General features: G+C 41.7%; 2 protein-coding genes across 2 annotated transcripts in view; one reads left to right on the forward strand and one right to left on the reverse strand.

Annotated features, from left to right (window-relative positions):
• Positions 1-4275, forward strand: part of LOC124711438 (synaptotagmin-7-like) — a 325288-nt gene extending 321013 nt beyond the window's left edge. Inside the window, exon 7 of the mRNA XM_047241515.1 lies at positions 1-4275. This exon is cut by the window's left edge and continues 3101 nt beyond it. The gene's annotated coding sequence lies outside the window, so the exon portion shown is untranslated.
• Positions 4276-10663: 6388 nt separating this feature from the next.
• LOC124711689 (protein takeout-like) lies at positions 10664-72615 on the reverse strand. The gene is made up of 6 exons (XM_047241888.1): positions 72462-72615; positions 62379-62471; positions 39453-39606; positions 29051-29187; positions 17557-17706; positions 10664-10946 (listed from the first exon to the last, which is right to left on the reverse strand). The coding sequence occupies exons 1-6, from the start codon at positions 72550-72552 to the stop codon at positions 10792-10794; spliced, it is 780 nt and encodes a 259-aa protein (XP_047097844.1). The 5' UTR covers positions 72553-72615; the 3' UTR covers positions 10664-10791.
• Between the last annotated feature and the right edge of the window lie 71564 nt (positions 72616-144179).

Raw genomic sequence — 144179 nt, forward strand, 5'->3', positions numbered from 1 at the left:
TCTACAGAAAACACAATCTTAGCAATAACTCTCTTACAGTTTTTCCTTATTCCCATGTGAGACTTTTCAGGTCAAAAACAAGAATATAGCTTTGAACAATGTAGGAGGTGGTTTAGGGCCATAACTTTAGAAATATTCACAGACGCTGGGAGTAGTGTATGCCCACAGTAACCATGCAGTATATGTTGCATTATCAATGAGGCCTGGCAATATAAACAGACTAAAATTGATATTAATGATATTATCATAAAGAACAAAACGAAATTATTCTCACCTACAGCACCAAGGTAAATACTTTCAATCATCCAGTAAGAAGAGAGAATGGCATAAAAAAGAAGTAGATAATATTAGTATATAACAGGCTTTACAATTAGTACATTATGATGGCCCATATTAATATCATACAATAAATAATCATGGCTATTTCTGTAATACACAAGGCTGGAAGACTGCCACAAAAGTTATAATAATCTGTTTCACAAGTTTCAGCGGATTTTATCAGTGATTCATTGAATTTAACTTCCAATAGATACACAAACAATGCCAAACGACACAAGAAAGTTACATCAAAGTGTAACATATCTCAGAAATTAATGCCCCACAAGAACTTTTCCCCCAAAACTGCATTTCTCATCATAGATTATTTTCTTTCTAAAATCCTGATTTCAGTTTGCATATTGCAGAGTAATTGCATTTGTGATCTAATTCAGATTGTGTCAGTCTGAACACAGCAATATTATTAATGCTTCTTGTAAGTAAATTTTTAATTTCATTATGAGACAGCTAAACTCAGTTTCATTCTCTCTCTACATTATACCTTACATATTTATGCAGCTTTTTCTCTTAAATGTCCTCACTGTATGTTTCTAAGACACTATATTTTATATGTTAGCAGTGTGAGAACATATATCATTTAATTTTTATGTTATTTTCTTTAAATTCTGATTCAGTATGACAAACTCACTGAACTGACCTGAAAAAAACTTTTAAAAATGACAATAATCCTTCCTGTTCCTCTGGCTTCAGAATTTGGAAAATTCATTTGTTAAATTTATGAGCTCCACACGTCGCATTTAGTGGAACATATAAATAACTTATTTTATTTCGGTATGTGTCTGCTATAGAGTAAGCTCAAAATTTCAACACTAGAAAAGATTTGCAGAATAGGTCTTATTTCATGTACAGCCATATAATTATCATTGTTGATCATTTGATATTATATAATTTGCTTAGAATTACAGCACATGAATCCAAACACAAAAATACCTTCATTGTTATAGAAACCAATATACATAATCATTGTTCTGAGGTTTGTAATGAAGACAAGTTTTCCATGTTCTGACTGCTAAAACTTCAGAGGTATACACTACATCTGAGTTTTTACTATACAGCTTCATATTAACAATAACAAGTAAACTTTTAGTCGTTATTAGAAAGAGAACATAGTTCTGAATTACACAAGAATGTCAAAGAATACATGAGCCATTCGACTACAAGACACAGGAAGAGTCTGTGAATAACCTAGTAACTAAATGATGATTTTTGGTTTATGGAAGCAACTGATATGGATTGAGCAGTTTGTAGATTGAAATGAAAATCTATGAAATTGTAGTGCCTATTGTTGAATGTTACAGATTAAATGTTGTGCCATAGTACCATGAAGAGAAGACTATGTACTCGTAAAATAGAATAGTCAGCATAAAAGTTAATTGGGTCATTCTGTAAGAGTGTGTGATTTAGATAATGGGTGTTAGTAGTGATTTGTTAGTATGTAAAAAGTGTAAATGTGGAATAACTAGCTTTTGAAACTGCTAAAATGTGTAAATGTTATTCAAACCATACCCAAATACTAAATGTGGGCATAATTGATGTAATTACTGTGCTATCAGTAACAGCTTAAATTCTAATTTTCCACATAGCTATTGATTATTAGTGGAGTTGTCCAAAACTGTGGAAATAAATAGAACAAACAGGAAACTTACAGGACATGTATGTGTATACAGTAGCTAGTAGCCACAGAGAGAATGGTTCTTATCTCATGATTGTGAAGATCGACATTTTTAAATATTTGTAGTTATTTCCTCTTGTGAGACAATTCTGTAACGAGAAAAATATTTCTGTTCACTTATGTAAAGATTGCCCTTCTTCATACAGCTAAAACACACTAATTTGTTTTGAAACCTAAACAGGCATATTTCAAGAAGATGTCTACTGTATTTCTCTGGTGACTTAACAGGAATTTGCATTTGTGCTAGAATGCCATCCTTTAATGATATTCATGATTTTTCTGTGCTGCTTTTATATATGTGAATATTCTACTCTCTAACATTTTATCTTAATCTGATGCACTGTTGCTATTTGTATTGATCTGACGTTTCCTATGAGCTGTTAATAGTTTTTCCTTAACTGTTGATTTCACTGTAAATAAAGAGAACAAACTGGGGATACACAAATAATCTACAGTAGGCATGTGTTCAGTCATCTCAAATAACTTATGTAACTAACTTGGTTCATTTTTTTGTAAGTAATCCACATTCAATATGTGCATACTTTAACTAAACACAAAACTTACCATAAGGAAAGTAGCATATGTTGAATAACTTAATTTTATACATACCAATTACAGTTAATGATTTTTTACTATCTTTTACATATTTGCTCAAACTGTGTAAAGCTAGTAAGCTGTTCATCTAATTTTTGTAGAAGTGTACTTCCCAGAGCAGAATATTTCAAATATCTTTAACTTAGTGTCCATGAAATGCAAAAATAAGAATCTCAACTACTTACACAATAAATAAACTTCTGAATAGAAAAAAAATAATTTGGATAATGCAACAATAAAGACCAAAACACAGAGAAAATTAAACATTGAGAATAAGTGATAAAATATAGAAAGCTTCAAAAGCATTTTTCATAACATAAATTCGCACTTATGGGCAAAATGAAAGTGCATCATTTAGTGAAAGTCAACAGGCTCCCACTAAAGTAATTTCAGTCCAGTAATGAATATTTCGTAATTCTTGTTTGCAAACATCTGCCAGATCAACATCAATAATGACATTTTATCTATTTCTAAATGAAATCTCAAGCTTCTAAAAGTTTGTCTTCATGCTTTGCATGGACATTAAAGTATGAAAAGATAAAATATATGCACTAAACGAAAAATTTTTTTAAATAGAACATAGCTCAGGTTTTCTTACAGAATGACCCACAATGTTACATGTCTCACATTTTCCCCAAAACTGTACCCATTAAAATGATTTAGGTTGTAAAGTACTAACAAAGACCTTGTAAGTATACTTCTATTTATAAAACATACTGTATGTGGTTGATTCATTGACGCTGATTTAAAAAATTCTAAACGTAAATAATATGACTATATACGCACAGATCTCCTCCCTGTGAATAGATTGAAGAGCATCTATAGAACTCATAGTAGTAGTTCTAAAAATGTGTCACGTTGATGAGGCAACCACAGTTCAGTGAATAATCCCATACAGAACTGCAGTGAAAATTGATGTTGTAGGTACCAATGAAATTGAAACCAAACTGTCCTCTGTATAATGAGATAATTCATGTTCATGTACTGTACATACAACCAAGTTTGTGTAGTTTTCATATGTGATGTTGTTCTGTATAGAGGGTAAGAGGTTATGCCCACAGTGTACAAAATCACCTGGATGTATATTTATACTTATGAGCATACAATATAAAATATATTTTAAATGTGTAACAGTAATTTTAGTAACTCTTGTGAGTGTAGTAAGACAAAAAGAAGTTACCTGTTTTCATAGTGTGGAGAAAGTATTTTTTGGAAGCTGGCATTATAATTGTGAAATGTATATTCATAAATGTTTAATATGCCTCATAAGTTTAGATTTTTTTATGCTTTATGTAGACAGCTCAGGCATATCAGTTTCTCATTGCCTTGGTAAGCTGATTGGAAAATAAACCAGTTTTAGTGTCTGCCTTGTTCTCTTTCTTTGATTAAATAGTACTGATTTAGTTTCTTAGCAGAATGATGTGAAATAAAAGCAATCCTTATTGACAAGATGACAATATGTTATATATCTGTTGTCACACAAAATATATTTATTGCATATTCGACAGGGAATATTTCTCACCAGAGAGAAAATATGGTTTAGGTCAGTGCTTTCACACTGCCTCAGTGGTTGTGGTTTTGTATCATAATCATTATTCCAAAGCTCTGAAAAATATGAAATTCTTTGGATATCTCTTGATCACATAAAAATATTACATGGGAAGGAAAGCTAATGAAACTTATGCTTAAGTTTTGGTAGACATAACGAACATTATCTCTTTAGGTGTATTTAACATCTCATACATACTGAGAATGTACCCAGTTGCATGTCAATATCCAATGTGATTTTGACTGTTCATGTATGTGATTTTGCAAACTATAAGTCAACAGATAAAAGTTATGTTGTTCTGTAACTTACTTCCATCCTCACCTGGCACAATCGCTAACGTTCTTCTGTACACATTTTCCTGTAACTCCAATGTTTAGAATCAATATATTGTAGTCAATATAAGTACTGTATTTCTAAGAATTCATTACTAATCGAATACTTTCTACATTGCCGTTTACTCATCATAATGAGTGAAAATATGAGGCGAAATTTTAAACAGTTTGTATACAATCACATACAGTTAGTAAGAGAAAATAATATTTTTCACAAGAGTGTCACCGCTAGTATGGAATGTTGGATACAATTCCAATATGTAAACCAATTTTGACATCTTGATTGGCTTACATAATGATCTTTCACCAAGATATCGTTCAGACATTTCGCCATTACACAATGTATAAAATATGAAAAATCCTTAGTACTGAAAAATGTGTTGTTTTAGTAAAGGAAATGGAGTCCTATATTCGGAAAAAAACTGGTTTCCACACGTACACTGAATCTTTCATGTTGTTTCCAGTGCTTCTTTTAAAGGCGTTGCACATTTCTGTGAAGACTTTTTCTTCATTTCTCTCTGTGTTTTAATTTTGCGTTTCTCATTTTCTCTTTTCGTTCTGATGTTACAGATCTCACTATTCTATCCACGTCATACTTTCCCAAAAGTCTCCTTGAAAATTTTCGTAATATGTGGTGTTGGTCATTGACATTGCTTGAATATAAATCTCTTAGAAAACGCATTTAAGCTCAAAACCTTTTCTGTCGCTCGTGGCTCATTTCAATTTAACATTGGTATTGGTGTTGCTCTCTAAACGTTTAGTAAACATTCCTTTTTAATTTATTGAAGTGGTGGTTGTTTTGATATCTTCTTTATTCAGTGGACTAATGTCTCAGTTTCTCTTTTATTTTCGTATGTGGAATCAATGAGGGAGAACAACAGAAATAATAAATTTGCACAGACTACTTTTTAACAAAAATAGGGAACAGCTTCCGAGAGCAAAGATCTGTAGTAACCAACTCATCATAATGAAGAAAACGAAACATAATGCTCTATTATGTACGAAATAAACCGTCAGTATTTAGATCAATGCAACAAAAGCGTAAGAGTGAAAATTTCTAGATGATTACAAAAACACAAAGCGGACAGTTTTATCAGCAACGATGAACGATATTTCAGAGCAGGATACAATGTACGTCAGATTACGTGTTACTATAATTGCAGGATAATGGTGTACAGAACATTACATATCGTACAATCCTTAGACCACGTTGTTGGTGGAACTTGATGAAGATGAATTACTCTAAATAAGAGTGGCAACAGAAAACATATGTACAGACGGAATACGCAGTCAATGTAAACTACGTAACCAGTGGAGAGGCTTAGAAATGAATGGCTTTCCAGTGGAAAGATGGAGAAAATGTGTAGAAGAAAAACTTAATGTCAAATCATCTCAATTACAACAATGTTAATTAACAGGTTATTAGAAATTTAAGGCACATGTTTCGAAATAAGGAACTAAATTTACTAATGTGTTCTACAACAAAAGTATAGTTTTTAGTCAGTATGAAAGTGTTCTATACTCTTAGGAGGGAGGTGGTTTGCGATTACCTCCATCTGACGTATCATAAAGTGTGAAGTATGTATCTCATATTTTCACAAATTAAGGGACGGAAAAGTACTTGTATAATGAAACTCGGTTCCAGAAAATGTCATATTGCTCTCGAGTAGCACAAATGGCGCCGAGTGTACCATACCCATCTCAAGAACATTTCATTACCAATAGTGGCACATCACCTCATTCCATGAGACCTTGTGAAGAGAATTGAAATTAATCCGATGCATTTTTTTCGCTCAGTATCTTGTGATCAAGAAATAACTAAAACCAATACAGTAAATAACACAGCATAACTATACTGAATTCGATAGGGAATATATAAAAGTACAAAAAAGATAATCTTCCTAGTTATTCACATGAATATTAGTCGGTATCTTCATGAATCAGGTAGAATAACTAGTACTAGAAGCTGTGTCAGCATAACATCCGTTATTGAAACAGATACAGTGAAGACATAATACGCATAGTAGGTGAAACAACCAGGCTACAATAACTAAGGAGAACGTTACATGAAATACATAAGCACATCAATGTTTACATACCAATAGAACAAGAAACAAACTGAACTTTGTGGGTATAACCAGTAGAGCAGACCATCACAATCATGTTCTTGAGATATACAGAAACCCACAACAAAAGACGCAGTAATAGATGCAAGTTTAAACCACCGACAGAAGTACAAACGGCAGTCCAATCCCGATTAAACATATTCAGTAGGATCCCCTAAACGTAAAATGTGAAACAAACTAACCAAAAAACGCTAGCAGAAACATGCAGGCTCTCTGACAAAATAGGTATAGATGGTAACATAAATAAATTAAGTGACGCAGTTACAGGTTCGCGGATTACCAAACGACATTCAACAAAAAAAGTCGTCTATGAAATAGGTGATATAGTAAAAAATAAGTATTTAATACAAAATGAACTGATCATAACAAAAACACATCCCAAAATTGTAACAAAACAAGACAAATAGCAACAATACGGTGCTTATTACCTCAACTGCTGTGAATGTGAGAAAATTTACATAAGGATGAGTGGCAGTACCTTTGACACAGGGTACAAGGAACACATCAGGGCATGGATATACATTACGAGTCATTCTACATTTGCAGACGACTTTAGATAGAAACGTCACAAGCCAAGAAGAAGCACAATAGAAAAAACTGTGATCTCACTAAAGATCGGTAAAAGCAAACATCTCACATATCACGAAAGGTACGATATACACAAAATGTTAACACAACAAATGGCTGGCTAATGAACGAAAAAACGTTGGGAATCCAAGAATATACAAAATAATTGAACACATAACCTGACTGAGCATCGTTACTCCCTCTCTGCTATCTGTCTCTTTCTCTGTCTCTCTCTCACTCTCTCTTTCCCCCCTCCCTCCCTCGCTCTCTCTCTCTCTCTCTCTCTCTCTCTCTCTCTCTCTCTCTCTCTCTCTGCTATTTCCTTATATATTACGTCTAACCTCACTCTCGAACATTTCATCATATCTAAACTGTAACTTTCATTTCTTTTGCGTTCAGTGTTCACGGTTTTGTAGTCGTCTCTTTCCCCCTTCCATTTGTACGTCCGTCATCAGCTTCGACACTACCTCTTGACCCCATTCAAATACACCGGCGTAGTACAGGTGTAGCAACATACAGATGAAGAAAATGTTTTTTCAGGAAAGCAGACTCGAACAAATATTGATGATTCTACACACACAAAATTCAAAAACATACGTTTAATTCGAAGAACGTAAGTAAACGTTAGCGATGCTCTACTCATCTGCGTTCTGCGCCATAAAACTGGCAGTGCTGCAAGTCAGAAGGAAACTAGATCGATTACAGTGCCGAACTACGGAATACTTGATATCTTGATGTAAAGAGAAATTAGACGAAAGTGCAGTAAGTGAAAACAGCACTTATTTTCCTTCCGACAAGCATTGAGTGGTAAGTAGATTTATTTTGACGTATTCATTGATTACAGTTTCACGAGTCTATAATGACGGGAAAAAATAACAACTCCAGAAAGTTATTAAAGCAGAGTAATGAAATTTCGGTAGTACATACGTCTAGGTGAAATATGTAAGCGATTAATACTGCAAGATTACAGGTTAATGAAACCGCGAAATGCAAACGTACATGCATAGTGTTGTACATGTGCTGGAGGTCAGTTGGTGGGATGGAGGTGGTACATGCCTGTTGCATTATGTCGATCAATAAAGGGACAGTTAATGTTGTCTGTGGATGACGCTTGATTTGTCGATCGATGACGTCCCATATGTGTTGGACTCGAGACAGAGATGGTGATCGAGTAGCCCAAGGCAACATGTTGCCACTACGTAAACCATGTTGTGTTAAAACAGCACTACCTGGCGAGCGTTATAATGTTAGACAGCGCCCCCTGGTTCTATTCATGAATGGCAGCACTACAGGTCGAATCCTCAGCTTGACGTACAAATCCGCAGTCAGGTTACGTGGGATGGTTGCGATAGTGCTTCTACAGTCATGCAAACGTAATCGCACCCCGGACCATGACTACACGTGTAGGTCCAGTGAGCCCAGCCCGCAGACAGTTTTGTTGTAGGCATTCAGCTGGCCTTCTTCTAACCAACACACGGCCATCGTTGACAGCGAATCTGCAACAGCTTTCATCAGAAAACACAACAGACCTCCAACCTGACCCCCAATGAGCTTTCACTTGGCACCACTGAAGTCGCGAATGACAGTGGTTTGCTGTCAGTGGAATGCACGCTACGGCCATCCAGATCGAAGCTGCCCTTGAAGTCACCGTTCTGTAGCATTTCACTGTGTCACAGTGGTGCCGTATTATGCAGTACGGTGTGCCAGGTGTGTCGAACACGATGGTCTCCCCTCTCTGTAGCCCCAAGTGGCCATCCAGAGGCCGGTCTTCTTGAGACCGTACATTCTCGTGACCACTGCTGCCATTAATCATGTACACTGGCTACATTGCTGCCAAGTCTTTTAGAAATAACTTATGAAATAACATACACTTTACTTACGTTTATTTCATTTGTCTCGTTTTCATTTCACTGACCCTTTACTTTGAGTGCTATTCTGATATGCTGCAGTACATATTTCTTGTAGATTACCGAGTGCTGACAAAAATGAATTGTACTCACCTAAAACTTTACTAACTCATTCTTAACTATTCCTTTCAGTCGTCGCACCGATCTGTGAGCCCCTGAATGATACCCATACAAATGGAATGTTGATTTTCAGCAATCCATTTCCTCACCATTCTGTATGACTTTTTTTCGAAAATTGTATGATCATTTGGCAATTGTCACAATTGTTTCCTGCCAATCCCCATACTAACTTTCTCTCCAAGATAGGAATGTATTTCAAAATACGCTGTATCTGAAAATGTACTACAGCAAGGGGTTAGAAACGCCGCGCTTTGTAGCTTACTTTCCACGAGACAGAGTAGCCACTGATGAAATCAGTCTCCTGCGACCACTCCCCTGTTAAGCATGCAGTACAGTCCTTAAACCGCAGATAACTTGCAAAACACCGATGATTTGCCCCACACGTGATACGACCCAGTCTCCGGGCACATCTGGGGACTAGATCCGATGGATAGGGCCTACAAACTGCAGGTGTGTGTGTGTGTGTGTGTGTGTGTGTGTGTGTGTGTGTGCGTGTGTGTGTGTGTGGGTGGGTGTGTGAAGAGAGAGAGAATGAGAGAGAGAAGACGAACAGACTTCGCACAGCTTGGCGCAAGTTGCTGGAGATTGAAGCCGCTACCTCGCCACACGCGAACGGTTTCTTTGATGGTCCAGACCAGCGCACCAGTTCCGCGGACATCTTCCACGGATTCTACCTATCGATTTGTTCCCGTCGATTTTAAGTAACCTAGTACTGCGGACATCTTCCACGGATTCTACCTATCGATTTGTTCCCGTCGATTTTAACTAACCAAGCTGTGAGAAGTCTGTTCGTCTTCTCTCTCTCTCTCTCTCTCTCTCTCTCTCTCTTCACACACCCCCACACCCCCACACACACACACACCCCCACACCCACACCCCCACACACACCCCCACACACACCCCCACACCCACACACACCCACACACACCCACACACACCCACACCCACACACACCCACACCCACACACACCCACACACCCACACACCCACACACACCCACACACACCCACACACACCCACACACACCCACACACACCCACACACACCCACACACACCCACACACACCCACACACACCCACACACACCCACACACACCCACACACACCCACACACACCCACACACACCCACACACACCCACACACACCCACACACACCCACACACACCCACACACACCCACACACACCCACACACACCCACACACACCCACACACAGAGACACACCGCAGCCGAGTGAACTTCACACAGGAAGGGCATGAGATTGCAGTCCTCTAGTACTCACATCAGAATAGCAAAATACTTGATACAAATGTCCATCTATGAGAGCTTTCTGTCGTATGCTATAAAATCTGTTGATAATTACTTTTCAACCGTATTCACAATATGTGCAAGGTGATAAGTGACTGCCAAGTATTTATTTGTTTTCGGTAGGCTCAGAAAACATTAATAAAAACAGTTAATTAGAGTGAAGACTTTATTAAAATCAGTGTGCAAGAGCACACAGTGCGAATTGCTTTGGTGGTGGTGAGTGCAATGAGACACCCCGCACTGCTCGAGCAGTAACTGGGTGGCGCGCTGCTGATCGCGCTCACGCAGGGGGGAAGATGTAGTTGTAGGGCACCTTGCTGAACAGTCGCCTCGCCACGTCCATATCCGTGGCTGCCAGTGCCATTTCAATCGCCGGCTTCAGTTCCTCCACCACCAGGTCCACGTTCTCGTTCAAAAACTTGTTCATGTTCTCTCCTGCAATAGAACAGATAACAGCTATCAATATTACCTTCTAATTACTTGTGTACATTGTCTTAACAGTTTCAGAGACAACAACGTGTTCCGCCTGGATTGTTACTAAGTCATTTTTTTATGTCACAGTTTACACGTGTGTGCCCTTTCGAAGCGAAATGATGTTGAGGTCTTCAGTACAAAGATAGGTTTGATGTACGTCTCCATACTACTCCATCCTTTCCAAGCCTCTTCATCTATGCGTATATCCTGTAGCCTGCTTCTACTTGAACCTGCTTACTGTACTCAAGGCTTGACCTCCTCACCCACACTTCCCTCCACTACGAAACTGTTTATTCCTTTACATGAATATTAGTCGGTATCTTCATTAATCAGGTAGAATAACTAGTACTAGAAGATGTATCAGCATAACATCCGTTATTGAAACAGATACGCTGAAGACATAATACGCATAGTAGGTGAAACAACCAGGATACAATAACTAAGGAGAAACATTCATGAAATATATAAGCACATTAATTTTTACAATACAAGTAGAACATGAAACAAACTGAACTTCCTGGGTATAACCAGTAGAGCGGACCATCACGATCATGTCTTTGAGATACACAGATTCCCACAACAAAAGACGCAGTAATAGATGCAAGCTTAAACCACCGACAGAAGTACAAACGGCAGTCCAATCCAGATTAAACATATTCAGTAGGACCCCCTAACCGTAAAATATGAAACAAACTAACCAAAAAACGCTAGCAGAAACAAAATGGCTCTGAGCACTATGGGACTTAACTGCTGAGGTCATCAGTCCCCTAGAACTTACAACTACTTAAACCCAACTAACCTAAGGACATCACACACATCCATGCCCGAGGCAGGATTCGAACCTGCGACCGCAGCGGTCGCACGGTTCCAGACTGTAGCGCCCAGAACCGCAGGACCACTCCGGCCGGCGCTAGCAGAAACATGCAGGCTCTCTGACAAAATAGGTATAGATGGTAACATAAATAAATTAAGTAACACAATTACAGGTTCACGGATTACCAAACGACATTGAACAAAAAACTCGCGTTGAAATAGCTAATATAGTAAAATATAAGCATTTCATACAAAATGAACTGATCATAATAAAAACATATCCCAAAATTTTAACCAAAACAAGACAAATAGCAACAATATGGTGTTTATTACCTCAGCTGCTGGGAATGTGAGAAAATGTAGATAAGAATGCGTCCCGTCAACCAATCCTTTCTTTTTATCAGGTTGTACCAGAAAATTCTTTCTTTCCCTATTTGCTGCGAAACTTCCTCATTGGTTACCCGACCTGTGCATCTACGTTTCAGCATTTTTTTTTTACATATCATGTTACAAAACCTTCTATTCTCTTTTTGTATAAACTGTTTACCATCCACACTTCACTGCGATATAAGGCCACGCTATACAACTAGCGACAGAAAATACTGCTTCAGATTTACATTTACATTTTATACTATCAGATTTGTCTTCTCCAGAAGTATGCTTCTCTCTATTGCCAGTCTTCATTTTATTTTCTCTCTACTTTGACCACTTACAGTTTTTTACTGCCCAATTTGCAGAGCTAATCTACTTCTTTCAGTGTTTTAATCACTAGTCTCATTCCCTGAGCATCACCTGATTTAATTCGACTACATTCCATTATTCTGGTTTCACTTTTCTTGGTGATATTCTTGTAATTTCTGACTACACAGTTACTTACTACCATCAGCTGTTCTATAACTGCTTTGCCGTCTGTAACGGAATTGCACTGTCATCGATATATCTGAAAGGTTTTATTTGTTGTCCCTGAAATTTTATTTCGTTTGTAAGATCATCCTTGGTCCCATTCACCGTCTGTCCAATGTATAGAACCAATAACATCGTGAATAGGCCACAGCTCTTTCTCACTCCCCTCTCTTTCGTGTCCTTCTACTCTTACAACAGCAGTTTGCTTTCTGAATTTTATCCCTGCTGGTTTCCGAATTTCTGGCTTTTCATCACAGTAAACATTGTCTAAAACGTTTCTCTAAATCAGCAACTGCCATGAAATCAGATTTCTCACTCTTCAGTCTGTCTTCTAAAGTAAGTCGCAGAATATGAATTGCTCGTGTGTGGCTACATTCTTTCGGAATCTAAACTGATCTTCCTCCTGCTCTGTTTCTACTACCTTTTCGTCTAAATTAATAACAATGGAAATGCCGTGTGGCTAGGGCCTCCCGTCGGGTAGACCTCCCGCCTGGTGCAAATCTTTCGAGTTGACGCGACTTCGGCGACTTGCGTGTCGATGGGGATGAAATGATGATGAAAGACGCACAACACCCAGTCTTCACGAGGCAAAGAAAATCTCTGGCCCCGCCGGGAATCGAACCCGGGACCCTGAGCGCGGGAAGCGAGAACACCGCAAGACCACGAGCTGCGGACTAATAATAATTATTATTATAGATATAATACTTTCAGTTTTTCTTGTTTGTAGCGACGTTTTAGAACCTCCCTTTATACAAATGACAAGAACTTCATTTATTCTTATGCAGACGAAATGAAATTTGTCCTATTAACCACAAAACTATGTACTGCTACACTGCTTGTTGAGGTATGAAGAGGTAAACTTGAAAAAAAGAACCATTGTTCAAGAAATATTAGAATGTATTGTGTCTCCTGGACTAAAATAATTTTTAACGAATTGTATGTTATTAGCGTTATCATTTGATAAAGGGACACACGCCGAAATCACAAATGTGAGATAAATAAATCTAACAACAGTTGAGATGTAAATTGTTGTTATGATGAGAAACTCAGTGTGTGCCGTATTCTCCATCAGGATTTGACAAAATTAATATATATGGAGTTTCGTACTACTAATCCTACTGAACGTTAGATAAACTTCGAAAGAATATAAAAAGGATTACAATAGCCTTGATTCCAAGGTCGTGCTACTAGAACGACTCTTTCTTTCTTCTGTAACAAAATGTAGCTTAAGACTACCAGATTAAGATTGCCAGACGTGGATCTAAACACGTTTAACATTGTGAGCAGTGACAACCGAATGGGACATACCAATAGTTTCACTTTGTGACTTAGGTCTTATGCTTTCCAGGACCTCTCATATACCTTTGAAACTTTGTAGACGCTTTCTACTATCGTTTTAGGTTGTCTTTCCTGGTATAAAAGATATTTTGCATAATAGCTTAGTAACAACCTAGTATTATTTGCAGAAGGCACAGACCATCATTGTGGATGCCCACCGATAATGAGTGAGCTCCATGTGCTTATATTCGGGATGTCCCGACGGCTGTTCAGAATTTGCTAGTGTGTTATCCACGTTCTCCGTCACTGCAGTTTGGAGGTGCGTATAATAAGTACTTGGGCTTTACCCTCAAATCCCACGCCAGATATGTCAGAAACGCAGTTACATAGATAATGGAAAGTAATATTTCCCTGATTATACACTTTGCATAGGAGTGACTACTAAGTGAGCCCTCATATGGACAGAACAGAAATTTTGTTGGCAGTATACAAAGAGATGACTAAAGTCGTGGTATACCAGTAGGCACATATACAGATTGCGGTAGTATCGTGTGTACAAGGGATAAAACGGCAGTTCTTTGAGAGGGCTGACATATGTAGTCAGATGATTCACGTGAAAAGGTTTCCAACGTGACTACTGACCGCATGATGGGAATTAATAGATTTTGAACGCTGAGTGGTAGTTGGAGCTAGACGCTTGGAAAATTCCATTTCGGAGATCATTAGGAAAGTTAGTATATTACGAAATCCACAGTGTCAAGAGTGCGCCGAGAATACCACATTTCTTGCATTACCTCTCACTATGGACAACGGAGTGGCCGACGGCCTTCACAAAACGGCGGAGAGCAGTGGCGTTTGTGTAGAGGTGTCAGTGGTAAAAGCCAAGCAAAACGCAGGAATCAATGTAGTACGTGCGAATGCCTCTGCTAACAGTATGACATCGCCTGCACCGCCTCTCCTGGACTCGTTTACCATATCGGTTGCACCCTAGACGACTGTTAAACCAGGGCCTGGTCAGGTAAGTCCGGATTTTAGTTGGTAAGAACTCATGCTAAGGTTAGAGTATAGCGCAGACCCCGCGAAGTCATGGACCCAAGTTGTTGACAAGGCACTGTATAAGCTGATGGAGGTCCCATAATGGAATGGGCTGTGTTTACGTGGAATGGACCCGGTCCTCTGGTCAAACTGAACAGATAATTTACTAAAAATAGTTATGTTCAGCTACTTGTTGACAATGTGCAGCCTTTCATGAACTTCATGTTTCCAGACAAAGATGCAATTTTTGCTGATTACAATGTGCCATGTCACCAGCCCACAGTAGTTCTCGATGGGTTTTAAGAATATTCTATACAATTCGAGCGAATGGTTGGCCAGCCAAATCGCCCAACAAGAATCCTATCGCTCATTAACAGGATGTAACCGAGAGGTCAGATCCTGCACAAAATCCTGTACCAGAAGCACTTTCGCAGTAATGAACGGTTATATAAAGGCAGCATGCCTCAATAATCCAGACTACTTGTTGAATAGAGACCACGTCAAATTGCTGCATTACGCCGGGTAAAAGGAGGTCCAACTCGATATTAAGAACTATCCAATGACGTTTGTCCCTTCAAGTGAGAATAGTACATCGAACGGTTTTCGCGTAACCGTTAGTGCTTTGTCATTACATCACTCACACACACAGGTCACAATGAAAACTTCTGTGGGTTCTGAATATAAATTTCGTAGGCATCTCAACACTTTGGTTCACAATGGGCAATGAATTCGCCTTAAGTTTTGTGAATATAGCTGCAAGGTCTTTTGCCTGCTTTTGACAATTTTTACAGGTTACATGTAGCAAATCTTTTTTGTTACAGGGAAAGAAGGGATAGTCATCGCTACTTTAGGGTGGATGGACTGCTTATAAATGACATTGCATAGCGTCCAGTAAGGAAGTGCTAGTATATACTACCCCGGATGTCCATCGTCAACGACTAATGTTTTGAAAATGCACAGCGTTATTCCTCCTCCTTTCATGATGTGGGAAGTCATCGCGTATGACGTTAGGTCAAGGGCAGTAGTGACAGAGGGAACACTGTTCCTATAGCGCACATCACGGGTATGATCGTGTGTTACCTTCCATGTGACAGTATCATTGTGACATTTTTCAACAGGATACGTGCCACGTATCTCTATGTACTGTAGCCAGTTTGTATGTCAACTCTGCCCCAGTGCACCATGATATCATGGACAAATTGCAGAGGCTCAGGAGAGGATATAATGCCTTTACGATGCCCTCCCAAAACGAACCAGATCATACAAGCAGGCCAGAAAGGGGCGCAACTTTATACTGACAAGTGTGCTCACACTGGCAGAATTTCACTCGATCACTGAGTTAACGTCAGATATCCTCTATACGTGCACAACCCCGTTTCATTTCCTCCTCCTCTTCTGCGTGCTTCACTTTTATTGTCACTGTATCTATATAATTTCATCTACACTGAAAACTGCTCGAAACGGGGACACATTCAGCGCATAGATTGCCAACATACTCCAACACTACCGAACGTATCTAACACTTGTTTCATCAGTATCTCATGATACAGCCATACAAATTACTCTTACAGTATTAACTATGTTACATTGTGTCTCGAGTTCTTCAAGAGATTTTAAATAAATGATAGCTATAAGGGGACCTATGCGGTATGTACCTATGAAAAGTAAATTTTCTTCGTTTTACGTTTTTCGATTTGCATCTGTAATAATTATTGACCATTGCTGTTACTGAAAATAAATGTATGAAAACAGGCAAATAAACGTAACATTAAAGACTGTCTTCGAGCATTATACTGAAGACGTTTGACAACTGATGTTGCTGTAACATACAATACGCAATGCAGAGATATACGTACACACACTTTACATTGTGAAGGATGATGTTTCATCCTTGGCGCCCATGTAACCAGTGATCGCAGTAGGCACTAGTACCGGTAGTACTTCATTATGTCTGTGTAATTCTGTTACTCTTCACCAACAGTTAATTTCGAAGCGAAGGCAATGGTGGATACTGTCGGGGATTGGATTTTTACAGGCATTTAATGCGACAAGTGCACCGATGATATTTAACACTACTAAATAATTATTATAGTGATATTAAGCGTGGTGATAATACAGGTAGTTTTGCTAGCCAGGAACTTTGAAACGGCACGCAGTACAGACAGTTTTGTTTGGCTACGTATCTACTGATGTTACCCGTACACAGTGCAGTCAACGCATGGAATGAGTTACAGTAATGAGGGTTCCAGTAGAGGGAACTGGTCATTCTCCATTTCACGTCGTTAATGCATTATAATCAACCCTTGCTTTTCGATAAGTCAATGGTAATTTAGCTCATCGCTTCCCGCTTTATTAAAGTACATTACATCTAACTGATTACTAATTATCGATTAAATATGCTATTACGTTCGGTCGTTGTTCGTAATTTGTGCTGATATGATCCCACACGTAACTCTTTCAATAAACCGATTTTGTTTTCGTTTTATTGACCGATTAATACAGTTGCAGAAAGTAATTTTACAAGTAAATATTGGCAACTTACCCAATACTTTGTCCCCGTTGAACAGGTTGTCAAGATGTAAGTAGACCTTTGGAAGATCCATCTTGACTGTGAAGTTCGTGATATTCCAGTACACTTCTCCATCTCGCTCCAAAGGCTCTCCCCACATCTCCAAATCAGCTTGTAAACCGACTGCAAGAAAATAATGCAGTTGTAAGAAGATACATTTGACGTAGGACTTGAAATGCCCAATTACTTGAGCTGAATTGTTGTTCGAAGTGATTGCCTTAAGTAACTGAACGATTGTTTTAGCTAGGTTTCATCCTTTTTCTGCATATTTACATCATCAGTCAGTATTAGTATCAAGATAAATTTCTACATGCGCCAGGTACAAAATTTTTTGACATTGACAAAATATTGTAGTTCATTCACTCTCACCGTGACTTGGAAAGAATATGTGGGTGGGGTGGTGAGTGGCTTTCTCCTAGCACATGCATTATATGGTAGAATGGAAGAAAACGTAGGTACTATGAGTTTTTGTGAGCAATATTTGATAGTAAATTCACTTGGGTGGAACGTACTAAAACAGCTAACGAAACATTTATTTGCAGTGCAGAAGTTGATAGAAGCAGGTGATTTGAAACTAAACAAAGCTGACTCTGTTTGCTCATTTTAATTTCATAACGATAGTCTATTTTGGGTACCTCCTCCATCTAAGGTAACGATTTCCCAAGCCCCCTTATTTGTGATGTGAATTCAACAATGAAGTAAAAAAGAACCGGCTGTACCGCCTACTGCATATCAGTGTCTACAGTCCTAAAGGAAAAATTCGTTAATAATTCTTCCCATTTTCAAATCTAGACCTCAGTTAACAGACACAATACTAATAATAAAGAAGTTCTATTTCAGGATAGAAAATAAATTTATTCAGTACAGGAATTGTCCATCATTCAGGAGCACACTTTTTTAGTATAATGCTAGCGACCATAATAAATTACGATTTATGGTCAGCTCCTTACATTTTAACAACGAAAGTCTTATATGGACTAATTTTGTTTAAAATACCATAAAGTGAGTTCCGTGCTATATCTGGATTCTGAAGATTTTAATTTCAGCAGTATCCACTGAGAATTCTCTTCGTTTGACAACGTGTGACTGCAATAGCCGTAAGGTTATTTAATTTGCTCATACATTGTTTCCTGCTTGTGGCGACTATTTTATTCGACTGCGGACGAAAATTAATTAGAGTTTATTTGTCTCAAATCCTTCAGGGCCTCTTCACCAACATGTTGTGGAATGAAAATTAAATCATAGGATACATATTATTGTATTTTTTGATATCCCTCATATCCACGAAGGTCTCCTTACTTATATATGTATAAGCAGTGTGATTTACGTTATCCATGGCAGAGGAGATCAAAATCGGTCCCTCTGTTTATAGAAACGTTGAACGAGGTATCGAAACTACATGACTGAAAAGGAATTACACTAATTGTAAACAGTATATCACACGATTTAATAATGTTAGACACATCCTATCATCTATTTCAATAACACCCTTATGGGTGCAGAGCTTTGTAATTCTGAAACTAAAAGCACTATTAAAACCGGTGTTTCGACCATCTTTAGAAAGTTTGTCTTCAGGACAACTAATTTTTGCACTTATAATCTGTTTGGAAAACTTCATTATCTACATCTACATCTACATGATTACTCTGCAATTCACATTTAAGTGCTTGGCAGAGTGTTCATCGAACCACAATCATACTATCTCTCTACCATTCCACTGCCGAACAGCGCGCGGGAAAAACGAACACCTAAACCTTTCTGTTCGAACTCTAATTTTTCTTATTTTATTTTGATGATCATTCCTACCTATGTAGGTTGGGCTCAACAACATATTTTCGCATTCGGAAGAGAAATCTGGTGATTGAAATTTCGTAGATAGATCTCGCCGCGACGAAAAATTCTTTGCTTTAAAGACTTCCATCCCAACTCGCATATCATATCTGCCACACTCTCCCCCCCCCTCTCTCTCTCTCTGCACCCTTTCGATGTTCTCCGTCAATCCCACCTGGTAAGGATCCCACACCGCGCAGCAATATTCTAACAGAGGACGAACGAGTGTAGCGTAAGCTATCTCTTTAGTGGACTTGTTGCATCTTCTAAGTGTCCTGCCAATGAAACGCAACCTTTGGCTCGCCTTCCCCACAATATTATCCACGTGGTCTTTCCAACTGAAGTTGTTCGTAATTTTAACACCCAGGTACTTAGTTGAATTGACAGCCTTGAGAATTGTACTATTTATCGAGTAATCGAATTCCAATGGATTTCTTTTGGAACTCATGTGGATCACCTCACACTTTTCGTTATTTAGCGTCAACTGCCACCTGCCACACCATACAGCAATCTTTTCTAAATCGCTTTGCAACTGACACTGGTCTTCGGATGACCTTACTAGACGGTAAATTACAGCATCACCTGCGAACAACCTAAGAGGACTGCTCAGATTGTCACCCAGGTCATTTATATAGATCAAGAACAGCAGGGGTCCCAGAACGCTTCCCTGGGGAACACCTGATATCACTTGAGTTTAACTCGATGATTTGCCCTCTATTACCACGAACTGCGACCTTCCTGACAGGAAATCATTGTGTATGCCCTCCAAACAAAATACCCCATACTCATGCTACACCGGCCATTCCTCGCACATATGGGTGCCGGATTAGCGGAAGTGCCGGATTATTGAAGGTGTCTAAAATTTAGCATAAACAAATACAGATTGTACTTTATCAAATCAAAGATACATTCAATTTTACAGAAAACTTTTAGTCCTTGAGTGTGTATATGCATATTAGTTTCACTCGACATTCACTATGGAACATGTCCCAAAATTTTAGTTGTCACCATGATGATATATGCGGTGGTATTGTGCTTTATCACACAACGGCTTTACAAGCATTTCATTGGTCCTGTCATGTTTTTGACTGTTGCATAATGTACTCCAGGAAGACGACTCCAGCACTAGCAGTCTGAGATATCCTGATGTTCTCTCCTCCTATGTCATCTTATTCATCAGTTTCATCGTAACTTTCCTTTGACCTTATGAATGACTCTTTTCTTCTGAAGTTGCCGGCAACAATGATATTCTGTGACGAACCTCAGTTCAGTTTATATCTAATATCGAGTTTCTGCTTGAGGTCTAGAATAACGTGTTTCCCTTTAGAAGCCATGATAATGATCCGCAAGGAAAGCCACAATTTCAAAGTTTACAGGAACGTTAAACATTGTAATTAACTAACAACATAGTTGCAGACGAAATTTCACTTTTGTAGGCGTTATTTCAGGTTGAACGAATAGAAGCTGGAAGTGTGCCGGATTACTGAAGGGTCGGACCACTGAAGACCTTATTAGCGATAGTTTAATGTTGTGCAATGGTTAAGATATGAAAATCGCAGTTAGGCGATCATACTTGATCTTGACCCATAATTTCTGAGGATTCCGTAAGTCACTTATTCAAAAGCAAGTTGTGCCCTTCGTCTACCTTACCACATATGCTTACAATCTAGAATCGTAACCCATATTAAGAAATCCATTTCCCATGCCTTCTACTCGTACTTAGGCGCCTTGAAACCTTGACTAAAATGCCCTGACTCCGTATTCCAGTCAGTAATAAGCCATCTATGTATCTGCTGTACCATTGCACCATCATCCACATTCTGTTCACCCCCAAGCATTATCCATTTATCCCTCTGAAACTTCAGCCAACTCTCACTCAGCAACCACTAAATCCATACTCATACACATGCTTTCTACCAACCTTAACTAAGAGAACTTACGCTGGCTTCACCCCATTCACCCCAGCACATCTGGTCACATTTCCTATCTCCTTCATTCCATGAATCGTGATACCGGTCTCTTGGGGCCTTATTCAAGCAGATATCACACCATCATACACCGTGATGATTTTCACACACTGTCACATCACGGAAGCTTCAGAGAAAACAACTCTATTATTTATAATCGTCTTATAAAGTCACCTGTAGAATTCCAAATACGTCTCAATCTGTTAGAACTTACAATATCTAATATTAACAGTCCACACCAAATGTTTTAATTGCTGCCTTCTCACGAAAAGGTATGTACACTTAAGGACGAACAGGGGCGTCATTCACTGCCGTAAGTGGATGCCATGATGCACTGAAATAACGACACAGAAAAACAGAATACCCGAAAATATAACCTGAACCCGAAGCGAGAACACTGAAAGAAAATCAGGTAACTCATTCAAATTCGTACTTGTTAAAGGAATTATGAGATCCAGGAATCTCTAAGAGAGAGATTTGGGGAAGAGCGTAACTGTGGCGGCTAAGAAGCGAGGATCGGCATTAGCTGTAAACTACTTGCAAATTTTACACTTGAAACCGGGTGTTTTCCCAATGATCCTTTTACAGATTTATGGAAACCACAGCTTCTTTGACAACTGCCCCCTACCTTCTAGGCGATCGACCCGATATCTTTTTCGTTCTCAAATCCACTTACACGTCATCTTCATCTGGTTTCGTCCATTCGTTCTAAATGGCCCTATGAGAATAATATCAACTTTCAGTTGCCTTCCACTTTCACCATTTCTTTTTTCGGTTCTCTTCATTTCTGACGTAGTATAATCTTGAGACTCTTGCTTTTTCCACAAACTTCTAACCAATATGTACATACACTTAATAACTTAATTATATTAATCTGATCTAACGAACTGAATATGACAAATAGTGTTAAAATAGTTTGAATATCTGAAGTGGTAATATGAGTAAATATTATTGACTACGAACTAATAAAGTTAATACTTGCACTATTTGTATTACTACACCTGCTGTTAATAGTAAACGAAGAAAGGAAGGAAGATCAGGGTTTAACGTCCTGTCGACATTCAGATAATTAAAGACAGAGCAATCGCTCTGATTGTTTCGAAGATGGGGAAAGAAATAAGTAGTGCTCTGGCAAGGAACCAGCCCAGCATTCGAATGGACTGATGTAAGGAGATCACGAAAAACACAAATGAGGATGGCCAGACGCGGTTTTGAACCCTCGTCCTTCCAAATGGGAGTCCAGTGTACTATAGGTGTGTAAGATAGATGTCTTCTGATATAGCGAATCCTGAGCAAAGGAAATCTAAGGAGGCTGCTCTAGCTAAGAATACTGGAAAGATATGAAGATCCATTTCGAAAGAAGGATGTGGAGAGATAACAAGTGTGTACATGGACACTAATAATCCTTATTGTTTCTATAGTTGATATGTCATTAACTATCTTCTAAGTACAGACGAATTATTGTATTCTATAATAAGACCTCCTGCTGTTTTGTATGCAGCCACAGGAGTTTTAGCTTTTATAGCTGTATTGTTTCACCAAGGGATTTACTTTCATTGTTGAATAACACATTTCACTTTTCTAGTATTTCTTTAAGTAATTTTCCATTCGCAGGTATACTTATACCAAGATATTTAAAATGTGTCTCAAAGCCCTACATTAATGCAATTAAACCCATAAACTGCGGTTCTACCAGCTCCATGGAGGTGCCTCATGGGTGATCAGAGGAACTCCGAATTAACAGAGGGGTTAAAAGGATTGTACATTGGGGCCTATTGTTTCTGAAAATTGATCAGGATGAAGCATTAAATATACAGATGGGTAAATCTGGTCTAATGAGAATTTCAATGGGTAACGATAAAAAGTACTCTCCCCCATTCGCTGATGACTAGATGATAACTGTCGAAGCTAATGACTAGCCTTAGCTATTAGCTGAGGACGTTGCTTGAAGAATATGACAATTGGGTTTAAAAATAGATACAATAAACTGAATATATAATAGTGAGTGTTAACGAACAATATGATTCAGTCCACAATGCTGCATTCTAAAATATTGCTGTTTATTTATTTTACAAAATTAGACTGTCCGATTTGGTCTACATAAAATTATGAAGTGAAACATTGACCATATATTTGTAAATTTCTCCAGTACGTGGCCGGGTAAAACTTGCAGTCGACTCTGTATTCTGATTCTTGAGCCTAGTTTCACCAGTTAACAAGAACAGATGCCTGTAACTTTACTGTCCGAACACCGCGACAAGCACACTAGAAATCCTCATCGGTCTGTCATAGTAGTCCACGAAGATAAAAGCTATTCCGCATTGTTTAAATGGCTTGCTAATAATTTTGAAACTGAAGTGGAGATCTGCATTTGCTCTATTCCATCTGCAATACCCTCTTCAGCTTTAGATACGGCCTAGATCGTCAAAAACGGTTCAAATGGCTCTGAGCACTGTGGGACTTAACATCTGAGGTAATCAGTCCCCTGGAACTTAGAACTACTTAAACTTAACTAACCTAAGGACATCACACACATCCATGCTCGAGGCAGGATTCGTTCCTGCGACCGTAGCGGTCGCACGGCTACAGACTGGAGCACTCGGCCACACCGGCTGGCCCTAGATTGCCTGTGGACCTAATCCATCCAATCAGTATCCATGCTTCTGGAGAATACACTGGAGCCTCAGTAAAATCCGTGTGTTCGAAGTTGTTACTTCGTTTCCGTTTGTAAAACAAATTTTCGTGGGCGAGATAATTAAGTAATCACTATTGCAGTTACCAACTCACATAAGGAATTTGAAAATTTCTTAATATTCCTTCCGTTTGTAAAATTAATTGTCGTGGGCCAGATTATTAAGTAATCTCTATTGTAGTTACCGACTCACAAAAGAAAGTTGAAAATTTGTAAATATTCGTTAGCACTGATGTTACACACTATCTTATTTGTCCAAATACTGTTTCTCTGAATTGCACTGAGCAGCTTATTGACATTGTGGATTAACACTAGCACAATCTCGATTGTTCCATCTTTATGTATTTCCACTGATCATTATGACGGTGATATTATGTGAGTCTGAATGCAGTAGGTCTAGCTAACTCACTTCTGTAAAAGAAAGCGTATCTTCTCCCTCCGTTTGCCGCTTTATAAATGATGTGATTCAACTGTGTTGCGTTATCTGACTACGATGCTATTCAGCGTCGTATTAGTGTTCAGTGATTTCTGTTTTGTGTTTGTGTCAATTGTGTTTCATTTTGTGCCAAAGATTTTTACTTTTCTAGCATATTTGATATGTAATTTGGAAGGAATAATTTTCCTTACTTTTCGAAATTCTAATCGGGACAAATCGCATGAGCATTTTACAATGCGAGGTTGATATTTACATAATGCTCAAATAAAATAAAACTGTACCTAAACATACAGTCTGCAGTGAATGATGTAAAGCTAATGTTCAAGTGAAGAGTGGAAATGTCAAACTTTGTAAGTGCCGCACCGTCCATTTGTCAAAAGAATAAAAAAACAATGTAGCTCTTTGTGCACTTAACAGTTCCGAAAAAATGAGAACACACAATTATCCTACTCACTTCATCACCACAGAATATAATGTGACAAAATGGAAAATAAATACACTCCTGGAAATTGAAATAAGAACACCGTGAATTCATTGTCCCAGGAAGGGGAAACTTTATTGACACATTCCTGGGGTCAGATACATCACATGATCACACTGACAGAACCACAGGCACATAGACACAGGCAAAAGAGCATGCAAAATGTCGGCACTAGTACAGTGTATATCCACCTTTTGCAGCAATGCAGGCTGCTATTCTCCCATGGAGACGATCGTAGAGATGCTGGATGTAGTCCTGTGGAACGGCTTGCCATGCCATTTCCACCTGGCGCCTCAGTTGGACCAGCGCTCGTGCTGGACGTGCAGACCGCGTGAGACGACGCTTCATCCAGTCCCAAACATGCTCAATGAGGGACAGATCCAGAGATCTTGCTGGCCAGGGTAGTTGACTTACACCTTCTAGAGCACGTTGGGTGGCACGGGATACATGCGGACGTGCATTGTCCTGTTGGAACAGCAAGTTCCCTTGCCGGTCTAGGAATGGTAGCACGATGGGTTCGATGACGGTTTGGATGTACCGTGCACTACTCAGTGTCCCCTCGACGATCACCAGTGGTGTACGGCCAGTGTAGGAGATCGCTCCCCACACCATGATGCCGGGTGTTGGCCCTGTGTGCCTCGGTCGTATGCAGTCCTGATTGTGGCGCTCACCTGCACGGCGCCAAACACGCATACGACCATCATTGGCACCAAGGCAGAAGCGACTCTCATCGCTGAAGACGACACGTCTCCATTCGTCCCTCCATTCACGCCTGTCGCGACACCACTGGAGGCGGGCTGCACGATGATGGGGCGTGAGCGGAAGACGGCCTAACGGTGTGCCGGACCGTAGCCCAGCTTCATGGAGACGGTTGCGAATGGTCTTCGCCGATACCCCAGGAGCAACAGTGTCCCTAATTTGCTGGGAAGTGGCGGTGCGGTCCCCCTACGGCACTGCGTAGGATCCTACGGTCTTGGCGTGCATCCGTGCGTCGCTGCGGTCCGGTCCCAGGTCGACGGGCACGTGCACCTTCCGCCGACCACTGGCAACAACATCGATGTACTGTGGAGACCTCACGCCCCACGTGTTGAGCAATTCGGCGGTACGTTCACCCGGCCTCCCGCATGCCCACTATACGCCCTTGTTCAAAGTCCGTCAACTGCACATATGGTTCACGTCCACGCTGTCGCGGCATGCTACCAGTGTTAAAGACTGCGATGGAGCTCCGTACGCCACGGCAAACTGGCTGACACTGACGGCGGCGGTGCACAAATGCTGCGCAGCTAGCGCCATTCGACGGCCAACACCGCGGTTCCTGGTGTGTCCGCTGTGCCGTGCGCGTGATCATTGCTTGTACAGCCCTCTCGCAGTGTCCGGAGCAAGTATGGTGGGTCTGACACACCGGTGTCAATGTGTTCTTTTTTCCATTTCCAGGAGTGTACTTTATCAAGAAACTTCTAGGTGCCATACCTGGTTCCAAGTGCCAATAAAAAGTTTTTCTTTCAAGTGCAGTACCTTTTAATTAAGATAACACAAGTACAAGAATACAGTATTAAAGCTTTAACTAGTATAAAAATACGCTAGCTAACAAAAACCATTTATCGTATCTTTTAAATTTTTTAAAGGTATAATAAAATTAAATCACTACTATCGACTTTTGTTTCTTACAAAATTTCATTCCTGGAATCAGATGCTACGAAATTTACTGTACGGATAGACACGGCGACATCATCAACGGGCTGTTCTGTCTAGCAACTGATAAACATGAGTGCTCCCTCAGATGAAGCACGGCATGCCACACATCAACCATCGTCTATCCTCTCTTGGGTACATTGACATTTTTGTTTCTTCTGTTTCAGAGTAAAATATTTTAATATTTGAGATAGATGAGTATGACAAACTTTGACCATACTTCACTTGGAGATCTTATACTCCTGCATTGATACCAACGTTTCAGCAACACTTCTAAAATCAAAGACATTATTTGTATGTAGTCCAATAATATTGAGTGGATCGATAGCTCCAGCTGACTAAATCTTGAGGAAAAAAGGCCTGGATTACACACGTTGTTTTCACATATCTTTTTTCGTGCTTTGTTTACTATTGTAGAAAGCCAAATTATCCCTTCCATTACAAAGACGTTTTACTGATACAGACAAAAGTTTACGCGCACTCTCTTTACCACACAAAATGTGGATCAATTAAGTAGAGAACTTGATACATGGCACTTGGAAATCCAGAAGGCATGCACTGCTTGGCACTAAGGCTATGCGCCGTTTGTTAATGGATGTTTGAAACAGTTTGTCCGTGGTCTGGTACTGGAAACTAGGCTAGAGAGAGGCAACACAGTACTGAAAATACAAAAGCGGTGAAAACGCGTTTTGTGAAGAAATGGCAATTAAAGCTTGTGACATTGCCCCTCTTCCAGTTACCGGGCTGATTTTACAGATTCTATAGTGATTCTCATTTTCTCTTCTTTTGATCTACTGACATGCTGAAGATTACCATTGGCTGGTCAAAATCAGATACGGCATTGCCCCGTTGTGAAGCGCTCCCTTACTTGTGTCCTGTAAAGTATAGAAAAGGGAAAGAAGGTAATGGACAGATCACTGCTTTATATTTTTCCAAAATTCTTTCATTTTTCGTTGTGACCATACACGACAGTACTCTGTACAATGTGTTAACATTATCATTACTGGCCCAACAATTATCTATATCTGCAGAATCCAGGTTGTTCTAGCTCTGTTAAAAAATTTATATCTTGGAAAATATGCGACATAAAAATACCAAATTAACGGTACTTTAAACCCATTTTGTCTGATTTAAGACGCAACTATAATAAAATCCTGTCTGGTACAACATGAATAAATTATATTACTATACGTGACATTGTTTTCGTAAAATTAGGAAAGCCGTGTAATATACACGGGAGGCATATTCTTTGATTGTGGGTGGTAAATGTTGCAGGAAATGTGTGTGTCACTCACCCTACAGGTCCGTTTTGGTTGTCTGAAGCAGTTGGCAGGACTGGTAACGAAATCAATTATTGTTCTTTTCTTGGTCTGAAGTGCATTGTGTAACCAAAATGCCTTCGATACCCCTAGTAAGAGCCGTGCCAAAACAGTTTCCGCCACCATTTTAACAGTCGTGTGCCTGAACAAGTTGCCTTCAAAGACACCTGTATCGTCCAAATCATCTTCGTTACCTAGAGCGTTGACAATGTCTCTAAAGTTCAGCAAATCGGCAATTTCTTCATCAGATAAACCATGGCGCGCCAATCCTCTTACACAGAATACAAATGATGTGCTCTATGCGCAGGCGAAAGCAATTGCTTATAACGAAGGAAATACCGCGAAAACGAGAAGCACTTTCACGCCATCTGTTCGTGCAACTAATGAGTAACAGTACAGACATCGTATATCTGTAGTCAGAGGCTCGAAAACATCACGCACAGTATTTTACTCAACAAAATATACTGCCAAGTAGAACCTACGAGCTCTGCGCTTTTCGAAGGAGCGCTGTCCGTAGAATCTACGGGCCTGGCGCTCAGTGAGTTAAACTCATTTACAACCAGTCGAACCGCTATGTGATTCACAGGCTTATGCAGCTGTAAGATAAACAGTGTCCCTCTCTCCTGTAAAACTTAATTTGTTGTACAAGGTCATAGTGACTGCAGCTCAGTATGTGCTGCGTGATTATGTATTACCACGTTAAGTCGTGTTTGGCAGACGCATTTCGCATATTATGTATTGACCAAATGTAAACACACAAGGCCGTATCTCTACAGTGAGCCTCCTCATTAATCAGCATGGATGATTAATTGATGGTGGTGAATTCCTGTGGGACGAAACTGCAAAAATCATCGGTCCGTAGACTTACACATTACTTAATTTAGCTTAAACTAAATTACGCTAAGGACAACACACACACCCCTGCCAGAGGGAGGAGGACTTGAACCTCCGACGGGGGGCGCCGGGCGGCGGTTAATTGATGAAGTTGGTTGTTGCTGTATAGAGTAATTACTTTATTCTGCGCGCGCAGCTGAGGAAACTGAAACTTACCGGTGGTGATGTTGCAGGCGCCCTTTCCCTTGATTGGCAGGACCAACACCTTGCCATCAACCTTGTATGTACCGATCATGTAGATGGGGTCATCGGCGCGCAAATGTGCCTTCAGGCGGAAGCTTCCAGGCACCATTCTGCAGCAAAAGGAAAAAAGGAAAATACCTCTAATGTACTCAGGGTACTAGATGATTAAGCCACATTCAAAGTTACACTCAAAGTTATCACGACAGGAGGATGAGAAGGGGGGGGGATGGGGGTCGGAAGATAATTTTCTTATCGTTGCAAACTCGACAGGTTGTAGTGAGTAAATTAGTAAGGGTCTCTGTGCGATCATTAACAACGAACCCAGCCCTGAAGAGAGGTTGGTGAAAAGGTGGAGGGGGCAAGGGCTGCAGTTCGTTTTTCGATACATAGCTTTGTTGTATACTTAGAAGAAGCCTGGAGATACTGACAGGTTTCAGATAGATTATATAATGGTAAGATAGAGATTTAAGAACCAGGTTTTAAACTGTAAGACGTTTCCAGGGGCAGATGTGGACTCTGACCACTATCTATTGGTTATGAACTGTAGATTAAAACTGAAGAAACTGCAAAGAGGTGGGAATTTAAGGAGATGGGACCTGGATAAACTGACTAAACCAGAGGTTCCACAGAGTTTCAAGGAGAGCATAAGGGAACAATTGACAGGAATGGGGGAAAGAAATACAGTAGAAGCAGAATGGGTAGCTTTGAGGGATGAAGTAGTGAAGGCATCAGAGGATCAAGTAGGTAAAAAGACGAGGGCTAGTAGAAATCCTTGGGTAACAGAAGAAATATTGAATTTAATTGATGAAAGGAGAAAATATAAAAATGCAGTAAATGAAGCAGCAAAAAGGAATACAAACGTCTCAAAAATGAGATCGACAGGAAGTGCAAAATGGCTAAGCAGGGATGGCTAGAGGACAAATGTAAGGATGTAGAGGCTTGTCTCTCTAGGGGTAAGATAGATACTGCCTACAGGAAAATTAAAGAGACCTTTGGAGTGAAGAGAACCACTTGTATGAATATCAAGAGTTCAGATGGCAACCCAGTTCTAAGCAAAGAAGGGAAGGCAGAAAGGTGGAAGGAGTATATAGAGGGTTTATACAAGGGCGATGTACTTGAGGACAATATTATGGAAATGGAAGAGGATGTAGATGAAGACGAAATGGGAGATAAGATACTGCGTGAAGAGTTTGACAGGGCACTGAAAGACCTGAGTCGAAACAAGGCCCCGGGAGTAGACAACATTCCATTAGAACTACTGATGGCCTTGGGAGAGCCAGTCATGACAAAGCTCTACCATCTGGTGAGCACGATGTATGAGACAGGCGAAATACCCTCAGACTTCAAGAAGAATATAATAATTCCAATCCCAAAGAAAGCTGGTGTTGCCAGATGTGAAAATTACCGAACTATCAGTTTAATAAGTCACGGCTGCAAAATACTAATGCGAATTCTTTACAGACGAATGGAAAAACTAGTAGAAGCCGACCATGTGGAAGATCAGTTTGGATTCCGTAGAAATATAGGAACACGTGAGGCAATATTGACCCTACGTCTTACCTTAGAAGCTAGATTAAGGAAAGGCAAACCTACGTTTCTAGCATTTGTAGACTTAGAGAAAGTTTTTGACAATGTTGACTGGAATACTCTCTTTCAAATTCTGAAGGTGGCAGGGGTAAAATACAGGGAGCGAAAGGCTATTTACAATTTGTACAGAAACCAGATGGCAGTTATAAGAGTCGAGGGAAATGAAAGTGAAGCAGTGATTGGGAAGGGAGTGAGACAGGATTGTAGCCTCTCCCCGATGTTATTCAATCTGTATATTGAGCAAGCAGTGAAGGAAACAAAAGAAAAATTCGGAGTAGGTATTAAAACCCATGGAGAAGAAATAAAAACTTTGAGGTTTGCCGATGACATTGTAATTCTGGCAGAGACAGCAAAGGACTTGGAAGAGCGGTTGAACAGAATGGATAGTGTCTTGAAAGGAGGATATAAGATGAACAGCAACAAAAGTAAAACGAGGATAATGGAATGTAGCCGAATTAAGTCGGGTGATGCTGAGGGAATTAGATTAGGAAATGAGACACTTAAAGTAGTAAAGGAGTTTTGCTATTTGGGGAGCAAAATAACTGATGATGGTAGAAGTACAGAGGATATAAAATGTAGACTGGCAATGGCAAGGAAAGCGATTCTGAAGAAGAGAAATTTGTTAACACCGAGTATAGATTTAAATGTCAGGAAGTCGTTTCTGAAAGTATTTGTATGGAGTGTAGCCATGTATGGAAGTGAAGCATGGACGATAAATAGTTTGGACAAGAAGAGAATAGAAGCTTTCGAAATGTGGTGCTACAGGAAGAATGCTGAAGATTAGATGGGTAGATCACACAACTAATGAGGAGGTATTGAATGGGATTGGGGAGAAGAGAAATTTGTGGCACAACTTGACCAGAAGAAGGGATCGGTTGGTAGGACATGTTCTGAGGCATCAAGGGATCACCAATTTAGTATTGGAGGGCAGCGTGGAGAGTAAAAATCGTAGAGGGAGACCAAGAGATGAATACACTAAGCAGATTCAGAAGGGTTTAGGTTGCACTAGTTACTGAGAGATGAAGCAGCTTGCACAGGATAGAGTAGCATGGAGAGCTGCATCAAACCAGTCTCAGGACTGAAGACCACAACAACAACAGCAACAGCTTTGGCTACACTTGCTACTACCATTCAGTTTTCTGACTTCTTTCAAACAATTACCAAATTATTAGACCAAAATCACACAAAACTAGAGTAATATTGAAAGATATGTGTACCTATAGGACTTTCTTCATTGAAGATCTATCTCAGTATATAAGGAAAGACCTTAATCGTTTCCATCCGAACACCATACCCTCCAGAATCCTTATGCCAAGTACGCAACATAGCCGTGAGTATTGAGGCAATCATCTCACCGACTCACCAGCCTCAAGATACCGGTTAGTAAAACACCGCATCCTGCTGCGTGAAGAAGAATACGACTGCCTGTTGCAGACTTCAAGGCATTTTTAAGGGACAAAATGTGTGGTAACCTCGTGGGTAAAGTTCAGGTCTATAGAGTGTGTGGTAGAATGTATCTCACTTGTGTTGGCGTAAGTTCTGCTTTACGATATTAGCGATGCGGGAACGTGTGCTATCATGGAGCAGCAGCACCCCTTGGCCCACAACATTCCGCAACGGTTATTTTCAACAGACCTGCTGTCCCATACACATTCTTCACCATCTGGTAGCCGTCTACCGGCGTTTGTCCTTGCACGGTCAAGGAAATAGTAACAGCATCTTGGCCCTGTTTGAACGCGTTTGGTAATATCGTCGCATAATTTAGATTTCCGTATTTACAGAACGCTGGTCGTGAAGACACAAATTCCACTCAAATCCCTTGCCTATGAGTCGGTGCGTATACATCATCCTCGGAGATGTGCTGCAGGATTCAGCAACGCGCTCCAAGGGAAACTTTTGTTGCCCCTTACAGATTTACTTCAGGATCACCATTAAAATATAGTCGTTGATATATAGTGTTGATTTGCGTACTAATTCACTGATCAATAGATTTAATTCTGAATAATTGACTGACCTGAGCCAGTTGTGCAATTGGTGATTGAAATTCACGATTAAAAATATATCTAGCACCATGTGGTTCCCCCAGTTTGTCAATAGATAATTTAACTTTAAGAAGCAGAGGAAAATCGTCTATTAATAAAAGATAGTGGACGTTCAAAATACTAGTACTTTTGGACATATGAATCTATCATTAATCAAACATGCAATGTATACCTCGGTAGAGCCCTTTACGAAATGATTCTTCCCTTAATAAAAATAAATAAATGAATGGGTCCATACACATTCTACAAACGCAAACGATTAGGACGTATCCCATGAAACATAGATTGGGTAACAGAGAAACAGTGACACTGAAATTCATTTCAAGTAGGCTGAAATATTTATTCTGCCCAGACAACTAGAAAAACGTGACACATGTACATGAAAATTTAATGGTTACCTGTACCTGCTTTTGATAACCAAGTGGTTGAAAAATTATCCATATACCTTGCCTTATGGCTTTGTATGTCAATGGATACGCTTCAAATAGGAGTAATTTGGTGCTATGGGAGAAAAAAAACACACGCCCTTACTACCAGAAGGAGAGAAGAGGAGATGAATCGAGTGTTTACTGTGGGGCAGCATTTGTCAAGGAACCTTCACTTTACTGCGTTTCTGGTTACAAATTAGACCAAATTGGCAGGGCGCTGTTTCTTGCGAGCTCCAACCGCTAAAGATGCGTCTATGAGAGCGAAGATCCTCTTCCCTTGCCTATGTTGCCAAAATCCTTCCTAACAACTCCGTCGGGAAAAAGTTGTTCTGCACTCTTCCTCTCTTTCTTCAGCCGATAAAGGAACTTCCTTTTGGCATTACTGTGCTCTCAGTGGCTCTGCGAAGAGTTCCAAAGGAACGAAAGTGCATGTCTCTTTCGTTTTTAAACAGGTTTTTTTTTTGTAAGAGCGGTCCATTCAGTGACATCCCTCGGTTTTCAAAGACTGGGGGCCTTATTTCGCGTGCTCAGTAGTGATCTCCGGTGTCTGTGACGAAAATACGTAGCTATGTTCAACAGCTAATTGCGCATTCTGCTGGGATTGCTCCCGACTCCATCTCGTAAAATGATCTCGCAAGCGGTCGCTATGGGAAACTCTTCCAGTTGTGGAATTCACATAACGATGCAACAGGATATCACATAAATCTCTGCCAGCCCTCGGTCAGGAAGTGGTCACCACCCCTCGTTGTCCCTTCTCACTAAAAGCGGAATGTGGCTCCTAGCTATCCTGGCGTGCTGTTTACTGCGCGCGTCATACAGTACGCTTCAAAATATTTCTTTGTTTCCCAATAGCATACAAGTTTGTTTTTATGCTGCTGCAAGAAACAACCACTAGTACATTTAAGATGAAGGTGGGCCTGTGATTTGAATCTTGTGAATTTGCATATGTTGTGAGTCCGTTCCAAACTAAGGTCCCAAAGCAAGATCCTGTTTTTATTCGAATAAGACAGCCTCAGTCGAACCACTACCTTTTTCAATCTTAATATTTTAATTTCGTTCCTTCAATTTCTTTTCCAAGTTTCTCTTTGGTCTCTTTAGCTTTTTGCTTTGTATACAGACAGAAAGACATGGAGTGTAGCCTGTACCACGCTTTATTAACTAAGTGGTCGCATTATAAAATACACTGATGAGCCAAAATATTATGAGAACCTGCTAACAGCGTTGTTGTTCCACCACTGAAAACCAATGGAGACGCGATTGTGTGCAGCGCGCATTCGCAAAGTCATGATTGGGGTTCCAGGTGTACAGTCAAAGAAAAAAAAAACTACGGACTGCAAAGGAAGGAATTACCCGAATGGGACGGAAATCGGTAGGTGCGGTGAACATATACAAATAACATCTGATTATAGCTTCGTAAAAAATTTATTTAAGGGAATGATTTTCAGAAACTCAGCAAGTCAATAACACTTTGGTCCACCTCTGACACTTATGCAAGTAGTTATTCCGCTTATATAATTCTGCAGGCTTTCGTGGCCCTTTTAACTGAAGTTAAAATCTACTGGGTTGTTAGGCCGCGTCATATTTCTACGAAAATGATCGACGTATCGACCCCTCTGTTGGGATCTTCTTCAGGATCCTATGGTGTCCACATTGCTTCAACACTGGGATCCTGAGGTAGGTACCAGCACAGGGGTCGAAATGTCGCTCATTTTAGTAGAAATATGTCGCGGCCTAATAACCGAGAAAATTTTAACTTCAGTTATTCGACTTGATATTAATTCATAGAGTGGTTGGATGTCATCCTAAGGGAGGTCTTGCCAAATTACGGAAACTGAGGCGTTAAATCATCAATATCCCGAATTTGCTGCAGGGCTCTGCCATAATCCTCCGAAAACTTTCTGTGGGGGAGAGGTTCTGTCACAATACTGCTCAAGGTAGAGTTTGACAAGCACAAGAACAAGGATCAGAAACTCATCTCAAATGCGCTCTTAACCTTGCTGAAACATAAGACGAGGATTGCTTGTCATGTAGGGCAACAAAATGGGGGCGTGTAACATCATCGATTTACCGCTGTGCTGTAAGTGTGCTGAGGATGACGAACAAAGGGGTTCATCAGTGAAACGAAGTGGCACACTAGAACATCATTCCTGGTTCTCAGGTCGTATGACGGTCGACATTGAGTTTGGTATTCCACCGCTCTCCGATTCATTTCCGAACAAATATGGGCTGGTCATCTGGACTCGGTTCTAAGCATCACCGACGACCATTCTATTCAAATGTATGAGATTGAGATCTATCTTCTTGTCGTGCTTACCAAAGCCTACCTTGGGCAGCAAGGCAGTCAGATCTCTCCCCAATTGAGAAGGTTTGGAGCATTAAGGAGGAGGAGATTAGTGTTTAACGTCCCATCGACAACGAGGTCATTAGAGACGGAGCGCAAGCTCGGGAGAAGGAAGGATGGGGAAGGCAATCGGCCGTGCCCTTTCAAAGGAATCATCCCGGCATTTGCCTGAAGCGATTTAGGGAAATCACGGAAAACCTAAATCAGGATGGCCGGAGACGGGATTGAACCGTCGTCCTCCCGAATGCGAGTCCAGGAGCATTAAGAGAAGGGCCCCTCAGCCGTATCGCGATTCTGACGAACTAAGTTGCCAACTGCCCATAATTTGGCACTATATCTCCCAGGAGGAGATTCAACGACTCTATGAATTAATGTCAAGCCGAATAACTGCTCGTATAAGATCCACAGCTCGACAGAAACGTTACTGTCTTGCTCAGTTTGTGAAGCTCTTTCTCTTCAATAAAGTGTCCAATTTTTGTGAAACTGTAATCATTTGTTTGTCAGTATGTGTACATCACAGCAACCGATTTCCGTCCAATTTAGATAACTGCTTCATGGTGCACTGTTTTGATTTTTCTTTTTGTCCTACAGTGAGGGACACCAGAAGTCTGCCCTCAGGTCATACAGTTACCGTAAACTGCTGGCCGGTGCGTCATGGGATTTAATTTGGTAACCGATAGTCCTCAGATGTGCTCTATCTAGTTCAGCTGAGGCTTATTTCCTGGCTATGATATCAATGTGTGTTCATTATCATGCTCCTTAAATCACTGTTGTGCGATTCTGGGATTCTTCCACGGACAGTTATCTTTCTGGGAGATGCCATCGCCCTCGGGGATGACATCAATATGAAGAAGTGATCCACGTGGTCCGCAGACATTTTCGCGTAGTCCACAGGTGTTGTGATGTGTTAGATTACTACCATAGGCCCAATGTAAACCCATACTGATGTTCCCCAGGGCCACTATCCACGGTACGGTACATGTTTCAAGGATCCGCTCACCTGAATAATGGCGTACCTGGAGAAAAATATCGACCTTGTACTAGAAAGAAACGTTATTCAACCGACCAGGTGGCAAGTTTCCACTGACTCACGCTATAAGCTTGATGATACCCTTGGCACCACAGCAATAACTGACGATGTCGTTGGATGAATATGGGAGCATAGCATTGTAATCGGTAGTCATATCAGATTATATAATGGTAAGACAGAGATTTAGGAACCAGGTTTTAAATTGTAAGACATTTCCAGGGGCAGATGCGGACTCTGACCACAATCTATTGGTTATGACCTGTAGATTAAATCTGAAGAAACTGCAAAAAGGTGGGAATTTAAGGAGATGGGACCTGGATAAACTGAAAGAACCAGAGGTTGTACAGAGTTTCAGGGAGAGCATAAGGGAACAATTGACAGGAATGGGGGAAAGAAATACAGTAGAAGAAGAATGGGTAGCTTTGAGGGATGAAGTAGTGAAGGCAGCAGAGGATCAAGTAGGTAAAAAGACGAGGGCTAGTACATATCCTTGGGTAACAGAAGAAATATTGAATTTAATTGATCAAAGGAGAAAATATAAAAATGCAGTAAATGAAGCAGGCAAAAAGGAATACAAACGTCTCAAAAATGAGATCGACAGGAAGTGCAAAATGGCTAAGCAGGGATGGCCAGAGGACAAATGTAAGGATGTAGAGGCTTATCTCACTATGGGTAGGATAGACACTGCCTACAGGAAAATTAGAGACCTTTGGAGATAAGAGAACCACTTGTATGAACATCAAGAGCTCTGATGGAAACCCAGTTTTAAGCAAAGAAGGGAAAGCAGAAAGATGGAAGGAGTATATAGAGGGTCTATACAAGGGCGATGTACTTGAGGACAATATTATGGAAATGGAAGAGGATGTAGATGAAGATAAAATGGGAGATACGATACTGCGTGAAGAGTTTGACAGAGCACTGAAAGACCTGAGTCGAAACAAGGCCCCCGGAGTAGACAACATTCCATTGGAACTACTGACGGCCTTGGGAGAGCCAGTCCTGGCCAAACTGTACCATCGGGTGAGCAAGATGTATGAAACAGGCGAAATACCCTCAGACTTCAAGAAGAATATAATAATTCCAATCCCAAAGAAAGCAGGTGTTGACAGATGTGAGAATTACCGAACAATCAGTTTAATAAGCCACAGCTGCAAAATACTAACACGAATTCTTTACAGACGAATGGAAAAACTGATAGAAGCCGACCTCGGGGAAGATCAGTTTGGATTCCGTAGAAATACTGGAACACGTGAGGCAATACTGACCTTACGACTTATCGTAGAAGAAAGATTAAGGAAAGGCAAACCTACGTTTCTAGCATTTGTAGACTTAGAGAAAGCTTTTGACAATGTTGACTGAAATACTCTCTTTCAAATTCTAAAGGTGGCAGCGGTAAAATACAGGGAGCGAAAGGCTATTTACAATTTGTACAGAAACCAGATGGCAGTTATAAGAGTCGAGGGACATGAAAGGGAAGCAGTGGTTGGGAAAGGAGTGAGACAGGGTTGTAGCCTCTCCCCGATGTTATTCAATCTGTATATTGAGCAAGCAGTAAAGGAAAGAAAAGAAAAATTCGGAGTAGGTATTAAAATCCATGGAGAAGAAATAAAAACTTTGAGGTTCGCCGATGACATTGTAATTCTGTCAGAGGCAGCAAAGGACTTGGAAGAGCAGTTGAACGGAATGGATGGTGTCTTGAAGGGAGGATATAAGATGAACATCAACAAAGGAAAAACGAGGATAATGGAATGTAGTCGAATTAAGTCGGGTGATGTTGAGGGTATTAGATTAGGAAATGAGACACTTAAAGTAGTAAAGGAGTTTTGCTATTTGGGGAGCAAAATAACTGATGATGGTAGAAGTACAGAGGATATAAAATGTAGACTGGCAATGGCAAGGAAAGCGTTTCTGAAGAAGAGAAATTTGTTAACATCGAGTATAGATTTAAGTGTGAGGAAGTCATTTCTGAAAGTATTTGTATGGAGTGTAGCCATGTATGGAAGTGAAACATGGACGATAAATAGTTTGGACAAGATGAGAATAGAAGCTTTCGAAATGTGGTGCTACAGAAGAATGCTGAAGATTAGATGGGTAGATCACATAACTAATGAGGAGGTACTGAATAGGATTGGGGAGAAGAGGAGTTTGTGGCACAACTTGACCAGAAGAAAGGATCGGTTGGTAGAACATGTTCTGAGGCATCACGGGATCACCAATTTAGTATTGGAGGGCAGCGTGGAGGGTAAAAATCGTAGGGGGAGACCAAGAGATGAATACACTAAGCAGATTCAGAAGGATGTAGGTTGCAGTAGGTACTGGGAGATGAAGAAGCTTGCACAGGATAGAATAGCATGGAGAGCTGCATCAAACCAGTCTCACGACTGAAGACCACAACAACAACAACATCAGCCACACGCCGTTGCCTATTCTACATTATAGAGAACTTGTCTGCCTACAACCTCTAGACTAAGTGATGAGGCGTGTACGTTAGACACTTTATCAACTGCTGATGTCTTCACTAACTTTTCACCATTTTACGCTGATGCTCTCGAAAGTAGCCCGCTAACATCCGACCAGCTTCGCCGTATCCGAGGTCCTCGTTCCAGTCTCCGGGCCGTAACAAGCTGCTCTGCGCCAAGATCCTTTATATTAGTAGAATTCCACATTTGCGGCCTTTATCGTCCTTAGAATGATTTCAATTTATCTGCGCTCAGTTCATATACTTCTCTTACGGCGCCAAGCGCCCCACCCGTACCATGCGAAATTTAATCTCGCTAGTGGCCGTGATCGAAATTTTTTGGCTTACCAGTGCATGTAGTCTACACTACTGTTAATTAAATTCTTCCTAGTGAAGCTCAGTAACGAAAATAATATCATGATTCGTTTCCAGACGTATAGGTACTCTATCCCTTACACATTAGTGCTTCAGTCAGAGAGAGGTACTTACTCAACGGATTCCACGGAGCCGCGCGACATCTCGTAGACGAGCAAGTTGTCGAACTCGAGGTCTGCCGCTACTGGTCTCTGCTTGTTCTCGTGCTCGATCTTGATACTAGCGAATGGCATCGGATCTATTGACGGCACACCAAGACTGGGAATACCTGTGCAAAACCCAATAATTACAGTATGGCAATTGAGAACACAGCGTCTACACGAATCAAGCGATTAAAAACTGATAATGCGTAGCATGTCTCCTGGAATATTGTGAGAAACTAGATCCTAAACCAACTTTCAGTAATTTTAAAATTTTAAAACCTATGTTAATAACATTAATGATAGTAATATTCTAACAATGATTCATTCTCATCATACATAGCAGTTACGGTACAAAGCGTATAGATAACACAAACTCAAATAAGGCTACACTTTTATAGCAACACTTCCGAAATCTAAAATATATTAATACAGTAGTTCCTAGGTGTTCCTCAGTATATCATATCAGGATCACTACTGTTACATCAAAACCTTTCCCAGTATCTCAGCTTTAGGGACAAAATTCTCCTTCCTAATCACAAGATATATTATAGCTCGGAGAAAGCAACTGCACGCAATGCAGAGAAAGCAGTTGGTCTGTATCCAGCCAAGTTACACTGAGAAATAGAAAATCAATGCCACAAATTTCAGTTTGAAGAGAGGAATTGACATTGTTAAATTCAATGTGGATTATACTTCCGTATACTGCGTAATTAACACAAAATACTAGCAATGAGTATCGACTTTCGGTTAAAATAGTCTAAACATGAAATGATATCTGGGAAAATAATGTCATCGACATGTAATGCCCGTAGAGTCCACTCATCGGTGTGGGAGTTACATTACTTCGGCCAGTACCTCGTCTCCTACCTTCCTAACTTTACAGAAACTCTCCTGCGAAGTTTGGAAGGTAGGAGACGAGGTACTGGCAGAAATAAAGCTGTGAGGACGGGGCGGGAGTAATGCTTGGGTAGCTCAGATGGTAAAGCACTTGCCCGCGAAAGGCAAAGGTGACGAGTTCGAGTCTCGGTCCGGCACACAAATTTAATCTGCCAGGAAGTTTCACCAAGCACATTGGCAAGAGTGCAGCATAGATATAGCTCAGTTCGAGGAAGATATGGTTGTAGTAAGAGAAGGGTGGCATGACGACTGAGAGTTGGACAGGGACTGAGAGAGAGCGAGGGCCAAGTGTCTCCAGCAAAAAGTTGGTGATGCTCGTGGGACATTAACGCCACAGCACCACCTGAGCTTAAACTACCTCTACAATTCTGGAGATATAAATATGATAGGGGTGACTGGAGGAATGGCTAGTGAAATGTATAAGTCCCGAACGATAGCCGTGAACGTGCTTCCGAGAGTCCACGACGTTGAAGAGCTAGAAAATTGACGCTAGCGTCACGCATGTAGAGTGATGGGGCAGATGGTATTTGGGCGCCTGGTTAGGACGAAGTTGCCTCCCATGCACAAAGCATCTGACCATCCAGGAAGAGAGGCTTAACCACCTCAGAGAAGAAACTGGAATATTGTCGGTGGTGACCTGAACCAGATGGCTGATATGTGCTGATGGTCCTGACGCTACCAAATGTGAGAGCCATACCTTGCACATCTGGGAGACAGGCAACTGTATCAGAGACGATACAATCACATAAGAGGATCACTATCCTACTAACAGTAGGAAAGCATGGTAGACATGCACCGTAAAGTCTAGGCGACCACAAAAGCTGCAACATGCAACTCCTGAAAGAGGGAACTGTCAACGTCTGCAGCATGTGCCATTTCATGGAGGAACACCGGTTTATGGCGCATGTGAATGGCATTGACAATGACCGCGACAATGCAATACGTTTCGAAAGCTGCCATCACCACAGAGGTAGCACAGGGATCTCCCAGCTAGACTCCCATGGAAGGGTACATCACTGTGATGCAGAGGGAGATGACGCCTGCAAGGGGGTTCCATCGTCCTGTATAACTCCAGAACGTCCATCCTCAACATTAACGTCATCCGCCTAGGCAGACATCGCATCAGAGCCGTTCAGTGGTGCCCTCACAGGTAGCGTTCGACACAGAAGGGCGGTAAACGCAACAGTCCGAGGTGGGGAAACATTGCTGTCTATAGATGGACTCTGAGTTTAAACGTTGGCAAGGAGAGACGTCGCATCGCCCAGTGATAGTGTGTCGGAGGATAGCTTATCATCAGTGGGAGGATCATCCACAAATCCGACGGAGGCTCTCATAAGAAGGAGTACAACGCTCTCTCTTCCGTTTCCTGGGCGACTGTTGCTTCCTAACACGCTGTTCCATGTCGGATGGTGGTTAGCTGTCGTCTGACATGCGGCCAGGTATCATAAAGCTGGAGGTGAGTACAGCTCCATGATCCACAACCATAGGGTCGTGACAGATGTCCTGCCATTGATAACGGCCACCGTTTGCTGGTACCTATGGTCGCAGCAGTGTAGCAGGGACAGGATAAACGTCCATCGCTTCATCGAGAGCAGTCGACTCTGGTGTTGACTGGTTCAGTGTGGGTGCAGCAGGCAGCCCCGCCATGCATGCACAAGATAAGGTTAAGACAGTGGGCGTCATAGGGAGGGCGACATCTCCCATTGGCATCTGATCCAGTCTGCGGTGGAGACATCCTGAAAGGAGATGACCTTCCTGGCCACAACCTGAACAAGTGCGCAGCTGACCATCCTATGGAATACCATCCCCACAGATGGTAGTAAACAAGTAAGAACATCCGTCTTTCCTCAGATCAAGTTTCATCTGACAAACACCATTGAAGAGACAGTAGGTTTTGAAAGCCTTCCACGTTTCAACAACTTGACGACCTTGTCGTAAAGTTCAAAGACATCTGCCACAACTTCCGATGGTACCTCAAACGGGAGCTCGAAAACCTTCAACTTTCTGAAGCTAAAACCATCATGATCAACCACGACAGTCCCTATATGGCCATCAGTATTGGAACCTGAGAGCGTGAGCTTGGTGCCCCACAACGTTGATGCTCAGCTCTTCATTTGCCATTTTGGTATATACAGTGCTACTAATGATTGAGAAAGGTATCCTGAGAACATCATGTGGTGGTAGACATATTTCGTCCTGTGTAAAACGTTCGACTTCATAAGTGTTTGCCCTTGCATGACTCACTGGAAACAAAAATTTACGACAGGGAAACGCCATGACGGTCGATGAATACAGACATGAAGATAAACCGCTATACGGAAGTAAACAAAGGGACACTTTCTCGTAGGCAGAACAAGACGTGCTCACCGCGTTACTACCGAAGGCAGACTGGTCCGAACAAAGTGGTGAGAACGCACATTTACTATCCTACACATGTCTGTAAGAACAGACATGTGTTATGTCACTGCAGGAATTTGCGAAAAATTTTGCATCAATTTTTCTGACGCAAAAATCATTGTTCTTGCGACAGAGCAACCAGCTATAATTACTTTAATTAATCTGAAAAATTGTATTTACAGCGCTTCGCACTTGGAAACTTGTTCTACGAGTGACAGTATCAACAGCTCTTGAAAAAAGAAAAATTACTAAAGGTCTTTAGTTCACAAGTACATTCTGGGGCTTATCAAACGGCATCCGTCACGTAACATCTCGCCTGTAATAACTCACTGAATTTTAATACCCCGCACTATTTCCACCTATCTCTGCTCCATTCAGTGACTGTGAATCGTACCAGTTCCTAGGGAAACTGTACATATTAATTTCACAGTCATCAGGCTGGAAAACGCCATATTATGTGAGCTGTAACATGGTTACAGTTATCTGCCGACCTCTGTGCACAAACAGGATATTCCACTTCGATGACTGGTTGCCGCATAATACAATAAATCTACATTTGCGTAGTGTTTCAACCAAATTTTGATTATTCCTTAGATAAAATTTTTATAGTATAAGGGCGGTTTAAAATGTTTCCGTTCGAGGATACCTATGTAGACGCAAAGGATTAGTGTATAATTCGTGTCTTTATGACGTGCACGAGGCAAATGCGGAAACGTGAAGTACCGCGACCTTGTTATCGAATACGCCCAAACGCAACCAATGCGCTGTTATTCTTTTCTTGGCAGTGAATGAATAATGTGTATGAGACACCATATCTGTCGAAAACCACGGTAGTGGAATGGTGTGCGATAAAGGGTGCTGCTACTTCATGACAACGCACTTGCCCATATCGCACATATCGTAACGCACAAGTTACTCTAATTCAACTGGGAGACATTCAAGCACCCGCCCTATACTCCTTCTCTCTCCCCCATGCGATTATCACACTTTCGGTCCCTTAAAAAAAGGCCTTGAAGGGTTGACGATTCCTGTCAGACGAGGATGTTCGGCAGGCAGTTTTACGGATCACTTGAGGCAGCAAGACACGGTGGTTTTCTTTTCTTTACTTTTTTTTTTTTTTTTTTTTCAAAGCGCTATCTCCAGACTGGTATGTTGCTTGGGTGATTGCTTCAGTGCTCACAGCGATTTTGCCAGATTAGCATACGGATTCTGGACTGTATGGCCTTTTAATGGAAGCCTTTGATCGCCGTTTATATCTTATTTTAGATCTTAGCTCCCTGAGCGATCTGACATAACACCCTCTTTACGGTTACATGTATGGCTGTCAGTGAATGGAATTTAAACCTGCAGTTACCTGTTTCGTATATACGCTAAGTAATACATTAAATGATGGAAATGGATATACACTGTTCATAATGACATGGCACTTATTAGGTTACCGTATCAAGTTATTCCTTCAGAAACGAGGTCCACATGTGTTATTCGATCAGTATAATTACATCATATGTCAAAGGGGTACTGCTGTTCCAGAATACGCTTTGTGACCAACAACCATAATACAGGCTGTCTAATGTAAGTATTTATTTGATGCTGTCTTAATGTTTTCGAAGTAATACATTATTTACTATACTAAAATTCATGTCAGGATAATTTCGACAGTGAAAAGACGATTTCGCAAGGGACTGCATCAACATGGTACTTTCTCAAGCACCTTTCTCAAGCACTTTTTTTTAATTACTCGCTCTCATCCTCATTGACTGTGTGAAAACCAGCACTTCGATTTAGGTCAGATTCCCCGTAGATGGAGAATCGTCGACTTTCAGACATCAATAACACCTTGCAGGTGACTTACTTGGGGACTAAGAATGTAAGCTACCAGTTATTATGAGAGGTTAATTAAGTTCTTTTGACTGCTACACTACGCTTAAAGGTGACCCATAGGATACATTGCTTTTCAATTTAGTCACCAAGTCCCTGTTGGAACGTACTAACAATCGTTCAGCCACTCCTTGGTCCCGAAACCATTGGAGAGTCGCTATGTGAACATCCTCTTCGTTGGAAAAAGCTTTATGCCCCCTCCGCCCCCCTCCCCTCCTACCACCCCCGGTCACCTTATGTACTTTAAGCTTTCGGAAAAGACGCTAATCGAATAGTGTAAGTTCTGGACTTCTCGATCAGCGTGAGCGACGCGTGTGCGGCAATGGTCAAATTATTGGCACTATTTCACTACGGCTGAATGCGTCAAACGATTTCGTCCGTACGCTCCTAGAATTTCACAGTCGATCTGTGTGAAATTTAGCCGTTCTGGGCACAAACATGGTACCGTCTTGCGAACTCCGAAATACGTTCCTAGTTGCCACACCATGTCACACACAGTGTGATGCAACTGTTATCCGTACCACGGCAGAACTATATCTGCAGGGAATTTGGAACATAAACGCTATCCTTGCGCGATGGTTTGAGTGTGGGATGACATGTGTAACTTGTTTTCTGAAGTCCCTACCTAGATACCAACCACTCTCAGCCAGCAGAGACGGAATTAAAGAACACTCACTTTTCCAAATGTGCGTAAGCAGCATAGTAGGATGAACGCATGATAAAATATATAGGTTAAGTGGGATTATTAAGTGTGCGAAACGTATGGCTGCCATCTATCGCATCGATAACGGCCCTCCATGAACGGACAACTGCGTTCTACGAGTAGGAAAGAAGTGTCGATATCAGTATCGTCGTAAGTATCGTGCAAACTGCTCCCTCTAGCACTTTGTTTCGGAGCGCTCCGAATGCAAATAATAGCCCGCTAATCACGTATAACATTATTTGCATTCGAAGCGCTCCGAAACGAAGTGTGGCGAAAACCTGTAGTCAATGAATGACCGAGGAATGTCTCTTACAGCCTTAGTTTACGCATACGTGTCACCAGCTATACTGCATGTATCCAGTAATCAGCCACATTGATTGCTTTGCCATTTTCTATGATAAGGCCTGATGTTGATGATCTTGAATTGCGCCACACTCTCAGCAGTCGTTCTCTTTATATCCCCGTTTTCTCAGATTGGTATTTCATGGTGTGACGTCTGCTCTCAAGGGTTTAAGCAGCTTCCATGTCGGAAACGGTACCTGATTTTCAGCAACCAGTTGTTCATTAGACTTTGTTACAGTTTTCCATAAATTTTCTCGACATATTTCAGACGATTCATCTAAAGCGTTAGTCACCTGCATAAAACTCAGCCGTTAAATCAATCAACTGTGCTGTATTTGGTAGCATTATGAAGGGTGTTGGCGATTATCAGGCTGTTGCCTCATTTCAGACTCAGCAGCAGCTTGCCTTCTGATCATGAGTGGAGCTATGCCGACAGTGGGGTAAATTTGTTGAATTGGCGCTGGTTTTAGGCACCCAGACCCAGAGCGCACTGTCTCATTAACTGCCAAGTCAGCATATTTTGCGCTTGTAGAGATGCACCAGACAGATGCTACATACTCTACTTCAGAGAATTTGAGGTTCGTCTTGCAATTTCGTGCTGTCGAGTTTCTAAAAGATATTTTCCGCTAACGTTTTGACAGTCATTCCGAAATCTCAAAGTCCTATACTGTCGGATACCCAAATATTTCTTCGACATCATCGTTCAACTCCTGACCCTACCACACCACTCTGATGTGCCTATGTGCAGCTTTATTTTAAAGGTAGAAAGCATACATCTAAGTTTTTCAGAGATTTGACTAGAAGAAATGTTCTCTGTAGAAGACAGTTCGCATCAGTTTTTCTCTCATTTTCCTTGTGTGGTCACGGCAGTACCACCGGCAAATATATAAATTATCTCGTCTCAGTCGGTGATAGTACACCGCCTTCTCCAGCGGCTATTCCTCCCCAGCAGCGTTACGTAAAAGCGTCTATTTTCAAGGAGACGTTTCGGTAATTTTGTCATTCGGATGTCTTAAGTCATGTTATAAATCTTAACGAGCAGCATTACCATAGGGAGTGGAGACATCTACAAAAGTGATTCCTGTCACTTGCTTCCGTTCTAAACCGTCCTCTACGTGTTGGCTGACACCGAGTATTTGGCCATAAAACTATTTACCAAGCATAAATACTGTTTTTTCTGGTATGTCTTTGGACTCCATTGTGCCAAAAATTATTTCAAGAACCATTATATCAAGTTCCTTGTGGAAACGACGTAAGTGGCATAAGTCTGAAGTTTTGTGGCTCTATAGATTTTTTCACTGGTTTTAGCTGGTCTTCTACCTTGGCTTTCCTCCAGAGTTTTGGAATGAGTGTGGTAGTGATACAAAATTCATTAATGGTGCAATTTATTTTAGGTCTAAGGTCCCTAAACGCTTCATTTGTTCTGTGTTGATATTATCCGCGTCAGAAACTATGTGTTCCTTCAGTTGGTGGATCGATCATCTTAACTCTTCGGTACTAATTGGTGTGGTTAGGGCGTCCACTTCATTAGCCACACCACGCTGATTTTCAATCACTTCTACATATACATCTACATAGATACACCGCAAGCCAACGTACGGTGCGTGGCGGAGGGTACCCTGTACCAACACTCCTTTCCTGTTCCACTCGCAAATAGAACTAAGGGAAGAAACACTATCTGCACGCCTTCATATGACTCCTAATTTCCCGTATCTTAGTTTCGTGGTCCTTACGCAGAAGTTGGCGGCAGTAGAATCGATTGGCAGCCAGCTTCAATTGCTGGTTCTCTAAATTTTGTCAGTAATGTTTCTTGAAAAAACGTCGCCTTCCTTCCAGGGATTCCCATTTAAGTTCCAGAAGCATCTCTGTAACACTTACGTATTGTTCGAACCTACCGGTAACAAATCAAGCAGCTCTCCTCTGAACTGCTGCCATCTCTTCCTTCAGTCCGACCTGGTACAGATTCCACTCGAGCAGTACTCAAGAATAAGTCTCACCAGCATAGATGCAGTTTCGTTTACAGATGTACCACTCTCTCCCAATGTTCTTCCAATAAACCGAAGTCGACCATTCGCCTCCCCTACCACAGTTCTCACATGCTCGTTTCATTTCATATCTCTTTGCAACGTTATATCCAAATATTTAAACGGTTTGACTGCATCAAGCAGGACATAGTAATACCGTACCTGATCATTACAAGTTTGATCTTCCAACTTATCCGCACTAACAACAATTTTCGACGTTTAGGGCCAGCTGCCATTCATCACACCAACTGAAAATTTTATCTAAGTCGACTTATATGTTCTTACAGTCATTCAACTTCGAATCCTTACCATACGCTACAGCATTATCAGCAAGCAATCGCAGTTTACTGTCCACCCTGTCAGCCAAATCATTTATGTATATAGAGAACAGTAGCGACCTAATCACACTACCCTGGGGCAGCCCTGACGATACTCTTGTCGTCGTCTAGGACAACATATTGGGTTATATTATTTAAGAAGTCTTCGATATTTAAGAAGTCTTCGAGCCATTCACATATCTGTGAACTTATTCCATATGCTCGTGCCTTCGTTAACAGCTTGTAATGGGACACCGTGTCAAATGCATTCCGGAAATTTACAAATATGGAATCTTGGAATCGGCCTGTTACCCTTCATCCTTAGGTCTCAGTATATCACGTGAGAGAAGGGCAAGTTGAGTTTTGCACTAGCGATGCTTTCTAACACCATGTTCATTCGTGCACATAAACTTCTTAGTCTTAAGAAAGTGTTGTGTCTAGACAAGACAGCCTAGACACAATGAGAGGAAGCCGAAAGGCACGCGCTATAAGCTTACGCAGATGGGCGTGAGGTCTGAAACAGGATACGTAATGAATGCTATAAAGAAAAGTACGTAGCTGCTGGAATACTTAACTTTAATCCATCATTTGTATACATCGTTCTTGATGATACAAGTGAGACTCTTTAGATACAAGCTATGTAAGGCTAATGGCGCCTTGCTAGGTCGTAGCCATTGACTTAGCTGAAGGCTATTCTAACTATCTGCTCTGCAAATGAGCGAGGCTTCGTCAGTGTGCATCGCTAGCTACGTCGTCCATACAACTGGGGCGAGTGCTAGTTAGTCTCTCTAGACCTGCCGTGTGGTGGCGCTCGGTCTGCTATCACTGAAAGTGGCGACACGCGGGTCCGACATGTACTAATGGACCGCGGCCGATTTAAAGCTACCACCTAGCAAGTGTGGTGTCTGGCGGTGACACCACAGAAAGTTTATTTTATTCAATATGAGAAACAGCAAACAGAAGTTAGGAATATTAGACTGTAACTTTGCGGGTCCGTTCTTTTACCTTTCTTATGTACTGGAGTCACCTGCGCGTATTTCCAGTCGCTTGGGACTTTGACTTGGGCGGGAGATTCATTATAAATGCAAGCCAGATAAGGGGCCAAAGCCGGTAGAGTACTCTTTGTAAAACAGAACTGGGGTGGCATCCACACTTGGTAATTTATCTGCTTTCAAATCTTTTAGTTGCTTCTGTACGTAAGGTATGCTTATTATCGTACTACATCGTCCATATTAAAGTCCGTCAGATGGTCAAATGACGGTATGTTTGTACTGTTATCATGTATGAACGATTTCTTAAACGTGAAATTGTAAAGTTCAGCTTTCGTTTGCTATCTTCAGCTGCCACACCAGACTGTCTAACAAGGGACTGAATGGAATCCTTAGATCCGATTAGCGATTTTACATACTACCAGCATTTTCTCGGGTTCCCTGCCAGATCTTTTGCTAAGGTGTGACGGTGGTAGCTATTGTATGCTACGCGCGTAGATCCTTTCTCAGAAGCACGTGTCTCTACTAACCCTCGTTTGCCGTCACTTACGCGTTCACTTTCTAAGGCCGCAACGGCCTCTGCTGCCTCAGCATCCACCCAATTTCGTTATTAAACCATTGTGGGAATTTTCCACTTAATAGGCACATAACTCTCCAGACCGTGATTTACAGTCTGCTTAAACTTTGCCCACAATTCTTCTCCATCAGTCTTACAGGAACTAAGTGATGACAGTTGACTGTGTGAGTGAGATCTTAATAACTGCCTATCTGCTCTGTCTAGTAGAAATACTCTCCTAGCCTTCTTGACTGATTTATTAACTTTCGTGGCCACAATACCTATAATGACATCATGATCGCTGGTCCCAATCTCAATACTGACAATGTTGATAAGTTCCAGCCTATTTGTAGCTACAAGGTCTAAGATATTTCCACTGCGCGTGGGCCGCCGAACTAGTTGAGTAAGACAATTCTCAGAAAACGTGTTCAAATGTACTTCGTATGACTGTCTGTCCGTACCCACCGTAGTGAATCCATAGGCATCCCAGTCTATACTCGGCAAAATACAGTCGCCTCCCACCAGTATTGCATGATCTGGGTATTTACTCGCTACTGACCGTAGACTTCCCTCGAATGACTCTAGGGCTGTCACAGCGGAATTTGGTGGCTGTTAAAAACATCCAACATTTAAAAGACATCATATTTACGCCAGTGGCTGTAACACTTTCTTTACTTTACGATAGCAATTTTGGCGTTAGGCCATTACTAAGTGCTGATTTTTGTGGCTTTAAGCCATGTCAACTTAAAATTAACTTGGTTTCACCTACACCTGTTATACGCGACCAGATGACTTCACTGTCACACACAACTTCTGTCACACACAACTTCGACCTTAACAGGGTCAATATTTTTGTCAACTTAAATGAACGCTTCCAGTGCTATGGCCTTTAATCTGTCTTTCTGATATGCGTTTCACGACTCGGAAAATGTTTCAGAGTTTTCCACTTCGAGTTTCATCCAGTTGTCTGTCCCAAAAATAATTTAAGAGCGAGAACTTTGGTCGTGGGCAGTAAATTCAGAAACTTCATTACGAATACTTAGATAGTTCACTGATAAATTTCTGACAGTCTAAGTGTCTTTATTCTGAGTGCAGTTTGGATTCTCTTGCTACATATCGGCTGGCCAGTGTTCATCAGAGCACCTCAAGCTACAGGCTAGCCTAAAAATCTCTGCCGCACGGTCAGGGGCGCCTTGTCCCAGTCCGCGCGGCTCACCCCGTCGCAGATTCGAGTCCTCCCTCGGCATGGGCGTGCGTGCTAGCGTAAGTTAGTTTAAGTTAGATTAAGTAGTGTGTAAGCTTAGCGACCAGTGACCTCAGCAAAAAATGTTCAAGTGTGTGTGAAATCTTATGGGACTTAACTGCTAAGGTCATCAGTCCCTAAGCTTACACACTACTTAACCTAAATTATCCTAAGGACAAACACACACACATGCTCAAGGAAGGACTCGAATCTCCGCCGGGACCAGCCGCACAGTCCATGATTGCAGTGCCTTAGACCGTACGGGTAATCCCGCGCTGACCTCAGCAGTTTGGTCCCTTAAGACCTTATCACAAATTTCCAAATTTTCTAAAAATCTCTCATGTGCATTCCACAAATACTCTGCCACCCGAGTAGCTGCTTCCTTTTTGTAGTGCACTCCTCGCCTAGCAAGGGGAGTCCTACAAATCCCCTCACGGTAACGCAGGTATAGAAATCTGCAGCCAAGATCGTCACAGAGTCGACGAAGCCTTTGGCTGAGACTCTCCAGTAGGCTCCAAATCGAAGGAAGCCAATCAACTCTGGGAACGATGCAGCAAATTGCGAGCTCTGCTTGCGCCCCGCGTGTGAGGCCAACAGCCTTCGCCATCGCCGCCAGTCGTCTGTACGAACTGAGGATTGTCTCAGAATCCACGCGACGGGTGTCTTTGGTGTAGTCGTGAGCCACAACATGGAAACGACTGCACATTGCACGCTCGATAGGTTTAGATGGGATTTTCCAATTTAACAGAGCTATTGTAGCGGGAGTTTTTCCATTTAGATCAGGTGCTGGAGTTTTAGGGTCGTTCCAGCGTTTGTTTACTAACTTCGACGCTCATTGGCTGTTTTGTTTCATTTTGAGATTCATTGGCAGTTTGTACCAGCTTTCCGATCGCGCTGTTGATTCTGTTTGCAGGACCTCTTCGCATGCTTCAGTAGTATTTTCTGAGAAAGGATCGTCAAGTACATCGACTGGAATTGTCCAACTGGTTACTGAGAACCTCATTCCAGGCCCGAAATGTATCCAGTCCTGCAGCTGCCCGATAAGTTTTTACCAGCAGAACGAAATTGTCGTAAGGGCTGGCACTTGATTCCAACTGCATGATATTTCCATCCAGTTCTCCTACAATGCCCTCTCATTTTTTTTACGAAAATTAAAGCATCTTTGAATGCACCTTGTGTTGAACTTGTATTGTTATCGCTGGCAAAAATAAATATCATCATCTTTTTTACAATTATCACAGCTGCGTCAGGGATACATTCTATGACTCATTAAATTCTGCAATGAGTGACTGTCGCACAACAGCCATCCAAAATATCTGACCTATAAAAACACCTAGAAATAACCAGTCAAAAGATTAAAAAAAGTCGAAATAACATATTAAGAAAGCTGAATGGAACTTCCTGGGGAGCTCAAGCTAACACCCTACGCACCGCAGCACAATCTCTTGTTTACTCGGCACCAGAATACTGCGCCCGAGTCTGGTACAAGAGCACACACACGAAGAAAATAGATGTCCAGCTTAATGACACCATGAGGCTTGTCTCAGGAACTGTGCAATCAACTCCACTTACCTGACTTCATACCCTTTGCAATATAGCTCGTCCCTCCCTCAGAAGGCAACAAGCAGGTACTCGAGAATGGAAGAAAATTAATGACCCCTCTGTCCCTGAAAATATACCTATCCGAAAAATATTGGACCATCTACCAACTACCCGCCTAAAATCCAGGAAACCTATAGGAGAAGACGAAATCCTCAAATTCCCAGAAAGGTACGACATAACAAGCGAATGGAGGCAATACTGGTCGCTGAATAATCACCATCCTCTCGTCACTGATTTTGATCCTTCGATACCGGTGGAAGGAATGCAAATGCCCAGAAGAACCTGGTGCAGACTTAATCATGTGAAGACTAACCACGGCAGGTGAAAGGCCATTCTCCACAAATGGAAACTCACTGATGACCCACGATGCGACTGTGTTGCAGCAGAACAAACAATCCCTCATCTGCTCTTCGAATGCCCTACGAGGAGGTTTGAAGGAGAATGGAGGGATATCATGAATGCTACTCCACGTGCTGTCCAGTGGGTGACCTGCTTAGATGTGGACTTGTAATAGCTGCAGTGGCCGTCTCCCTAATCTTTCGCACATTGCTGTTTGCAATCAATCATTTAATAATATGTTTGTAATTCGTTTATTACATTAATTAATAGTATGTGTGCAATTTTACTCTGAAGATGCTGTACGCTAAATAAATAAAATAAATAAAATCTATGACTCTTGAGGTCTGAGCGGTCCATCCATCTACATCGCTCACATTGCTCCTGCAGAGCACACATAACCATACCTCGCATAGTATCTTCTCTGAAAAGTTTTTTTGCACTTTTTATATATTCAGATTAACGTAAGAACTTGCTGAAAATTAAAATAAAGAACTGTAACTCTCTAGTTGGACTTTATAGTGCCTTGTACGAGATGAAACAGATACACTCATGTTCTGCCAACTAAACATCATGATAATTAATATCTATCCACACAGCCTATGAAATTCTAGTACTGGAAATTCGAATGGGTGCCTCAGGTTAAATCTGAAAAATGCAAAACAAAAGAAATATGATTTCATTTGTGCTATCTCATTTTCCCTTTAATAAACGTACATCTCAGCTGTTCTTCCTCCTCAGAAAAATGTCACCTATCAGTTTTGTTTTTATTCATGTCAGCATCAACAACAACGAGTACACGATAATGCACGACTAACAATTCAAACTGCAACAACGAGTAGCATAGCATATTATGACAGTTTACTTATATGTGTACACATAGTAGTGTTGCTCCAGCAAGCACAGAGCCGAGATAAGACAAGCTCGAACGCAGTGTCTCAATCGGAATGTAAACTAGGAACGAAAATTGCTGCTGCAAATTGCGAGGCACATCGCTAGCGTATTGCCACACCAGCTAGAGCAGAGAGTGGAGATTGCGACAGCAGCGGAATGACCACATTATAGCGTCATTCTTACAGCACCGCAAGGTTAATTAAGACCGCGGAACGCACAAGCAAGAACGCCTCTACAACGTCCAGATGTTGCAGCAGTTGCCAAACTGATATCGTGAAGCGACAGTTGGGACACCTCAGTGCTGTATAGAGCGCTTAAAAACCTAGAATATTCTTAATTGAAAGAAAATCAGCCTCGGTCACTATTTTTAATAAATTAACCTGATTTAGACACTACTAGAGTATTTTCCTCATAATTTAAATCAAAGAATGGTCTATATTCTATAACATGGTCGCAGAATTATGACTAAAAACGTATGATAGAGTATAAGTACGGAATCGTCGTCAAAGACTGGCGGTACTTATATGTCATTTATAAAGTCCGTTTTGCAACCTGCACCACGCAAGTAACGAGCAGCCCTTAGTGGCTCGCCATCGCAGTTTTATTTATCTTAAATATCTTTGTGACTAATGCCCTTTTGGCATATTTATTATTTCATAAATGACATATAAGTACTGCCAGACTTTCACGACGATTCCGTACATATACTCTATCATACGATTTTAGCCATAATTCTGTGACCATGTTATAGAATGTAGAGCATTCTTTGATTTAAATTCTGAGGAAGACACTCCTAGCAGTGTCGAAACCAGATTAATTTATTAAAAATAGCGATCGAGGGCTGATTTTCTTTCAATTGTAACTATTCACGGTTTCTGAACGTGCAGCCATGTACAAGATTTTGCTAGAATATTCTCTCATCTCCACGGTTTGATAACATCGTAGGAACGAACTATCCAGAATAAATACTTGAACTTCTCAAAAACAGGTTCAGCAGGTATGACAGTGTTGCAAGTTACAGTGAATCCACGATAGAGCTGTTCCGTCATGAGCTGCTTATCGTTCGTATGATGACTTCAAATAAAAGACACCTGCCAGCCAAGCCGATCCACTCAACTGCCGCGGATTTCCGTCTCTGCAGCCTTTGCTGCCACTGAAGACTTGAGCGGCTTCCACAGTGACCCCTGGGGTCAGTCGAGGATGACCGACGGCATGCTGACCACACAGCCTCTTATAGAGGCGCATTTGAGCCACCCTTCGCTGTACTGTGAGCAGCTATTGGTGTCGCATCTTGCTGGGAGGCCAGAGCATACTTCTACAGGTATTGACAACAGGTGCAGAACCGTTGGACGTCAACCAGGATGCAGACCGCGACAACCATAGAGCACCTTGATGGAACAGTTTTCCCGGCCCTTAGCGTCCCGGCACAATGGGCAACGCCTACAGGCCCGTGGGATGGTATTCTGCGTGAGTGCTTGCCGACTGCACAGTCTCTAACCTTTCCACGTAACGTCGACGTCTAATCAGTTGTGTGAATCAGTAAATCTCAGGCATGCGTGCCGCCCTGCTCGCCGCTAGACAACTCCAAGGACAAGCTATAGTTGCATTTTATAAATCCTGACAACAGATGTTTCCACACCAACAGTGTCATGCATACGCCCTCTGGCATGTCGCCAAACCACACTCCCGCACTCCTATTTTCACATCCGGAACTCGTAGGGTCCAAGTTTCCTAGATTGTTTGGTGAATTTGGAGTTTGGAAAGTCGAAAATTTGTTTCACAAAGCTGACAACTCTGTCCGCAATTATAGCTTTAAGAGCAGTATGTACGTCCTATACCCACAGTGTTAAATTTGAAATATTGATGACCCATTATCTCAGAACCTGTAACAGATAGAGATCTGAATTTTTTGGAATGTATAGTATCACTCCTTTTCTGATTACTGAACCAGAATCAAAATGTACAGAGAAATAATTAGCTAGTTACGACTTTTTAAAAATTTTGTTCAATATTTTCTTTTAATAGTCCACTTTTTCTTCCATAAGTAAAAAACCGTTAGAGGTAGACATGTTTTGGGAGGTTCAGTAGCTGCAGTGTACTAAGGGGTAACATAGTGCAAAATTAGAGATATGTATCTGTAATAGTTCCTGAGACAATGGGTCAAATAATTTTAAAAATGTCATTTCCGGCAAATCAAGTTCAAAAATTTTAATTGATATTAACTTACACATGGAGGCATGCCAGCTTCTAGAAACAGCCAGGCCCATAATCAGCATTGTCTAGATCCTGTTCTTGACTATCCTGCAAACCTAGAAGCTTCCTTCTTTTCCTGCTTCTTGCTTCTTTAGTCATTTCCTCTCCTGCATGCTGGGCTTTCATGATCCTAAGTCGATCCATTCGCTGAAAGGCTTGCAGTGTGTTGGCACCTGGAGTGATACCAAGTTCCTCTAGTACCCAAATTCTTCCCTTTATACCGTCATTAAAAGTTATCACAGCGTCACAAACACCTTCCTTCCTACAAAGAAATTTTTTGGTATTCGGGTTCAAATTACGTTATTAAAAGACTCATTAGGGTTTTGTGTTCGTCCATCGAGACATTTGAAAGGAAGCTCAGGATGAGCTAATTCTCTATATATTGGTTTAATAGCCTCCATCACTGCAGATGGTATGCTATTTTTGTGCCTAAATTGTTCCTCGCTACCCGCTGCCTGAGCTTTGCGATACTTGCACCATGAATCAGCACCAGGTGGACAAAGACCATGTATAGGTGTATCATCAGTGGAAGATTTGTGGAAGAATGTAGCCCACACCGCTCGTTTCATCCCTTGTAGGTCATCTGTATTGTTTCTTATTGCCATTCCATAATAATGCTAGAGTTCATCAATGTTTTTGTCTGTAAGTGTTCCTTTACTATTTAGAGTCTTTCCATCTGATAACTTCTCTTTTCCTTTTGCCTGCTTCAATTTTGGGAGACCTGTTCCCATCCGTTTGTGAACGTGGCCCACACATTCAATCTCAACAATCTGCTTATTACCATAAGGTTGGCTTTCCATTACTGATTTGTAAGCTTTTGAATCACCATCCCCCAAGTACTCAGTGTAACACACACCTCCCTCTGTTGTGAACGTCTGAACATAGAAACAACTGCAGTAGCCTCCATACCCCCACTAGTTCCCTCATAATTCTTAGCACAATTTGTTTTATGGCTTTCAGTTGTTTCATCAACTGATTTACACTGATGACAGTATTTAGTTAGCACTTCAATCTCTAAAACTTTACCTGTGTCAACACTAGTGACAGTTGCAACTGCATTTTTGATGTGTGACCTCTCTTCTGCCATGTGTCATCAACTGCCAGAGACAAGTCTGTTGTGTTATTTAATTCTACTGCTTCTTTAGCAGCAGCTTTCATAGAAGCAACAGCAACAGATTTGACACATTCACCAATTACTTCTGTGTACTTACTTGATCTGGTTGGTGGGTTTGGCAAGTTCAGCGTTTGCACGTAATACTTCAGCTGCACTCAATCCTTTCCCAATGCACCTCATTCCATACAGGAATATAATATTGCTCTCAAACAAGTCATTCTTGCAGTTTTAAGAAGTCCAAAATTACGTCGAGGGCCTGCAAACTTCGCACTGAATATCAAGTTTGTTAGCCAGTCCATTCCTTGCAGATGAGTCCTCAGAGATGCTAATTTGTCCACCACAAACATTACATGACACAGCATCTTGCACAACTTGTCCTAACACACTCAAATCTAAAAGAACATAACCTAAACTATTTTGATCTTTGCCAATAAATAAATCCTCATGGTCTCCAAGTTTCTTCTTCGAAGCACCAGTAGGCCTGTCCTTATCACGGGTCTGTGACATATCTATTTCAGGATCAACACTCGTGTCAGATTTCCCATGGAAACGTCGCTTCTTAAAAGAACCCTTTCTTTTCGTCGTTTTGAAAAGAGGTATAAGAGCGTATAATAACATACCAAACCACTATGTTTTCAGTTCAAAACTTATGAAACACGACAACCACAAAGTAAATAAATAAAGTGCATGTGCTGTACCGCCGTTTCTGTTTACACAGTACATCCAACCACTTAACACGAACTTTAACATGATTTCAAGGAATAAATATCTGAAAACCACAGCTTTCTAGATTGAATAGTTCAAGAGATAGAGATACTTAGGCAAGTCGGTGCAGAACGACCGGATAATTTTGCACACGCGCTATTAACTTTGAAATGATAAAAACTACACTTCCAATTGGAATTTTTCGACAAATAATGCATCCAATTATTCAGGAGAGATCGAATATTAATAAGAGATAATAATCCGAAAATGTCACTTTTTGACCAATTCCGCCATACGTACTCCCCTTAACCTATCAAGATATAAAATTCAAAAGAGCATGAATGGTTATAATGAGCAAAGATACCACTCTACTTCAAATGTATGCCACAGTTCATCAGTCATATCGGTTGGCGAGTAGTATCATGCCACGCTCTCAGTAACGCCTGATGAGATATTTTCAGTGCGAAAAGGATCTGGAGGAAGTGGGTGGAACATCCTCTGGGTTGAGTTAGACCAGGACGCCACAGACCGCATGACGTCCAGTGTTGTCTTGTTGCAAGGTAAAGTCATGTAGGACGCGAAGGTAGGATAGGACTACTGCTCTTCACATGTCAGAAATATTGCGCTTGGCCTCCAAATTACAGGTTATGCTGGTCAAAGATGATCCCAGTGGCACTCAATACCACTTTGTCAGGTGTTGGGCTAGAACGATAATGTCAACCACATTCTGATAACATTCGTTCGTCTCGGAACCTCTGCACATGGAGGCATCCATCGTGATGGTATGTGGAAAACTGAAACTCATCTGAAAAGATGATGTGATCATCGGGCAGTGCAACGGCTGGTTGCATCTCTTCACAGGCACGTGAGGAAAAGCTGCAACAGTGATGCTGGCAATCCTTGGTGCTCCTGACGTCGGTGTACTGTCCATTGTACTTTGCCACTTCCTCACAAGGGACGTCATGTGGCAATATGATCCCACGCTGCCAAGTGAATAACGTGTCTGCCAGCATCTGTCGAGATACTGCGCTGTCAAGTAAACAATACACATGTCTGCCCTGGCAGAAGTCACTTGGTGCCGTGCAGATCATTAATGACGCCGAGTATCGCCTTCCTGAACCCATCGTTGCCAGATATGCATGACAGTCGTGGAATCAAAACCAGCACGTACTGAAACGTCAGAGAGCGACAAACTGCAGTTTCAGTAGGCACAAAAAAAAAAAAACGAATTTGTCGAATTCTGACATATCATTACTGAAACGTGGTATATTACTGAGAACTCCTCTGCGTTATCATAAGCTGTATACGCATTGTAGACTGTGTTACTACTGCTTACTTTGTGTGGTTGTGCCGAAATGCCAATCATTAGCATATAGAAACATGTACAACAGTTTATGGCAGTTTGCGTTCTGTTGCATCCCGCTTCATGGTGCTGCAACTTTAATGACTAGCAGTCTAGCTTTTCTCTGTTAGTCAGCCGAAATTCATCAAACAGCTGGAGGAATTCATTAGAGTCGGATTATAACGTTTTAGCGAGATCGATGTCATCAGTGTCACGAGTTGAGGGAAAAGCAGGCTACAGCTCCTACAGGAAGAATGGGTGGTTTTACTCCTCGGTATGCTGCATCGAGTGACAGTTGTGCTGTTTTGCGTACACCTCATATGTCTTTGCAAGTTAATTAAAGGAAATAATATCACACAATGTACCGTACGATAATTAAAAGGAGTGACCCAATCAAACATGACAATAGAGGTACGACACCGCGCACATACAGAAATTAATTAGAGACAAGGGATCACATAATCTATAACAGAAACAAGTGGTCACTATTGGAATCACATTTACTGCAAAGTAAGGCACTGAACAAACAGTTGATCATTAAATACTTGGGCACTGATTTTTACGGTGAACTATAACCTGAGCAGCACACTGCTACGGCCAATGACTGTAAGCATGGTTAGTAAACTACGGGAAAACCACAGGGAAATATGCTCGAACCACAGAGAGATAGTTAAAGGATATATTGAAAGCAAACGAAGGAGCGAGGTATTAAAATGGAATAACTAGCTTTTGAAGGGAGTGAACTACTAAATCTGTTATCGCAATGATGTCGCATTTTACCATACTCTTAGCTTAATGCAGAAGGCAACGGCAGTAGTGGCTGGATATCCTTGAGTTCAGGACTCTCTCTGCCCCCATTACTCGAATGGAAGCTTCATTCTTTGTGACCTCAAGGCTCACGCCATAGCTTTTCCAGGTGCCTCCGTCATTACTTTCCCATAGCCTATAGCGAAGTCTTAACCTTCCCTAAAGTGAAGCATGCGCTTTCTGGACACTCTGTATCTTGGCTGCTTTTCGCTAAAGGGGGAACTCGTCGGCCAGTGGTCACAGCCACTCCGAGTTACATCTTTTGCTAACCAGCTTGCAGACTCTCAGACGTGCAGTCACTTCGTCAACCTAAACATAGAAGTGAACAGAAAGGAATAACAAGATACAGTCACTGGAGGTACTGATTCTTGATTTCAGTTACTATGCAGTGTCAATGATCGACTACTTGAACGCGAGAAATACACATAAAAATTTTCTGAAGATTGTGATGTGACAATTTGAGATAAAAGTGACCACCTAAGAGCTGGAAGATGTTATGACTATCCTCATGCATTGTCATCTGATAGCGACAGAAAGTGAGTCAAAACTGCATACGGTAGTAATATTCTTGAAAATTTCAGCCAGTGTCCCTGAGATGTCTCTCGGTGTCTTTAGAAGTCACCCCCAACACTATACAGTGCTGGTGCTGATGGTCGTGATAGCTGACTGTAAATCCTCCTAATGGTTTCCCATACGTTACATACGATAATTTTTTTCACACTTTTTACTTAAAGTCAGTTTTAGAACCACCCTTGTTACCAAACCGTCGAGTCTGAACCTATGAATGAACGAATACAAAGTGATCGCGGTAAATTTATGAGGAAACTCGTAGTCACTGACTAAGCCCTATAAACTTTATAAATGCGAAACGCACCATAGCAAACAATACACAACTCCAAAATTTTATCGTATAAAAAGACTTTCAGGTTAAATAAATATTTTAGGAGGTTTAGTACAGATTAATTCGAATAAAACATTCCATACAACAAGTATCTAATTTCTATGTTACAGACGAACAACCTGTTACTGAGATAAATTTCCATTTCACTTATTGGTTCTCCAATTGCTGAGGGTTTGTTTAACGACTATTCTTTGTGGTTGGACGTTCTGAGGTTGTAATTGCGAGGTTTTGTCAAATTCTACTGTTTTGTTTTAAACACACATCTTGTATTTACAAGTGCTGCGTATACCGATGTATACACTAGAGACGATTTCCTTACCTTAAAGTGCCATATTCAGCAGTGTTTACTTGTGTTATTAGTATATTGCGTGTAACATTGGGGCATTACCCAACAGTTATATTTCATCTCAATGTATAAATTTAAAAAATGCGGAGAAATTATTCAGTTGGTAAAACGCTGTACTTCAACAAACACACACGAAATTTCTATACATACTGACGTTACACATGTAACATTGTGGCGTATAATATTCAGGGCTTCCAAAACTTTCGAAATGGAGATGCAGGTGTATCGACACCAGAAGGTTGCAAATCGCAAAGTAAACACTTCAATACCGTTTATTGACGGACCCACGGTATTTAAGACACTCCTAAATCGCGAAACCAACGCTCCTGTGTAGAAACGCATTTTGAGGAACGTTTCTCCGTAAATATGTCATGTAATATGGTAGAATACAATCAGTTGGCTGGTCCTGTTGTGTTACAGTGTTGTAATACGGGGCCCTATTTCCTAGGCTTCCTCGAAAATGTGCTTCTATCAGTTCTGGATGAGGTTCCTTTGGCTACACGAATGGGTATGTTCTTCCAACATTAAGGACCCCTGTACTTCCTTGTCATCAGATGACACATTGTTTGCACTTAAAATTGCAAAAAATGGCTATGAGCACTATGGGACTTAACTTCTGAGGTCATTAGTCCCCTAGAGCTTAGAACTACTTAAACCTAACTAACCTAAAGACATCACACACATCCATGCCCGAGGCAGAATTCGAACCTGCGACCGTAACGGTCGCGCGGTTCCAGACTGTAGCGCCTAGAACTGCTCGGCCACCCCAGCCGGCACTTACATTACAACCAGGAAGATTGATCGATAGTAATACGCACATTTCTTGGCCATCAACGTCCGCGGACCTTAGCATTTTAAATGTTTGCCTGTGGTGGTGGTTTAAACGAACCGTACAAAGAAAAAATAACTCCAGGAGGCTAATTGATCGTTCCTATTGTGAACAGTACTGATTCAGTAAAATAACACCAGACGAGCGACACGTGCCGTTGTGATAAGTATTCAAAAGCGCATTACGCCTGAGGTGAAATTTATGAAAATAGACTTAGAAAGTTGTCATTTACCTTTACGCAATATCTTTTGTGAGTATTTGTTTGGGTTACATTCTAACACCTGCATCACTGCAACTAATAAGAAATGGATACATGTTATACGAAATTTTTTGTTTACTCCTGAAACTCACTCCGCAAGAAATGTATGAATGCTATAGCATTTTCTTGGAACACTATTGAGACATATTGACGTGAAGTGTACCTTTCTTGAGCGATGGAACAGCATATTGGAGCGCTGTCCTGAGGCAGCCGTTGAAGTCTGGGTCATTCTGCTTGCACGTCTTGTATGACGATGCTGTAACCAGAGACAGGATACGGTTATTCCACTATTATTTTTCTAAGATTATATATAAGATTCTGTAACATACGATATACCAGTACAAAGACTTCGAATGAGTATTTCAATTAAAGGTATTTTCAGGCAAGGGAAATAAAGACACTCAATTTGTTGATATAAATTTTTAATAATTAATTGCAATCTTCAGTGCATAATTAGGTGCATTTATAGGACATAAAATTAGGTTTACTGCAAAAAAAATTAAATTTTAACTAAATAGTTTTATTCTACAATAATACACTATTGGCCAGTAAAATTGCTACCCCACGAAGAAATGCAGATGATAAACGGGTATTCATTGGACAAATATATTACACTAGAACTGACATGTGATTACATTTTCACGCAATTTGGGTGCATAGATTCTGAGAAATCAGTACCTAGAACAACCACCTTTGGCCGTAATAACGGCCTTGATACGCCTGGCCATTGAGTCAAACAGAGCTTGGATGGCGTGTACAGGTACAGCTGCCCAAGCAGCTTCAACACGATACCACAGTTCATCAAGAGTAGTGACTAGCGTATTGTGACGAGCCAGTTCCTCGGCCACCATAGACCAGACGTTTTCAGTTGGTGAAAGGTCTGGAGAATGTGCTGGCCAGGGCAGCAGTAGAAAATTTTCTGTATCCAGAAAGGCCCGTACAGGACCTGCAACACACGGTCGTGCATTATCCTGCTGAAATGTAGGGTTTCGCAGGGATCGAATGAAGGGTAGAGCAACGGGTCGTAACACATCTAAAATGTAACGTCCATTGTTCAAAGTGCCGTCAATGCGAACAAGAGGTGACGGAGACGAGTAACCAATAACACGCTAAACCATCACGCCGGATGATACGCCAGTATGGCGATGATGAATACACGCTTCCAATGTGCGTTAACCGCGATGTCGCCAAACACGGATGCGACCATCATGATGCTGTAAACGGAACTTGGATTCATCCGAAAAAATTACGTTTTGCATTCATGCACCCAGGTTCGTCGTTGAGTACACCATCGCAGGCGCTCCTGCCTGTGATGCAGCGTCAAGGGTAACCACAGCCATGGTCTTCGAGCTGATAGTCCATGCTGCTGCAAACGTCGTCGAACTGTTCGTGCAGGTGGTTGTTGTCTTGCAAACGTCCCCATCTGCTGACTCAGGGATCGAGACGTACCTGCACGATCCGTTACAGCCATGTGGATAAGATGCCTGTCATCTCGACTGCTAGTGATACGAGGCCGTTGGGATCCAGCACGGCGTTCCGTATTACCCTCCTGAACCCACCGATTCCATATTTTGCTAACAGTCATTGGATATTGACCAACTCGAGCAGCAATGTAACGATACGATAATCCGCAATCGCGATAGGCCACAATCCGACTTCTATCAAAGTCGGAAACGTGATGGTACGCATTTCTCCTCCTCACACGAGGCATCACAACAACGTTTCAGCAGGCAACGCCGGTCAACTGCTGTTTGTGTATCAGAAATCGGTAGGAAACTTTCCTCATGTCAGCACACTGTAGGTGTCGCCACCGGCACCAACCTTGTGTGAATGCTCTGAAAAGCTAATACTTTGCATATCACAGCATCTTCTTCCCGTCGGTTGAATTTCGCGTCTGTAGCACGTCATCTTCGTGGTGCATCAATTTTAATGGCCAGTAGTGTATTATGAAAGAATTGATTTAAAGGAGTCTGCAAGCACTATTTTAAAGAAAAAAAAATGGCTCTGAGCACTATGGTACTTAACATCTGAGGTCATCAGTCCCCTAGAACTTAGAACTACTTAAACCTAACTAACCTAAGGACATCACACACGTCCATGCCCGAGACAGGATTCGAACCTACGAGAGTAGCGGTCGCGTGGTTCCAGACTGAAGCGACTAGAATCGCTCGGCCACACTGGCCGGCTTTTAAAGAAAGTTTTGTAAGGTTTAATAGTGTTGTTTCAAGGAGATCGGCAAATCTGCCAGAGCGTCAAGGATATTCCAATACCGCACAAAGAAGGGCGCTACCATTTTCACAGAGTGAAAGTAGGCTAAACCGCTCAGTTGCAGCTGTGTTCAACGGTTATTCTCGATAGCATGTTGTGTTGCTGCAATGTACTACTTACTGACAAGGGAATACGGCAAGTGCCGTAATCCATTTGCAGAGAAAAATCGCTCAGTGGTTAAGCGGTCAAAATAAGCGGACGTGTGTCTGGGATTATCCGTGGATACTCGACTGTTCCTGACAAAACAACACTCACAGATTTCGAGGAACTTTATATGCCTTCTAGCGAATAAATAATTCAATCGAAGGGGTCGCGCAGTGGCTAACGTCACTGATTCACACTTTTGCACCCTGTGATCGAAACACGATCATTATTTTATTCTTGTTTTTCATTTATCGACTCACTTCCGTAGAAGGTTACTACACTAATGTTTTGCAGTGTGTATTGAAATAACGTTATCCGTATTCATGTACTACTGTTATGTCTGCTGAATAAATTAAACAAAAGCAATAAGTGAATGAGAAAATTGAAATTATTTTCGGTGAAATTTCTGTAGTGTATATTCCTGAAGAATAAACGTGATAATAAAATGTAGGAATATAAGAACTGACATAAGAATAAAACATAAAAACATGAAACACCAGAAATTTTTCAACCTCTGAAAATACCATACTGACATGTATAGTAAGATATATGTTGCCATTTCCTATGAAGCCCAGTTGTAGTTTTATAATTAACGTAAAACCAATGTATCCTCTAACTTGAGAAGCAACATTCTTGTAGTAGTCTTCAACGGACATCAGTAGTTAAATGAAACGAAACAAAAAAAAAAATTAAATAAACGGTAATCCACTTTCGAACATGGAATACTAAAAGCTAGAAGCCGCGATTCCGGCTGTTGTGTCACCATTTTGGCTGAGACTGGCGTGCACTAAACGTTAACAATTGTTTTCTCAAAAACGGTCGAGTAGCTACGGATAAGCCTAAACACGGGTTCGCTTACTCTGACTCCTCTTCCTCTGAACGAAATTTCTGGGAAGTCGGTTTATGGCAGCTGGCATGTTCTCCTCGTGAACTAACCTTCCGTTGACATAAAAAGGTTTCGAAAAGTATTATTCCTATAGCAAACCTAACTTTTTCTGTTTCACTCATACACGTTTCGGTGAATTTTTACCATCTTCGGTAGGTTCATTTTATTTTGTGTCGAATAACATGTATAAGTACAGGATAATATATACAGTTTTGGAATTACGGTTTATAGGTCTAACGTATGTTGGTGAATAGCAAGAAAGCTTCATTTGTGAAGATAGATTCCCCTTGAAAACGTATTTATTTGAAGAAAATCATTCATAATTCGACAGTGTAAATTTATGCCAGGAATTTCATTACGTATACGCCCTAACAAGAGTGCAATTAAAAAAGAAAAGAAGAATTTACATCGTTCAATGTGAGTAGGATAATTCAGCTGAGTGGCATATAACATGCTGCAATACTGTTGGAAAGGATACCTTTAATCATGTGGTTACTGTAACAGAGGTGACTACATGCAGTTCTCGATAACGGGATTGCAAGTCAGTGATGTGGTTTAAATTTAAAATGTTCCGGCAAAGTCTTTGGTATGAGGTCATAAGATGGTTGATTGTGAGCAATCGGCAGATGACACACATTCATCAGTACAGGGCACTATTGCTACTCTTTCAAGCTGTTACCTTTCATCCAAACATCAAAGCAACTGATTTGACTCATCTGTGTAGTTCGAGGGAAGACAATGGCAAAACACCACCTGTATAGTTGTGCTGTATCCTCCGATTGTTACCGCCACTCGTTTAGGGGTATGGCTTTACTTTTGTGTTCTACATCTTAAAGAAAAGAAACTATGTTTCACCGTTCAGTGTACAAACACCTGTGGAAAATCTTTATAGCTATTCATCAGTGTGCCCTTTTTTTAAATCTGAAAAATGTGTGTATGTATTTGTGTACGGATGTGTGTGTTTGTGTGTGTGTGTGTGTGTGTGTGTGTGTGTGTGTGTGTGTGTGTGTGTGTGTGTGTGTGAGTGAGTGCTGTGTGCGTGTCTTTCTGTGTCTTTCATAGGTGATAGTACTAGGAATGGGGGACAAAGATGTTTGGTACTTCACTGTAATATTTAATACCCCACTTCTACGCAGGAACCAACAAATGTATTTAGACAAAAGGAGTACGGAGGTGTTAACAATTTTCCAGTCATTGAAAATTATATATTAGTGCACCATGAGCATGACACGGGATTCTTGGGACTACTTGCGATGTAGTAACGAAAACATTCTTCCACGCTCCGCTGACATACTTTCATAACGCGATACATTACCTGGAATGTCAGGTGGCAGCACTCAGACTCGCGGTGGAGAGCACTGAAAATGATTTGCCTCATCAATGTATGTGCGCCATAACAAAAATGTCCGTTTCCATTTGAAGAGAATCTGCTTAAAAGTCACCGCATAATATAAATCTGACTGCTGGTGCACAAGGTGGGGACTCTTTTCAAAAAGACACCAAAGAGACACCAAGGATAACTGTACAAAAGTGTGAACATCCTGGTATATTAATAAGAAAGATATATCACGCGTTAGCAGTTAGATAGCTAGTTTGTCTCAAAATGTCCTTCAGCTTGTTTTGCGCTCTTGAACTGAAAAGCTCTGGTATCCATTCTATAATGACAAGTTCAGTGATCCGACAGAGATGTGAGAACGTGAAACCTGATTTGTAGCAGCCCGAGAAGAATAACTGAAGGTCATTTAAAGGTGAGTAATTAAACGTCAAACCTGGAAATGTTAAATCAAACAGTATAGAGAAAATTGATTTTAATGCGAGAATATGCTGTGTGTAAGATAATACTATTGCTACAGCCACGCATGATTACTGTGGTCGGCCCTCGTCTCTTAACGGAAACTAACCTGACCACCGGCGTCCTCGACCTTGACAGAAGAAACTTGCTCCGTCGGAAGCGTTCCACTATACGGTTCCCTGGATGGCCACAACACTTGCATCCCAGGAACTGTGCTGAAGCAGTCACTATCACAAGCCACGTTATCGGACGCTCAACAGCAGAAAGGAACGGTGGCAACGCAAACCATTCATTTTCTTCCATCAAGTAAAACTACACACAAACTGAATGCTCATTGTATCACATGTATAGAGAACTCCAGAACTCTTCTCGTCACCGTTATGTAACAAATTAAACTCACAACGAATCGTATCTGGTCTACACAGAGAAAGATCTTGAAATTCTGTTCCCATTGTAGCAGAATAGTAGGTACTAATATTTAAGTACTGAACTACAGCATCGTGAGAATGTCGGCTTGTGGTAACTGTTTCCAGCGGTACTGTCTTTGGTAGACTTGGCCTCAGTTCTCGCTTGACGGCGAGAGATCATCATCTTCAAGAAATGACACAGGTGAGCAGCAGTCTACAAGTGTTTACTGATTAAACTATATTGTACTAGAAGGTATCATCACTGAAAGAATGTAGGAGGAGACAGGGTGATGCGGACCAAATGGCAGCGTGTTCTAAACATCGAAAAATGTAAACAAATGCTGATTAGTTGAAGAAATAATCCTATAATGTTCTAATACAGTGTTAATGATGTGCAGCTTGACATAGTGACATCAGTTAACAATCTGGATGTAAGACTGCAAAGTGGCATGGAATGGAAGGAGACAGGGGAAGACGATGGTCCACTTCATTTTATTGAGGCACATATACAGGGTGAAATGTATTTACACCGACAAACTCTGGGAGGTTGTAGGGGACATCAAAACAAATATTTTTCCCTAATGTCATTTTTTCCTATTAGGAGTATTTAAACCGGTAGATTAAGGTTTCTCTGGCGGCAAATTAATTAAACCAACAAACACTTTTTCATTTTTTTATGACCAAGACACAATAACTAAGTACCAGATACGGCCCAGTTAAACAGTCTCCAACAACATCGACCCACACATTAACGAAAAACCGCACTTGATGAGCGCTATTAACTGTGCCATGTGGGCTATCCTCACTCCAAACATGCGAATTGTGCATTTTGAAGACTCCATCACGCCCGAACGTTGCTACATGGGAGGATAATCAACTGGTTTCAGATTGTGGACACGCTGTAAGTGAAATGGAAGTAACAATTGGTCTCGAAGAACTGTTCTTACATTCGTCTGATTCGTCCCCATGTGACGTGCAGTTGCACGAGTTCTGATTTAAGGATCCCGCTCACCATGCTGTAAGACAGCTTTCTCAAATTGCAGCGTTCTTACCGTGCCACGGCATCCCTGTCCAGGTAATCTGCTAAACGACCTGGTCTCACGCAGACGTTGGTACACAGCATCAAACTCCGTATGATGCAGTGTACAGCGATTAGGATACTATTGTTGATAAACACGCTGTAAGGCTCGTCCGTTGTGGTGCGCTATGTAGTACGCACCAACCATATCAGTGTACTCACTCCAGGTGTATCGCTCCATTAGTAGGCAGAGACAATGCACTACTACACTGGTGGACAGCAGTTGCCTGCAACTGAAGGGCGTAATACGCCCTCTAACTACTGAAGATCGTAATACGGCCTCTATCAACTGAAGAGCGTAATATGGCCGCCAACGGTTTAAATAATCCTCGGACGAGTTTTTAGGATATCCTTCTTCTTCTTAATCTCCTTCTTCTTCTTAGCGCCATTCCAGTCGAACGGTATTCCGTTTTTTGGTGAATGCACGCCATTTCCTTCGGTCTAATTCATAGTATGTGTTTAGGCTTCTTGACATTAGATCTGCTTTTAAAGTGCCTAGCCAACGTAATAAAGGTCTCCCACTTTGTCTCTGGTTTTTGACAGTGAGATGATAGGCTGAACTGACGATTGAAGTAACTGGCGTCAGTACGATATGTCCACATAACCGAAGTCTCCATTCTATCGTGTTTAACTCATTGCAACCACTTCATCTAGCTTTTGTAGCGTTGCATCGTCGACGTGGTCTGTCGATTCCCATCGGGTCGAGCTAAAGGAAGACGTGAAAGCAATTCAGAGACCCACTGCTATATTTGTTATTGGTAAGTTCGAACAATACAAGAGTATTAAGGACTTACTTGGAAAACTCAAAGTCCCGAACCGAAATGCACCAGTGATAAAAATAAAATACAACTATGCGCGTTACAAAAAAAAAAAAATGAAAGGAAAAAAAAGAAAAATGAAAGAAAACAAACGTGAAATTTCAAGGGCGGAAAGATGTCTTCTCCAGAAATTGGGAGATTCTCGTACTCTTTGGAGTGCAATAAAGGGCAGTATGCAATCGTAGAGTTATGAATTCTGCAGTCTGTTTGGTGTGGCTACTCGGTAACGTGTCAGACTGGGTGCAGAAAAAGTGCCCTTGGTTCAGTCCAAGAGCTTTAAAAGAGAGTCTTACTGGCAAAGTTTAGGGTAATTTGGGAGACTTCCCACCTTCAACTAGTCGTATACTGGCACCGGGTTGTGCTTTACGCAGCTTTCAAATTTGCTGTTTCTCTCCAATCTTTTTGAATCTATACTCAGAAAATATTTGCTCACTGCCCTCTATATGATAAGCGGGTAAATGTTGGAGGAGGAAGAGTATGGTGTTTCAGGTTTGCACACGACATGATCACCTTAACGATAGGTGAAAAAACATTAAAGAATAGCGGATAAAACTGAAGTTAAAGGAAAAATTTATGGAGTGAAAATCTATGCAAAGGAAACCAAAGTTATGGCACTAAGAGGAAATAAATAGGTAAAGATAACGCTGAATGGAGAAGCATTAGAACATGTGCAGAGCTTTAAATCCCTCAGAAGCAGGAGAAAAATAGACCGGAAATGCAGCACAGAAATGTAAACCGGAATAGTGATTGCGGAAAAGGCATTTTGAAAGAAAATGAGAGATTTCTGCAGCAGTGTGGTCGCTGATTTAGGAAAATACTAGTTAAAGAGATTTGTACGGAGTATCTTCGTGTATGGGGCTGAAACGTGGACCCTGAGGAAGAAAGAAAGAGCAAGACTGAAGTCTTGGACATGTAGGAGGATGGAAAGAATAAGTTGGATAGATAGAGTACTGGATGTAATAAGAAGAAGGAAATAAAACTGAATTTGATGTACATTAAGAAAGTTTCAGTGCAAGTACGGGTAGGACTCGCTCACAGATGGTTCTGTACAAAATTAATTATGCATGTAGATAGTTTATCCATCCCATGACTCGAAATTTCGACGATTTTCGCCAGTTATCGATATCAATACTGGAAACATATCAAAATTACATATATGGCCACCTCGATTGACTGTACTGACGTAAGGATTTAAAGATTTTACACCGCCGAGAAGCCATAGACAGTAGTACGTGGATCAAATTTCCACTTCATGCGTCTACTCGTCCCTGAGAATAAGGGGCCTTACTAGACGGCCGGGCATACAGAAGCATAACAAATGACAATATTACAACTTTCTTCTTTAATTGTATTGTGAAATCTTTCTTCCTACCAAGTTTCATGATTACAGGCCAGTGGGAAGTATAGGTTTTGAAAAATGACATTGCGCGGATCAAAATACGTGGCATAAATAACCATATCTTTTGATTGCATTAATTTATAAACGTAAAAGTCTTACAACGCAAAGGTGCCGTAGACTTCAGTGCGTTAAATAGCCTTTCCTGAGAAACAGAGCCTGCAGACACAAAGTGTCTTAGCAGAATATTTGGAAAGAGTGAGGAACCGAGTGAGGGAGAGATATTACATCCCAGGCGATGAAGCATATACAGTGAAGTGACAGAAGTCGTGGGATAGCGTTATACAGATGGCGGTAGCATCGCAAACACAAGGCATAAAATGGCAGTGCATTGGCGGAGCTCCCTCAGGTGATCGTATGAAAAGGTTTTAGAAATACTTACTGCCGGACGACGGGAATTAACAGACTTTGAACGCGAAATGTTACTTGGAGCAACAAGCATGATACATTCCATTTCGGAAATCTTAGGGAAATCAGTATTCCGAGATCCAAAGTGTCAAGAAAGGGCCAAAAATACCAAATTTCAGGCATTACCTCTCAGCACGTATAATTCAATGGATGATGGCCTTCACTTAACGATGGAGGCGAACGATTTTGGCTTAGAGGTGCCAGTTTTAAAAGACAAGCGAGACTTCGTGAGATAACCGTAGAAATCAATGTGGGACGTACGACAGTCTAGAAAGTGCAGTGAAATTTGGCGTTAATGGGATGTGGCAGCAGACGAATGGGATGAATGCCTTTGCTAACAGCGTTATATCGTCTATAGCGCGTCCCCTGGGACGTGACCGTATCGGTTGGACCCTAGACGACAGTAAAATTGTGACCTGGTCAAATGAGTTCACATTTTAGCTGTTAGGAGATGATGGTAGGGTTCAATTGGTCGTAGAGTGGCAGTGGTTCCCTAATGGTGTGGACTGCGTTTACATGGAATGGGCGGGATCCACTAGTCAAACTGAATCGATTATTGACTTCAAATGGTTATGTGTGGCTACCTGAGACCATTTGCAGCCAGTAATGGCCTTTACATTCCCAAAGAACTATGACATTTTTAAGGATGACAAAGCGCCGTGTCACCGGGCCACAATTGTTTGAGACTGGCCGGAAGAACATTCTGGACTGTTCTAGCGAATAATTTGCCCATCCATCGAACACGTAATTGAGAGGTCAGTTCGTGCAAAAAATTCTACACCGGCAGCCGTCTTTATGGGCGCCTATAGAGACAGCATTGTTCAGTATTTCTGCAGGGGCATAAAACGACTTGTGGAGTCCATGTCACTCCAAGTTGCTGCGCTATGCTAGAAAAAAAGAGATCTGACACGATATTAGGAGGCATCCCATGACTTTCGTAACCCCAGTGTACAGGAACATTAAAAAGGAAGTAAGGGATCGTAGGAAATGGAGACGCAAGTCCTGCTGATATAACACTGTTGAACTGGAGGCTAGTTTAGATAACTCACGCAGTTTTCCAGGGGCTGCCGAGGCGTGCGCGGCGAACACAAGCAGCAGCAGCAGTGCCGACGCGGCGGCGGACGTGTTGTCGAGGGTCATGTCGGCGTGGTGAGCGGCTGCCGTCTGTGGGCCGCAGGTCTGCAGAGCGTGTTATAAGAGGGACGCCGGAGTAGGGCCAGGCCAGCGGGAGCGGTCAAGGCGAGCCTCTCCACGGTGACTTCACACGTGCTGCGGGCCGGTTTGCGAGGGTCTCTGCCTGCTCACTGCGTACCACCTCAGGCTGCAGCACAACGTTTACAGTGGCCGAAGCACTGTACTATACAGGGTGTTACAAAAAGGTACGGCCAAACTTTTCAGGAAACATTCCTCACACACAAATAAAGAAAAGATGTTATGTGGACATGTGTTCGGAAACGCTTAATTTCCATGTTAGAGCTCATTTTAGTTTCGTCAGTATGTACTGTACTTCCTCGATCACCGCCAGTTGGCCCAATTGAAGGAAGGTAATGCTGACTTCGGTGCTTGTGTTGACATGCGACTCATTGCTCTACAGTACTAGCATCAAGCACATCAGTACGTAGCATCAACAGGTTAGTGTTCATCACGAACGTGGTTTTGCAGTCAGTGCAATGTTTACAAATGCGGAGTTGGCAGATGCCCATTTGATGTATGGATTAGCACGGGGCAATAGCCGTGGCGCGGTACGTTTGTCTCGAGACAGATTTCCAGAACGAAGGTGTCCCGACAGGAAGACGTTCGAAGCAATTGATCGGCGTCTTAGGGAGCACAGAACATTCCAGCCTATGACTCGCGACGGGGGAAGACCTAGAACGACGGGGACACCTGCAATGGACGAGGCAATTCTTCGTGCAGTTGACGATAGCCATAAGGTCAATGTCAGAGAAGTTGCTCCTGTACAAGGTAACGCTGACCACGTCACTGTATGGAGAGTGCTACGGCAGAACCAGTTATTTCCGTACCATGTACAGCGTGTGCAGGCATTATCAGCAGCTGATTGGCCTCCACGGGTACACTTCTGCGAATGGTTCGTCCAACAATGTGTCAATCCTCATTTCAGTGCAAATGTTCTCTTTACGGATGAGGCTTCATTCCAACGTGATCAAATTGTAAATTTTTACAATCAACATGAGTGGGCTGACGAGAATCCGCACGCAATTGTGCAATCACATCATCAACACAGATTTTCTGTGAACGTTTGGGCAGGCATTGTTAATGATGTCTTGATTTGGCCCCATGTTCTTCCACCTACGCTCAATGGAGCACGTTATCATGATTTAATACGGGATACACTACCTGTCTGCTAGAACATGTTCCTTTACAAGTACGACACAACATGTGGTTCATGCACGACGGAGCTCCTGCACATTTCAGTCGAAGTGTTCGTACGTTTCTCAACAACAGATTCGGTGACCTATGGATTGGTAGAGGCGGACCAATTCCATGGCCTCCACGCTCTCCTGACCTCAATCCTCTTGACTTTCATTTATGGCGGCATTTGAATGCTCTTGTCTACGCAACCCCGGTACCAAATGTAGAGACTCTTCGTGCTCGTATTGTGGACGGCTGTGATACAATACGCCATTCTCCAGCGCTGCATCAGCGCATCAGGGATTCCGTGCGACGGAGGGTGGATGCATGTATCCTCGCTAACGGAGGACATTTTGAACATTTCCTGTAACAAATTGTTTGAAGTCACGCTGGTACGTTCTGTTGCTGTGTGTTTCCATTCCATGATTCATGTGATTTGAAGAGAAGTAATAAAATGAGCTCTAACATGGAAAGTAAGCGTTTCCGGACACATGTCCACAAAACATATTTTCTTTGTTTCCTGAAAGTTTGGCCGTACCTTTTAGTAACACCCTGTATAGGCAAAACTGAGAACCAATTCCAAAACGAGTACTACGAACACCTACATGTCTGTCAGACAAACAGCTGTGCTAAACCAGCGGCAGGATACTGTTAACACATTCCTGGATATCACGGTCAAAGTTTAAAAAAATAAAGATAAATTAAATTAAAAAGAAAATGGAAATGGACACTAAATCGACTTGAAATAGAAAATTTCATTGATGACACAACACATGCTAACGGATTATTAATTGATAAGCTAGAAGGTAAACGCCATACGTGGGCCAATCGAGGCAGACGGATCGCCGTGCATCCTGGATGTGGTATGGAGGGCATGGGGTCAGCATGAACCTCTCCTGCTTGCGGCCGTGTTTCTTCACATTGGAACCGTTACTGGTCGGAAAACTAGCTCTTCAGTTGGTCTCACAGTGCTGAGTGCATATCGTTCCAGTCCAGCAACCAAACAAAAATCCCTAGTATTCCGGAAATCGAACCCACGTCACACACATTGCAGTCGGGCGCGCTGACCACACATTATTTTTTAATTGGTACGTTAAGAATACCTAGTAAAACAAAGAAAGGAAGACTAATCCCCAGGGCCACTGCAACTTGCCTCCCTACCAAACAGAAATAATTTCATCCCTTTTCAGGCGTTATAGTGTTAACTACAACTAAATCTAGCCACCACCTAAGGAAAGTAAGATAACTAAAATGGGGCACCCGTTCGATGATCAATCCTTAAGTGCGATAGGATTGAGTCATACGAGATCCCTATAACCATGAAACAAGGATTGTTTTTTGTGTTCGTATTATATCCAGTCATTGGCTTGTACACGTTGGGGCACATTACGGTGGAAAGTGATTATGGATGTGTAATGAAATGGGGACATGGGCACACCCTTCTGTGAGCCGGCCGTGGTGACCGAGCGGTCCTAGGCGCTACAGTCTGGAACTTCGCGACCGCTACGGTCGCAGGTTCGAATCCTGCCGCGGGCATGGATGTGTGCGACGTTCTTATGTTAGTTAGGTTTAAGTAGTTCTAAGTTCTAGGGGACTGATGACCTTAGAAGTTAAGTACCACAGTGATCAGAGCCATTTTTGAACACCCTTCTGCATAGACAGCGGCAGGGGAGGGGGAGATGGGAATGGAGAGCAAGGAAGTCGCTGCTGGGATATCCTGCAAAGTTTCGACGGTAATGGAGCGACCAATTTAAGACCATATTCTGAGCAGTGCATTCTAAGGCCAATCCTCGGTACGCCAGGAGCGATGGGTGGGCCAGAAGAAGAGCCAATCAGGTGTCTATTCCAATACTAACGAGTTGGAGGCGGCGAGGTCTATGCCCACGTGAATGTCGTCTTGGAGAGAGAGATCAATAGGCGTCCGCAGGAAGACAGGCGCCTCAGCCTGCGCACCTGTCCTAACTACGTTTTTGGTGGCCTCGACTAGTTACCCATCCGTGAAAATGTATTGATTGGTCATCACTAGTGCCATCTGCCGACATCTGTAATGGACCGTCGGCTGGTTGGACAGAATCTCCGTTGTTTTGACTAAGAGTGTCGTGAGGACCCACGAGCGAGCAGTGACGACATCTGCACCAACACGGTGAGCGTTGTTTACGCATGTGTACTTGGGTGTCGGACAGTGGAAGAGATGAACGTCGATCTGGTTCAAAGGCATCCGTCGGTGGAGTTACAGAGTCAAGCGGGTGTTGTGGAGAGGCGCCTGGCTCCATGGCGTCCAGCGTGGGAGGCTATGTGGCTGCCTTGACATGAGATGGAGCGACTGGACCGTCCAAAGTGTGGTGGGATGACAAGACGTGCCGATCGGAGAGTCCATTCAATGGGCTGGGTGAAGCCACAGGCATGGCGAGGACCGCTGAATAAGGTCAGCGTGACACGGAGGCTTCTGTCAATAGAGCTGCTCGACACGTCGTTGGATGCAGTCAGACTTCAAATGGGCCTCCTGCCCGCAACCCGGATATTATACGAAGATAGGAAGATACATCACTCTGCAGATCGATACGAACATGCCTGATACCATTTAAGACAGGATGTGTTCAGGACTGCACCCACCGCTCAGCGACTTGTTACATGACGTTGTCGCAGGATCAGAGCGCAGGAATGACGGCGTCCGTGGGTAGTTCCAACGGCAGTTCGAATATCCGCATCGTTCATACGCCGAGACCAAAGTGATTGACGGTAGCGTGCCCTAAGTTGCAGACGGAATGATAGAAAAATACAGTAGTTCACTCTTGGCCTTCCGTTGCCCCATCTCACACGCTGCGCTGTGAATCATCTTGACGTACACGGTACTATTAACTATGGACGGGTCGATTTCAGTGAGATGCTGTGGTGGCATTGAAACGTCGTCGTGAAGAAAACGATGGATGACAAGCACCTTGGGACAGGCGAAATCTTAAGAAAAGGTGAAACGTAAAGTTGTTGTTTGTATAGCTGTGATCCATGTTGATCTTTAAGGATAAGTCTCTTACTAGGGCCCGTACCTACTTTCCCTCAATGATTTGATTCTAAGTGACAGGATGTGCGGATCATGATTTTGCATACTATCGGTGTCTAAGGAGTGAAATATTTTTGACGTAATCTCCACCTTGAAAATTATGGTTTTTCTCTAACATTTTGGAAGTAGTTTACCATTATAACGGTATTCCTCAGGTACATTTCAACGCACCTTAAGCTCATTTTCTTGATATATAATGACGAGCCAAAATATGACGACTCCCTGCCTAGTAGCTTGTTTGTCCGTCTTTGGAACGAAATACCTCACTGATTCTGCGCATCAGGGATCAGACAGTTTTTCGATAGTTAAGTAAAGATATGTGGCATTAAATGTCTTCTCACAGGTCATGTAATTCCAATAAATAATGGGCCGCTGATTTGCGTACGGCGCCCGACAGTGACCCAGATGAGTTTCATAGGATTTACAGCAGGTGCATTTGGTCGCCGAGACATCAACGTCAGTTCACTATAGTACTCCTCCAACTTCTGTAAAACAGACATGGAGAATTATACTGGTCAAAGTTGACAGGGACGCGCTGGAAGACATTAAGCTTGGGATTCAGGACCTATCCGCTGTCAGTGTGTCTTCGATTATTACTGTAGGTTCCATGCGAGCGCAGGAGAATCTCCCATAGCATAACACTGCTCCCATCAGCCTGCGTCCTTGCTTCGCTACATGTTTCAAGCCACCGTTCACCTCAATGACGGCGTTTATGGAGACGACCTAGACCATGTGTAGCAAAAATGTGATTCACCCAAGGAGCCAATACATTTCCACTGATCTACGACCGAATTCCAATGGTTCCGTGCCCATCGCAATCGTAATGGACCATGTCGTTGCCTCAACCGGTGAGCAAGTAAGGGTCGTCTGCTGCAGAGCTTCATGTTCAACAATATACAATGAGTGGTGTGATCTGAAACACTTGGGCGTGCACTAGAATAGTGCTCTTCCGGCAGAGATGCCACAGATCACGATGCATCCTACTTTACAGTGTTGACAAGTCTCCGAACCCCACGTTCTGTGGAGAGTCGTGGACGACCAACCATTTAACGCCTAGTGGTTATTTCACTGTCCATTTACCTTTTTTCACGACAGTAGCACGTGAACATTCGACCGACTCCGCCGTTTTCGAGATACTCCTTCACAGGCACTGTGTAATAATAAGGTGCCCTTAGTCAAAGTCGTTCACCTCAATGTATTTCCCCATTTGTAGCCCATATCTTCGCTAGTGTGATATTCTGTCCATGTCTGCTTCGCTTACATACCTGTGTTACAGCGTCACGTGCCCACAACGCCACTGGGTGGTATCCAACGTTGCGGTGAACAGTGGCCATTACGTTTGTCTTATCAGTGTAGATACACGTATGGTACGACTCACCGTATGAATTCATTTTTCCAGAAAACCATGCACGGGACGTTAAACACTAATCTCCTCCTCCAGAAGACCATGCAGTTAATTTTTACCCACCACAAACAGCTGTATATGCGCAAATATCTTTTGGTTGGCGGAGGGAGAAAGGGAACATTGTTTACAAACACGAAGACTACTTAACTCGTATATTTTCCTCCGGGATAGTTACATGTCAACGCTCCAGGATGTTTGATTTTACGAGTAAATGTATTGGCGTGGCTGGTACTTTGACAGCAAGACAAGGGAACGTGAAGCTGATTGTGAAGTCGAATCGCTTTAGAATGAAGTTTCGAAAGTACTTTTAAAACGGCACTTGTGTACAGTTAACAGCTCCGTCTACAAAACAGTCCCATAGCTCCGAAACAGTATGCAGTAACAACCCAAGAACAGAGGAACTGGCGAAGAAATATTTTGCAGAATGTTCAAAATGCTACCGGAGAAACAACTCGAGGTACAAGACGAACTAGTTGCCCACAAGACATCGATGAGGGACGTGTATTTGAAGAACCTGAAGAAGTCGCTTCATCTTCATCAGAAGATTGCGAGATCGAAGAGAAGCAGTCGAAAATGGACTGCGATAACGTTGTGCCTCGTCACAGGATTAGGGTCACCAGTCTAGAGAGAGAGTATCCAGGATGGAGTTTGGCCACTCTTCCTAGAGTCGTTCAAAAGCATGGAAGGTTTGGAAATACTGGAAGGGCATACAAGACAACGTGTAACAAGGCGTCAACAACTTCAAAACTATTGATTAGTTGACCTATGAGTGTTTCATACCAGCTCGAGAATGTAATCAGTATGTGACGACGAGAAATCTTGCAGGAAGCCCTCTTGCCGTTGTTAGCCAATTCCATGATTTAATTTTCAAGCATCTGACCCGTGGGTCGTCCTCGTAAAACGAAGATATCGGACGCCTCGGAGAAAAATCACCAAGTCTTTATTCGAGAGCACAAGCTCTTCACTACAACACGTTCTTGATGGAGCAGCAAATTTCCGAATGCAGACTCGAGTCCCTATATCAAAATACGACTTGTCCGCGAAATTACTACCAACGTCCTTCGTTTGCTTGCAAGAGACCGCTTTCTCATGTGAATCATGAGTGCAAAAAGCAACTGATAAGTACTCGCAGTAACACAAACACATTATGATAACATCTTCAGTGTCCGACAAACCCTCAACAGTACTATACAGGAAATTTCTAATTGACATCTTGAAGCCATATGTGAGAGAAGAACAATTTCTTTTGCTCCTCGATTCATGGGGAGGTCAGACGACGACGAAGAAATTTTTCAGGATAGAGAGAGTCTGCCAACGTCCAGTATTAAAGTAATTCCTCCAAAATGTACTCAGTGTGACACTTATTTATACAGGCGGGTGAAGAACCTTGTAAAGAGACTGCAAAATTGCTCTTACATCAGAAGCACAACCGAGAGACAACTTCAAGAGAAGATCTCACAGGAATCAATCGTACACCATCAATTGTCTGTACCCAAATTCGTGGTACGCCACAAAACTGTGTGATGACCGAGAACCGTTTATGAACGTAAGCCATCCTTTTTTCAATAAAAACATTGAAAAACCCATGATGATGCTGAAACTCAGCGCACATTATGTGTGCTGTATGCCACAATAATTAATGTTTTACATGTTTCTACGACCAGAATAGTTTTTAAAATTCATACGGTATGCCGTCAATTCCGTGGTAATTGCTTTATATCTACGTATCCTTGTCTGTAAGCGACCACACAACAGTGTATAAGAGTATATCTAAAACATTCAAACACAGTTTTTTCGAAAATGGTTGAGAGTTGCGAATTATTCTTTACGTACGATGAAGTTTTAGCCATACGCTGCACACCCTATCAATATGAATCGAATCGGTGAAGGCAAGTACGTACGGTCCCTTGTTAGCAGCGACCGAAGTAAATACATCACGCGGCTCTCCATCGCAGCTCTGGCGCCTGACCACTCCCTATCACTTCCAGCAGAAGACTGCACCAGCTACGGAGGCGCGAGGTAGTCGAGGAAGTAACAACATATTACAGATTTCTCCAATGTGTACAGCTTATCTCATTAATTTAATGTGCTGAGTAAAAAAAAAAGAAAAAATACTGTTCCTAACGTATCCGGATAACCATATGCGCCGTGATATAAACATGTTTGTATCATCAAGCTTATACGCACATGAAAAAAAGTTTTGCCCCACTTCGGTTCCGAGAGTTACGGAACCTCTACAGAAAACTGGAATAGAGAATAACATAAACATCATTTTCGACCGTTTTATACCTCATGAAAACCACACTTTGCATGTTTGTACCACCATACAGTGAGGCTTTCAGAGGTGGCGATCCAGATTGCTGTACACACCGGTACATCTAATACCCAGTAGCACGTCCTCTTGCATTGATGCATGCCTGTATTCGTTGTCGCATATTATCCACAAGTTCATCAAGGCACTGTTGGTCCAGATTGTCTCACACCTCAACGGCGAATCGGCGTAGATCCCTCGGTTGGTGGGTCACGTCGTCCATAAACAGCCTTTTCCAATCTATCTCAGGTACGTTCGATACTGATCATGTCTGGAGAACATGACGGCCACTCTAGTCGAGCGATTTTATCTAGAAGGAAGTCACTCACAACATCTGCACGATAGGGGAGCGAATTGACGCCCATGAAGACGAATGCCTTGTCAACATGCTGCCGATATGGTTGGACTATCGATCGGAGGATGGCATTCACGTATCGTACAGCCATTGCGGCGCCTTCCATGACCACCAGCGGCGTACGTCTGCCCCACATAATGCTACCCCAAAACAAGAAAAAACCTCCACCTTGCTGCACTCGCTGGACAGTGGGTTTAAGGCGTTCAGCCTGACTTGGTTGCCTCTAAATACATCTACGACGATTGTCTGGTTGAAAGCTTATGCGACCCTCATCGGTGAAGAGAACGTGATGCCAATCGTGAGCTGTCCATTCGGCATATTGTTGGGGTCATCTATACCGCGCTGCATGGTGTCGTGGTAGCAAAGATGGACGTCGCCATGGACGTCAGGAGTGGAGTTGCGCATCATGCAGCCTAGTGCACACAGTTTGAGTAGTAACCCGACGTCCTGTAGCTGCACGAAAAGCATTATTCAACATTGTGGCGTTGCTGTCAGGTTTCGCCGGCCGCTATGGACGAGCGGTTCTAGACGCTTCAGTCTGGAACCACGCTGCTGCTACAATCGCAGGTTCGAATCCTGGCTCGGGCATGGATGTGTGTGATGTCCTTAGGTTAGTTAGGTTTAAGTAGTTCTAAGTCTAGGGGACTGATGACCTCAGATGTTAAGTCTCACAGTGCTTTGAGCCATTTTAAACATCGTCAGGTTTCCTGCGCGCCATAATCCGTAGGTAGCGGTCATCCACAGCAGTAGTAGACCCTGGGCGGCCTGAGGGAGGCATTTCATCGACTGTTCGTGTCTCTCCGTATCTCCTACAAGTCCGGACGACATCGCTTTGGTTCACTCCAAGACTCCTGGACACTTCTCTTGTTGCGAGCCCTTCCTGGCACAAAGTAACAATGCGGACGCGATCGAACCACGATGTTCACCGTCCAGGCAGGGTTGAATTACAGACAAGACGAGCCGTGTACCTCCTTCCTGGTGGAATGAGTGGAACTGATCGGCTGTCGGACCCCCTGCGTCTAATAGGCGCTGCTGATGCATGGTTGTTTACGTCTTTGGGCGGGTTAGTGACATCTCTTGACAGTCAAAGGGACCGTGTGTGTGATACAATATCAACAGCGAACGTCTATCTTCAGGAGTTCTAGGAACTGGGGTGATGCAAAGCATTTCTTGACGTGTCCAAAAAAATGTTATATTTTCATTCTTTCATACTATCCTAGCAACAAATACCAGTTCTTTTAGCAGTTATGACTCTATTAAAAGTAAATAACTGAATCGAAAATGTTAAGTGGTGGTGCTGTGCTTATTACTGCGCTTTGTGTGCCAGACAAACACACATCCGGCAAAAATGTTTATTAATGGTATCAGTGCGATGATGTAAACACACAGCTCACTTAGGTATACGCTGAAATAAGTGAATCTTTCTGCACAGGGCTAAATTTCAGACGTTACCTCCTTTTACACTCAGAAAAGGAATCTCATCACTCTGGAGATAAGTGCAAATATAACTGTAATGCACTTGATCGCGGGAGCATGTTGCCGAATCATATCTTACTAATAAATATTAATTGATAAATTTATAATACTTTCGGACACATATACCAAATCCGTACAACGTAAAATCGTCTGAATTTATTGGTATACACTGGGTCCAACAACTAGTAACTGTATCCTTATTGTGTGGTTGAAGTTTTAGGGTACCTAACAGTAAGGTCATCAGAGTCATTACTGAACTCGTTTGTGACAAATGTGGTTAAAATTTTTGAATTTAGGTTTCAAAAGGTAAAATATGAAATACATATGTGATACAGTCTGCACTACCGTCACATCTCTCACACTCACAGTCCCACAGAGAAGGACAAATACATAAGACTGACTCACTTTATGAGTCGCATTATTAAAATTCACAGGTTATCATTTCGTTACGTGGTAGCGAAATGGAAGAAGGAGCGCTATACCATTATGTAGTTTGGCGAGGGCTAAGCAGACATTTTCACGACAGGAACATTAGTGCTTGCGGAGGGATATAGACCACAGAAATATGGCTCTCTGGATCCGCATATATATGCATTGCCATATTTAAATAACGACACCAACTTGTCTGAAGTTAAGTGACTGAATGTGTTCCTATAAAATTTGGGGCAAAGATGATGTCTTGAATGAAGTCAATGCGGAAATATCCTTAATGAACACCGTGCAACCCACGCTGTTTTATAACACTTACAAAACTGACATACGGAAAGAACTGCACTGACCACAAGCCCTGGAAGAACTCGGGAAAAGGTGCACTCATTCTTACATTGTAAAGCGGAGACTTTTCGAGGTCATACAACGTACGTTCAGCAGACACAAAGGCTATCCGGGCAAGGTCCTGCCATAAAGAATGGGAGCCTAATAAAATTACTTTGATAATTTCTATCACACATTCGGATTGCCTACAAAATTTCAAGCTAATTGATAACAATCTCCTATCGGATTGATCAATAATTAATAATACATCAAACCTAATTCGATGAATTATGTAGTTAGATTAACTTTTCCCAGCCAACGAGTATCGCCGATGAATTGCAGGCACGGGGAAGGTGCGAAGTAATGCCCACATTCACTATTTGTTTAATGTAGTAAATGCTCAAATTGGCGATTTCATTTGTAGTTTTCGACCGTTACATACTGGGTCATCCAGCAGCCCCTGTACATAGGTTTTATGCAACCTGCAACGCCTTAAAGTACCATGTGAAAAAATCTCACATTCTCTCTTTCGCTACGCTTCAGAAAAAAATGAACAGGACCATTTTACAGGAGATTTAAGGTTATTAAATTATTACACGCTTTCATTTTCGCTTGAGGCCATGGTTTTCGAATCATTCAAGAAAATCGTACAAAAATTATCTTCAAAAGCGTCTTTCTTGAATAACACGAAAACCCTGTCCTCTGTATCCCAGTAAAAATTTAACAACATTCAAATTCCTACAAAAATGTCCTGTTCACGCTTTCTGTGAGACTAATAGTTGGCATGTAGCGAGCGAGAGAGTAAGGAAAGTCTCGGATGTGGCTTTTTAAGACGATGTGGCTTGCATAAACCCCATCGGTAGGGGCAGCTGAATCGCAGTATATGAATTTGAGGTGAAACCACCCAGTGTCGTAGGCATATCAGTTCCTCCCTCATTCGGGTATTTGCACCGAAACACGTATCGCTACCTTTGTGCCCGGGAGAGCGAGCCACCCGCCAGAGGGATACTGCACCAACCGTTGGCCTCTTCCTCGTATCAGTCTAGCTGTGGGAAGTTATTTACTAACTGTGGACGCACACTGATGAGCAGTGTCCAGGTTTACATATAGACCCGTGAGCCCCTCTTCACAGCTATTCGTTTGCTGATCTTGGACGAGTAAACATTACAGAGATTAGAGAAGTGCGCCAGTTAACGCAATTTTGGTACACAAGCATTGCCTGCCACCTCCATAGGAGCAACCTTGTGATAAGACCGTCCCGTTTGGTCAGCACGTTTCTGCTTAGGAAAGGCGCTGCTATTACAGTGGTTGCTTTCGTGCTATCACGCCATTTTCAACCTTGAGAATCCGGTCCCGCGATTCCACTGATCTCGATGTGATAAGTCCTGCCGTTCCGCCCGTGCCTATGTGCCCGTAACAAGCAACTCATGGCTAGCAACTCTTAGTTTCTTGATACGTTTCAGGTAAAAATTACTATTTCTCTCCTCAGTAGGGCCTATTCTCGTTTAGGTTTTCATTGTGTTTGACGTCCTTTTTTTGTCTCATTGCTCATTGTACGGTAGTCAGCATTTCGCCAACCAATCAGATCTGTTGGTGACTCCCATATAACACTGCGAAACGGTAACTCGCATGTTTTTGTCTTCCTGCAGTACATATTTCAAATTAATTGCGTTTGCTGGCTTTTATTGTTTGTAGCCTTCACTCTGTCTCTTTTTCTTTAATCAGCTAAGCTATGAAACATCATCTAAGTGAAGAATTAACCACTTTATAGGGCACCAGATTAGCAGATGACTCCTACCACCTTTCTGATAGGGAAACTGTGAACGGCAATGATTTCCCACGTTTTTTTATATTACTCACGCTTTACAGATCAGTCTCTGCAATATTATACAAACCGTTTTGTCTGCAGGTTGTTTCGTGTTTACCTACATGCTGATAATATAACAGCAACTGACATACAAGTTTAAAGTGCAAGTTGCGCAACACATTCTGAAACAACAAAATCTGATTCAAGTAACCCCGAAGACCAGGCTACTCACGAAACGAACCCTTACGTCTACATCCCATACGCAGAAAAGTTGTCTGTTCCACTGGATGAGTCTCTTGAGACATACCGTGGTAAAAGTCAAATCGATGCTATGCGATTTACGTCTCCTGGTGGGCTATTTTTTCGATTGTTCAAGATGGTCGTGAAACCGACTGAAGACACTATGACGTGTTTGGAGGATGAAAATCTCTTCCTTTAAATTCAATATCGATTAAGCAAACAGAGACATTTCAAAAGTGAGCTTGCTCTGTTCTTGCATGAGATCCTGTACACTGTAGACATGGGCGCACATCTTGATGCCGTGTTCCTTGTATTCAGGAAAGCATTTACTACTGTTCTGCTCTTACGGTTTGTGATTATATAATGCGTGCTTATCGAATATCGTACAAGATTTGTAGCTAGATTCAAAATTTTATTGCAGATACACCGCCTGGCTGAGAAAGTACAAAATTCAGAAGATGTCAAATATGTCAATATTTGAAAGTAACTCCGTCCACATACGCACCGTCGCCGTTTATAAATTATTAATAGCAGGAATTCTCTATGATAGGCAGAAACGCCACCTCGCCCAATATGGTTTACTTTTACATTTTTTTCTGGTTCATTATACTTATGAATGGTTTGATGTGGCCCTCCAAGAATTCCAATCCTGTGCCAACCTTTTTGATCTCACAAAATACTTGCAACCTATGTCCTTCTTCATTTGTGGATATATTTTAGTCTCTGTTTTCCTCGACAGTTTTTATCCTCCGCAGCTCGCTCTAGTACCACTTAAGTTATCCCCGAATGTCTAGCATATATCTTATCATCCTCTCCCGTCTTCCTGTCAGAGTTTTCCATACATTCTTTTCCTCGCAGGTTTTGCAGAGGACCTTCTCATTCCTTAACCTATCAGTCCATGTAATTTTCAACATTCTTCTCTAGCATCCCATCTCAGACGTCGCGATACTCCTCAGTTTTCTGCACTTCCTATGATTCGCAACCATGCAATGCAGTACTCCAAATGTATATTCTCAGAAAGTTTTTCATCAAATTTAGACCTATGTTTTATTTCACTAAACGTCTGTTGGCCAGGAATGACCTTTTTTACCAGTGCTACTCTGCTTTTTGTGTCCATGCCCACCTGCCACATGTTATGTTGCTTCGTAGGTAGCAGGATTCTTTAAATTAATCCACATCGTTACCACCAATTCCGATGTTAAGTTTCTCGCTGTTCTTATTCCAGCTACTTCTCATTATTTTCGTCTTTCTTGGATTTACTTTCAGTTCATGTACTGCGTGCATTAGGCTGTGCATTCGATTCAACAGATCCTGTAATTCTTCATCACTTTCACTGAGGTTAGCAACAGCATCAGCTAATCGTATCGTCGACATCCTCTCACCTCGAATTTTAGTCCCACTCTTCAATTTTTCTTTTATTTGCGTCATCGCATCTTCTGTGTATAGACTGAACAATAGCGACGAAAGGCTACACCACAGTCTTACACAGTTTCTAATTCGAGCACTTGGTACCTCGTCTTCTAGGGTTACACTTCCTCCTTGGTTCTTGTGCATTTTGTGTATCACCCTGGTTTCTCTATAGGTTACCCCTAGTTTTCTCAGCATTTCGAACGTTTTGCACCATTTCACATTCTCGAATGCTGTTTCCATGTCAATAAATCCTATGAAAATGTCTCAATTTTTGTTCTTCTTCCTTCCATTATCAGCCGCAACGTCAGAACTGACTCTCTTGTGCCTTACTTCTCCTAAACTCAAATTGATCGTCATGCAACAGATCCTCTATTTTCTTTCCCAGTCTTCCGCGATAATTCTATTACTTCGACAAGTTACTCAGTTGAGTCGATTATGTTTTCGCGGAAGTCTGATGGTATATCGCGTCTCATAATTCTACACACTAAAGTTAATAATCGTTTTGTTGCCACTGCCCCCAGTGATTTTAGAAGTTCCGATGGAATGTTGTCTGTCCCTTCTGCCGTACTTGATCTTAAGTTTTCCAATGCTCTTTCCAATTTTGGATATAATACTGCATCCCCTGTCTCTTGCCTAACTTCTCCTGTTTCTTTTTCTGTCAACTCCTTCCGTACATAGATGCATTTGATGTACTCTTTACACCCATCCGCTCTCTTCTCTGCATTTAACAGTGCAATTTCCATTGCGCTCTTAATGTTACCGGCCTTGCTTTTAATTTCAACGAAAGCTGTTTGACTTTTTTATATACTGGGTAAGTCGTTCCAACAATTATTCTTCTTTTATTGTTTCACATTTTTCATTCTACAAATTATCCTTAGCTTCCTTGCGTATCGTACTCCTTTCATCCCTAAGTGGCTTGTATTTCTCTATTCCTGAATTTCCCACTTCTGTGATGACCCGTTTCAGAGAAGTCCATTCCTCGTCAAGAGAACTATATACTGTATTGTTCATTATGGAAGTACATACATTCACAGAGAAACTCAAGCCTATCTGCTCATTCCTAAGTACTTCAGTACCCTACTTCTTTGTGAACTGACTCATTCTGACTGGTTTCTTCATCTTAAAACTACTCCTCATCGTTACTAAACTATGATATGAGTATATATCTGCTGCTGGGAACGTCTTGCAATACAGTATCTGATCTAGGAATCTGTGCAGACCATGATGTAATTTAACTGAGATCCTCCTACATTCCTCGGCCTTTTCCAGGTACACCTACCCCTCTCGTGAGCCTTGAACAGGGTATTCGCTATTATAAAATGAAATTTATTGTATAACCCAATTACTCTTTTCCCTTTCCCATTCCAACTACTAAGCCCATGTTTTTCCGAAAACCTTTCTTCTGGTTCTTCCATCACAACTTTATTCCAATACCCCATGACTATTGGATTATCGTCTCCTTTCGTGAACTGAGTTACCCGTTCAGTATCCACATTCGTTTTCTCTATCTACTACATCAACTTCTTTTTCACCATCTATAGCAACATGACGAATCCTCACACTCACATAACACATCTCACGACAAAACTTTTGGTAATCTCTAACAATATCTGTTGATAATCCAGTATATTCTATAACCCAGCAAGATACTAAAAAGATACAGTGCTGTATCGTTAATTTATATCTATCGATCAACGCTTTCTTCCAGATCGTAGTACTCTTCTAACGTTCGTACAATGTAATTGGAACGGGAAGATAACATAGTTGGGTTCTTACCAAGTTTCACACACGTATTCCCACATAAAGAAACCTCCCAAATGAAACTAACCAACTGCATATTTGAAAATCCTCATGTCAAACAAGTGTCCATTCCATAAGAACGTACACTCTTACAATGACTAAAACAGGTCATAAAACGTACTTACCAACCATAAACAACTTAATATTAACCAAGGCTGGCCACAAAACATACTATAAAATAACCCCCCCCCCCCCCACACACACACACAAAGGAGTCCGGCATTGCTAACAACAACGTTTCAAATTAGCCGCGTCTTCACAACGTTACATTAGAAAAGAAGCAACAGAAATTATAAGAACCCAGATTACAAATATGATGACACTCGTTTCGTTAGCAACAATGTGAGCTGTTCTCTTAGATTCCTGTCTAACCTCACTCTCGACAATCGTGTCACATTTGAAAAACAATCAAATATTTGTGAGAAACTGGATTATAAACATAATCACCGATCATTTCACTCTAAAAAAATTAAGCTGTGATCTTAGGCTACTACGTAAATAAAACAGCCAAACAACCATAAACATGAAATGTAATAAGGGGAAGGAATGGGCGGGAAATAGTGACGGCTGTGTCGAACCGGGACTGGTAACCGGATTTACCGCTTCTCACCAGCGGTTGCCTTAACCACTTTTTCTCCGTCATTGTTCGCAGCACTCGTTCTGAGCGGACATCAAATGACACCTTTGATGGATACTTCAATGAATTTGCTAACTACATAGGGCAGCTAGCCCGCTGATCGACTCAAATTTCCAACTTACCGCAAGCTGCATTTCAGCTTCCTTCATCCATTAAACTTATTACTTGCAAATCTTGATGCCAGTGGGATTTCGGGCAATATTTGTGAATTACAATTGAAACAAACGTCGAGAGGCTGTCCCCCTCGTTTGTTTTTCGAAACCGATATATCTGAGCCACATGACCGCTCCCTGTCTCTCTAGCATCCATTTAAGCTGTACTCTCAACTTCCTACCTAACAGCATCCTTGAACCGTAAATTTTACTTTCAAAACCTTTTCTTAAGCAAATTACTTTATTTACTAGCGATTCATCAAGAACATTAACACACTATGTGAGCGTGGAAGTAGTTGCCAAGGAGTAACTGATGAAAAAAAATTAAATTTCAACTTATGAAAATTTTTTTCATAAAATCATTTTCAAAAACAGATTTAAAATTTGTAAGCAGAAAAGCACCCTTGAAATATCAAGTTACAATTTAACAATGTGAATTTTATTCCAAAAAGCTTTTTCAAATCAGATTTAAAATTATAAGCGGAAAAGCACTCTCGAGATATCAAGTTACAATTATTGAGAAGCAGAATATTTTTTTTTTTTTTTTTTTTTTTGTTACAGTAGGAGCCTTCGGGCTGAGAAGCCTCCGCTCCCTTTTGACACGGCCGTAGTCATGATCGCTCACAACGACCTCTGAAAAACTACACTGGTGCAAATCTGCAACACACCTGATTACTTTAAACTAAAAATTTTAACAACTCACAAAAACACATTAACTATGCACCCCGTAAGAGGGATGGAAATGGTACAGACACTCATACTAAGAATTATTTTCCACCAAAAACACAACTTGTTTTTAAAAGGGCTCTTACGGTAGAAGGGTGGACTCTTTTAAAAAATGAATATTAAATAAAACCCATGAATTTCAGACTTTATGCTCTACATTAAACATATACCGCCTCGCAAGATGATAGGCAAGATAAAAATATATTTCATGAATTCGGCCATTACCCTAATTCTATAAATTCGTTAACAGCGAATCCGAAAAACATGACAGAGGCAGCTATTAACGTACGGCAGACCGACAGACAGACCTACACTGCCTAACAAATGCGGACGAGAGACAGACGAGCAAGCTGGGGACGAGAGACTGACCAAGAACACAAGTAGAATTTAACAATTAAGTGAAACAACATAGGACTAATCACTTAACTTTTAAAAAAAACTGCGATGTCCGGCGAAGACCTGGCGCAGCACCCCAAAAACGCTCTCCCGAACCGTCCGCTGCCAGCCGCTTCAACCGGACGCAGGAAGGCGCGCCGATCTCCCGTCTCACGGCGTCGCAGCTCGCCCCGGCCTGCCCGATGTCGTGGGTTGACTCCTGTTGCTCTCGTGTCGGCCGCGAAGCCACTACGCCTCGCTATACAGCGTAGCCCCTGGACTCACGTGGCGACCTCACATGCGCCGACGCTCCAGGCGGAGAAGTCATCTTGTGTCCATTGCGCGACCGACCAACCGATCGATCCAACCGCCAATGGCCATTGCCTGAGCCAACTCGAGTAGACTGGCGGCCTAACACATACTAGCACTCCGGACGACAGACAGACACTAACTGCCGCACAAATGAGAACAAGAGCCAGACCAGCAACAGGTTACGCGAGACTTACCCAGCCTTACTCCTACTGACCGACCTACTAAACTCGCCGGGACTGACAGACTCCTGGCGAGCTTATAGCTCCCCTTAAATGCACGTGAACAGGCAACCTTTTCCCTTTTCCACCAGAGGGAGACACCAAAGCTGCGATTGCCACAGCGGCGCCACCGCCAGAAACGGAGGGCGACTGCTTCACACTACGCGCTGCGGCGCGCTCTTCAAAACAGCAAATTTTTACATGGTTCAACCCCGGTATGTCATGACGTATTTGGAAAAAAAAGTGTAGCGGAACTAGTTCCTGAAGTGGTACTAAGATGAGAGGGCTGTCTAAATTTCAAAAGCCATTTATATGGGCCAATGCTCAAAAAATCGAATGAATTACCACCTCGATGTGCTGTACTCCCAGTTACCATTTACTAGCACAGTTAAAAGATTACATCTATAACGGCTGGTCCCGGCGGAGGTTCGAGGCCTCCGTCGGGCATGGATGTGTGTGTGTTTGTCCTTACGATAATTTAGGTTACGTAGTGTGTAAGCTTAGGGACTGATGACCGCAGCAGTTAAGTCCCATAAGACTACACATACATCTGAACATCATCTACATTTATAAAATCACAAATATATTACAAACACAGCTACACTTATTTTCAATCAAATAAAATTCTCGCTCTCAGCTTCAACATAGCTCAACATAGCGGATTAATGCCTTGAATCAATTTACTTACAGTCTCGTAACACTCTTGAAACAGTTACTTAAATTCACCCAAAACAGTCAGCATAAAATACCAAAGTCACAAATCGGCTTCATACCGTATTAATTACTAGCCATCAAAGGGAAGGTCGCCAAAATATGGAATAACTAGAATTAACGTTAACCGAGCTGTGTAAGAACGTAATAAACCATTTATAGGAATCTGTCAGCTTGTCAACAGCGAATTCCATACAGTTTCTATAACACTTGTGCCCTTGTCCTGCAGCGATTCAAATGCAGTTACATAGATTTTATGAGCACTGGCTCACTGGCTCACGCAGAAAAAAGATGTGCTCAAAGGTACCATGTACAAGTACTTTCATCGTTTAAAAGATTGCAGCCACAAAGGAAACATAGCAAAATGTCAACACAACTTCATCAAACCTGTTTACAATAGCAATATCTCGAGAACATCAAATTATTCTCCTACCTGTATTTATTTTCAAGCAAATAAAATTTTCGCTATCACGTTAAACGATTATCTCAAGAATAGCGGATGAATGCCTTGAAAAACTGTGATTAAAATACCTAAAATATTGTCCACGAACCCTCTTACGGAGCGGGATAGCGTAATGTTGAGCACAACGCACTCTCACACGGGAGAATAACGGTTCAAACCCGCGTCCTGTCATCCTGATTCAGGCTTTCCGTGATTTCACTAAATCGCTTACGGCAAATGCCGGAATAGTTCCATCGAAAGGACACGGCCGATGTCTCTCTCCATCCTTCCCTAATGCCAGCTTGTGCTCATTCTAAAGAGTCATGGTCGACGGTAGCTTAAACACTTATCTCCTCATTTTAACGCTCTTCAACCGGTTACTAAAATTTATCCAAAACAGGAGAACTCAGCAACTACAGCATAAAATACCAATGTCACAAATAGCTTTCATACAGTACTAATTATTAAACGCCGAAGGGGTGCCAAAATATGGAATAACTATAATTAATGTTAATCACGCTGTGGAACAGCGTAATAGACAGCTTACAGAAATCTACTGCTGGCTAACGGCCAATAACGCACTCTTCAAACAAAACTTGTGTCCGGTGACAAACAATATTTGAATTGCAGTTACATGGATTTTTATGACCACTGACTCACGGGGAACTAACCAGTTTAACAGAAATTACGGTCCGCTCATTTATGCAGAAATAATCACATTCACAACCAATCACCAACCTAAACGTTATGTTCTATAAAGCACAAGAGCTCCCTCGTTATGCAAAGTTTTCCATCGCATAGAAACTGGAGCGTATCAATACTGGTCCACAGCAGCTTGCTGTTAACAAGTCCAGCCGATGGATCAAACTCGGCGCCGACTCGACACTTCGTCGCACCAAACAGTAACTCTTTCCAAGTCATCACGTATCGTCCTACAGCCACTAAAAAACGACACTTCCTCATACACTAAAGTTTTAGCAGAAACCTGTCATAGCTTCCTGTTGAACCTATTCATCAGTTCATCTATATAGATGAACTGAGAGGAAGAAAGTGGTTCACGCATATGTATTAAATTCAGAGATATGTAAACAGGCAGAATATCAGACAACAAGTGTCTGCCGCACTTTTTATATCTGTTACTGCTGCTGATATAGCACGTTATCAAGATTCAAGTGAATATGAACGTTGTGTTAGAGTCGGCTCACGAGCGATACGACATGAATCTCCGAGGTAGCTATTATGTGGGGATTTTTCCGAAAGACCATTTCACAAGTGTACCTTAAATATCAGGAATCCGTTAAAACATCAAATCTACGACATCGCTACGGAAGATAAAGATAGTGCAAGAACGGAATCAGCGACGACTAAAGAGAATCAACAGAAGAGCAACCCTTCCGCAAGTTTCTGCAGATATCAGTGCGGGGCAATCAATAAGTGTCATCGTGCAACCATTCTACGAAACATCATGGATATGGGCTTTCGGTGCCGAAGGCTCACTCGTGTACTCTTAATGACTGTAGGACACAAAGCTTTACGCCTCTCCTGGGACCGTCAACACCGACATTCGACTATTGATGACTGGATATATGTTGCCTGGTCGGACGAGTCTCGTTTCAAATTGTATCGAGCGGATGGAAGTGTACAGGAATGGAGACAAGCTCATGAATCCTTGGACCCTGCGTGTCAGCAGGGGGCTGTTCAAGTTGCTGGAGACTCTGTAATGGTGTGAGGCGCGTGCAGTTGGATACGTCTAGATCCGACTCTGACATGTGACACGTGCGTAAGCATCCTGTTTGATCGACTCAGTTCCGACAGACTTGGTTAATTGCAGCAGGATAATGTGACTCCCCACACGTACAGAATACCTGAAGAGTGGCTCCAAGAACACTCTTCTGTATTTAAACACTTCAGGTGACCACCAAACTCCCCAAAAATCCACATTATTGAGCATATCTGGGATGCCTCCCAATGTGCTGCGTTCCATCACCTCGTACTCCTACAGTTTTATAGACTACCATGCAAAACTCATGTTGTCAGTTCAAACCAGCACTACTTCACACGTTATTCGAGTCCATGCCACATCGTGATGCGGCATTTCTGCGTGCCCGCGAGGGCCCTACACGATGTTAGACAGGTGTACCAGTTTCTTTGGCTCTTTACTGCATATGAAGAAAAACGGCGACCCTGTATCGCCTCCCTGGAGCACATTTGAGCATAGATTTCTCTCTGATTAACACTCACCTGACAGTTCAAAGCGCTGGTACTTAAGAAGCACTTGAACCACTCATATATCTGAGAAGTTATTCCATATGTCTGGACCTTCGTCCGCACTGTTTTAAACTCTTCCCGAAAATCTAGGAAGTGGAATCCTCTGTTCACAGGATATCGTTAGGGAAAATGACAAACTGAGTTTGGCATGAGCGATGCTTTCTGAATCAATGTTGATTTGCGGATGTCAGCTTTTCTCCCTTAAGGAAATTTATTGTATCTGAACTTAGAATATGCTAAAGAATTTTACAGCGCAGTCGAAACAATTTGGCAATAGGCGGGTGGGGCATCATCCTGCAGCTAAATGACGGCGTCCGCCAACATTCATGGGCTTTTGGAGTTAACGGGCAGCTTCAACTTTTACAAAGTGTCAACGACCACTGTGCGTCAATTGTGGTGCGGAATTTCTGAAATTTAACCAGCTGCGGGTACTGAAAATCAAAGAGCAAGTTCATAACGACTTCCCCGTAGGTGGCATGCCTATTGTTTCGACTACGCTGCAGATGTTTCACTGGGAAGTCCTTACAATTCCTCCGTATAGCGCCGATCTTATTTCCATACATCTGGAGCCCTGAAGAAAAGCATTCGAGGCCGCCGTTTTGTTTCAAAGAGATACAGGTCTTGATACAATTATAGTTCTGCAGGCAGCACCATTCATTTCTTCGTGAAAGTATTGATCCTTTTATCTCACAGTGGGATAAATGTATTAACAGTTATAGCTATTACTTTTGAAACGAAGTTTACTTACATTTTTCTGTCTGTCTAGATTTCATTTGACTGCCTCAATCAGGTAAATTAATAAATGACTTGGAGAAAGATGTACCGTCCACGAAAGGAAAGCGATGATGGTGAGGTTATTGTGATGCCGCCAGGAAGATGGAAAACCAATCCAGCCATTGGAAAGCTGATACTTTTGTAACTGTCTTTACAGTCTAATTCATGACGTAAAAATCTGTTTTTATTGCTCGTTTTCTCACCATATATTTTATAACTTAAAAATTGTTAAAACATATATGAAACTGTAAGTTTCCTCTGCTAGGAAAACGTTTAGCTTTACACATCTTTGGCCAAATCCTCCTGTTCCTGCTCTCTGTCCTCCACTGCACCGTTTAGGTTGGTAGAAGATTACAAAACCCACCACTTCTCTAGTTCATTTGCTGCTACATTCAAATCACAAACACATGACCACACACCTTAAGGAAGGGCGACAAAAAAAAAAAAAAACGAAATAAGGACACAGGACGTGCACATAAGTATGAAAAAGGAAGTACGTCGACCAATATTGTTTCTACAGGCATGCGGTTGTTGGAGCTGAGATTATTTCACAGTTGTATAAAAGATCGATTTAATTCTGATTTTGTATATCAGATAGTACGAAGATTTGTTTTAGCACTAATTTTAATCATGTAACGACACCTATTGTGACGTTACACGATTCTTTCTTAGCCGCGTGGGATTAGCCGAGCGGTCTAAGGCGCTGTAGTCATGGACTGTGCTGCTGGTCCCGGCGGAGGTTCGAGTCCTCCCTCGGGCATGGGTGTGTGTGTTTGTCCTTAGGATAATATAAGTTAAATAGTGTGTAAGCTTAGGGACTGATGACCTTAGCAGTTAAGTCCCATAAGATTTCACACACATCTGAACATCTGAACTATTCTTTCTTCGTTTGTTAGTTCGATTTCACAACAAGTCCACTAATTAATAGTGTCTGTTCACAAGTGACTGGTCGAATGCATATCTATTGTTTGCCGGCCGCGGTAGCCGTGCGGTTCTGGCGCTGCAGTCCGGAACCGCGGGGCTGCTACGGTCGCAGGTTCGAATCCTGCCTCGGGCATGGGTGTGTATGATGTCCTTAGGTTAGTTAGGTTTAAGTAGTTCTAATTTCTAGGGGACTTGTGACCTAAGATGTTGAGTCCCGTAGTGCTCTGATCCATTTGAACCATTTGAACCATATCTATTGTTTGCAGTTGTTAGTACAAGCTGCCATCGTATTTATTGCGCTGATCCGCCTTTAAGCTACTAATTAAATTACTTTCGAAACTTTTTAGACGGCTCGTAAGATACTTGTTGAAGTTAACCTCTGCCACTAATATGGCACTGACACTGTAGTCATAGTATACTAATAGTTAGCTCTTCGTTAAGTGCACAATCATAATTTTTTGAACAGTCAAACCAGATCGATTACGAAACTTTTATAATCCAAAACGGGTGTTGGAAGATTGAAGTCTCATCCAAAAATTTTTATGGATAACTTTTAGGATCAGGTGGGGTAATTTGGCAGTACTTTTATGAACATGTTGGGTTTTATTGCAGCAAAAAATATTTGGCACTAATTTTATTAAGTATCTACATAAGCAAGTCAATTCTGAAAACGTATTACGCTCTTCAAAAACGGTTCAGATGGCTCTAAGTGCTATGGACCTAAACATCTGAGATCATGAGTCCCCTAGGCTTAGAAATACCTAAAACTAAGTAACCTAAGGACAACACTCAAAGCCATGCCCGAGGCAGGATTCGAAACTGCAGACCGTAGCAACAGCGCGGTTCCGGACTGAAGCGCCGCTCGGCCACAGCGGCCGCCTATTACGCTCTTCTTATTGCGACATTTTCCTTAATTTTAAATAAGCTTGAAGCATACGTAGGAAAGTAATTTTGCAATGAGTAAGGTAATTCTGCAGTAGTGGTCGGGTAACTTCTCAATGCAAATTTTCATTCAGCAATTCACCCTGCAGCATCAGTCCTCATATACAGAAGTGGAATGTTCGCAACGATATGTAGACAGCTTCCTTCTTCGGTTGTTTCTGGTAGCTGTCATAGTAAGAAAAGAATCGTGTCCATGATGCACCTGCTTTTTTTTTTTTTTCCTTTCCACATCAGCTGAGTAAACGTCAAGTAGACACCTCGAATCCAGTCACCAGATTTCCCGTTCCCTGAACGTTGTTGTTCGGATGAACTGGCTGCAGATTTTGGTGCTTTGTTTACAATCGTAGAACTCAGTGTTGATGGGTTGGAATCTTTGTTCCTTACAACTATATTGAGATATTTGGCCAATAAATCTGGTTCCTCTGTAGAGCTTACTTCTTAAGTGCTTAAGAACCTTCAATAGACCTGTATTTTTCAGCAGCTTGTCCCGTTCAGTTGAAGGTGTCACTGAGTGCTGTGTACTAATATTTAGTCCATCAGTCGTAATAACTGGACTACATAGCAGCACTCTAAATTTCAAACAATAATGTTCTTGGAAATTTGACCACTGCCACTTACTACCACCAGTTTTGGTTGATTACAAATATCCCCATCATCAACGGTTGCAGCTAAATCGGATGCGCGTTTCTGACTTATATCACAGTTAATTCAAAGCATACCATCTTCATCTGAACAACTTGGTTGACAAGGTAATGCTTTATATCAGCTGGTTATAGAAATGGTTTCCCTAGTTTTTTTTTTTCATTTGTGGACGTCTAGTGTCTTCATTATTCGACAAAAAAGTCTTAATAGGATTATAAGGGACACCAAATGGGTTTTATGCTTTATGCGTAGTCATTTTCATATTCCACTCGTCAAGTTGCAGCCAAGATATCCGAAGTTCCGTAATTTCTATACACTTTATCACTTTCCGTTTTAGTCGTTTCTTTAGATTTTAATATAACCTTCTTCTTAGGGGCGATGTTGAACCAAATCATGTTTACTTAATAAATAGTCCTCCTGTTGTAAGGGAAGATATTCAGAAGAAAACAGTACGTTAGGCAATATGACAGTATTCTGTAATTAAAATCTGTTTATACTTGCCTCCAGTAATATTTGCAATAAACATCTTTCAAAAATGCATAGAACTGATGTAAAAGCAATGTCAACGATCGCCTGACTGAAAGACCGAAGATGGAGCCCGATTACCCTAACACCAAGTGATGAGTTCCTACTTGTTTGTCTTCACACATTTCATAAAATAAGTAAACTGAATATTTACGTAACACGGCAGAACTCGAGCTACTTATTGTGTACAAGTAAAATGTATGTTACGTGTTTCTCGCAGAGAACTAGATTCAAAAGTACTTTTTCACATTTACAAAAAAACTTCATGAGGCTGGTGCAGTGCCCAGCAATTACGTTACATCTGGACGTGCAAATGATCAGGCACTATACGACATTAGTCAACTGGTAGAAGGCAATACTTCGAGAAGCACAACCAGAATTTCTACATCTGTCAGTGTGCCACATGCAAGAATATGGCGAAGAGGCAGGGCTTCTATTATCTTTTCGGCTAATTCAGTTCCTCCGAGACGGAGATAGAGATAGACCATTGGAATTTTGTTAATAGCTAACTGCAAATGGCCAAGTAATATCATTAATAGTTTACTGAAGTAACTATGGTCACTCGTGACAGTATTAAATACGCACGTAGATTGGTAGTCCGACAAAAATACCAATGCCTTTGTGGAGACAAAATTACAAGAACGCTTCTCTTCAAATGTGCAGTGTGTTACGGTAGAAACACAATGGACTGAGTCTACTGTGTTATCTTATAGTCTTACAGGTCCTAATCATATACACATCCTCTAAAGCTGGGTCCAGTGCTAGTGGATCATGTTTCTTTGGCTACAAGGATGAATAGTTCTTCCAACATTGAGTACGAGCTACCATTATTATGATAAGGGGCACTCAAATGAAAACTAGACTCATGGAAAAAGGGCGTTTATAATGTCAAAAGTCATTACCATAACTGTTACTGCTATCAACTTACTAATGAATTGTTGAAAAAATATTTGTGGTTGCCGTTGGAACCATGATTGTACACAAGAGAGTATCTCCTTTTTCGAAGCAAATGAGCGGCCGCCAACGACTTACCTTTGGTCTCCAAATACGTGGAAATCGCATTGGGAGAGATCGGAACTATATGAAGTACGTTTAAGTGCTTTCCATTTTAAGCAACCGTGGCAACATATGGGTCCGCCAGCCTGAAGACAGATTTCGTAGCCATCGATTCGCTTCTGACGAAGAGTTCATGCTTCTTTGACAGTCTTATGCCACGATGGGATACAGATATTAACAGTTATGGCAATAATCTTTGAAATAACAAGCAGTTTATTTACTATTTTCCTCTGCCTTGTTTTCATTTGTCTGCTCGTTCACACGGTCCTGTCACATTAATGTGACCGCCGCTTACAGTCAACGTCAACGTGCGGTAACGTCGTAGACTGCAGGTGGCAGCACTAGAGGTGGAGGGTATACAAGCCGTGTATAGGGGACGCGGAAAACACTGGAGTTATTGTCGTATTGCGGAAACGAATCGAGATATCTGACGTCCAAGAGAGCACGGTCGTTGGCTTTCGGGCCAGAGGTGGAAGCAATTCAGAAATGACTAAGTTTGTAAACTGTTTTCGTGCCACTGTGGTTAAACCACACCGTGCATGGCAAAATGGTGCTACCCAAAGCCGCCGCCGAGGCATCTGTGGTTTACCGTGGGTCATAGATAACAGGAATGAACAACGGCCAAGGAGATGTCTATAGGAGAATAAGGGTGCAATTGTTGAGCAGCTGACCGCCCAGATGAACCAAGGAGCTACCAACAGTGTCCCTCCTCAGCGACAGTTCGAGGGAAAGCTGCTGCGTATGGTCCTACGCAGCAGACGCTTGATTCATGCATACATGCTGTCAGCAGTTAATCTGCGACAAAGTCTGGAATTTGCACGCCAGTACTATATCTAGAAGGCTATTGAGCGGCGACCGGCGGCCTTTTCAGATGAATCTTGTTTTATACTCCAACGGCATTTAAACATTTGAAAGGAAACCCGTGGAATAATCGTCGGAAGAATCTAGACATCTACATCTATATCTACATGGTTACTCTGCACTTCACACTTAAGTGCCTGGCAGAGGGTTCAGCGAACCATTTTCATATTACTTCTCTACCATTCCACTGTCGAATGGCGCGTGGGAGAAAGGATCACCTAAATCTTTCCGTTCGGCTCTAGGCCGGAAGAGGGAGCGTTGTGGTCTGGAGAGTGCTTTCATGGCATTATGGGAGACACAATAGATCAAAGCTAGTATGCATCTACCTTTGGGGACTCTGTCCACAACTACACGTAGTTTTTTTATTTTTTTATTTTTTTATTTGGCATTACGGCAGCTACCAGAAGGCCAGCGCAACGTGTCACACACCTCTTAGTGCAGTTACATGGTTCGAAGAGCACCAGAGTTTGCCGTGCTCCTCTGGACACCAAACTTCCCGGATTTAAACCCAATCGAGAATCTGTGAGACCTGCTAGAATGGGCTGTTAACTCCGTGGATCCTCAACCGAGAACCCTAGTGCAGCTAGCCATGGCACTGGAGTCGACATGGCTCCAAGTCCCTTTCGGTACCTTCCAGAATCTCTTTGACTCTCTTGCTGCACGTCTTGCAGCGGTCAATGCTACAAAATGTGGTTATTCAAACTTTTGGCAGGATATCACAGTAATGTTAATGGACAGTGTGGAAGAGGGCTCTAGGACAACACGATGATGATGAAGTTTGGGAGGCACTCAAATGCGCGGTCACCAGCGCCCTTTCAAAGTCCCACCTTTTATGACACAGTCCAATTGTTACACAGTCCAATCTAGCCACTGTCACGAATGATGATGAAATGATGAGGACAGAAACCCAATCCCTGGACAGAGATAATGCCCAAGCCTCTAGGACAACGAGGACGGTTACGATCTTCCAACATGACGAAGTCCTCGTGGATTCTACTTGTCACGTGACACATTGTCACGCGTGACACACATACGGAATACGGATGGATGGAAGTGATTTCTTGGCCACCAAGGTCGCCAGACCTTAGGTGTGACTTTTACCTGTGGGTATAGTTCAAATTTGAAGTCTACACGAAGAAAAGAAACACAATAGATTAACTGATCATTATACCATTCTAATTATGGGTAGCATTGCCCTTATGAAAGATAGCCAAGATGACCTCAGAAGAGCTACACGAAGTGTTTTCCGTAAAATACGAAAATTCGTGGAGTCAGAGGTGGAATCTATGAAAGTCGGCTTTCGGCATTACCGTTAGCTTCGCTTAATAGTTATTACTATAATGCGTTTGCGTTACATGCGAACAGTTGTATGTCTGTAGCCAATAAAACGCTGGACGCATATTTCATTCAAACCCATCAGTACTACCACCTTCATAAATATTTACTATTCCTCTGGAAACGCATTGTATACAAGCAATAGGTGGTTTTCTCTAAAGTTTTCTCTTACATCCGCCGAGTTACAAGTCTATGTCCACCCTTGACCGTTGAGCTTTGTACGGCAGATCTCAAAGCTAAAATTTCTACCTTCTTGGATTTACGTTTACTGTCAGCTACAACTAATACACCCCCTCGTTTTCCATTGTACGATCCTTCCGATATACGCAGTAGTTAAATTTGCCTGACAGTTATGACCACTGTCAATTCTGAATTTCTTCAAGCGTTATATAGCTTCCTTTGAGGAGCCGTTCAAACTCGAGGACTCTTTTGCGAATGTTACGGCAGGTGGCCACTGGGGTGTTAATAGGACCTCATCTGTAGGATGGGGCTGGGAGATTTGTGGGGTAGGAGGGAGGGAGGACATAACGTTGGATTTTACACTAATACTTCATGGTGTCCTACAATTATCTTTATGTAGAGAGGTTTGGGAGTCGCCTAATCTAAATAAAAAAATTGTTGTGTTGCACCCACGAAAAGTTAACTACATTGTACGTATTATACCCATGAGCCGTTTAGGAGGACCGTACAGTTCTCAACTAGGGCGTTGCATCGTAGGGTGTTGCAGACTTTTGCATATCTCTGGTTGAAGCCTTTCACTCGACTGAGAACTAAGGGGCAACAATAGTTCTGCTGACAATACTACAGATTGTTAGCGTTGTTGAAATAGTCTACCCAAGCCTGGTATTTTCAGCCGGATACTGGCATGATCCAAGTACGGCCTCGAAGACAGGGCATATATTTTGTCGCTCCGACATGCACCAAAATGTGCAGCTCATTTCTCGCTTTTCGCTACAGTTGCCGGAAAGCATCTGTATCTTATTTGATGAGAAATACAGGTACACACACTGAGCGCACAACGTAGTCCTTACCACCCCGTCCCACCATTTCCCTAAAGGATTCCATAATGCGCAGTAAGCCTACGTTCGAACTGCCGACTGTTAAATGATCTCTACCTTGTAGCTCCTTTTTCCCAATAAATACATGACACAGCTGGCTTCCCAAAACATCTGACACGAGACGCAGGTGGATTCCCAACAGAGGCAGCTAATCGCAGTGACTCAGTATAAGTTTCAGTGGAGCCAGCACCTCAAATCTTTTGTTTCGCAACGCCCAAAGTTACGTCGCCGGCCACGGTAATCATGATGTCTCAAATGGTACATAATTAACGGTTCACCTTGCTTTTTGTTTTTAGTATGAAAACAGGAAGGAGAGTGACTGAGTAAAGGTCTTTTATTTGGTACTAAGTCCCTCACACATCTGCAGATGATTGTGTACAAGTAACTACTTACTGAAATATCTATCCTCGCAGAATAATAATACGTTTTCATGTATTTTACGACCTTGTAAATCTTGTTAGACCGGTTCTGCGAAAGCTGTCATTTCTTCTTTCGCAACCAGACCTTGAGTTTTTCATGGAATCTCTCATGGTGATAAATAACAGAGCACTGGTATTTTATAAGATGAAGCTCTGAGAGTCTTCTTAATGAATATAGAATATTCGTTACATAAAATTTACATTCAAACACCAGGAACCTTAGGGTACTCCGAAGAAAGACAGTATTGAGTGAAGAGCAAAATATCGGTTTTGGCCCTGGTGGGCTGATGGGGGCGGACAGCCACTGCGTCACCCTCCGCCATTACATGCATGTGGTCAGCACTCTGCTTTTCCGGCTGTTTTGTAGACTCTGAAGACCGCGAAGCCACTATTTCTTGTTCAAGTAGCTCCTCAATTGGCCTCACAAGGCAAAGAGTATCCCCGTAAAAGTCCTCGCCACAACTAAAAATCCCCGAAAATAACGAGAATAGAACCCGCGTTCTCCAGAGAGACACACTGACCAATGGACTGAGGAGGCCTACACCGTGTAGACAATGCCTGCTTAGGTCGCTGACATTTTCCACAAGAAGAAACAGCTAATGCCGAACCTTACATCAGTGAGCGATATTCTGATGCTGTCCGTCATGGCGTAGTAGCGTTCGACTAATTTTCGATATGGTACTGACACCTTAATCTACATTGATTTTCGTCTAACTATGTGACGTCTGTGCCAGTGGTAGTTTTGACTGCTTCAGATTTGTTCCTTCACACTACGATTAGACGAAAACACGGGATTCAGGTTAAGTTTTACATTAAGTAAAACAGCAACCATTCAACGCTATAATGCAATTTTTTAGAAAGTAAATGAGCCGTCGCCGAGTGCCATTTTCAGACGATTCTTAACATTGGAAAGTGTATATATCATGAGAAATGACAGTTTTTTAAATGTTTTTCCGATAGGAGCACGTCTTGATTTCTGAAAACTTGAATAATACGTACGCTTTGGCTACCATAGGCTTTGTTATTGATGGTGATTGAGAGAGTGAATGCATCTGCTGCAGAGGAAGGGAGGGGAAGAGAGGGAGGGAGGGAGAGAAAGGAAGAAAGAGAGAGGTAATTGATACACCACTGAGTGAGTAGCTTTGATGGCGTACAGATAATGAATTTTATTTAGGTTGCTCCCTCGTGTGACTGAATATGGTGGATTAATTTTTGAGGAGATTTTAAAGAAAGACGACGCTTTTGGAGGAAAAAATATGCGGTCTGTTTTATTTGCTGCAAGCGCTAGGCGAGTAACTACTGTAGAGAAAAGATTGCGTTGTGTATAACAATATCTACGTCTTGATGTCGGAGGCGAATTATGAGTCATATGCCCAGAATCTCAATTATTACTCCTCACTTTCCACCTTCGGTTTCAAGTATTTCATCAGAAAATCTAAGAGTAAATTGTGCGTCATGTAAATATTATTTGTATGACTTAAATTTCATTGCATACGACAGCACTAAAAGAAAAGTCATAGTTGGTGTCAGTATGTATGACTCCTGTGTTACTAAAAAGACTGTACTATAATTTAAAAACACCCTTTTCTTCAATTACAAACAGTTCATTGAAACTTATCCTGACGCCTTATGATATTACATTAACATCAAGTTGCAATTTGGAAAAATAACAAAATCATCATTTGCCTAAGCAACCTAAAAATTCTGAGGCAATAAGCTGCGTTGTGACTTTTTCTGGAACATGCTATTCAGCACTTCATATTCTTATAGGTAATAAGAGGACAGAGCGGAGTATCCGTTGAAAGGGAGGAAACAATTGTGTAGACTGGAAGAGCTTTCTGAGATGCAATTAGAAACAGTGTAAATTTGCAAAATTTTGATATAAATTCAGTGGATGTGTTTTTCTAACTGGTATTGATTTTAATACGCAGCAATTAGTCATTATGTGTGATTGTTTAACGTGGAAACGTTTCTGTGCATTACTGATAACACTTCTTTATATTTAACTTCCTTCATAAATAGATTCAATTCAGATTAACTGGTATAACACATACCAAAAGTAAATTACGTAGTTAATATTCATGTATAAAAGTAAGGTAGCGAAGGCTGGTCTAGATCAAAATACAAGTATGATACTTTAATCGGAATCTAAAAGTACTTGCTTTCACATTGCTAGAGAGAGGTCTTGGTACACACAGTTCGCTATGAAAAGCTTCACCTTGCGACGCTACTAGAATTGCATCTTGTTGTTAGCGTATGGGTCGGTAGCTGGATAAAAAGGTGCTGTTTAATAATTGTGTGTGCAGTGAAAGACTATTGATGCGCTTTGATCTTTCTGCTTATATTTAATCTACTATTAATAACATAAGTTTCTGTGTGCACAGCGGTGGAAGCTGGAAAGTAAATTTGTACAACAAAATGCTACAAAAGTTCATTAGCTTAAATGATGTTTTCGAGGCGGGTGTTATCTCTTATGATTTATGGTTGGTTCCTCTCGAACATTATTTTTCTTCTGTAGTGATTTCTGGCGTGGCAGTGATTTATGGTCGGTGTTACAGTGAACATTCGTTCTTGTGTTAGTGCTTTTCTGTAGAGTACATTTGCATTCTTCTAGGAAATTTGTGTTAGAGATAGCGTTTCTGCTAAAGTTTTTCTATATTCTTATTGATCCTTGGATTTAATGTGAAGTTGATTTGAGAATTCCTTGGATGTCACTATTGATGAGATAGTTTAGTCACAGATCGAAAGTACTCATCTTATGCATAGTGTTTCCAAATGAATTAGCGAAAGGCGTCTGAGGCCTCACAATTTCATGGTCACTGTAGTTATTAGCATGGGCTGGTTAAGCAGAGTAATCGAAATCAAAAGATGAGTGATAAAGGATAGAGAATTAATATTACTAGTTGGCATGAAATGAGTATTGTTATTAATGAGATTGAAGAGTGTAATGAGGCGAATAGTGGAATACTAGATGAGGACTGTAACAGAAAAGAGTATTAAGGAACAAGGGTGAGGTGCTTGGGAATATTACTGATCGCAACGATAAATTAGGGAATAGAAATAGTATAGTGAGCAGTGAAATAATGAATAGTCACCAGCTAACCTCCGAGATCACCGAGTACAGCTATCAGGAAGCAAATGTGAATAAACTGGAAACTATTTCAGTAGAGACAGAAAATGTGGGTCACTGACAGTCCCTATTGTAATATGTATTGAGAACACTGAGCTTTGTTATCAACCAATGAACACAAACATATTATAAATTTCTCACGTAGAAAGTGAAAATGTTGGCTCAGGATTAGGTTCGGAGGATGTACATAATGAGAGCATTGAGAGTAGTTGTAAGGTATTGATGGTAAACATGTTAGTAAGTACTCTAACAACAAGTGAAAGATCTGTTAAATTAGCAGAGTGAAAGAAATAATCAGGAAACTATCAAATACAAGCTGAACACATGTCTACAGCCGAATCTATAGCACCCAAATTAGGGAAAAGACGTGTCCAGAGTTGGGGACTGACGCATTTAGTACAAAGACTAGACCCGGAAACATAGAGGTAGGAGGAGTTAGATCAAGCACAGTATTTACAGAGAGAGAGAGAATAGTGGAAGAAACTTTCATGGACATAATGGATATGCAAGAAACAGGTATGGAAATGCTGCATATGAAGACAAGTATTGTGTTTCCACTTGGAGAGGGAGATTTGCTACATTCAATTAACCAGGAATTAAAACGTCAAGTACAATTCTTTGAGAGCCAATCTGACAATCAAACAGTTAAATAAGGTTATAGAAAGTTCTTAGCCAGACAATTTTTGTACAGTTTTTAACATGTGCATATCGCCATTTTCTGTATTGTTGTTTATTTAATTACTATCCAGGTTTCGGCCTTTTATGTGATTTTGAAGCGAATGAGTTTTGTCATTAACGTAAATTGCAGGATATCAAGTTAAAAAAATGGCAGTAAATTAAGAAAAATATTGGCTCCCCACGAAATTATTTTATGGCCAGTTATGAGTTTGATGGCCTTCAGTGTATGTTACTGACACAAACGTAATCACCTGCAAATGGCATAAGAGGCCGAAACCTGTGTCATAATTAAATAACAACAATACAGTCAACTGACGATTGCGTCAATTTAAAAATTATTGGATGACTGTTGCTCAGCAGCATCAAAAATTATTTAACGATTCTGATTTCGCACGTAATAAGTAGTGGTTGTTACACCTTCCCTTTTTTGTTATTTCATGATGCACTTTGTGAAAATTTGTGTTATGTCCTATTAATACAGAGTTAGTAAAAGCTTACATTAGACTTTGGTGTACAGGTTATTGTGTTGAACAATATGGACCGCTTATGTGTACTAAATTAAGAATTAGAGATTATTGGGAAAGAATCAGCTTTAAGAAGAATATAAATCGCTTAACACACAAAAGCGTTGTCAAGCTTGTTCAAATAAATCACAGTGATCCTACAGCTCTTTTGTTGGATATCGTACGATACACTTCCGACTGAGTGGAATTTAACTTCTTATTGCAAGCTCAACTCCTCTCCTCTTCTTCTTTTCTCTTCATAGATTGAGGAATTTGTAGCGGTATACTGAATGACTTCGAGAGTGATGATAAGAAAAGTGTGTTGTCAAGGAGTATGTGTATGAGGAACGTAACAACTAATAATTCCAGTCCTTAGAGAGATAAAAGATTATTAGTGAATAAAGCTTTGGTGCCAATGAGAAATTTTGTCTGTTAGTGACGTGTGTATTTACTTTATGCACTGCTCTTTTATGGCATATTCATGCTGCAGTATACCTTTCTTATCACTTTTCTCGCTATGTAAGTGAAATTTCTTTAATTTATAGGTTTTCTATTAATCATAATTCTGTGTGACAATACATGATCAAAATTCTTTGACCTGTCGTAGATGATATTTGTGTTAGGAATTTGTGCTGAACTAAAGCACGTAATTTACATAGCAACAGTTGCAAATTCTAAGAAAACAGATGTTTGTGTTTTAGCTGTATTCTAATGGTACCTGAATAAAATGTAAGGAGGAAAGATGACACAATTTAGTGGGGAGGATGTTGTGAAGGTATACAGAAGTGTGGTGTATTGTCTAAGGGGTGAAAGATAATTTACTGGTTAAAATAATTTTTTAGCAGAGATATAATGAGGTAAGAATTTTATAGCCCATTTATGAATTGATGTGATGAGGAAAATAGAAAAACTTCTTGAAGAGAACTTCTATGGAATTTTTGAGTATGAACTGGAGGTGAATAATGAGAGTATACATCATGATGGATGAGATATGATTATGGTTACTTTATGTGGAAGGATACCTAAAAAGATGAAGAGCACAATATATGTTGATGGTTGATGAGACGTATTGTACATTGGCAATTAAAAAAAATGCTGTGGGAATCTAGATGAGTAACATGGAATGTCCATTTCTGTTTCAATGAGAATAATGAATAGACAGGTTGTTCTTCTACTTGCAATTGAGGCTGCTATAAATTAGTTATCTCTTAGCATGATTATAGCCTTCAGGATAGATATTCTTTCTCCACTACTTTGGTCCATGAGTACTTGGATAAGCTATTTTGAGATGAAAACGTTTTTTTGGCACATTATTTTGGTCATTATTTAACTATGAATTTCCAAGTAGATAAAATGCAGACTGCCATTGACTTAAAGGCCATACCACTGTCACACAATAAACGTATATTCAGTTTAAAGTTTCTCTTGAGGTATGATAACATGGTATTACATTTGAGCAGTATTAAAGTAGCATTAAGAACATGTTCATGACTCATGACTTACAGACTTTTTCTGCACGTATGATGTATATACTAATAGCATGCACACATGGTAATTTTAGGCCATGATGATCATCTTTGCCTTTCTATAAGCTTGTATTACATGTATCTCGTTGTTTGATGTTGTAGTTTAGCATACCTTGGTAAGCAGCTGCACTGAATAAATGAGTAACCTGTAGAGTGCTTCCATCTCTGTCTGTGTACTAACACATGCTTTTCTTATACATCTATACAATTTTCATCTTATTCTGTACCTCTGTTCTAAACCATAAACGCCAGTTTCAGATCTCACTATACAGGTACATGTTATTATACACACAAACTTTGTTCATACTCATGTAATACGTAAAATACTCAAAATTTCTTTAAAATGTCCCGAGGTATTACAAGTACGTTATCTTTCATGAGGCACATTATTCTCTGACACTTAAGTACATTCGCCAAATTTCTCTTATATTCCAGCTTGTAATGTAAATAAATTTAACATAATGTCTAATATCGACTCACTCATAATTCACGATCGTACATGGGCGGCACTCATTACTGTAAGTTTACGACAGTATACATTGTATTCAGTGGAGCTCTTATATGGACGCCATTAACATTGAAGGTTGATGTCCTGTCCTCCATTCAATGGAGGACCAGAGATGCTTGCCTGAGCACCATAACAAGTGTTTCATCATCGAAACATTAGCACAATGTGTGATCACCACTCTGTCGCACTGCCTGGCATTTCATCGAAAATGGAGTAGTTGCTACACAGCTGACAGTAGATGATGGTGGAACAAAAACTGCAAGTTATTCTGCCAGCTTTAAATTATTCGGTTGTCAGTAGAGGAACAGACCCAATTTTTTTTCTCCCTGTCCCTACCTACGCTACTAGTATTACGTAGGTATCTTTTATTTGTCAGTGGATAAACTGGTCACTTTACTTGCGCCCTCAGTTTGCCCTTGGTCTATAAATATGTATGTTTCACTGCAAATGTGATTATGTGAGCAACTAACAGTGCGTCTTACATAAATCAAAGTCTGCTGTGTGTAACAACTCCGGTTTTACCTTCAGAATACAACATTTTGCCATATGTACCTTATCTCTTAGTTTAGTAAGACATCTGACCTGTTTCTAAAGATATGTAACACACCATTGGCAATATATCGTCAATAGTTGTAAATCATTCTTATTATTTCTTTGTTCAAGATGTACACTCATCTTCAGAGAACACCTTGAACGACTATAGATAGGACGTTCATATTCACAGGACATAAGTATTAGTATGTTCTGCAGAAACGATTAACATTCCAGTCACCTCAGCTTAGTATGTGTCCTGTTACCTGATAGACACAGTGTCCGCCATGGGTTATAACAACTTGTTCCACGCGTCGCGGTACCGAAGTATATAAGGCGTGAGATTCTGAATCTCCCTGGCGGACCAGTGCAAAAAGTTGACATAATGTGACACCAAGAAGGCACGTGGTCCCGCAGGAATATGTCGTCATGCACTGTTTTGCTGGAAAATGGAGTCTGGGACGTTGTGTAGAAAGGGTATGGCTACAGGTCGCAGGATGTCATTCACGTACGTCGCACTGATCACAGTAACCTGAATATCAACTGTGGTTTGTGGTTGTACCATATAACACCTCACTCCATATGTCCTTGATTGGCCCCGTATGTATTGTGTGAATGCAGTCACCGTGAAGCCGCTCCCTGTTTCTGCTACGAAACAAAATGCTACCAATATTTTCAAACAAACAGAACCTGAATTCGTCCGAAGACACTATCTGATGTCATTCTTGTCTGGAGTGACATCGTTCCACGCACCATTGTTCTAGTCACTCAAGGTCTTCAATTTTTTTTCTGAATGTGGGTGTATAATACTGTATTGGCATTTTACTTATTACGTTATTTTCCTGTGTTTTAGATACACTATACTCTATACAGTCGTACAAAGATTCTCACTCTTGACATTCATCGTGCAATATCGGTCAGCCAGCTGGGGTGGCCGAGCGGTTCTAGTCGCTACAGTCTGGAACCGCTCGACCGCTACGGTCGCTGGTTCGTATCCTGCCTTGGGCATGGATGTGTGTGATGTCCTTAGGTTAGTTATGTTTCAGTAGTTCTAAGTTCTAGGGGACTGATGACCTCAGAAGTTAAGTCCCATAGTGCTCAAAGCCATTTGAACCATTTTTTTGCAATATCAGTCACAAATCTTATATTCTGAATGACATTTGTGATGTTCTGCAGTCCCAGATACATCAATATTAAACATTCCAATTAATTATTTTTCATATATTTACTGCCTAAACTTACGGCACTTTGTATTCTATTCTGCAACCGTTAGACTCACAACTTTATGTATTTTCAGCAGTTTTTATTTGTTTATAAACCAATACTTCTCTTTCTTATTTGAAAACGAATTTTCCTAGCTCTTCCTTGCTCCCGGCAAACAAAATTCAGTAACATTCTTGGCTGCTAGAGTGAAGATTATGAATGGTGTATACATAATGCAAAACGGAAGTTTGTTTGAAATGTTTGCCACTATGAGCGTCTTTGGATGCCTGAAGATCTGAGTGATACGTGATCTCTGAGTACTACAGATTGTATTGTTGGTGGAGGACGAGAGAGTGGGTGAGTCTACTGCAGAGCGAGAGAGAGTGAGTCACCGCTGAATAAGCTTTGATGGCGGAGTTGTCGTACAGACAATGAATTTTATTTGACATGCTCCCTGGAGAAAAGGTAATATTCAATGAATTTTATTTGCTGCAAGTCTTAGACGAGTGATTATTGTACAGGGGAGATTACATTGTGTTTAACAGTAACTGTGTTTTGGTATACATGCAATTTATGAGTCACGTTTTCAGAATGTCATTACTATTCTTCAATTTTCGCCTTTGGTTAAAGTATTTCAGTAGAAAAATATAGCATAAATTCTACTTTATTTAAATGTTATTAGCAGGAGTTAACTTCTGTGGTGTAAGACAATACTAGGAAGAAATCACAGTTCATGTTAGTATGAGTCACTTTTCTGTTATTAAAAGGACTTCAATATAATTTCGAAATATCCGTTTGTTCATTAGCAAACATTTCGCTGAGGCTTATACTCACTGTTCGAGGGAAAAGTATATCTTTGCTGCACTGCCACACCTTGCACTATTGCGTGGATAGCTAGCTGCATTTTGGAAACATAAAAAAAATTCTCATTTGGCAAAGCAGCGTATAAAATTGGCAGTTGGATGTGCTTTCGTCATTTCAGGAACGTGAATTGTAGCACTTCTTATTCTTACGGACCAAGACACAACAGAGCTGAATTATTCGTTACAAGGTAAAAAGTGGCTAAAGGAACTTTCTGCGATGCCATTAGGAACAACTTTAATCTGCAAAATTTCCATATAAATCTAGTAAGTGCGTTGTCCTAACGGGGCACAGATGTAATTCGCGACATGTAGCTACTGTGTGTGATTGTCCCATGACGAAGCCATTCTGAGTATTAGTGATAACCATTAATTCTATTTAATTTCATTTAAAATTGGTCAGATTCGTTTTATATTCATTTGTGTCACATACATCATAAGTAATTCACATTGATATTGTTCATGTTCAAAAACAGAGTACCTAAAACTATTCTAGATCCAAGTAAAAGGGTGATACTGCGATCGAAGCTGAAGAGTACTTGCTTTTCTATTACTAGCGAGAGGTCTTGGCACACACAGGTTCGAATTACCGAGTTTAAGCTTCAAAAATTTCAACATTTAAAAGTAATTTGTTCTGTACGTGTAACGTTCGATTGATCGTTGTGAAGATTTCTTGGGGCAGTACCATCATAACTTCTCCGCCTTTTTGTTGCACGTCTCACTGTTTCCGAAAACACCGAAGTATTTCGTCCACACTGATGTTTACGCAGAAGGATAGCGATTTACAAAAACAAAACTGTACCGAAGACAATGTCTACCACAGTGGTGGCAATATGTACACGGATGTTGTAATCGAAAATTCACAGGCCATAGATATTACAGCAAACGTAGCATTCATTGAATAAGCAATAATTGTAATTAGTTTAACCAATGGAAGGTATTATCACGTATTGCTTGCAGTTTTTATCGTGATAATTATTAGATTTTGTATAATATACAAGATATGAAGTGAAATTTTATTTTGGTATCTTTCTTGACAGTAAGTACAATATTAACACTGTGGCAGCTTTCAGAAAATCTGTCTTGTTTTAACTATTGTATTTAATAATGAAAATATATTATTTCAAATAGCAGGCTGTTACGTTCTAGATGCACATGTCTGAACTTTACTGTTGTCGGTGTGATTGGCGCGTATATATGTCCCAGAATAAAAGTAGGTGGACAAAACACGGTAATAATGATGAATTAACCAACTCACTCTGTTCATTCGGAATATGATGTGTTGTAATGCTTTTGTCCATGTATATTCCTAGTTCCTAAAATAGATTCTTGAGACTATCCTTTTCAGTACTTGGAGACGACCTTGATGCATTTTAGTTCACGTTTACTTAGAGCTATTTTGCTGTTTTTACTTCATTCAAATATTTTACCTGTATTTTCAACAGCCAGTGTGACACCATGTCAGTTTTAGACAAAATAGCGAGAAGAATGTAAAATCTTATGGAAAGCGACAAGGAGGAATGTTTTGAGCAGTCGAAGGATCGAATGTAGAAGTATGTGGCCTATTTTGAAAGGAAAATACCACGAGCTTTGCTTGGCAGGTAACTGTACAAATTCCCAACCTCAAACCTAGGCTTCTAGCACAGACCTCGAGGGCGACTAATTCGTGCAGAGAGTGGAAACCGGCAACTGGTAAAGAGCTATACTCTAAAATGGACATTGCCTAGCTCACAGAAGATATCGTAATAACACGACCTGTTGCCTGGCGAGGAAGAGACCCACACATTTCTTGAGGTGTAAATCTGAAGTCACTTACTTTTGGCTAGCTGTTACCTGAACCTACGCACACATATCAGTAGTTTTGTCATGTTGAGTGATGGTAAGTAAACAAGCTATTGTAAGGACACCTCTCTGCCTATTCTGGTAAGCATAGCACGACGTACAGTGCACCACCTTCCAACTACCCCTACACACAACGACGTGGTACTCGTACAGCGTTTCTGAGGAGCAGTGCAAGCGGTCAGTCCTGGGCAGGAGTGCACATTAATTGATAATGCTATTGACGTAGCTATATACTACACATTGCATAAATTATGAAACAAATTTAACAATTTTTGACATAGTTTATGCTCACTGAGGTAACAAAAATTTTTACATCCCCTATTTTAAGTATCTCATTTTTTGTTACTTACTGTGGTAGGGATAACCGATAGAGTTACTGAAAGTACCCTTCACGACACACCGTCAGGTGGCTTGTGGAGTATGGATGTAGATGTAGATATAGATGTAGATGATCTTCCTCACAGAATCCACGCCAGATTTCATCGAAACTGGTCCAAGGGTTTAACCGTGAAAACGTAGCAAAGTTAATCTCACATGTATTATCTATATACATATGGTTTAAACACTTTGAGGATTGTACAAACGTTGTGTCCATCATGTTGAATCCTATTATGCAGAAAATATCAATCAATAAAAGCATTTACACAAATATGATCAATTTCAAAACGTAGAGAATGTTTTAATAATTCGCTTAATATTGTACATATTAATAAATATTTTGTGCTACTTTTTAGTACTCAGCCCATATTCTTCCTAGGCGTTCAAGCTATCTCCATTCCAACCTTCATCAAAATCGGTTCACAAGTTTACTCGCGATAAGTAAAAGACTAACAGATTTTTGCGTTATAAAATTTAAAATTGCGATTTTTTTTTCTTATGATCCGATTTTGAAGAAATAAAGTCTGTCTCCCTGACCTACGCTCACGCTATCTCTCAAAATCCCATGAAAACTGGTTTGGTAGTTTTGAAGATTGGCGTGCTCAAATAGCCTCGACGATGTAAGAAAAAACTTTAAACCACGCTATCTTTTTTTCAGTGCTTTCATTTTCATCAAATAAGGCCTATACCTGCTACAAGCTACGCTCTAGTTTCCTGTGAAAATACCATGGAAATGCGTCTAGTAATATTTGAGATTAGCGTGTTCAAACAGACAGATATGATAGGTCTAGATAAAATCTTATTTCAAGATATGTTTTCCACCCTTTATTCGATTTTCATGAAAGAAGCCTATACGTTGCCCCAAGCTACTCTTAAGTTACTTGTGAAAATTCCATAAATATTAGTTGAGTAGTTTTGCTCAGACAGACACACATACAGGCTTGATGGTTTTAGGTAAAATCTGAATGATGATATTTTGTTTCTCGTGATTAGATTTTGATTAGCTGTAACAAAATATCGTTTCTGAAATTGGATACCCTTGAACAATCCAGTCGATATCACCTGTAACTATACTAATAACGAAACTGCGTATTTGAGCTTCCTGCTCTCCACAAATGCTAAACGAACTTTCATTGGGTTTTCACACATAACTTAAGTGTAGCTTTGGGGAAAGTATAGGCCTCGATTTTAGTTCAAATATGCAGTTTTCTTTCACAGTTTTCTTATTAGTAAAGGTACAGGTGATATCGACTGGATTGTTCAAGGATATCCAATTTCAGAAATGATATTTTGTTACATTTCACTCGTTTTTATGAAAAGTCCCAGTCATTTCCTTTGCGATTAAAATACAGTGATTTAGTGGACCAGACAAAATGCGAGAGGATTTCTGCCTGTTGTCAATCTAGGAATATGCAGCTATTGTTTTTTGGAAGACAGGAGTGTTCACTTATTGAAAATGGCCCGCAACGAGTAACACTTTGCCATGGAAAATGTTGCAATAAAATTAGTAGTTCTGAAAGCATCCTCAAAACATCGTAGAACTCCATGTAGCCCTAACTAGACCCTTCACACAATGGGTTAGACGCTTTACTCGGCCATGAGTCCCAATGATACCGTATAATACTTGCTAGAAGAAAAGTGGCAACTTGTCGGGCCATATTACGCACCTCCAATCACGTACCATCAACTTTCTATGTGTTTGGCCCACTGGAGACGTGCATCTTTACTTACAGATGTGAGCAACTGCCTTTGCTGAGGTACACGGCACCAAATGTTGAGGATCACATGAATATCTGGAACCTGTTACAAACCAATCACAGTCTCCGAAGCAGTCAGTGTGATTTTTAAGGATGTGACTAATAATTTGTTCAGTAGGCTTGAAAGCTGCCTGTTATCTAAGAAAACTGACTATAGAGTAAATCTAATTCGCAGGACTGCAGGTAGCAGTTCGGGTGTGGACTCCAACAATCAACTCTCAGCTAAACACGCTCTTGTGTATTCTGCTGGAGAATATTGCACTCCTTTGTGGAAAAATAGTGCCCACACAACAAAGATTGATTTGCAACTTAATGAAGCCATGAGAGTTATCACTGGTACTATCAGATCCACTCCCAGTCAGTGGCTCTCTGTGTTACTTTACACTGCTCCGCAAGATCAAAGGGGAGAAAGCAGTTAAGATTAACTTCTTCAAAAAGAATACCGCTCATAAGAATTCTCCCTTTTCTGATGTACTGCAAAATCCGCCTACAACTTGTCTCAGATCACGCAAACCATCCCGAGGTGATTTGAAGTATCTATTCTTTTCACGCAACCTCCAAATGGCGACCACCCAACAACGCTCGCGTGGTTCAAGATGCAACAAAGAAGGTCGAGGGATGCGAAGTACCAGGTCAGGTCTAACCGTGACTGAGGCAGAACCGCCTTACGACTGGCCAAGGGAGATGTTACTATACCATGAAGAACTGAAGTCACCGTCCATCTGCTGACTGCGACTGCGTAGCGGAGGAGTAACAAATAGATCACATTATTAAGAAGTGCCTACTTCGAGCGTTTGATTGTGATCTCTAGACATCACATCAAGTGTCTCGAAGCGCTCTTCACTCATGAGACATTTGCAGATTCTTATTTGTTTGTAAATACTTCTGTGTATTTGTAAGACCGTACTATAGACAAAGAAATAAAAATGTTTCATGTCATTTATATCAACTCTGGTGGGAAGAGGCTCTTGAGTCGCAAAGTCCCTGTAAGCACTGTTTTCGTCTGTTACGGAAGGCATACTCTTCGGCTGCATAGGGAAAACGTATTGGTAGGTGGTAGATTTTAGGGTTAGCTCACTGACCAATTCAAAGACAAGGTGGTCGAGATTTGAGTTAGCGTAAACATGTGGACCGAGAGACAAAGTACACTTTTGCTTCCGCAGAGTTCTGGGGTAGTCACATCGTTGTACGCTGCCAGTAAATTTAAACGTCGTAATTGTTGAAATTCGGGAACAATGACTGACGTTCTATTCCTACGGTCATTTATTCGTTATCGGGCTTTGGCGTAATACTTCGTTGTGAATGTTTTTTTTTTTTAGTTTTAAAGACGTGTATTCGTTGAGAGCAAACATAAATCCATTGTTCCGAGCAAGAGGCTTACTCCACTTTCAAAGTCTTTTGGTACGGATCTTTCGTCGAGAGAACCACTGCATATGAGTGTTAAGTATGGAGCTGCTGTATCAGCATACTCTGAAAGGAACCTAACTGGTATAAAGTCTGGAAGACTTGCTTTTGTTGAGTGATTTAAGTTGCTTCACTGCTCCGAGGACGTCTACTTCTACGTTACTCATATTGGCAGCTGTGCTTGGTTCGAATTCAGGAATATATACTTTGTGTTCTTTAGTAAAGTAATTTCGAAAGGCTGTGTTTAGTAACTCTGCTTTGGCAGCACTGTCGTCGACAGTATTTCCGTAGCTATCGCGCAGAGAAGGCATTGATTGTATCTTGCCACAAGCACACTTCACATACGACCTGAATCTCATTGGATTTTCTGCCAGGTTTTGAGAAAAGTTTCGTTGTGGGAACTATTGTAAGCATCTCACATTGAAGTCAGCGCCAAATTTGCAGCTTCTGTAAAAATAGTCAATCTTGGAGATTTTGCATCCGTTTAGATTTGGCATGTTTGTTTCGTTGTTTCTGCAACAGTGTTCTGACACTTTTTGTGTACCAAGGAGGATCAGTTCCGTTAATTGTTAATTTATTTGGTATAAATCTCTTAATTGCTGCCGCTACTTTGAATTCAAGCCACGCCTGGTCTACACTTATATCGTTAATTTGGAAGGAGTGCAGATTGTCTCTCAGGAAAGCATCGAGTGAATTTGAATCTGCTGTTTTGAATAGGTGTATTTTTCGTTTAATTTTGGAGGATTTGGCGGCTACAGAAAACAGTCTCACTACGGTAACTCTGTATTCACTAATCCCATTGTCCGTTTTGATGCTCTTTGTTAGCTCAGGGTTATTTGTTGACAAGAGATCAAGTCTATTTTTACAACCGTTTACTATTCGCGTGGGCTCATGAAGTAACTGCTCGAAATAATTTTCAGAGAATGTATTTAGTACAATTTCGGATAATGTTTTATGTGTAGCTCCGGAATTAAACATGTATATTCGCCAAAATATAGAGGGTGAATTAATGTTACCGCCAACCCTAATTGTATGAGTCGAGAACGTCTTGGAAAACAAATTAAAGTTTTCTTTGAACCTATCAGCAATTCTATCATCTGAATTGGGAGGTCGGTAAAAGGATCCAATTATTATTTTATTCTGGTTGTCAAGAATGACCTTGCCCATGCTCACTTACAGGAACTATCTAGCTAAACTATTTATAGCAACAAACAAGCCACCACCAACTGTGTTTACTCTTTAATTTCGGAGCACCGTTAGGTTCTTCGTTGAAATTCGGCTGAACTTATCTCCAAATTTAGCCACCTTTCATTGCCTATAACGATCTGGTCATCAGTGCTTTTTATAAGCGCTTGGAGCTCTGGCACTTACCCAACATAGCTACGATGATTTACAACTGTTATACCGATGGTTCCTATGTCTATATTCTTCCTGTGTCCGGCCTGTACCCATTTGTGACTGAAGCCCTTTTCGTGTTTTCCCGAGACCCTCTAACGTAAAGAACCACCCAGTCCACGCCACACAGCGCCTGCTACCCTTATAGACTTCTTTTGTGTGTAGTGGACTCCTGATCAATTCATCAGAACCCGAAACCCAGCCACCTTATCGTGCAAGTCGATGAATCTGCAGCCTACACGGTCGCAGAACGATCTGAGCCCATGATTCAGACACTCCACTCGCCTCTGAAACAAAGATCCGAAATCGGTCCCGGCGACAACGTTGCCAAGGGTGAGCTCTGCTTTCATCTCGTAAGTAAGACTGACGGCCTTTACCACTTCTGTTAGCCACTCAAAACCAGAGAGAATCTCTTCCGATCCAAACTGACACACATCACTGGTACCGACGTGAGCCACCATCTGCAGCTGGCTGCATCCTGTGCTCTTCATGGCGTCTGGAAGGAGCCGTTCCATGTTTGGAATGACTCCATCTGGTATGTACACGGAGTGCACATAGGCTTTCTTTCCCTTCTCGGCTGCCGTGTGCCTAAGAGGCCTCATAACGCGCCTAACCTACCAATAATTCCACCCTGTCTGATATCTCGGATCTTGCTGGCTGAGAGGTTTCCTCTGAAACCGGGCATCTGGCTGATCGACAGTGTCAGCCACAGACAGAACCTGGAACCTGTTTCTCAGACCGGGGTGGCCTTACATGCGGCCCCCTGGGAAGTCTTTCGCCGCCTGGCACGCCCCGAGGCGACCTCCCACTCGACCATGGGTAAGTGATAAAGCTTGGTGTTAGCAGTAACTGTGCTGGCCACCGGTGAGGACTGATCGGAGGACTCGGACGTGCTAGAGATCTGTCGGATCCTCACAGCTGGCCAAAACAGTGATGACCATCCACTGCAGCTTCAAGCTCTGTAACCAAAGCCATCACAGCCTGGAGCTGTATCACGAACTCAGTTCGCATCCCCACACAACTTTCTCTTTCCCTACGCATACTAAAGACTGTGGAAAACTATACTACTAAGACAAACTATGACACATACTGCAGAAATCTACAGTAGACCAAAAAATCGCAAGAACTGCATCTAATAAATTAGATTAATACACAGAAATTCAAAAGCCAGAAAACTAAAGCACTCAGATGGGGCTACATAATTCGCTCTTGATTTGGTACTTGTAATGTGTTACAAGATGAGTTTACTTTCCGATGCAAACTAAAACGTGAGAAATTTCTATTAGATATTAGATTAACATGCAGAAACTCAAGACGATGAACTATCAAAGCGCACAGATGAAAGCATACGATTCACTCCTGGTTAGGAAGTCGTAACAGTCACAAAATTGGTTACTTCCCTGTCGCTGCTTCTGTGTGGGCCAGCTGCTGCTGCCTGACTGGATGCCATGCCCCTGAATCATAGGATGGTCATGTGACATCAGCATGATGGATGACCTCCATATAACGCCTTATGAGCACGAGAAATTCTGAAGTGTAAATTTTATTTTGGGTGAATTAGGCGTGGTGGGTCAGCTAGTTGGTCTGCCTAATCTCCGAATCTTACACTGCTTTCTTTCTTTCTGTAGGGAGCAGTCAAGGATGGGGTCGACCAAATTGTTCCAACTACGCCAGAAGACATGCAGCAACACATTATTGATGCTTGTACAGCCATCACTTGGGATGTAGTAGCACGATGAAGGGCGTCCTTCATTCACAGAGTGACCCTATCTATGAAAGCCAATGTTCACTATTTTGAGCATGTGATGTGAACGCTCTGTTTTCCATGCAGTGTAAGTATCAAAGTTACTACAAAGGGCCATGTTACTTCTGCGTTGTTATAAGTACTGTAATACGGTACTGTACAATAACAAGGACCAATTACTATAAATTGCAGTTGGACTCAGTGTTTTTTGATAATTTGTAAAACGTTTAAACGCAACTTGAAGAGGTTAAATGATTTAGTTAGTGAAGTGACATTTAAATTAGAGAAGTTATGTATTATTTATCATTTCTACATCTACTAGTTTCTTTGATAAAATGGTACTCTGTGACACATTTTCGATAGCTCTTGGAGAGGGAGCTTGTATTCTCCAATAAAGTGTACATGGTTCCATTTTTAAAAATTTAACGTGTCTCCTACACCTTTGGGGATACATAAAACGTATACTTTCGGCAGGAACTACCCAGTAATGTTAAAAACATTGGTTCAAACCATTTTTCATATAACCAATCAGAAAAAGTTATTGTGGGTGAACAAGATAAATGGGACACCCTGTAGATACGAGTAAACTAAAGTACTGTGTCATCGGATCTGTCTCTTGGCTCACGTATGATGAATTGAAGTCCCCCTCAGCAGCAAAAACGATTCCATTTCCATCTACCAGTAAATGGTAGAGCTTCCTAGATTCACAGTAGCTCGGGTGGCTTGTTTTCCGCAGTCGGGTGGCATTGCGTATTATTTCCTGTGTCCACAGAGGACTCAGTCTTACGTACTTCCTGTAGCTGATGCAGCTGATGGTACTAATGTCGTGTGGCAGAGATGGATTCGTAATAATGTTGTATGGCAGATATGACTTCTTAACATTGTTCTGTGGTGGAAGGTTCTTCGTACTGATATTGCATGGCGGAGGATTCTTCAGGACCAATGTTACGTGACAGAGAGGCTTCATGTTGATGTTGCGTACAAGTGGAGGCTTTTTACTGTTATGGTATGTCAGAGGGTGCTTCGTATCGATGCTGTGCGGTAGACGGTACTTCATAACGATATTTGGTGTCAGACAATGCTTCGTACCATTATTGTATGTCTGCGAAGTCTTGGTACTGATCTTGTGTGCTAGAGACTACTTCATACCGAGGTTACGTGGCCGAGGGTTTCTCATACCGTTGTTGTGTGGTGGAGGATGTTCCTTACCAATTCTGCGTCACAGTGTGCACTTCTTGCCAATTTTAAGTGTCAGAGGCTGCTTTGTGATGTCGGTTTGTCGTAGACTGCGGTTGTACAAATGTTGTGCGTCAGAGAGTGCTCCGTACCAATGCTGCAAGACGAAGGATGGTCTACGATAATATTATTTGGACAGGTGCTATACAACAGTGTTGTGTGGTAGAAGGTGCATCCCACTAATGTTGCGTCAATGGAGGATGCTTCGTAGTTACTATCGGTTACGCTGGAAAAGGTCACACAGAGAATGTAGCTCGCACTTGACTGGCAGTACAATCTAAATACAATAAAGGGAAAAAAACGAGTGACGAGTGGGGAGGCAAGAAGTTTGGGGATTGGCGGTAGCGTCGCGATAAGAGGCGGTCACGAGGTCCAAGCGGCCGAAGCCACGAGCTACACAAAGAGGGCCTGCGCATAGGGAAAATACCGGAGTACTTCACCGGGGTCAGCGTCGATCGTCGACTACAGGCAGCAGGCCGACATCCCGTGGGTTGGTTGGCAACATTTGTGTCGGACGACCACTCGCGGCTTACCCTTCTACCTGGGTGTCAGCGGCACCGTTCAGTAACCGCCGCCGCGCACGGTGGATCCACGGAGCTGCTTGTTGATGAAGGGGAGTAACAGTCTGTAATCCTCGTGGTGATTGGTGTCTTTGTCTACCCTACCGCCTAATTAATTTCTGATTTGTACCCAACCCTCAGAGTTTTACACAGTCGGCTCTTTGGTCATAAATATAGGCCGTAATATTGTACTAGGACCTTCATTGTCGTTTAAAAATTTGCCCCGTTACTATATTGCCTTTATTTACTCGTATTATTTCAAGGTATGTACCCGACTATCAGAGTTTTACTCGGTCGGATCTTTGTTCGTAATATAGATCGTAGTATTCTACTAGACACTAGTTATCGTTTGAAAATTTGATCTGATATTATATTGCCCTTCCTTTCTAGTTTATACCCGATCATTAATGTTTTAGTGAATCAGCTCCTGGTCGGAAATACAATCGGAACAATTGTACCAACGCATAGGTTACCTTTCAACAAACACACGTCATGTGGCTGGATTTAGATGTTAACCGGTTCAATACCTTGATTGTAATTGTATTTGATATAATCTGAACTACTTGTTGTACTAAGCTGTGTGTTCCTGTCTTTCAGACACTGGGTTACTACTGGTGTGTTTTTAACTGGATCTTGTGGTTCCGCCGAGTGAGTTGTCTTGTAGTAAGTGCTCATACGTAATGTTTTAAAACGTTCCTTCAGAGCAGCCTTGTTTAACCTTGAACCATAGGTGCGCATTTTAACTCCTAACCTTTCGACATGCAGTTTCCAATTTTTTTAAAAGTTACGTCATCTGTTTGAGTAGTTGAAACAGTCTTGTCATCAATATTACTTATATGTTTTCATGTGTTGCACAATGGTATTTAATAAGAGAAATTTTGTCGAGCGCGGTAGTAAACACCGCAATAACGGGCGGGCTTCATGTTCGGGTCCTTGTATTTATTATCACGTTGTTCCTGTATTGATTTCTCTTGTAAAAGATTATTCATTTTACAAATTTGATAATTTGTAAATAAATCAAATTTATGATTATATACTCTTAAATAAAGAGGTTATGTGAAAAGAAGGTTACATTGGTTGGCCCTTCCTTCCACGTTTATCTTAATAACAATAAATACGAAGTCTCACTACATGTAAAGGCTAATGTTGTAACTAGGCTGTTTAGGTTTTTTTTATTGGTAATGCCACGTAGCGCTCTATATGAAAATCACTGACTGTGCTGTGTGCAGTCTGAGGCTGGTCGGCATTGTTGCAATATTCGCTATTGTAGTGTTGGGCAGTTGGCTGTTAACAGTGCGTAGCGTTGCGCAGTTGGAGGTGAGCCGCCAGCAGTGGTGGATGTGGGGAAGTGAGATGGCAGATATTTGAGAGCGGATGATCTGGACGTGTGTCCATCAGAGACAGTACATTTGTAAGACTGGATGTCATGAACTGCTATATATATTATGACTATTAAGGTAAATACATTGTTTGTTCTCTATCAAAATCTTTCTTTTGCTAACTGTGCCTATCAGTAGTTAGTGCCTTCAGTAGTTTGAATCTTTTATTTAGCTGGCAGTTGTGGCGCTCGCTGTATTGCAATAGTTCGAGTAACGAAGATTTTTGTGAGATAAGTGATTTGTGAAACGTGTAGGTTAATGTTAGTCAGGGCCATTCTTTTGTATGGATTTTTGAGTCGCATTGCGTTGTCCTAAAAATATTGTGTGTCAGTTTAAGCACAGTCATGTATAATTGTTCAAAAGGGATGTTTCAATATGAGGAATAACCGTAGTAATCCCTACGGTCTACGTTAATAGGCGGATCCACGACAAAGATTTGCGTGTATAATTTATTGCTGCGTTTAGTGAAATCCTATCGAATTCACGACGTGCTGCAACTGGTCACCATATGGTGATTAATGTCCCTACGTAATGTAATACGATAGTAATATTCCGGCTGCGAGTACCAGCGATGATGCGCTACCGTAATTTGATACGGCACGCTCTTTGCTCTGTACCACTTAATGCTTTCCGGCAGCGGCCCATGCTTCTTCGTTGCTCCAGCTCAACTGGTCCTCACGGCATACGGCCGTGCCACGTGACATGGTGTCGCCAACTCCCCACAACGACAACGTCGAAAGCACGTCACGTCACAGACTGACTCGGCTCATGCGCGGACCCACTCTCTTCGACTTGCGCACGCGCGCCACCATAAATAGCCCGCCTCAAAGACGCAAAGAGAGCAAGGCACAGGGACAACGATCAAAGATGGAAGTAAGGATCGATATCGCCTGGCGCCAGAAACCCACCGGCTCATAAGTAATGCCGATTGGACATTGTGCTTTTGAGGTCAGATAATTTTGCATATAGAAGTAATGTGAAGTGCAGAGGTCAACATGTAATCGCGAATATCAAGAATAAAAACTGAATTTAAAAAAAGAGGTAAATATCTTTATGAACTTTTATTCGATGTTGGATCCTCGGCCCTTCATAAAAACTGTTAGTGTGTTTAGCAATATAGTGCATAGTGATTTCTTTGCGAATTAACAATAATGGGCGAGTCTGCAACTATCACGGTCCGAACGACGCGCAATACTTAGCCATCACCTTGTATGTCCAAGACGTTCGCTAAGCGACCACTTCGTTAGTCAGAAGATAACATACTGTCACTGTTGTTCAACCTTATCATTCTGGAAGTGTTTCCAGAATAGAAAATCTTAGGCGACTGTGAATATTGCAGCTGCCAAGGGAGACGGCGTCTTCATCGTGAGTCATTTGAAGCTACGAATTCCACCTTATTACTTTTCTCGCATTCAAGGAAATCAGTACATCACTCCTGAATAATGGAGTAATTATTGCAGCTGAAAACCTATAAATGTTAAATTTGGAAGTTAGCAAGCATGTATTACACTGTTATTATATGGGTAGGACATCGTGAAAATTATTTTCCATACTGTATTGCACGGATTTATTTATTTTTATTTATTTTCTTTTTTTTAAGTTTTTGTGGATGGGCATGTTGCTTCGTTTCTCTGAGTGCATTGTTTCTTAACTTTACCGTTACTACTTTCAAAGTAAAGTGATGTAATTGTTTTGAGTAAACCTACTGCATAGTGTTAAAGTTCTTAATGCTTTATCATTGTTTTTCATTTTGTGCAAAAGTGTTAGTACTAGTATCTCCCATTCCAGTTGTATGTGATAGCAGAATTCTGTTGCGCTTCATTGTGCCTGATTCTGCCCATAACGATTAGTCAGTTGACTGCACTTACGGAATACCTGACTCGACTCAAGCCGTTTCGTCCCTGTTAATTGAAGACGACAAATCTTAATTCGTTACGTGACCACGCTGAATGTTCTAGTACCTACTCATCCTATTTAACAGTCTGACATTCTGTGTACCAACCAAAGGCCAAAATCCAATATGACACATCCAATATCCAGTAACCGATCATTACGTTCCACTCCAACCCACATAATCACACCGATTGTGTTAATGTCGACGAGGCATATTGGACCTTAATTTCATATTTCTATTGAACTTCATATAACGTAACAGTGACCAACGTAGTTAAAAGGGAGGAGCTTGATACTGTTTCTGAGCGGACGACTTCGATCTGCAATACTGAGAACTTATTGGTGCTACGATGTTCTGAATCTCCTCAAACTCCGGCTCCATTCGGACATCATGTTATTTTGCACTGGCGGCCATTGCAAATGCAACAGCAGGAATGATATGAAATAAGGAAATTTTGTTTTCTGTGATGTACTGTACTCAAGGTAATATTATATCACTACATTTGCTCATCACTACACAAGGCAGAGAACGATCTCCTCAGAGATATCGAACACTGAAACGCATCTGCAGAATTAGGAACAATCTACGTAATTTTTCTTAGATAAAGACCATGTACAGTGTTACTCCTACAAATTTCATGCGTTTACACCTTAACAATAATCAAAATAATCAATTGCATGTTGTAGTGTGCATTTTTTTTTTTTTTTTTTTTACAATTCATCTGTACAGTACTGGAGTTTTGGACAGTCAACAACGAACGTAGCGAAAGAGTACTCATGAGAGCCCGTCATCCGCATGCCGAAGCCAAGGGAGCAGCAGTCGACCCGTACCTCTCAGCCACATGACAGGGACTCATTGACTTTCATCAGGCAATGACTCGCCGACTGTTACCATACAGGCATGTGGCTATTTGCATACTGTTAAGGAAACGTGGAGGTTAGCTATGACACAATACAGCGCGAGGCCTACGATCCTGTGTACACCGCAATTTTTCAGCCTGTGCACATCTGCATGACAGCACGTGGCTCTGCCAATTGCTAGTCACGCGTGACCAAATATCTACGATGGGCCACATTAATAAATCAGTGAGTTTTCCTTTTGTTCTTTACATGACACCATGTATTACCAGCTTTAAGTCCCTTGAAAAATAGTTGAAACGGCTCTGAGCACTATGGGACTTAACATCTGAGCTCATCAGTGCCCTAGAACTTAGAACTGCTTAAACCTAACTAACCTAAGGACATCACACACATCCATGCCGGAGGCAGGATTCGAACCTGCGGCCGTAGCAAAGCCTCGTGAAACAACGGAATAATGAGCATATTGAAAAAGCACACAATTGTCCTACGGAAGACGTTGTTTGTGATCATTGACCCATGAACATTACACGAAGAAGAATGTAAAAAAAAAAAAAAACGCAATGTGTAAAGAGATGACCGAAACATTTTTAGGTATTATTCCCAATGTGGACCAATGTGCATTAAAAAATAAGCTACAAAATTTGAGATCTAATTCAATAAAAGAGCTCGGAAGGCTAGACGCTACCGAAGAGAGCAGGGAAGAGAAGGATTAATTGTATTCACCAACAAAATTCGCTTGTACCATTGTGATTGTAGTACTAGAGATAACTGTATTATGTCCATTACTTTTGAGGTATTATGGCTGGCTCTGAGCACTATGGGACTCAACTGCTGAGGTCATTAGTCCCCTAGAACTTAGAACTAGTTAAACCTAACTAACCTAAGGACATCACAAACATCCATGCCCGAGGCAGGATTCGAACCTGCGACCGTAGCGGTCTTGCGGTTCCAGACTGCAGCGCCTTTAACCGCATGGCCACTTCGGCCGGCTGAGGTATTATGAGTTGCTGTACTTTACAAAGACCTAAAACGCGCTCTCCGTAGCGATCATAAATTCACGATTCTCAGATGGACGCCGACAATTCAGAAAAGCAGTATATAATGCGGTGAAACGCTTTCACACAGTACTGTCTCATATTTCTGCAGCTGAGGCCATTATTTACAAATGTAATGAAAACATGCCATTTAAGTACAATTTGTTGCGCGAGACGCTACAAACCAAATAGCGACGCTAACTAATGTAATGTACTCACCCAAAAATATACTAGTTTGTTCTTGAGTAGTTCACGTAGACGTCAGGCAGATCAGTTCTGAGACTCTTAGTCAGACCCATATGCTTGGAACGTTGCCCTTCAGCAATCTATTTTCACACTCATTTTGTGCAATTTTTTCTAGAAACGTATATTATTAAAAACAATTTATATACGAAAGAACTCGTAGAAAGTGTGAGAGGTTCCATGCCCTCTTTTGCATGTCGCCTCTCATTTTCATCAATTTTATTAATGTTCTATGTCATTGCACGGTGGTAACAGACCGAATAAGGTTGTTGTAATGAGAGTATTTGTACTGAGAGCTCAAAAATACTTTTCACTTGTTTCGTATGCATGTTGGGTTACTTCCCTGTGTTGCCTGTGCGAAGCGAACATCGGAGGACACGACACACTACATTTCCGGTTGGGGGCTGCACTTTCCCGAATTCTGAGGGATTCGTTCAATGGGCTTAAGCGTCAGGCGGAATGACTGACGTCAGTCGAGTTTCACCTATTGTATGCAGGGCGAAATGACCTGCTAGCCGTCTCAGTGTCGACCCAGTTTACGTGTTTACCGTTCCGGCGCGTCGGGAACGAAGTCTCCTGGCATCGACTGACTGCATTGTCCTCAGAATTCTGAGAATACTTGTGGACCGTGCCCTGCTGGGTGCGACTGTCTGGCGCCGGATGGCCGGTGGTCTAGGCGGGTTGTTTTTGTAGCTGGTGAAACGGCAAGTTCAGTGCCCTCAGCTGAATAGCAGAGACATGACTGGTCAACTTCAACTGAGGCTAGTTGACGTCATAGTACCCTGTTCTAAATTTGAGGGAACGGTCGCTATTGGCGCGAATGATGTTCTGAAACAGTGTGGGGGAATTTTGGAATCAGCAGTGAATGTTGATTCGCGGTTTTCTAGGAGAGTAGGGAGTTGAGCAATGTTGGCTTCGCTCTTGCGTTGTGCGGGTGCAGGGGATTCGGGATCTGATCTTCATCGGCGTCGTACGGTCTTGAGACTCAGTCAGCACTTTTTTCAGCATAATTGGAATTCTCCGGTAGCCTTCGAGGCCAGGGGTTGAAACAGAGTTTCTGCACACGGGAAGTCGGCGCCTACATCATCAGAAAGCTGCCTACCTACGACATGCTACAAATTTTAAGTTTGGCAACGTATTTTGCGGCTCCGGCATTGTAGGACCTATGAATTTTATACTGAAGTCCTCAGCAGCACGTGCGCTTGCTTTGCCACAAGTCCACCTTGCTTGTTTCTTCATGTGATCCCATGTGGGCTGTAACTACTAATCGCGATACTGCAACATAGTCGAGAGAGTAACATTTGATTTATTAAGACCTCCAGTCAATATCGTCAAGCTATTGCATCACAGAGAGTAGGCACCCTTGTTCTCGAGCCAACTCTTATTCACACAATAGTTTAGAATACCCCATCCTTTAACTTGCTGTTTGTGTCGATAATCCTGTGCCTTTGTGTTCTGCTGCATAATAAATCTCATTGTAATATTTAAACCGCATATCATTTCGCAGATATATGCAGAAATCCATTTCCTGTTGTTTATTATGATAAAGTTCTCTTTTTTTCCTCTTAGTAGATTACGATTTTTCATTAAATTATTGTGAGTGTGCACTCCTTATTTTACCAACTAGTAGGTTACACCATCATTTCCCATCGTTACCGCTGTGTGCATAATTCATGTGAGGAGGAGATCGAGTGCATGTCTCATTCTCATGCAAAATTCGTCAGAATTAAGGAGGTATAAACTCTTCTCCACCCCGGCACCTCGCAGATGCTGTGAGGAAGGGAATACAAAGACTGCGTATATAGGCAGAACACTTAGAAAATATAACACATCTACCAAAGAGGCTGCCTACGCTACGCTTGCCCGTCTTCTTTTGGAGTGTTGTTGCACAGTCTGGTATCCTTACTAGATACGAAAAATGGCTCTGAGCACTATGGGACTTAACATCTATGGTCATCAGTCCCCTAGAACTTAGAACTACTTAAACCTAACTAACCTAAGGACATCACACAACACCCAGCCATCACGAGGCAGAGAAAATCCCTGACCCCGCCGGGAATCGAACCCGTGAACCCGGGCGTGGGAAGCGAGAACGCTACCGCACGACCACGAGATGCGGGCTACTAGATAGGATTAACGCAGTACATCGGTAAGGTTCAACGAAGAGCAGCACGTTTTGTATTATCGCGACACAGGGAAGAGAGTGTCACGGTCGTAATACAGGATTTGGGGTGGACAGTATTAAAACAAAGGCATTTTGCGCTGCAGCCGAATCTTCTCACGCAGTTTTTGTTCCGGCGTAAATGTCCGGCGTCAACATCGACGGTCAGAAACGGTGGAGCAGAGCGGGCTGTAAAGAAGAGAAGACATCAGTCAGTGGTACGCTGACCGACCCCTCTCTAGGACAACACCGAGACAGCAGCTGCCTCTAGGCGAAGGCAACATAAGTGTCACGCTGCCTGGCTGCGGCCCTGTTGAAGACTAGCCGTTCCACGCAATCTACAGCAGCGACTTAGGAACTGTATTGTTTCACGTGTATTAGGAATTGTGTATACTGAAGACATTTTCTTATTTTGTCTGCCGCCCACTGTTTGCGACACCATTGTAAATTCTGAAAGTTGAGTATTGTCATTTATCTTACTGTAATAAAAATTCATTAATACGACTTGCTTGAATTGTCTAGTGATCCGAGAAAGCAGGTTTCCTAGCCACCACATATTCGACGAGCAGGCAGAACACAACAATTTCAATCGCCAAATTTCTCCATCAAATGCGGAAACATTTTGTTGACGCCAACCTACATAGGGACAAAAGATCATCATAATAAAATAAGGGAAAACAGAAATCGCAGAGAAAGATACAGGTGTTCGTTTTTTTTTCTCCCGCTGTTCGAAACTGGAATAATACAGAATTATTGTGAAATGGGCTCCATGAACCCTCTGCCATTGTAATATGCAGAGTGTCAAAATGGTTCAAATGGCTCTGAACACTATGGGACTTAACTTCTGAGGTCATCAGTCCCCTAGAACTTAGAACTACTTAAACCTAGCTAACCTAAGGACATCACACACATCCATGCCCGAGGCAGGATTCGAACCTGCTAACGTAGCGGTCGAGCGGTTCCAGACTGTAGCGCCTAGAACCGCGCGGCCACTCCGGACGGCGCAGTGTCAACGTAGATGTAGATATGTATGTGTGGTGACTACCACAAGTTTTTATCCTGCTATAGTTCATACCAATTTTCTGTCGAAGATGTAAACTAATTTTAAAATCCGAAATCCTGAAAATTACTACGTTAAAAGATTTAAAAACGCTGCACTGTATAATGAACGTTCGGTGAGACGCAGTGACAGCTACTGAAATCCGTCGCCTGTACCTCCCGGCGTTTAAAGCATGTAAAGTAGCCCTTAGTCTGCAAATAATTAAGGAAACTGCCCCAATTAACCCCATACTCGAAGGCAGCCTGTCTCTGGCCAACTGTAATGGCATATGAACACCTTTCCTGTCTTTCTTGTGCTATTAAAATTACTTTTATTAAAAGCAATGATTTAGTTGTGCAGTGAGCCACTCATGACAAAGAAAGGAGTCATACTAATAAAGTATGAAGTCATTGTGTTGCAAACTATGGAGAAATGGATCTAAAATTGGGATACATTTGCGATGTGATCTCTATTATTTGTGTGTCTTTCTTCATGTCTCACTTCCTTTCCTCCTCCTGGTTTTGATCTGTTAAGATGTACGTATCGTTGTAAACAAATGTAAATAATTATTTATTTATTTCAACCAATGACTCTTGTGATATTATTTCTTAACAGAAATCCCTTTACTATATTCTTGACAGGTTCCAAAATGGAAACGTGGGTGATTCTCGATACAGCGCGAATGACCGACTTGGCCGATATTTGTTTAGGCGCCATTGCTGCCGTCACACCAAGAAATCTATGAATTTTTGTAGTAGCCTACAATCTGTATATCATTTGATTAAAAAAGTCTGATTGTGCAGTGCCAAGCAGATTAGAGCGCTTAGATGTTCCAAATCTTCAAGGTAACCAAAATACGAAGCTAAGCCAGTTATTCAAAAAATAATACTTTATGTCTCACAAATTTTAATCCGGAGACCTTTCGTCAATTGCACTCAGCCAGTATCAATCAGGGCGAGTTAAAAGATCCGACGCGTCGTACCTGCAGGCAAGTGGAAAACGTGGGACCTGAGTTTGTTGGCTGTATCCGCGAAACATGTTTATGGAAGTAGCGCGACGTAATGGCGGTCAGAGAAATCTGATACTGTGTGGCTACCTGTTTTGGAGGTCAGACCGGTCATACTCCTCTGTCTGGCACACTGCAGGCGTGTGGACCCAATGCATACAGGGCAATGCTTGCGTTGCTGTGGTACTCACTTCAGAATAGCGAAATGCTTTACTCAAATTTACCCCAGCAACGAAAGGTTCCAGTTCTACAAATACTGTAACAGTGACTTGAATTCTCCTTTTCACTCATGTCAATAAGATGTGTAACGTGAGAAGTGTTTCACAAGGAAGTTTTTTTCATTTCTGTACATCCAGGAAACATCAATAAAAGCAGCCAGTAGAGTGAAGAGTTTATTGAAACATGTGTGCAAGTGCGTGCAGTCTGAATTGGTTTGGTGGCAGCTCCTCCGGGCTGCTCCTGTTATAAGTAGGTGGCGCACACGCGTATGCTCTCGCCTCTCGCGGATGCTCCCGATTTGCGTAGGCGGGAGGGGGGGGGGGCGGGGGGGCGGGGGGGAAGAAAGACGGAGTTGGAGGGCACCTTGCTGAACAGCCGCCTCGCCACGTCCATGTGCGTAGCCGCCGACGCCAACTCGATCGCCGGTTTCAGGTCTTGCACCAACAGGTCCATGATCTCGTTCAAGAACTTGTTTATGTTCTTACCTGCAATAGAACACAAAACAGTTATGAAAATATTTTTCTTCTTGTATCGGCATACGGTCTTACAGAGACGACAACATGTTTCCCCTGGACTGTTACTGTATCTCTTTCTGACAAACGCGATTACGTGTGTGTACCACTTTCAAGTGATATATAGTCGTGACTTTCCGTACAAAGACTGGTTTCGTACAGCTCTCTATGCTAGTCTGTAACATACAACTCTCTTCATCTCCGCATATTAGTGCAACCAATTTGTATTTGAATCTTTTTACAATGTTGAAGCCCTGATCTCTCTGAAAAGTTACCACCCCCACCTGACCCCCCCAAAACACATACTGTACTTCGTTCCATTACAAAACTGACTAGAATCCTCGCTGACTCTTGATGTTTCATATTAAACAATCCAATCTTTCAGTTGGACTGAGCCATAAATTTGTTTTCCCCATATTCATTCAATACTTCCTCTTTAACTGTCCAATCTATCCACCTAATCTTCAAGTGTACTTCAATAGCTTGACATTTCGAAACTCTCTGTTCTGTGCGAACAGTTTGTTGTCCACGTTTCACTTCAGTGTTAAGGCTACAACCCAGGTGCACACCTTTAGAAAAAGCTTCGTGGCATTTAAATTTATAGAAGATATTAACTAATTTCTCTTTACAAGTCAGATTTCTATACTCTCTACATTCATCATTTTCACTAACTTTGTTGCCCAAATACAAGGTCTCATCTTCTTCTTTTAGTGTTACATTCCCTAATCTCATTTCCTCAGCATTGTCTGCTGTAATTCGAGTCTATTTCATTACACTTGTTTTACTTGTGCCATTGCTCATCTCATAACCTTATTTTCAAATATCATCCATTCCGTTCAACTGCTCTTCTAAGTCCTTTCCTACCTCTGACACAATTACTATGTCACTAGGCAAAGTTTCTGTCTCTTCTCCAAGCACTTTAATTACCTTTCCATCTGTCTCTTTGGAATACTTAACTGCGTGCTCAGTGTACAGACTTCATAACTTCGGGATTAGACTACAAACCTGTTTTACTCCCTTCTCAACTACTGCTACCGTTACTTGTACTTCTACCCCTATAACTGCAATCTGTTTTCTCGACAATTAATTGATAACCTTTTGTTCTCTGTATTTCACTCCTACTTCTTTCTGAAAATCAGACTGTATATTCCAGATAAAATTTGCTTACTACCTTACTCTATGCTACAACTGAAATGAAAGCAAATTTGCCCCTCTTCGGTCTATTTTCTAACATATATCGGAGAGTTACTCAGCAAGTTGCATCACATTCACACACTGGAGGATTCTTGGTGACAACATTTTTCGTTTTAAAATAATTCCTGGACTGTGATATACGGCTCAGGTGATAGCTCTTTGGCCACAATATAGGATGCGTCTATGCTTGTGGTTGCTGGATGTTCATCAGTCCACAGTCTTTTTAAATAATATTTATCTGCTAGTAACTGTCTTCATGGATAAAGCAGGGTTGCACATGCTTCTACCGAGAGAGCGTTGTTTGGAGTTGATGTCATTCCTCCTAAGTATATCCTGAAGCATATGTAGTGCAGTTTTCCAACTTGCTTAAAATTGCCTATGTTGCATTGTAATACATGAAATAGCGATAGTCGATTTTGGTTCTTAATAGAGCTGAATGTTTGCTGAGTACTATTCTTGGTTGGGCTAGCTACCACAAAAAACATAGAGTTCTGATTAAATTAACAGCTTAGATTTTACACTGTGGTGCAAATAGAAAAACTGCGGATGATGTTTCATCGTTGGACTCTGCGACATCATTTACGTCGCTGTGATTTCGTTCATTATTGCACAATCATTTGTTTTCCAGACGAAGACAGTGCTGGATAGTCAGATTTTTACAATTAACGCGACAGGTGCAGCCAGGACATTTCATGCTAACAAATCGTTGGAGTAAACAATAAACAATGGTTGCATTACAGCTTGTTTTGCAGTAAACAGAAACCATGAAATAGGCTGCAGAACATACAGTTTTGTTTGATTAGCTACTGTAGCAGAGATTAATTCTGCCCGCACACAGTGGAGTCAGTGCGTGGGATGTGGTATATTAATGCGACGTCGCAATTAAGGGAACTGGTCATTGTCTATCTTGCGTCATTAGCTCATTATAATTAACGTCTGCTATTAGGTGCTTCTGTGTCAATTTAGATAATGAGTTCGCGTTTTACTAAAGTACATTACTGCTAAATGATTACAAATTGAAGATGAAATAAGCTATTATTGTCAGTGGTTGATCGTAAATTGTGCTGACATGACATCTCACGTATCTCTTTCAGTAAACAGATTAAATTTATTTTTTAATATCCGCTTAACACAGTTATAGAAAATAATTTCATTATAGACCTCGGGGCTTTTACTACCCCCCCGGCTACCCCCGGATTTTTTTTTTTTTTTTTTTTTTTTTTTAGTGCTCAGCCTGACTGGTGGATGGTTTCAATATGCTCTATGTGTTTGTGAAGCAAGAGACCGATGACCATTGCAGTTTGGTCCCTTTAATCTTTAAACCAACCAACCAAAGACCGTTGAACACTTACCCAGCACCTTGGCGCCATTGAATAGGTTGTCAATCTGTATGTGAACATTCCCAAGATCCATCTTGACTGTGAAGTTCTTGATATTTCAATACACTTCTCCCTCTCGCTCCAAAGGCTCTCCACTCATTTCCACATCAGCTTCGAAACCCACTAGAACATAATGATGTAGTTAGATGACTTAGAATCCGAAATTCGCGGTTACGTGAGTGAAATTGTTGCTGCAAGTGACTACTGTGAGTGATGGACTGTTTTCACTAGGTCTTAGTCTTTTAGTGCGCTAATGTAAGAATCAACTTCAAAATAGCTTCCATCAGTGGATCATATCAACACAATGGATCTTAACAATAGCGGTTTTTGAAATGGTATATACATGGTTCTTTTACATCAATAACTACTTGAAGCCATTTTTTTTCTTAGAGAATCATTAGATGCAGCTTAGAAGCCGTGAAAAGTTTTCCCCAGGATATACAAAGTATATGATGTGAAGAATGAAGCGGTCAGTAGCATTAAATTTTGTAAGTCAAATTTGGTAGCAAATTCACTTGGGTGAAACATACCACAGAGCTTCTGAACAGCTACCGAAACAGATATTTGAAATGCACAAGTTGTTATCAACGCGTCATTTAAAAATTAAAAAGACGGCACTCTATGCTGATTAAAGTTTCGTGATGATCAGCCGTAGGCGAATTTTGGCAGCTCTTCAATCTAAGATAACGTTTTCTCAATCGCAGGCTGAACTATTTGTGGTGTAAACTCGAAACTTCCCGCACAGAAGCTGGTTGTACCAACTGGCATAACAGTACATGTATTCCTCAATGAAAATGTAGGTTAATAGTAGTCTCTGTCTCTATTTCCAAACCAAGACCTCAGCGAGCAGAAAGAATACTACTCGTAAGGAAAAATACAGTCTACATCAGGATACACAAAAGGTTTTCTTAGTAAAAGATGATTTCCATGACTCAGAAGCATTTTCGGTAACTTGGCAGGGACGATAGTAAATTAATATTTACCAGGACACTGACATATTTATTAGTGACTGCCTCCTTATATTTCAAAAACGTTCGTATTAATAAGAATAACTGCTGTAATATGTGACTGGTAAACCTCTCAAATGCAGTGGTATCTAAGCATTGCGCATTCTTCTTTTTTGATGACGTATGACTGCAATATCCAAGAAATTGTTTCATTTCCTTACCTGTTTTCCCCTCTTCCAGATGACTATTTTATTCGACTGCGAACGAAGTTTACTTCGATTTTATTTAGTTCACATCCTTGAGGATCTCTTCACCGAGGACTTGTGGAATGAAAATGAAATCTAAGCACACATATTCTTGTATTTTCTGGTTGTTCCACGTTCTTGAAGCTCTCATTACTTTTGCATCGATGAACAACATGAGTGATGTAACACATGACAGACGAGAACGACACTACCGTTGTCCGCACATACATAAAACGACATAGTGAATAGGAAATAAATTTTCAATTAGCACGATAGAAATACAGTTTTGTAAAAAGCTAAACATTCATCTGAATGTTAAGTACATCGTATCATCTATGTGAATGTCCTCTCCGATAGCTGAGTGGTCAGCATGACGCATTGCCGTCCTACGGGCCCGGGTTCGATTTCCGGCTGGGTCGGGGATTTTCTCCGTTCAGGGACTGTGTATTGTGTTGCCTTCATCATTTCGTCCCCATCCGGCGCGCAGGTCGCCGAATGTTTCGCCGAATGTAAGAAGACCTGCACCAAGGCGGCCGGACCTGCCCCATAGGGGCCTCCCGGCCAATGACGCCAAACGCTCATTTCCATTTCATCTGTGTGAATGTCCGGCTCCATAGGTGAGTGGTAAGTGCGGAGGAATGCCGTGTGGGAGAGTTTCTCTGGTCGGGGACTGGCTGTTGCGTTGCCTTCACAGTCATATCATCGTCATCGACATGCAATTTGCTTAAACGGCGTCAGCTGAAAAGACATGCAGCAGGCTCCGTGGCTCCCTGCAGGTGGGACTCACAGCCTAGCCACACGCGTTACCATACAATCTATTTGAATAAAATTCTTTGGGCATTAGATTGTGTCATTCTGATATTAAATCTACTATTAAGACCAACGTTTCCACCACCATTACAGAGGTAGTCTTCATGGAAAGGATATTTCACACCTATCTATTAAGTCATCTTACAAAGATTCCCTCCATTCCAAATCGTCCAGCGGATCAGACATGCAAATCGAAATCTAAGGAGATGCGGATGTTGCTGTTTATCGATAGATGTTGTGTGTTCCGTAAGCCACTTTTTGAGAAGCAGCACATACCCTATGTGATCAAAAGCATCAGGACACCCCTAAAACATACGTTTTTCATATTAGGTGCACTGTGCTGCCACCTACAGCCAGGTACTCCATATCAGCGACATCAGTAGTCATTACACACCGTGAGAGAGCAGAATGAGGTGCTCTGCGGAATTCACGGACTTCGAACGTGGTCGTCTGATTGGGTATCACTAGTGTCATTCGTCTGTACGCGAGATTTGCACTCTCCTTAACTAACGTAGGTCCACTGTTTCCGATGTGATAGTAAAGTGGACGCATGAAGGGACACGTAATGCACAAAAGCGTACACGCCAACCTCGTCTGTGACTGACATAGACTGCCGATAACTGAAGAGGGTCGTAATGTGTAACAGGCAGACAGCTATCCAGACCATCACACAGGAGTTCCAAACTGCATCAGGATCCGCTGCAAGTACTGTGACAGTTAGGCGGGAGGTGAGAAAACTTGGATCTCATTGCCGAGCGGTTGCTCATAAGCCATATCATGCCGGTAAATGCCAAACAACGCCTCGTTTGGTGTAAGGAGCGTAAACATTGGGCGATTGAACAGTGGAAAAATCGTTGTGTGGAGTGACGAATCACGGTACACAATGTGGCGATCCGATGGCAGGGTGTGGGTATGGCGAATGCCCGGTGAACGTCATCTGCCAAAATTCAGAGGCGATGGTGCTATGGTGTGGTCGTGTTTTTCATGGAGGGGACTTGCACGTCTTGTCGTTTTGCGTGGCACTCTCACAGCACAGGCCTACATTGATGTTTTAAACAACTTCCTGTTTCCCATTATTGAAGAGCAATTCGGGTATGGCGATTGCATCTTTCCACACTATCGAGCACCTGTTCATAATGCACGGCCTGTGGCGGAGTGGTTAGACGACAATAGCATCCCTGTAACGGACAGGTCTGCACAGAGCCGTGATCTGAATCCTATGGAGTATCTTTGGGATGTTTTGGAAGGCCGACTTCGAACCAGGGCCTCACCGACCCACATCGATACCTCTCTTCAGCGGAGCACTCCATGGAGAACGGGCTGCCATTCCCCAAGAAACCTTCCACCACCTGATTGGACGTACGCCTGCGAGAGTGGAAGCTGTCACCAAGGCTAAGGTTGGGCCAAAACCATACTGAATTCCAGCATTACCGATGGAGTGCCTAACGAACTTGTAAGTCATTTTCAGCTAGATGTCCGGATACTTTTGATCACGTAGTGTACTTGTCGTCTCGCATAACATGGAAAATTGTAACCCACATTAATTCATCGATTTCCATACTTACTTCTCTTTTTGGATTGCCTTGTGACCCCAACCAGAAAATTCAAACTCAATATCTCTCCAACTAATCCGCGATCTAGGTACCCTGGTGCATCGCTACGACTTTACCCATCTGCGATTCGTCTCCCTACCTTATTCATTCATCCGTTGAATTTTCACACAACTCCCGTTTAAGAGCCATGAACTCCATCTTGACATATTTTTTTGCTCACAGCCATAGTCAAGTGTGATTCATCTTAGACTTACGCCAGCGTTTTTGGCCACATCTCCCTTCTCTTTTCTTCCACACCCTGTGTTACTTTCTTCTTGTGGACCCACTGAAGTTGAAATCATTCCCTTTTACATTAGGGATATGATAGTTCCCATACATCATCGCACCATTAGACTTACGCCAGCGTTTTTGGCCACATCTCCCTTCTCTTTTCTTCCACACCCTGTGTTACTTTCTTCTTGTGGACCCACTGAAGTTGAAATCATTCCCTTTTACATTAGGGATATGATAGTGCCCATACATCATCGCACCATAGAAGCACCTAAAAACATTTATAATATTTATAATCGTCCTAGATATTCACATGTATATTAAAACGATTATTTTCAAACACAATTTATCTACATAAAGTGTTTTCATTGTTACCTCGTCACATAGGTAGACCCCAGGACAAAGAGTGGCATTACTCCCAGCTGTTAGCGACCATTACGAAAAATTGAAATAATTATAAAGAAAAACGAAGTAACTGATCATATGATTTGACCCAGATTGAGTGCACACAGGAAGAAAAGTAGGTGACTCGTTCAAATGTAGGCAAAACTCAAAGGATTATCTCGGCTGAATGTCGCGAGACATACCACCTATAGCAGGTATACGCTTCTTTTTCAACATATGTATATAAAACTCGAAATGCCGTTTCTCGCTTTTCAATTTCAACAGTTTACTGACTTTCCGTCCCTCTCTTGGAGACTCCTGAAGCCCATAGCTTTCTTGGCAACTCTCCCCTAATTTTAAAGGCGATTGCCTGTATATCTTTTTCTCTCTCGGATTGACCTCCTTTCCTTTTCTGACCATCTGTTGCCATCTATTTGCTATTGTCAACCATTTTTGCATACCATCACGTCATCGAAGCATCCAGCTTATTGGTGAACCTGTTGTTGTTGTTGTGGTCTTCAGTCCTGAGACTGGTTTGATGCAGCTCTCCATGCTACTCTATCCTGTGCAAGCTTTTTCATCTCCCAGTACCTACTGCAACCTACATCCTTCTGAATCTGCTTAGTGTATTCATCTCTTGGTCTCCCTCTACGATTTTTACCCTCCACGCTGCCCTCCAATACTAAATTGGTGATCCCTTGATGCCTCAGAACATGTCCTACCAACCGATCCCTTCTTCTGGTCAAGCTGTGCCACAAACTTCTCTTCTCCCCAATCCTATTCAATAACTCCTCATTAGTTATGTGATCTACCCATCTAATCTTCAGCATTCTTCTGTAGCACCACATTTCGAAAGCTTCTATTCTCTTCTTGTCCAAACTATTTATCGTCCATGTTTCACTTCCATACATGGCTACACTCCATACGAATACTTTCAGAAATGACTTCCTGACACTTAAATCTATACTGGATGTTAACAAATTTCTCTTCTTCAGAAACGCTTTCCTTGCCATTGCCAGCCTACACTTTATATCCTCTCTACCCCGACCATCATCAGTCATTTTGCTCCCCAAATAGCAAAACTCCTTTACTACTTTAAGTGCCTCATTTCCTAATCTAATTCCCTCAGCATCACCCGACTTAATTAGACTACATTCCATTATCCTTGTTTTGCTTTTGTTGATGTTCATCTTATATCCTCCTTTCAAGACACTGTCCATTCCATTCAACTGCTCTTCCAAGTCCTTTGCTGTCTCTGACAGAATTACAATGTCATCGGCGAACCTCAAAGTTTTTATTTCTTCTCCATGAATTTTAATACCTACTCCGAATTTTTCTTTTGTTTCCTTTACTGCTTGCTCAATATGCAGATTGAAAACATCGGGGAGAGGCTACAACCCTGTCTTACTCCCTTCCCAACCACTGCTTCCCTTTCATGTCCCTCGACTCTTATAACTGCCAGAATATCCAAAACGTCATAGGGCGTGAAAATTTGTAAGAAAACGAAATGTTGCATATGGTATCAAAACTGAATCAGATTGCCCATGATTCAGTATACAGGGTGTCCCAGCTATCTTGTCCACCCAAAATATCTCTGGAACAATAACAGCTGTTGGAAAACGACTTTCACCGGTATCAATGTACGGCTGCGGCCCATGAATGTACATATTTGGAAACATTCTAAAACGAAAGCATATGTGTTTTCTTAACACAAACCTTTGTTTTTTTAAATGGACCTCCTATATTTTTTCTTCAGCAATCCATAGCGTGATAAAGCACATACACAATGGCGTTGATTGCATCGCAATATTCCCATTATATCCCGAGATATTAAGACGCGAAGTTGACGCTTGAAACACCCGACATGCGCTGCTAGCGCACATCCTGAGGCTCAGGCGTGAACCCCATGCTGCCCGTATTGTCTTTCGCTTCATACTGAGTCAGAGCTGAGCCATTAGTGTGTGGTCACATTGGTTATTATGAATGTGTTGTGTGATTTATATGCGCCTACGTGAATACTGCATAGTTAAGCTGACACGTATCTGTAAAGGTGTATGTTTCTTCTTCTTCCATATGCTGCTAGGCGACATGATTCGAATGAGTTAGGTGATCTGCTATGATGCTATTCATTGCTTATTACAAAGTTCAGCAATATTTTGTGTGTTAAATGTGTTTCATTTTAGCTAAGTTTTATTTATATATATTGGACGGAAATTGTTTCAGTTATTTCGACACGAGAAAGGTAATTTCTACACGAGACAAGTCACACGAGAATTTCATAATCATATCATAATTTCACAAGGATTGTCGACAAAAAGATATCATTAAAGAATCTATAAAATGTATCAAATAGCTATCCACGAGATTCTAAAATAGAATGCAAAAGGCACTTGATGCAAGTGACGACGTAATGTTCTCGTTGTATTGTCAATAGCGGCCTGCGAGATTTTAGTGATTCTAAAATGATTCTTTATGTCCTTTTTCCTATCTATTCACAGTGAGAAAAAGACCATGGCCGGGTCGAAACTGGTTACGGCGTTCTCAAAGACTTATCTAATTGTGTCGTATGTCGGATAAAATTTTAAAAAATATTATCAATCGGTTAGTATGCCACTATATGCCATTTGTTTCCTAAATGCTATCTTGCTTCATTGTCGACAGACAACGCAGCCTACTGTTAATCTCGAGCACAAGAAATCTGATTGTCGTATCAGTCAGAGGTCTTCTCATATACACTCCTGGAAATGAAAAAAAGAACATATTGACACCGGTGTGTCAGACCCACCATACTTGCTCCGGACACTGCGAGAGGGCTGTACAAGCAATGATCACACGCACGGCACAGCGGACACACCAGGAACCGCGGTGTTGGCCGTCGAATGGCGCTAGCTGCGCAGCATTTGTGCACCGCCGCCGTCAGTGTCAGCCAGTTTGCCGTGGCATACGCAGCTCCATCGCAGTCTTTAACACTGGTAGCATGCCGCGACAGCGTGGACGTGAACCGTATGTGCAGTTGACGGACTTTGAGCGAGGGCGTATAGTGGGCATGCGGGAGGCCGGGTGGACGTACCGCCGAATTGCTCAACACGTGGGGCGTGAGGTCTCCACAGTACATCGATGTTGTCGCCAGTGGTCGGCGGAAGGTGCACGTGCCCGTCGACCTGGGACCAGACCGCAGCGACGCACGGATGCACGCCAAGACCGTAGGATCCTACGCAGTGCCGTAGGGGACCGCACCGCCACTTCCCAGCAAATTAGGGACACTGTTGCTCCTGGGGTATCGGCGAGGACCATTCGCAACCGTCTCCATGAAGCTGGGCTACGGTCCCGTACACCGTTAGGCCGTCTTCCGCTCACGCCCCAACATCGTGGAGCCCGCCTCCAGTGGTGTCGCGACAGGTGTGAATGGAGGGACGAATGGAGACGTGTCGTCTTCAGCGATGAGAGTCGCTTCTGCCTTGGTGCCAATGATGGTCGTATGCGTGTTTGGCGCCGTGCAGGTGAGCGCCACAATCAGGACTGCATACGACCGAGGCACACAGGGCCAACACCCGGCATCATGGTGTGGGGAGCGATCTGCTACACTGGCCGTACACCACTGGTGATCGTCGAGGGGACACTGAATAGTGCACGGTACATCCAAACCGTCATCGAACCCATCGTTCTACCATTCCTAGACCGGCAAGGGAACTTGCTGTTCCAACAGGACAATGCACGTCCGCATGTATCTCGTGCCACCCAACGTGGTCTAGAAGGTGTAAGTCAACTACCCTGGCCAGCAAGATCTCCGGATCTGTCCCCCATTGAGCATGTTTGGGACTGGATGAAGCGTCGTCTCACGCGGTCTGCACGTCCAGCACGAACGCTGGTCCAACTGAGGCGCCAGGTGGAAATGGCATGGCAAGCCGTTCCACAGGACTACATCCAGCATCTCTACGATCGTCTCCATGAGAGAATAGCAGCCTGCATTGCTGCGGAAGGGTATTTATACACTGTACTAGTGCCGACATTGTGCATGCTCTGTTGCCTGTGTCTATGTGCCTGTGGTTCTGTCAGTGTGATCATGTGATGTATCTGACCCCAGGAATGAGTCAATAAAGTTTCCCCTTCCTGGGACAATGAATTCACGGTGTTCTTATTTCAATTTCCAGGAGTGTATATTGCATTCCAGATTAGATTTTGGTAGTACAGTTAGGGCAATCTTCTGAGCTAGTCATTTTGTATGAACAATATTGCCTACTACAACTGTATTTCAGGGCATCGTTATTTCTTCTGAGCTGTCACGGAATAGCTGTACTACTCTTCCTTCACCGTTTACAAAAAGTATCCTTCGTTGTCAATATTTATTTCCGTGGAAAAAGTGCACTCACAAAATACATGATAAGTTTCATGCACATATACACTGAAGCGCCAAAGAAACTGGTATAGACATGCGTATTCGAATACAGAGATAAGTTAACAGGCAGAATACGGCGCTGCAATCGGCAACGCCTATACAAGACAAATGACTGGCGTAGTTGTTAGAGCGGTTACTGCTGCTGCAATAGAAGGTTAACAGGATTTATATGAGTTTGAAAGAGGTGGTATAGTCAGCGCATGAGGGATGGGACACAGCATCTCCGAGGTAGCGGTGAAGTGGGGATTTTCCTGCACGACAATTTCACGAGTGTACCGTGAAAATCGGAAATCCGGTAAAACATCAAATAGACACCGCTGAGGCTGAAAAAAGAGTCTCCAATAATGGGACCAACGATGACTGAAGAGAATAGTTCAACGTGACAGAAGTGCAGCCCTTCCGCAAATTGCTGCAGATGCCACTGCTGGGCCAGCAACAACCGCTCGTGTGCCAACCATTCAACGAAACATCATCGATATCAGCTTCCGGAGGTGAAGGGCCACTTGTTTACTCTTGAAGACTGCACGACACAAGACTTTACGTCTCCCTGGGGGAATTTTAATCAAGAATATTTTCAAGACAATAGAGGCGCCATTATCAACATCTCACTCAGTTTGAATGAGGT

Source organism: Schistocerca piceifrons, chromosome 8, assembly GCF_021461385.2.
Source record: "Schistocerca piceifrons isolate TAMUIC-IGC-003096 chromosome 8, iqSchPice1.1, whole genome shotgun sequence".
Classification (NCBI taxonomy): Eukaryota; Metazoa; Arthropoda; class Insecta; order Orthoptera; family Acrididae; genus Schistocerca; species Schistocerca piceifrons.

Bases quoted from the DNA above. Each gene is read 5' to 3' on its own strand.
- LOC124711689 (XM_047241888.1), bottom strand. From the start codon at position 72,552: ATGACCCTCGACAACACGTCCGCCGCCGCGTCGGCACTGCTGCTGCTG. The intron at 62,472-72,461 runs GTGAGTTATCTA...CTCTGGTTACAG, and splicing joins GGCAGCCCCTGGAAAACTGC to CATCGTCATACAAGACGTGC. The intron at 29,188-39,452 runs GTAAGTACCTCT...CTTTTGCTGCAG, and splicing joins GGCTCCGTGGAATCCGTTGA to AATGGTGCCTGGAAGCTTCC.